Below are 144,179 nucleotides of genomic sequence, written 5' to 3' on the forward strand. Positions count from 1 at the left end.
CATCACTTTGAGGTTATTCGAAACGTTCACTCCATTACTGTTAGCATCATTTTGAGTTCATTAGCAATTCTTACGAAATCACTGTCGCATCATTTTGAGATCTTTAGCAATTCTTCTGACATCACTGTCGCATTATTTTGATGTTCGTAGCAACTCTTACTACATTACTCTAAGCATCACTGAGTTGATTAGCAACTATCACTACATTACTGTTAGCATCATTTTGAGTTCATTAGCAATTCTTCCGACATCACTGTCACAATATTTCGAGGTTCGTAGCAACTTTTACTACATTACTGTCGCATTATTTTGAGGTTCGTAGCAACTCTTTCTACATGACTGTCAGCATCACTTTGAGGCTGTTCCAAACACTTACTACATTACTGTTAGCATCATTTTGAGTTCATTAGCAATTCTTACTACATCACTGTCGCATCATTTTGAGATCATTCGCAATTCTTCCAAAATCACTGTCGTAATATTTTGAGGTTCGTAGCAACTTTTACTACATTACTGTCGCATTATTTTGAGGTTCCAAGCAACTCTTAGTACATGACTGTCAGCATCACTTTGAGGTTATTCGAAACGTTCACTCCATTACTGTTAGCATCATTTTGAGTTCATTCGCAATTCTTCTGACATCACTGTCGCATTATTTGGAGTTTCGTAGCAACTTTTACTTCATTACTGTTACATTATTTTTAGGTTCGTATCAACTCTTATTTGACTGTCAGCATCACTTTGAGGTTGTTCGAAACACTTTCTACATTACTGGAAGCATCACTGAGTTTATTAGCAACTATCACTATGTTACTGTTAGCATCGTTTTGAGTTTAATAGCAATTCTCACGACATTACTGCCAGCATCATTTTTAATTTACTCGCAACTCTAACCAAATGACTGTCAGCATCACTTTGAGGTTATTCGAAACTTTCACTCCATTACTGTTAGCATCATTTTGAGTTCATTAGCAATTCTTACGACATCAGTGTTGCATCATTTTGAGATCATTAGCAATTCTTACTACATCACTTTCGCATTATTTTGAGGTTATTAGCAACTCTTACTACATTACTGTCAGCATCACTTTGAGTTCATTAGCAATTCTTACTACATCACTGTAGCATTATTTTGAGGTTATTAGCAACTCTTACTACATTACTGTAGCATTATTTTGTGTTCATTAGCAATTCTTACAACATCACTGTCGCATTATTTTGAGGTTATTAGCAACTCTTACTACATCACTGTCGCATTATTTTGAGGTTCGTAGCAACACTTACTACATGACTGTCAGCATTACTTTGAGGTTGTTCGAAACACTTACTACATTACTTTAAGAATCACTGAGTTGATTAGCAACTATCACTACATTACTTTTAGCATCGTTTTGAGTTCAATAGCAATTCTTACGACATCACATTCAGCATCATTTTTAATTTACTCGCAACTCAAACCACATGACTTTCAGCATCACTTTGAGGTTATTCGAAATTTTCACTCCATTACTGTTAGCACCCTTTTGAGTTCATTAGCAATTCTTACGACATCACTGTCGCATCATTTTGAGATCTTTCGCAAATCTTCTGAAATCACTGTCGCATTATTTTGATGTTCGTAGCAACTCTTACTACATTACTGTAAGCATCACTGAGTTGATTAGCAACTATCACTACATTACTGTCAGCATCACTTTGATTTCATTAGCAACTCTTACTACATTACTGTCGTATTATTTTGTGGTTCGCAGCAACTCTTACTACACTACTGTCAGCATCACTTTGAGTTTATTAACAACTTTCACTCCATTACAGTTAGCATCATTTTGAGTTCATTAGCAATTCTTACTAAATCATTGTTGCATCATTTTGAGATCATTAGCAATTCTTCCGACATCACTGTCACATTATTTTGAGGTTTGTAGCAACTCTTACTACATGACTGCTAGTATCACTTTGAGGTTGTTCGAACCACTTACTACATTACTGTAAGCATCACTGACTTGATTAGCAACTATCACTACATTACTGTTTGCATCATTTTGAGTTCATTAGCAATTCTTCCGACATCACTGTCACAATATTTCGAGGTTCGTAGCAACTTTTACTACATTACTGTCGCATTATTTTGAGGTTCGTAGCAACTCTTACTACATTACTGTCAGCATCACTTTGAAGTTTTTCGAAACACTTACTACATGACTTTCAGCATCACTTTGAGGTTGTTCGAAACACTTACTACATTACTGTAAGCATCACTGAATTTCTTAGCAACTATCACTACATTACTGTTAGCATCATTTTGAGTTCATTAGCAATTCTTCCGACATCACTGTCGCAATATTTTGAGGTTCGTAGCAACTCTTACTATACATGACTCTCAGCATCACTTTGAGGCTGTTCCAAACACTTACTACATTACTGTTAGCATCATTTTGAGTTCATTAGCAATTCTTACTACATCACTGTCGCATCATTTTGAGATCATTCGCAATTCTTCCAAAATCACTGTCGTAATATTTTGAGGTTCGTAGCAACTTTTACTACATTACTGTCGCATTATTTTGAGGTTCCAAGCAACTCTTAGTACATGACTGTCAGCATCACTTTGAGGTTATTCGAAACCTTCACTCCATTACTGTTAGCATCATTTTGAGTTCATTAGCAATTCTTCTGACATCACTGTCGCATTATTTGGAGTTTCGTAGCAACTTTTACTTCATTACTGTTACATTATTTTTAGGTTCGTATCAACTCTTATTTGACATTCAGCATCACTTTGAGGTTGTTCGAAACACTTTCTACATTACTGGAAGCATCGCTGAGTTTATTAGCAACTATCACTATGTTACTGTTAGCATCGTTTTGAATTTAATAGCAATTCTCACGACATTACTGCCAGCATCATTTTTAATTTACTCGCAACTCCAACCAAATGACTGTCAGCATCACTTTGAGGTTATTCGAAACTTTCACTCCATTACTGTTAGCATCATTTTGAGTTCATTAGCAATTCTTACGACATCAGTGTTGCATCATTTTGAGATCATTAGCAATTCCTACTACATCACTTTCGCATTATTTTGAGGTTATTAGCAACTCTTACTACATTACTGTCAGCATCACTTTTAGTTTATTAGCAATTCTTACGACATCACTGTCGCATCATTTTGAGATCATTAGCAATTCTTACTAAATCACTGTCGCATCATTTTGAGATCTTTAGCAATTCTTCTGACATCACTGTCGCATTATTTTGAGGATCGTAGCAACTCTTACTACATGACTGTCAGCATCACTTTGAGTTCATTAGCAATTCTTACTACATCACTGTAGCATTATTTTGAGGTTATTAGCAACTCTTACTACATTACTGTAGCATTATTTTGTGTTCATTAGCAATCATAGACATCACTGTAGCATTATTTTGAGGTTATTAGCAACTCTTACTACATCACTGTCGCATTATTTTGAGGTTCGTAGCAACACTTACTACATGACTGTCAGCATCACTTTGAGGTTATTCGAAACGTTCACTCCATTACTGTTAGCATCATTTTGAGTTCATTAGCAATTCTTACGACATCACTGTCGCATCATTTTGAGATCTTAAATTCTTCTGACATCACTGTCGCATTATTTTGATGTTCGTAGCAACTCTTACTACATTACTCTAAGCATCACTGAGTTGATTAGCAACTATCACTACATTACTGTTAGCATCATTTTGAGTTCATTAGCAATTCTTACTAAATCACTGTCGCATCATTTTGAGATCTTTAGCAATTCTTCTGACATCACTGTCGCATTATTTTGAGGTTCGTAGCAACTCTTACTACATCACTGTCAGCATTACTTTGAGGTTATTCGAAACACTTACTACATTACTGTAAGCATCACTGAGTTAAATAGCAACGACCACTACATTACTGTGAGCATCATTTTGAGTTCATTAGCAATCCTTCCGACATCACTGTCGCAATGTTTTGAGGTTCGTAGCAACTTTTACTACATTACTGTCGCAATATTTTGAGGTTCGTAGCAACTCTAACTAAATGACTGTCAGCATCACTTTGAGGTTATTCGAAACGTTCACTCCATTACTGTTAGCATCATTTTGAGTTCATTAGCAATTCTTACGAAATCACTGTCGCATCATTTTGAGATCTGTAGCAATTCTTCTGACATCACTGTCGCATTATTTTGATGTTCGTAGCAACTCTTACTACATTACTCTAAGCATCACTGAGTTGATTAGCAACTATCACTACATTACTGTTAGCATCATTTTGAGTTCATTAGCAATTCTTCCGACATCACTGTCACAATATTTCGAGGTTCGTAGCAACTTTTACTACATTACTGTCGCATTATTTTGAGGTTCCAAGCAACTCTTAGTACATGACTGTCAGCATCACTTTGAGGTTTTTCGAAACGTTCACTCCATTACTGTTAGCATCATTTTGAGTTCATTAGCAATTCTTCTGACATCACTGTCGCATTATTTGGAGTTTCGTAGCAACTTTTACTTCATTACTGTTACATTATTTTTAGGTTCGTATCAACTCTTATTTGACTGTCAGCATCACTTTGAGGTTGTTCGAAACACTTTCTACATTACTGGAAGCATCACTGAGTTTATTAGCAACTATCACTATGTTACTGTTAGCATCGTTTTGAGTTTAATAGCAATTCTCACGACATTTCTGCCAGCATCATTTTTAATTTACTCGCAACTCTAACCAAATGACTGTCAGCATCACTTTGAGGTTATTCGAAACTTTCACTCCATTACTGTTAGCATCATTTTGAGTTCATTAGCAATTCTTACGACATCAGTGTTGCATCATTTTGAGATCATTAGCAATTCTTACTACATCACTTTCGCATTATTTTGAGGTTATTAGCAACTCTTACTACATTACTGTCAGCATCACTTTTAGTTTATTAGCAATTCTTACGACATCACTGTCGCATCATTTTGAGATCATTAGCAATTCTTACTAAATCACTGTCGCATCATTTTGAGATCTTTAGCAATTCTTCTGACATCACTGTCGCATTATTTTGAGGATCGTAGCAACTCTTACTACATGACTGTCAGCATCACTTTGAGTTCATTAGCAATTCTTACTACATCACTGTAGCATTATTTTGAGGTTATTAGCAACTCTTACTACATTACTGTAGCATTATTTTGTGTTCATTAGCAATTCTTACAACATCACTGTCGCATTATTTTTAGGTTATTAGCAACTCTTACTACATTACTGTAGCATAATTTTGTGTTCATTAGCAATTCTTACAACATCACTGTCGCATTATTTTGAGGTTCGTAGTGTGGCAAGGCGAGCGGTGGGGAACAGTTGCCAACAACGCCACCTGTGGGCTTTCACCCCAGTATATAAACAAAATTTCAAAATGACCAGGCTTCCATTTGAACACAGGCACACAGGTCGAGAGACACAACAGGACAGGACCGTGATTTCCACTTATAAAAATACTTTTATTAGAAAAATAGTTTAAAATGAGCAACAGACTAAATGAATACCAATGGATAAAATAAGGAGTGCAAGAGGAATTACCGAAAGGAAAAGGGGACAGGGCTGGGGCTTACCACGACAGCGGTAACGAAAAGGGGAAGGATCCAAAAAAACTACCCTGCACCCGTGACACAGCAAACCAAAAAATAATCATGAATAAGGAACCACCACCAGGGGGACCGCTGCCGCTCTGGGCCCTCAACACCTGTCAAAGAGAAGAAAAGAACACCATCAAAAACATGAAATCAAGGCAACCCTCACACACGAACCAAATATCGCTACCCCAAATAACCCAACAGAGACTGTTTTAAATCCAAATGATCAAAATGGGGAGCAAAAGGCAACAATAATAATAATAATAATAATAATAATAAGGGTTCTAAACAATAAATCAAATGTAACCCACAAAAACTAACAGTAATAATTCAAAGAAAGAAATAACAAATAGAAAAGGAATAAACTCAAGTAATTAAGGAAATGTCTGCCCCTCTAATTAAAACCAGGCTCCAAGGGGGATGGCTCAGCGCCGATGAGGGTCGGGATGCCCTCTCTTGGCCCACGTTGAGGCTCTTATGAAGGCCGTAGTGCACGGCTTTAACCGCCGTTACCTGGATCAGAGCCGTTGTGAGCCGAATCAGCAAGAATCCAGACTGAAGAAGAGAAGAAGAGGAAGAACCAAAACAGCAGCGAGGCTCACAGCAGCAATTGACGGCTGCGCACTGCAAAATAAACAAGTTAACCTAATTAAAATGTGGATGAAGGACATTACAGAATAACAAAAGCTAAGAATAAACATTTCCTACCGGAGGGCAGAATCGTGGTGTCAGACAAGGCAGGAGGAGGAAGCCCGCAGCCCAGACTACACAAACGATGGCCGGGAGAGGATAATCAGAACACCACAGACCATCGGCAGCTTGATATGAAAGGCAGACAACTACGCATCTTACCCCCAGAAAGCGCACCACGCACACACCGGCCCAAGGGAGACAGCCCAGCTCCCGGTAACACCACACTGCTGGACGGAGCAAAACCGGAGTAAACAGGGGGCCGATGACACTGAATAATGGAGCAGAGCAAGCATGCATACCTTTGTTTGTAACCGATCTGCTGACCAGCGAGACGCCACCACGCACGGCTGTCGGCTCCGTAAAGGAGGGAGAGGAAGTGGAAAGGACGGAGAAGGGTCGGACCAGGTCTACTTCTAGGTGACCACTCACTATCGTCTGCCACACTGCCCCTCATGGTGGGGAGTGTAGCGCCATCCTGCCACAGTTGGTTTGCCAGTGTGTTTACATCAGGATTTCTAGTTGAGAGTGTTTGCTCATCTCTTCCAGAAGCTTCTTCTAGAGTTGAGCCTGGATGATCCTGACACATCACTGACACACACACACACACACACTCCCAGTCACTAACCCATATTGTCATCACTTAAACACCACTGGAGTATTGAAAGAGATTCCACATGTTGGTCAACCAGAGAAGCTCCAACTGGTGAAGGTCATCCAACTCTGCATGAAGGTCAACCTCCATCATCTGCTGCTCATTTGCAGGGACTTAGCTCCAATGGTAGAGTGCTAGCTTAGCATGTGAGAGGTAGAGGGATCCATGCCCTCCTTCTCAGAATACTTCAGCTTGTTCTGTTGATCAGAGGAGCTGCTGGGTGATGAATGCTGATGTTAGAATATGAACTACTAAAAATGTTCATCTCCAGTTTAAAGTTAATATTAAATTTAAAGTAGAAAACTCTTCCCTCTTCAATCCTGTCACTCAGTGTTGTAAACTGTTTCTAACAAATTCTACTGTTAAACAGTTCAAGTGTTTCTAATGAAGCTGAATGTTCTCCTCTACTTTCCTCAGTTGTGTTTCTTTCATGTCCTCCTGACATCAAAGACAGAATTCTAGGTACAAATAAAGACACTATCAAAGCCTCCTGATGACATCATCATCAATTCTGTCTTTGATCTGTGTCTGTCCAGCCTGTCCTGAGTGGATCCAACAGTTTCCCATGGGTGACTCTGTCATGGTCTCTCTCCTGCTGTCTCCAACTCTCAGAGTGCTTCTACTGGTTTCTCTCCATCGTCCTTGTTGCTAGGCAGAGCACTGGTGAGGACTGAGGCCAGTGATGACATCACCTCCAGCTGAGACCTGCCAGGTGGTCCTGCTTCATTCAACTCTGCTGCCTCTGCCACTGCCCTGACTGGTGAGGCTGACAGCAGGTTCTCTCTCATCTAAACTCTCTACAATGGAGGCTGAAATCCTTGTGATTGGTGGTTCAATCATCAGGTCTGTTGAACTCCCAGGTGCCATCACCTGCTGTCTTCCTGGTGCCAAAGTTATGGACATTATTGAACGTCTCCAGGACTCATCGATCTCCACCCCTCCTGCAGGTTTTCCCTGTCTCTGTGTGGGTTCTCTCTGGTTCTCCAGCTTCCTCCCACAGTCCAAAGACTTCAAGAGGGTAGTGGTTACCTGAACACTCTAAATGACTGTGAGTGTGAATGGTTGTCTGTCTGTGTGTGTTGGTCCTGGGATGGACTGGCGACCCATCAAGGGTGAACCCCCTCCTCACCTGATGTCAGCTGTGATAGGCTCCACCCCCACGAACCATTGCAGACAATCAGTATAGAAATGGAAATTTAGCTGCTATGTTGAATCACTAAAACCTTCTGAAGTCTACTTTTGCTTCAGTGGTAAAGTAGAATGTTATTAACTCTCTCAATGGTTTGAATTCTGATTTCCACCTCTTTTTATCAGATCCACATTTCAAAACAACCAGGTTTATTTGGCTCCTTTCTTTTAGCAGAGGATGGTTTTGATCCATCAACCTCTGGTTCTGGTCCCAGCTCTCTTCCTCTGCTCCTCTCTGCTCTACCATCTATTGACCAGGCCTTGATTTAGGAGAGCAGGACTGAGACAAGAACAGGAATGTGAGTGTTGAAGGTTTAACAATTTGGCTCTGAAGCCTCAGCAGGTAAAGATTCATCTCTTATTTCAGAGGTGATTTGAAGAATCCATTGTTGCTGAACTGTTGATGCTTCAGTTTCTGGACGTTCACCGGTGGAATGTTTGTGGGTCAGAGGTGAAAAGAGGACAAGTGCACCTGTTATGTGTGATGGGGCACCAGCATGGAGGAAGTTGTCTTACATTTCCAGCTAAACAGCAGGAAACTTCAAGTAAAGAATTAAAATGATTTAATTCAGTGTTTAACTCCCAGGCCTCTGGAATAAAACCCAAGGAACAACTGACCACCTCACCATGACTTCACCCTGATAACCAGGAGGTAACCTGGTAGTCAGAGCAGCGGTGCTCAGGTCTGTGGACTCAGAGGAGGGTTCTTCTTCTGGTCCTGGGTTTGAAGACATCAGCAGCCTTGTTGGAGTCAACTGGGATGTTCCTCTCAACAGACAGCAGCATTAAATCAGAGAGCCTGTCTGCTCCATGGCTCCTCCTGAGCTGGTCCTGGATCAGCTTCAGTTTGGAGAGTCACGGTTACACTGAAGCAGAGGTCACTGGCAGTGCTGCATATACTGGGAGGAGCCTGTGGCTCTGGGTACACTGTGCCCATGTTGTTGGCTTGAAGGCAGCTCAGCGTTACTGCACATTGTTGAGTGACAAAAACAGCCAACACCTCCAGCACAGAGAGGAGAGACCTGCCACACCTCTCCAGAGACATGATGGCAGTGGTGGGATTTAAACCCACGCCTCCTCAGAGACTGGAGCCTTAATCCAACACCTTAGACCACTCAGCCACACTACCTCACTGAACTGTTTAGTGAGTTGGTCTGCTAAACGCATGTTAAAGAAGAAGTAACAATGATTTCAAACTTATTCTGAAGGGTGACCCCTTCCCTCCCGTGGTCTCAGGAAGGGATGACAGCACCGCTAGAAGAAGCCAGGAAAGAAATGGAAAAAGGACTCAATTCAAACAGAGCCTTTCTACCTCAGCAGCCATGCTAGCAAACCCCCTTTTGTCTGGTTTGGACAGACAGACAGACAGACAGACTACTTTATTAATCCCTTTTGGACGTTCCACGAGGGAAATTGCACTCTCCTCAACATACATTCACAGCACTGTTACAATAGATTAGACTAAAAATAGCAAAGAAGAGAAAACAAAGACTGCATATATATCTATATATCTATATCTATATCTATCTCTATATATATATATATATATATATGTATATATATGCGCATATATATATCTATATCTATATATCTATATATATGCATATATATGCGCATATATATGTGCATATATATGCATACATATGCATATATATATATATGCATATATACACGTGCCTGTGCCTGTGTGTACCTGGATGGTTATGTATATTTGCATAGTGACAGGAATAATCATAATATTAATTGTTCTTAATTGTTATTATAACAATAATAATACTAATAACACTAATAATGATGATGATATCATATAATAATGGTGATGATGATATAATATAATAAAAATATAATAGTTATAATAATAATAATAATAACAATAATAATAATAATAATAATAATAATAATGTACAGTCTCTTATATTGCACGAGTGTCCAGTTGTTATTGGGTTAAGCTAATGGTGCTCAGCCCTCTCCTACAGTCCTTCTGTTGGCCCTCCCCTCCTCCAGTGAGGAGTTTAACAGTTTAATGGTTCGGGGGATGAAGGAGTTCTTCAGTCTGGTTGTTGTTTGGTGACTGTGGATGAACACACAGGAGAAGTTGAGCATGAATCTGTGTTCCTGTTCACTTGAATACATGCAGGAGTGTGAGGTGGAAATACTATTGTTTATTTTTGTTCTGATTTCAGAACTGTTGACACAACGGTGTCAGATTAAAGCATCTCCACCTTCCAGATGCTGGTCTCCTTCTGGGGTCCTGACTGACCTCCATCTTGTGTTCTGGATCCACCTGAACCCAGCAGCTCCAGATCCCTTCACTCCTTACAGGGATAGAAAATGGCTGCTGGATGGAAGTCCCCCAACTGTGGCTGTTCTGAAACTCTTCTCCTCAGTCACTCCTGAGTTGACACTGAGATGGAAACTCTGGACCAAGTCAGATCAGCTGTTCTGAACCTGATACTCAATCAGCTGTGAGTACGTTCACCTTGAGTGTCACATGTGTACAACCATGACAAAATGACATCATCAATGGAGCCCTGATACCACGAATCACCATGACAACAACAAACAAAATAACAAGTTATTTCACTTCAATTCACTGAAACAAGACCTTCATATATTTATGATGACATCACCAATATGAGCCTTCCCAGTCTGTCAGGGGGTAGAATTCAGTCAGCACCAATGACATCAGAGTCAGAGTTTAGAGATCAAAGACAGACATTAAAGTCTCTCTGATAAAACAAAAATATAGTGTAGTACACTGGAAAAGAATATTGCAGTATATAAATATGATGTTTCCATGGAGGGGCAGTTTGACTTTTTATTCTTGGATGCATTTATATTTTAGAATCAGAAAGGCAGTGACAGTGACATCATCAAGACAAAACCTGGTGTTACAAAGGTGAGGGGAACAATTTTAACAGTCAATCCAAAATTTAGGCCTGAAGTTTGAAAATAATATTAGCTAGCTAGCAACATTAGCTAGTTAACGTTAGCAAGCTGGTGATATTTAGCACCACCAACTAGTTAAACAAGGTCAACAGCTGTAATGATGATGGTCACATGATTTAACCTTCCTCCTGTGTGACCTGTTGGAGGTTTTAAATGCAGCAAAGAACCACATCAATTTGTTTATTGTATCAAGGATTTTTGACTTTGTCAGGAACCTCTAGTTCAACAAAATAAAACCAACAAATGTTTTTCACTGAATGACCAAATAGTGAGGGTCTGTCTGGACCAGTTATCAAAATAAGATGATAAAGCAACAATCAGAGCCAAACCTGAAGTCAGAAGTGCACTGTCAGCAACCCTGCCAGCAGCTCCTCTCCCAGTCATGGGAGCTTCAGGGACTCTCATCAGCCTCGTTCTCCCATCGACCTGCACAACAACACAACAAACAAAGACCATCCTTGATGTGTCTGCATAGACTGCATTTGTGTTGTGGACCCACATCCACCAAGAGTGCAACAGCGTCCTCCTCAGCAGCCCTGCCTCAACACCAACCAGAACAGCCACAGCCACAACCCCACTCAGGATCTGGTTCCAGAAGAAAGAGGGTCAGGACTGCCCAAGCAGTCAGGACAGCAGGACAAATGGATTGTGCTTCAACTGCAGGAAACATCTCTGCAGAGATCACACAGAAGTGTCACACATGCATCTAAACACACAATCAATCAATATTTCCATGGATAAGGAAGCCTAACAAGGTCACCAAGAGATGGAAACAACTTGGAGGATAGAAAATTGTTTTAGTTTATTTGACAGCTGATTGAAGACGTGGGTCAAAACTGACCGTTACCATAGAGATGGGAACAGAAAGCTGACACAAGAGGAAGGTTCCAGCTCTGAAAAAGGAGTTTGATCAAAATCTTGAACTGACAGTAGAAATATCCTTTTGTATGTTGACCTTTGTTGACAGAAGTCACTTTAGCTTGGCAGTGAAAAGAATGGCTGCTAGCTTGACAAAGAACTGCACAAACCAGGTTCAAGCTGGACTTTGGACCCTGGTATCTGCAACGACTCCATCAACTCCTAATCTAGCAGCTCTGCTGGGTCCAACTATTTTACAGAACATTTGACAGACCTGTGGAGCAGTGAGGACACACAAGAGTTGATCACATGATCCACTGAAGCGCCATTTTACCTGCCACTGAGGTCACCAACATGAGCTGGAGTTGGGACTCTTGAACTGAACCTGGTATCACAGCGACACCTACTGCTGCAAAATGGAACAGCAACATTGAACCCAAGTACAGGATTGGAGGGAGACTGATGGTCGCTGTTTGGGTTTTTGAAGAACAAGGAGGGCGTGGCTTCAAGTTGGATTCTCAGAGACTATTTCCCCAACCTCTACATTGGAATCTACACTGTCATCCAGTCATGTGACTGAAGTCATCCAGTCATGTCAGTGATGTCACTCTGCAGGACTGTCATTGCCGTCACATTATAGAAAAGAATCCAGACTCCACTTTTATGAGGCAGTTTTGGTCTTTAAACACTTGACAGTTCCAGGAGATTTAGTCTGGCTCAAGATCTTCAGATCAACCCAGGACAGAAGGCTATGACTCCATTGGATTGTATAGTTGGAGCATTCAGAGATCTGGTGGATCTCAGTAGGAGCTGTATTTATCCACTGAATGATCCTGGTCAATGTGATCCTGCTCCTTCATCTCTAAGGCTGACAGAGCAGGAGGACCTGACTGAGAAGAAAGCTGCCCTTGAGCAGCTTCAGTCTCTGTGTGACAACACACATGCAGAAAACCAGAACTTGAGGGAACAAGTTTCTACTCTTGAACGTGAGAATAAAAGAGCAATCCAGGAGCTCCAGAACCTCACTGCTGTGGTGGCCAACCTCAAAACGGTCCAGGACAAGAACCAGACTCAGATAGAAGATCTGAACGCAACAGTCCACAGTCTTCAGAGTGAGGGGAGGAAGGTTGATGGAGAGAACAATGAGCTCAGAAAAGAGCTGACCCAGGTTCAGTCTCTGAGGGAGAGAGAACAGGTGGAGATGAAATGTCTTGAGGAAGACCTGACTGAGAAGAAAAGTGCACTTGATCAGCTTCAGTCTCTGTGTGACAAGAGATGGACAGAAAACCAGAATTTGTGGGGACAGGTTTCTAGTCTTGGACAAGAGAAGATTATTGCATATCAGCTGGTAGAGAACATGTCTGCCATGGTGGGCAACCTTGAATCTGTGAGGGAGGAGAACCAGACTCAGATCAGAGACCTGAACACACAAGTCCACAATCTTCAGCTTGAGGTGAAGATGGTTTACAAGGAGAAGTGTGACCTCAAGTGTGAGCTCAACTCCATCCAGGCAGAGAAGAACAAAAGGAGAGAAGAACTCACTGAGAAGAAGGCGACTCTTGAACAGCTGAGGTCCCAGAGTGAGGAGAGAGAGGCAGAAAATGGATGTTTGAGGAGACGATGCAGTAGACGAGTTTCTACTGCATCTCAGGAGACAGAGACCTTCACTGCAGAGTTGGCCCACCTCGAATCAAGGAAGGACCAGGACCCCACAAAGAGTGAGAGTCTGAACGGTGAAGTTCAGAGTCTTCTATGTGCAGTGAGAACAAAAAAGAAGAAAAGGAACAGTGCTCAGTGGGAAATCCTGGGAAATCTTCATGATTTAAAAAGCTGTTTGAAAGAGGAAAATCATAACCTTCAAGTGAAGGTCCAGCAAACTTCTGAAGAGCAAGCAGACTCTCCCCTACGTCCAGCCAGAGAAGAGCAAGCAGACTCTCCCCTACGTCCAGTCAGAGAAGAGCAAGCAGACTCTCCCCTACGTCCAGCCAGGGAAGAGCAAACAGACTCTCTCCTACGTCCAGCCAGAGAAGAGCAAGCAGACTCTCCCCTACGTCCAGCCAGAGAAGAGCAAGCAGACTCTCCCCTACGTCCAGCCAGAGAAGAGCAAGCAGACTCTCCCCTACGTCCAGCCAGAGAAGAGCAAGCAGACTCTCCCCTACGTCCAGCCAGAGAAGAGCAAGCAGACGCTCTCATATGTTCTTCTGCAGAGGAGCGATGGGATTCTGCTGCATGTCCTGCAACTGAAAAGCAGAATGATGGGGGCACCCTGGAGACTGGACCTGCTCCGGGTCAAACCAGAGGTCTACTGAGCCGTGAGACATCTGGTGTAGAAGATGCTCTGTTCATGTTCATAGTTTCTTCTTTGTGTGCTTTTCCTCAACTTTGTTTTCTTTGTTTGTTATATATGATGATACCTTGATCACCACAGCAGTTGATCCCAGCTTGATTAGCTGAGTGCTTTGCAGTCTAAAGCACTTTAGTGATACCTGTGGGGTCCCTTATCCTCACTGACCACAGGGATTCAGCCTCAGTGAAGGAGAGTGAACCTTCCAGGTTGCAGCTCCTAGACTCTGGAACGCTCTCCCACTGGACATGAGGACGCTGGGGACGCCTTCAGAAAGAAGCTAAAGACCCATTTGTTTAGTAATATTATTGTTCATGATGGAATCGTCCCTCTGTACCTGCCCACACAGGTCAAGAGGTCAACTGATTCCCTGTTTAAAACAGCTCTTCATCACATGGATGTGCATCCCAACAGTCAGAGCTCACAGACGCTCCTATTCCCTCCAGTGTGAGGCACTACGAGTGACTGATGAGGGTCAGGGGGGTCAGGCTAGTCCAGATAGTGGGTCTGTATGAGGATGTTAGGGAGGGATAAGGTAGTGACAGAGTTCAGGCTGTAGTTGTGCTCCAACAGTTGAGACAGGGCAGGACAAAAAATGACCTCCTGATGGCGTTAGGAGTGATTCTTACAAGAACCAATCAATAAAAGTGGGTGGTGACCTGCTCATGTGACGCTTGTGTTGATGATTACTGGGTCTCCTCCATGCTCATTTATCATGAATGAATCCCTCTGAGTAAAACACCTGATGACTCCTGAGTTGGTTCACAAAATGTGTGAATGTGTGTGTGTGTGTGTGTGTGTGTGTGCGTGTGTGTGTGTGTGTGTGTGTGTGTGTGTGTGTGTGTGTGTGTTCCAACTGGAAGGAAACTGAATAATAACCAGACTAACTTTTGTCATGGACCAAGTCTGGTTGACTCACTAAATTCATAACTCAAGTGATTATTTAATTCATAAACAGAACATTTGTCTCAAGTCATGATCAAATTAATGTAAAATCTGAGCAACGAGGGTTTAAAAATGTTCCAATGAGCCAAACCAATGTTGACAGTTAAAAGAAGCCAATGTGGGAGGATTCTTTCTGTCTCAGCAGTAAAGACCAATCCCACAGCTCACGTGAAGCATCAGGTCCTCTGTGAGAGGTGGGAATCCAACCAGGGACCTTTAGAATCCACACCAATCTTCCCTGACCTCATAGAAACTGGAACCTTTCAACAAATAAATTCTAATTCAACTCAGCAGCAACTCTAGAACAGTTGCTAACTTGCTAATTCCTATTAGCTCCAGATCAGACAATGCAGGCTCACCTTCACGCTTGGTTGTACGACCACCACCAGTTGAAGCTTCTCTGGTTCAACAAACTCTGGGGACTCAAGACACAAGTCAGCACCGGTGCAGGTCCAGATCCAGATGTTAGCTGAGGGGGACAATGGCTTAAGGGAGCTCCAGGTAGCTGGTTTGAACTGGTCCCTCATCTCTGTGAGTAGAAACCATCTGAGGTGGAGGGGGAAGATCTGCTTTGACCTCCTGATCTCCCAGTAAAGCCAGTATAGATGTTGAGCTTGGAGGAGTTGATGGCCTCCTTCATCTTCTTGTTGGAGATGTTTGATAAACTCAGCACCACCACAGATCAGAGGAAAGTCCACTTGTCAGCTGGACACTGGAGTTTCTAGTGACCTGCAGGATCTTAGTTGTGGTGGCAGCAGGCCTGTTCCAAGAGCTTTGCTCACATTCCTGATCAGGCTTCATAATGGTTCTGGACCACTGAGTGATAGAAGCTGATCCTGGGGGTGGACTGTCTTTAGGGGGCTGAGGTGTGTGGTGGTCTTGGTGGACCCTCTGCATCTCAAGCTGAGACAACAGAGTCCTGTGTTCTTGAGTCATTGTGTATAGTCTCTGTTGTTTGAGCGCTCAGTGTGGTCCCTGATGGTCTAGTGGCTAGGATTCGGCGCTCTCACCACCGCGGCCCGGGTTTGATTCCCGGTCAGGGAATGAGTTATTTAGAGGTTGAGGGAGAGGTGATCAGGTGGTCCACATGATGGTGGAGGTGATGAACTGTGAATCCATCATGGCTCCACTCTCACCCCCATTGTAGTGTTCTTGGTTCACTCTGCCATGGCCCCATGTTGAAGGGTGACTGTCTCATTCAGGTTCAACCCTTTGTTAGACTCTATTAAGTCACTGACTCCAGCAAGGACAAACTCTGTAATCCTCCTTAGTAGCTTTGGTTCCTTGCAGCACAGAAAGTCCATTCACTGATGTAGGAACTGGAAAACTTAGAGCTCCATTCCTTCCTCCATTGAGCAGAACAAACAGAGAGCAGAGAGCAGTTCCTCCTACAGTTCTCAGAAAGTCTGAGGGCACCAAAGAAAGGAGAGAAATGCAATCAATGTTGAATTCATTTACATTTCTTATATTTGATCAAAGCTTAACTTAACTTAATAAGCTTAATAAGCTGCCATCAACCTTGATGATCAACTCCTTCACTGTGTAGTTCAAAGTCCCTGGTTTGATTTGTTTCAGGACTTCAGAAGCTCCAATCCTCTCAAAGTTCTAGTGAGAGTGGAAGAGATTATAAATGACAGAAGCAGGGCCCTCACTCAGAACTGAACCAGCTCAGTTGGGAGAGCGTTAGACTGAAGATCTAAAGGTCCCTGGTCCGATCCCAGGTTTCAGCAGAGGAGCAGCATTGACTTTACTTTCCAGTGGAGGAACTGCAGACATGAAGGAAACTAACATCTTGTCCTGTGCATTCTTACGACATTCAGGACATTTTTGGAGCCTCTTGTTGGATTTTGCCACAGAGAATCAGAGCCAGTCAAAAGCATGGTGGACTTTAACATGGAGGACTGAACAAGTCAAGAAAGCATCAGTTTGACCTTCACAGGTGTTTCTTTTCCTGTCTCAATGCTGTAGAAAGAACCTGAGTAGCTCAGATGGTAGAGCATCAGACTTTTAATGTGAGGGTCCAGGGTTCAAGTCCCTGTTCAGGTGCTGTGGAGGTTCCAGTGTTTGACAACATGGTACTGGATGAAGTTTAGTGTTGAACAAACTGTCAACATTAAAAGTAGAAGTGTTCTTGTCTTGCCACTGTGAGACAGTCGCTAGAAAACTGACCAACAATAATTTCATGTGGCATGCAATTAACAAAAGACCACAAATGACACTGGTCAAGTCAGTTTTATTTCTATTGAACCAAATCACAACAAAGTTCTCTCATGACTCTTTACTAGTAGAGCAGGTCTAGAACCAAACTCCTTCAATGAACCTCCACCCAACAATTCTCCATCAGCAGCACATCCTGCAACAGTGGTGATGAAAACCTTCCTTTTAACAGACAGGAACATCGAGCAGATCCAGGATCAGTGGGGACGGCCTTCTGCTTTGACCGGTTGGAGGGAAAGAGAGCAGGAGAGCGGGGCAGAGACAAAGACAGATAATGGAGGAAGACAGATATGCAGAAGGAAAGAGAGGGACAGAGATAAAGAGAGAGATTAGTGAAGAGACTGATGGACAGACGGTGAGCAGGTGGAGCTACGGGTGGCACTTTGAGCCTCTTCAGGTCTGCAGCCTCCTCCAGCAGCACCCACATCTGGGATGAGGGGAGCCTGAAGGCTCTGGAGAAGGAGACGAGTTAGTAATACATATGAGTATGATTTATGTATGACACATATAGGAGGACAGAAAGGAGGAGAGAGAAGCCCAGTGCACCATGGGAAATCCCCCAGCAGCCTAAGCCTATAGCAGCATATCTAAGGGCCAGCCTTAGCAGCCCAACTATAAGCCTGATCAAAAAGGAAGGTCTTTCGTCTGCTCTTATAGGTCAAGAGGGTGTCTGCATGCTGGACTGAAACTGAGACTGTTCCACAGGAGGGGAGCCTGATAGCTGAAGGCTCTGGCTCCCAGTCTACTGTTAGAACTCTAGGAACCACCAGTAACCCTGCATCCTGGGAGTGAAGGGTTCTAGCTGGATAATAGGGGACTAGGAGCTCTGTCAGGTATGAAGGAGCCTGACTGTTAAGGACTTTGATGGTAGAAGGAGAATTTTGAATTCTCTTCTAAATTTGACAGGGAGCCATGCAGAGAGGCCAGTACAGGAGAGACATGGTCTCTTCTACTAGTTCTAGTCAGGCAGCAGCGTTCTGGACCAGCTGGAGAGTCTTGAGGGACCTACTGGTGCAGCCTGATAGGAGGGAATTGCAGTAATCCAGCCTGGAAGTGACAAAGGCATGGACAAGTTTTTCTGCATCTTTTTGAGACAGGATGTGTCTGATCTCAGCAATGTTTCACAAATGAAAGAAAGCAGTCCTAGAAATTTGCTGAATGTGGGCATGAAAGGACAGATCCTGATCAAAGAGAACTCCTAGGTTCCTTAGGGTGGTGCTGGGGGCCAACGTGATACCTTCCAGGGTACCTGTCTCATTAGATAAACTTGTAAAGTGTCATGAGATAACTTCTGTTGGGATTTGGCACAAAATAAATAAAATTGACTTGACTTGATAGAATTAAATTTAAAGTAGAAAACTCTTCCCTCTTCAATCCTGTCACTCAGTGTTGTAAACTGTTTCAAACAAATTCTACTGTTCAACAGTTCAAGTGTTTCTAATGAAGCTGAATGTTCTCCTCTACTTTCCTCAATTGGGTTTCTTTCATGTCCTCCTGAGATCAAAGACAGAATTCTAGCTACTGTCAAAGCCCTGATGACATCATCAGGAATTCTGACTTTGATCTGGAGACACTTGCTTTAATCTGAATTTGATCCGGCTAATGTTTTAGTTTAGGTTGCATGATACCGACCACCTCATTTCTCCTGATGGACTGGTGACCTGTCCAGGGTGAACCCTGCCTCTTGAACAATGTCACCTGGGATCGCCCCCCCCCCCCCCCCCGTGACCCTTAAAGGATAAGAATAGAAAGTGGATGGATGACTTCTCTAGGAACGTCCTGCTCACATTGGTCTGTCTTCATTTTGACTCCTCCCACTGCCACAATGACCAGCCTTTATACTCTTGGTGACTGGGGCCCTGGTTGCTGCAGGCCTCAACACCAGCCTGTGGTTGTGAGCAGGGCAGAACAGAACTGACAGTATCTCCCATGCAGGACCTGGGTCAGCGCCTGGTGCCAGCTGGGGCACCGCTTTAACCTGGACCCCTGGAAGATCTTCTCCAGGAACTGGTCTTTTTCAATCGAAACAGCGTGAAACGTCAAGTAAAGAAATGGGATTATTTAATTCACAATGAGGCCTCTGTCATAAAACAAAATGAACAACTGACTACCTCACCATGACAACCAGGAGGTAACCTGGTAGTCAGAGCAGTGATGCTCAGGTCTGTGGACTCAGGAGAGGGTTCTTCTTTCGGTCACAGGTTTGAAGATACCAGTGGAAGAGAGAGGAAAGGCTATGAGAAACCTGCCACACCTCTCCAGTGACTTGGGACATGATGGCAGTGGTGGGATTTGAACCCACACCTCCTCAGAGACTGGAGCCTTAATCCAGCGCCTGAGACCACTCGGCCACACTACCTCACTGAGCTGTTCTGTGAGTTGGTCTGCTAAAGGCGTGTTGAAGAGGAAGTAACATCATGATATAAAACTTATTCTGATGGGGGACTCCTTCCCTCCACGGTCACAGGAAGTGACAACAGCACCGCTAGAAGCAGGAAAGAAATGGTAAAAGGACTCAGTTTGTACAGAGCCTTTCTACCTCAGCAGCACTCAAGGAGCTGAACAATGTCCTCTCATTCACACACACTCACACACTGATGCTGAAGGCTGCAATGCAAGGAGCCAACCTACTCATCAGAAGTATTTAGGGGTTCAGTCTCTTACTCAAGGACACTTTGACATGGTCACCAGGGGTAGTGAGGATGGAACTGGACCCTGGTATCTGCAATGACTCCATCAACTCCTAATCTAGCAGCTCTGCTGGGTCCAACTATTTTACAGAACATTTGACAGACCTGTGGAGCAGTGAGGACACACATGAGTTGATCACATGATCCACTGAAGCGCCATTTTACCTGCCACTGAGGTCACCAACATGAGCTGGAGTTGGGACTCTTGAACTGAACCTGGTATCACAGGGACACCTACTGCTGCAAAATGGAACAGCAACATTGAACCAAGTACAGGATTGGACGGAGACTGACGGTCTCTGTTTGGGTTTTTGAAGAACAAGGAGGGAGTGGCTTCAAGCTGGATTCTCAGAGACTATTTCCCCAACCTCTACATTGGCATCTACACTGTCATCCAGTCACGTGACTGAAGTCATCCAGTCATGTGACTGAAGTCATCCTGTCACGTGACTGAAGTCATCCTGTCATGTCAGTGATGTCACTTGGCAGGACTGTCATTGCTGTCTCATTCTAGAAAAGAATCCAGACTCCACCTGTGGCTCCATGTTAACTGATGGACCTCTGGTTGGAGGCTGGACGATGATGTTTGGACTTGAAGGAAAACTCCTTGTCCAAATTCCATTGTGTTCAAATTTAAAGTCCCACAATAAGAAGTAGCTGAATCTGACAGGTGAAGGTTTGGAACTACAAGATGGTGATGTTTTCTTGACTTGATGCTCTGACTGTCAGGGTGGATGACAGCTTCTTCTGCTGCTGCATCTGAGTGGCTATGATTGCAGGTTTTACCTCCCAAGGTTGTTTGGTTCCAGGGGACATTTTAGAATTCCAGTCCCCAACTTTGGCTGTTCTGAAACTCTTCTCCTGAATCACTCCTGAGCTGCAGCAAGAAAAAATACCAGTGCCAACCAGATCAACTTAATGGCTGTTTTTGTAGTGATTTGGTTCTAAACAAATAAAACTGACTTGACCTGATTTGGTGCCTCATGAGGAGAAAATTTGGGCACAAATGTTGGACAAGAGTGTTTTTGGAGGGGTGTTTTTTTGTTGTTGTTGCAGTGTTGTAAGTCACTGTACCTGCAGCTAAAAGATTGAACTTTCTCCAAATGTCCTCAAGATGGTTTCCAATGACATCAGTTGTCACAAGAGGAAGTCTGCATTTAAACACACTCAAGTGTGCCCAGCTATTCTTATGAGAACATTCGATCAACTTCATTCTATGTGCAGCCTAACCTTAATCTTAATCTTAATCTTAACCAACTGAATCTTAATCTTTATTTGAAACTAAACTCAATCCAGACCTTCACTCTGAAATTCATGCAAGAACTCACAAACTGCATTGCGCTGCATCAGGGCCAGTCTTTGGTCCCCATGAGGACGAGGACTCCTGATCAGTGTTGATGATGGAAATGGTCTCCAACACCATAAAACAAGAAATACACACACGTGTAAACACACACAGTGACCCCGCATGTCGTTTCTGTCCAACTTAAATTTTCATTCATTACCCAGAACCTCTCAAAAGCCCTGAAGAAAAATTGAATATTTGGAGTTTGAAAGCCATAAATCACATCCATATCATCTCGTCCATCTCAGTCTGACCTCATCTTTGTTTGTTGTTTTTTAAAGAGGGACAAATTGGTACTTGGTTAAAAAAGCACTCTGGGAAAATGATCCTGCTTTCAGGGAGGTCTTTGGTGAGTTTGCTAACAATGCAGAGAACCATGACGGTACCAAGCACAAGGCTGCTGCCCTCTGCATCACAGCTACACTTTGGAGTCTGTTTGAACTGAATGTGAAGGGTCTGACATCATCACACCAGTACGACAACAAGAGACCGTGAACCAAAGAAAACCTTCACTGATGAGTCCATGGATCTAATTGATCTGTGCCATTTCCTGATCTTCAGGTTCTTTCTTTGATTTCTTTCTTTGATGTCTAAATTCTGTGCTTTGGTGTCTTTCGTCAGTCTTTGAATTTCGGTTAATAATAAAAAAGAAGTCCCAGCATATTTCTGCAGACCATAGATAGGGATTTTACCAGCTACACCATAGCAACCCTCTTGCTGTCTGCTGCTGTGCCATTGAAAAGTAAGACAGCCTGGAAAAGAGAAAAGGCTCATATTGGTGATGTCATCATAAATATATGAAGGTCTTGTTTCAAAGTAACTTGTTATTTTGTTCTTGGTTGTCATGGTGACTCGTGGTATCAGGGCTCCATTGATGATGTCATTTTGTGGTGGTTGTGTACGTGTGACACTCAAGGTGAACACACTCACAGTTGATTGGACCAACTCAGATCAGCTGTTCTGAACCTGATACTCAGAGTTTCCATCTCAGTGTCAACTCAGGAGTGACTGAGGAGAAGAGTTTCAGAACAGCCACAGTTGGGGGACTTCCATCCAGCAGCCATTTTCTATCCCTGTAAGGAGTGAAGGGATCTGGAGCTGCTGGGTTCAGGTGGATCCAGAACACAAGATGGAGGTCAGTCAGGACCCCAGAAGGAGACCAGCATCTGGAAGGTGGAGATGCTTTAATCTGACACCGTTGTGTCAACAGTTCTGAAATCAGAACAAAAATAAACAGTAGTATTTCCACCTCACACTCCTGCATGTATTCAAGTGAACAGGAACACAGATTCATGCTCAACTTCTCCTGTGTGTTCATCCACAGTCACCAAACAACAACCAGACTGAAGAACTCCTTCATCCCCCGAGCCATTAAACTGTTAAACTCCTCACTGGAGGGGGGAGGGCCAACAGAAGGACTGTTGGAGAGGGCTGAGCACCATTAGCTTGCCCCAATAACAACCGGACACTCGTGCAATATAAGAGACTGTACATTATTATTATTATTATTATTATTTTAATTATTATTATTATTGTTGTTTTTATTATTATTATTATTATTATCATCATCATTATTTTATTATTTTTTATTATGAGCATTTATTTATGAGATTAATGTTTGTAATGAACAATGTTTGTTCATAATGTCTGTTTGCTCATAATAATTATCATGAGCATTTATTATTTTTTATTATTATTATTATATAATTCTTGTTACTACTGCTATTATTATTTTATTATAACTATTATATGTTTTATATTATATCATCATCATTATTATATTATATCATCATCATTAGTATTGTTATAATAACAATTAAGAACAATTAATATTATGATTATTCCTGTCACTATGCATATATACATAACCATCCAGGTACACACAGGCACCCGCATATATATATATATATATATATATATATATATATATATATATATATATATATATATATATATATGCATATATATATGTATGTATGTATATATATATATGCATATATGTATGTATGTATATATATATGCATATATATATGTATGTATGTATATATATATGCATATATATGTATATATATATATGCGTATGTATGTATATGTATGTATATATATGCATATATGTATGTATGTATGTATATATGTATGTATATATATGCATATATATATGTATGTATGTATATATATGTATGTATGTATGTATGTGTATATATATATATATATATATATATATATATATATATATATAGTCTTTGTTTTTTCTTCTTTGCTATTTTTAGTCTAATCTATGGTAACAGTGCTGTGAATGTATGTTGAGGAGAGTGCAATTTCCCTCGCGGAACGTCCAAAAGGGATTAATAAAGTAGTCTGTCTGTCTGTCTGTCTGTCCAAACCAGACAAAAGGAGGTTTGCTAGCATGGTATGCTGAGATAGAAAGGCTCTGTTTAAATTGAGTCCTTTTACCATTTCTTTCCTGGCTTCTTCAAGCGGTGCTGTCGTCACTTCCTGTGACCACGGGAGGGAAGGGGTCAACCTTCAGAATAAGTTTGAAATCATTGTTACTTCCTGTTCAACATGCCTTTAGCAGACCAACTCACTGACCTGCTCAGTGAGGTAGTGTGGCTCAGCGGTCTAAGGTGCTGGATTAAGGCTCCAGTCTCTGAGGAGGCGTGGGTTCAAATTCCACCACTGCCATCATGTCCCAGGTCTCTGGAGAGGTGTGGCAGGTATCTCCTCTCTGTGCTGGAGGTGTTGGCTGCTTTTATCACTCTGGGTAGAAAATGTCCTGAAAGAAAACCTTCACTGATGAGTCCATGGATCTCATTGATCTGTGCCATTTCCTGATCTTCAGGTTCTGTCTTTGATTTCTTTCTTTGATCTCTAAATTCTGTGCTGTGGTTTCCTTGGTCAGTCTTTGAATTCTGGTTCGTAATAAAAGAAGTCCCAGCATATTTCTGCAGACCATTGATAGGGATTTTACCAACTGCACCATAGCAACCCTCTTGCTGTCTGCTGCTGTGCCATTGAAAAGTAAGACAGCCTGGCAGTCTACACACAGAGATGAGGGGTCGGTTCAGAAGAGCGAGCAGGAGTCTGGGCAAGTCTTTTCATTCAGTCCCTGGTTCAAACAATTGTCTCCACCAACTTAAACATGGGTCTGGACCTGCACAGGTTCCAATTCCTGTCTTGGTCCCAAGAGTTTGTTGAACCAGAGAAGCTTCAAGTGGTGACGCTCATCCAACCCTGCATGAAGGTCAACCTCCATCATCTGCTGCTCATTAGCAGGGACTTAGCTCCAATGGTAGCATGCTAGCTTAGCATGTGAGAGGTAGAGGGATCCATGCCCTCCTTCTCAGAATACTTTAGCTTGTTCTGTTGATCAGAGGAGCTGCTGGGTGATGAATGCTGATGTTTGTCCACTGGTGTGATAAAGTGTCCCCTTGTTACTGAGATGAGGATGAACACCTGCTCAGTTCAAAGCTGCAATCAAACCAGGGACTTTGAACCACACAGTGAAGGAGTTTGTCATCAAGATTTACGGCAGCTTTGAAACTTCCCACCATCTCCTGAATGTGGAGCAACTTGTCCTGCCAAAACTGTCCCCTCTTCCATTTTTAATAACACCTGTCCTGACTGGCAATCACGCTGGGCTGCAGCAGTGAAAGCGCTGAATGCAGCCAGGATACACAATGACTCAGGCAACACAGGAATCTGTTGACTCAGCTGGAGAAGCAGAGGGTCCACCAAGACCACCAGACACCTTCATTCTTGATTCTTGATTTCAAGGGCAGCCCCTTGAGATGCACCATCTCATTTTGGAGGGGGTCCTGACAAATAATGACCAACAATACAACAATAATAAAAGTAGATTCTATTTTCAACACAAGGACACACACATCATACACCCAGGTACAGGCCAACAATGTTCCCCAAAGCCCCCCCCCCCACCATCCAGTATTCTACAAAGTATGATCAGAGATCTCACTGCAGAAAAGGAGTGGGCCTGTGTTCACATACTCATACATTTACACACCCATCTAAATAAATACTGCTTCCATGCACCATTAAAGTACACAATGCATATTCATACACAAATATCCACATATTTACAGTACAGAGAACAAACAAGAACAAGTAGAGAGTGAATCCTGGAGAGAAAAGGGGAGGTGCATCAGAAACAAGAGCAGATGTTTGAAAATGCTTGATGATTTGAAGATGAAAAGGAAGAGAGAGACCCAAGTGAGGAGGAAAGGTTGTTCCAATCTGATGGAGCTTTAAATACAACCGGTCAAAGCAGAAGGCTGTCCCCACTGATCCTGGATCTGCTCGACCTTCCTGCCTGTTAAAAGGAAGGTGTTCATCACCACTGTTGCAGGATGTGCTGCTGGTGGAGAATTGTTGGGTGTAGATTCATTGAAGCAGTTTGGTGCTGGACCTGCTCTACTAGTAAAGAGTCATGAGAGAACTTTGTTGTGATTTGGTTCTAACAAATAAAAATGATTTGACTTGATTTGGTGCCTCAGGAGGAGAAAATTTGGGCACAAAAGTTGGACAAGAGTGTTTGTGGAGGTTGTGGATCAAAGTTCTATTTATATACAACACAGAAAATAAAACAATGTGAAGCAGGCTAATGAACAATAAATCAAATATAAAAATGCTTTATCTTAAGATCTAGAATATCTTGTGAATATCTGGAGCTTCATTCCAGCAGCAGACCTCCTCAGGTGATGACTTCATATTTGACATGTTTACCATTCAATGAGACTCATTGTCAGTCCATTGAAATCTACTGGTGTTCCTGGTGAGTTGATTTAACAACATGAGCTGACAGAATCTACGTTCAGGTAGGAACCACCACATCCAGGGGTCTGGACCTTTGAGCAGGCAGAGCCATCAAAGTAGCAGACTAAGCTAGCAGACGTTAGCATTGAGAAGAAACTGATACCTGAGCCTACTTTTGGGTCTGGTCAAGTGATGACACAATAATATGACATCATTGTCAGACTGATGCCTACTCAACACTGACCAAACACTGCCCTATTGCATTGTGGGAAATTTCTGCTTGGCTTGTGTCCATCACTACACACAAAGAAATTTATCTCATGCTGCCGTGACCCGGTTTCGAACCGGGGTTGCTGCGGCCACAACACAGAGTACTAACCACTATACGATCACAGCTTCCTCGACAGCAGCTTGAGCTTCTATGTCTTTGTCTCATTGAGTGTTGCGGCGGAAAGCTGTTGAACAGCTGATGCGCGACTGCGGCGGCCCCTGATGCAGGAGACGGGCCAGGACCTGTTCAGAAGGTGGTGGATATTATTCTTGGTGTTTTTAGGGCATGTTCCCACCCATCTTCACGTGGGTGACAAAAATTGATTTTTTGTAGATTTCGGCGCGAGTTCGGCCTGTCAAATTCTGATCGGGGCCAGTTTGGTTGTGTTGTCTGCAGCGCCTGGCGCGCTCAGCAGGAGCGAATCCGATCATTATAAAGGTGGGTCAAACAATTTAGGTTGAGACAAAGGACGGCACGGGCAGAGCAGACGCAGGTCTTCATTCCACCCGCAGAGCTGTAGAGCATGGATCATGTCAAGGACTAAATGAGGGGAAAGAGAGCAGGAGAGCAGGGCAGAGACAAAGACAGAGAATGCTCTCCTAAAACAAGGACTGTTCAGTCAATGGTAGAGCAGAGTGGCACAGAGGAAGCGTGCTGGGCCCATAACCCAGAGGTCGATGGATCGAAACCATCTTCTGCTAGAAGAAGAAAAATAAAATGAACCAGTGTCTTTAGAAATGTGTGTCTGTTAAAAAGAGGTTCATAAGGATTTTGTCTTCCTCCACAATTACCAATGATTGTGAGAGTAAACAACAGTCCACTTTCTGACTGAAGCAAAAGTAGACTTCAAAAGGTTCTTCTGATTCAACATAGCAGCTAAATTTCCATTTCCATTTCCTGAACAGGACAGGTTAAAAAAAAGGGAATGTCATGACTTCGTCTGTATATTAGAATATGAACGACTAAAAATGTTCATGCCCAGTTTAAACTTACAATTAAACTGAAAATACCCAAATCTCCCCTCTTCAATCCTGTCACTCAGTGTTGTAAACTGTTTCAAACAAATTCTACTGTTCAACAGTTCAAGTGTTTCCAGTGAAGCTGAATGTTCTCCTTTGCTTTCCTCAATTGGGTTTCTTTCATGTCCTCCTGAGATCAAACACAGAATTCTCGGTACAAATAAATACACTATCAAAGCCCCCTGATGACATCATCATCAATTCTGACTTTGATCTGGAGGCTCTTGCTTTAATCTTGGCTTTGATCTGACTAATGTTTCCTGACAGGTTGCTGTTTGCACTCCAGAGCAACCAGTAGTTGATCCTATCAGACCAGTCTGATGAACGAAGCTTTTCATTATCAGTGGAATCACTGGGAAAAGAAACTCCTCCTGTCAGATGAAGGCTTCACTGTGTTGAGGAGGGTTTGTTCAGATGATTCTAGAAGAATAAATCAAAACCTCATCATTGAACATGAACATTAATCACTGATGACTGTTTTAACTGAACCTACTGGATACTGTGGTGCCTGGTGAGGAGACAACTTGGGTACAAAGTTGCAGAAGAGGGTTTTTGGAGAGGAGATTTAGATGAGATGGTTTCCAAATCAAATCGGTTGTCACAAGGGAAAGTCTGCATGGAAACACACACACACACACACACACACACACACATACACACACACACACACATACACACACACACACACACACAGAGTCCTACTGACTAACCCATGTTTTTCTTCACTTAAACCACCACTGGAGTATTGAAAGAGATTGCATGAGACACCATCAACTTACATTAAAAACCCCTGACTGCCATTTATCCCCTCCTGGCTGCAGGAAATTAGACAGACCAGCCCCTAGAGCGGGGCTGCACGGTGGTGCAGTGGTCAGCACTGTGCCCTCACAGCAAGAAGGTCCCGGCTCGGGCGTGGGATCTTTCTGTGTGGAGTTTGCATGTTCTCCCCAGGCCTGTGTGGGTTCTCTCCAGGTACTCCGGCTTCCTCCCACTGTCCAAAGACATGCAATTAGGGGACTAGGCTGATTGATACTCTAAATTGACCGTAGATGTGAGTGTGAATGGTTGTTCGTCTCTGTATGTTGGCCCTGCGATGGACTGGCGACCTGTCCAGGGTGAACACCGCCTCTCGCCCGTAGATGCTGGGATAGGCTCCAGCCCCCCCCCCCCCGTGACCCTTACTAGTAAGGAATAAGAGGAAGATGACGATGGATGGCCCATAGAGTGGAGGTGAGACCACAACCATGCTCTACAATCAATATTTACATCAAACCAGCACCATCTCAACAACTTAACCTGACTAAATATATACATGATTCCAGACTACTACACCAACTCAGTCATACATCCACATAATCATTCAATGAACCTCGCCTGTGATTGTACCCCCTCCCCCATCTGGGAGCAAAGGTTTGCACCTACAGCTCTTAAGGAGCTTCCTTGGGCCACTCTCCCCTTTTGGCTCCACCCCCTTTAAGGAAACCACCAGGAAGAGGTGAGGACTGACGTGACGACTGAAACTGCCACATTTACATGAGACAAACTTGACAAACACTAAATACCAGGCCTTGCACAGTGATTACCACTGACTGACACTGGGGTCTTCATTTTCCACAGGCAGGATGGCCGGTCCCCCTGTGCTTCCCAGGTCCCTCCCTGGCACACATGGCATAGAAAATGTTTCACATGTTTGCTGATTCAATAAACCTGACCATTAACATGTGTGTGTGCCTCTAATTTACATAAACTGTTCATACCAAGACAAATGCTACCTTCAATTAATCATTCATGTCATGGAACCCTTGGTCTCCATTACATTGGTCAACCAGAGAAGCTTCAACTGGTGACGCTCATTCAACCATGCATGAAGGTCAACCTGCATTATCTTCTGCTCTCCTTAACAGGGGAATTAGCTCAAATGGTAGAGCGCTCGCTTAGCATGTGAGAGGTAGAGGGATCGATGCCCTCATTCTCCAGAATACTTTAACTTGTTCTGTTGATCAGAGGAGCTGCTGGGTGACGAATGCTGATGTTTGTCCACTGGTGTGATAAAGTGTCCCCTGTTACTGAGATGTGAATGAACACCTGCTCAGGTCAAAGCTGCAGTCAAGTCATAACCCTGTAAAGCACCAAATAACAACAAAAGTTACACTTTACAAGTAGAACAGGTCCAGTTCAACACTCCTTAAATGAATTTACACCCAACAATTTTTCATGAGCAAGCACATCCTAGCTTAGGCCCAACTTTTCTTGGCGCTCTCCCAGATGCATGGGAGCTGCTGGGGAAGCGCTAGTTGGGCCTAAGCTAGGAGCTAAGCTAAGTTGGTCTGCACCAGCTAGTGAGGGTTGGCTAGCTCTCGCAGCTTTTGGTGCAGAGCCGCTGCAGTTCCAATTCAACATCGCATAGACTCACCTCCAACACAACAAGAAAACTACATTTAACACACTTATCAGTATCACTAAAGGAGGCAGAGGAGGAACAAAACATGTGGCACTCTGAGCAGGAGAGAGGAGAACAAGAGGGAGAAGCCATCGTTAGCTTAGCGTGTTTACAAGGCAGAAAGATTGTTGCTGCCAGAATGATGGTCTTTTAAACTTCAGCCAAATAAAGCAGTTAGGTATTAATTTTTGGTGGGTAATTAGTCAACGAAATAAGGAATTAGCAGGGAGGATCACACTTTAGCTAGCACAATGAAGCAAGGCTCTACGTTCAGCAACACAGAAAAAGGAGTTGAGGTCACACGCTTCCTGCAACCAGGGTCAAAAATCCAGGACGGACGAAGGGGAGGACAACAAAGACAAAGACACAAGAAACAGAGATAATAACCATAAACTCCATAACAACCATAACACATATTGCCCACACACACACACACACACACACACACACACACACACACACACACACACACACACACACACACATTTTGTGAAACAACTCAGGAGTCATCAGGTGTTTTACTCAGAGGGATTCATTCATGATAAACGAGCATGGAGGAGACCCAGTAATCATCAACACAAGCGTCACATGAGCAGGTCACCACCCACTTTTATTGATTGGTTCTTGTAAGAGTCACTCCTAACGCCATCAGGAGGTCATTTTTTGTCCTGCCCTGTCTCAACTGTTGGAGCACAACTACAGCCTGAACTCTGCCACTACCTTATCCCTCCCTAACATCCTCATACAGACCCACTATCTGGACTAGCCTGACCCCCCTGACCCTCATCAGTCACTCCTAGTGCCTCACACTGGAGGGAATAGCAGCATCGGTGAACTCTGACTGTTGGGATGCACATCCATGTGATGAAGAGCTGTTTTAAACAGGGAATCATTTGACCTCTTGACATGTGTGGGCAGGTACAGAGGGACGATTCCATCATGAACAACAATATTAATAAACAAATGGGTCTTTAGCTTCTTTCTAAAGGTGTCCACAGCGTCCTCATGTCCAGTGGGAGAGCGTTCCAGAGTCTAGGAGCTGCAACCTGGAAGGTTCCCTCTCCTTCACTGAGGCTGAATCCCTGTGGTCAGTGAGGATAAGGGACCCCACAGGTGTCACTAAAGTGCTTTAGACTGCAAAGCACTCAGCTAATCAAGCTGGGATCAACTGCTGTGGTGATCAAGGTATCATCATATATAACAAACAAAGAAAACAAAGTTGAGGAAAGGCACACAAAGAAAGAACTATGAACATGAACAGAGCATCTTCTACACCAGATGTCACACGGCTCAGTAGACCTCTGGTTTGACCCCTAGCAGGTCCAGTCTCCAGGGTGCCCCCATCATTCTGCTCTTCAGTCACAGGACATGCAGCAGAATCCCGTAGCTCCTCTGCAGAAGAACACATGAGAGCGTCTGCTTGCTCTCCTCTGGCTGGACGTCGGGGAGAGTCTGTTTGCTCCTCTCTGGCTGGACGTAGGGGAGAGTCTGCTTGCTCTTCTCTGGCTGGACGTAGGGGAGAGTCTGTTTGCTCTTCTCTGGCTGGACGTAGGGGAGAGTCTGTTTGCTCTTCTCTGGCTGGACGTAGGGGAGAGTCTGCTTGCTCTCCTCTGGCTGGACGTAGGGGAGAGTCTGTTTGCTCTTCTCTGGCTGGACGTAGGGGAGAGTCTGTTTGCTCTTCTCTGGCTGGACGTAGGGGAGAGTCTGCTTGCTCTTCTCTGGCTGGACGTAGGGGAGAGTCTGTTTGCTCTCCTCTGGCTGGACGTAGGGGAGAGTCTGCTTGCTCTTCTCTGGCTGGACGTAGGGGAGAGTCTGTTTGCTCTTCTCTGGCTGGACGTAGGGGAGAGTCTGTTTGCTCTTCAGAAGTTTGCTGGACCTTCACTTGAAGGTCATGATTTTCCTCTTTCAAACAGCTTTTTAAATCATGAAGATTTCCCAGGATTTCCCACTGAGCACTGCTCCTTTTCTTCTTTTGTGTTCTCACTGCACATAGAAGACTCTGAACTTCACCGTTCAGACTGCCAGTCTTTGTGGGGTCCTGGTCCTTCCTTGATTCGAGGTGGGCCAACTCTGCAGTGAAGGTCTCTGTCTACTGAGATGCAGTAGAAACTCGTCTCCTCAAACATCCATTTTCTGCCTCTCTCTCCTCACTCTGGAACCTCAGCTGTTCAAGAGTCGTCTTCTTCTCAGTGAGTTCTTCTCTCATTTTGTTCTTCTCTGCCTGGATGGAGTTGAGCTCACACTTGAGGTCACACTTTTCCTTGTAAACCATCTTCACCTCAAGCTGAAGATTGTGGACTTGTGTGTTCAGGTCTCTGATCTGAGCCTGGTTCTCCTCCCTCACAGATTCAAGGTTGCCCACCATGGCAGACATGTTCTCTACCAGCTGATATGCAATGATCTTCTCTTGTCCAAGACTAGAAACCTGTCCCCACAAATTCTGGTTTTCTGTCCATCTCTTGTCACACAGAGACTGAAGCTGATCAAGTGCACTTTTCTTCTCAGTCAGGTCTTCCTCAAGACATTTCATCTCCACCTGTTCACTCTCCCTCAGAGACTGAACCTGGGTCAGCTCTTTTCTGAGCTCATTGTTCTCTCCATCAACCTTCCTCCCCTCACACTGAAGACTGTGGACTGTTGCGTTCAGGTCTTCTATCTGAGTCTGGTTCTTGTCCTGGACCGTTTGGAGGTTGGCCACCACAGCAGTGAGGTTCTGGAGCTCCTGGATTGCTCTTTTATTCTCATGTTCAAGAGTAGAAACTTGTTCCCTCAAATTCTGGTTTTCTGCATGTGTGTTGTCACACAGAGACTGAAGCTGCTCAAGTGCAGCTTTCTTCTCAGTCAGGTCCTCCTGCTCTGTCAGCCTGAGAGATGGAGGAGCAGGATCACATTGACCAGGATCATTCAGTGGATAAATCCAGCTCCTACTGAGATCCACCAGATCTCTGAATGCTCCAACTACACAATCCAATGGAGTCATAGCCTTCTGTCCTGGGTTGATCTGAAGATCTTGAGCCAGACTAAATCTCCTGGAACTGTCAAGTGTTTAAAGACCAAAACTGCCCCAGAAATGTGGAGTCTGGATTCTTTTCTAGAATGTGACGGCAGTGACAGTCCTGCAGAGTGACATCACTGACATGACTGGATGACTTCAGTCACATGACTGGATGACAGTGTAGATGCCAATGTAGAGGTTGGGGAAATAGTCTCTGAGAATCCAGCTTGAAGCCACGCCCTCCTTGTCCTTCTAAAACCCAAACAGAGACCATCAGTCTCCCTTCAATCCTGTACTTGGTTCAGTGTTGCTGTTCCATTTTGCAGCAGTAGGGGTCGCTGCGATACCAGGTTCAGTTCAAGATTCCCAACTCCAGCTCATGTTGGTGACCTCAGTGGCAGGTAAAATGGCGCTTCAGTGGATCATGTGATCAACTCATGTGTGTCCTCACTGCTCCACAGGTCTGTCAAATGTTCTGTAAAATAGTTGGACCCAGCAGAGCTGCTAGATTAGGAGTTGATGGGAGTTGTTGCAGATACCAGGGTCCAAAGTCCAGCTTGAACCTGGTTTGTGCAGTTCTTTGTCAAGCTAGCAGCCATTCTTTTCACTGCCAAGCTAAAGTGACTTCTGTCAACAAAGGTCAACATACAAAAGGATATTTCTACTGGCAGTTGAAGATTTTGATCAAACTCCTTTTTCAGAGCTGGAACCTTCCTCTTGTGTCAGCTTTCTGTTCCCATCTCTATGGTAACGGTCAGTTTTGACCCACGTCTTCAATCAGCTGTCAAATAAACTAAAACAATTTTCTATCCTCCAAGTTGTTTCCATCTCTTGGTGACCTTGTTAGGCTTCCTTATCATGGAAATATTGGTTTGAATATTTAGTTGTGGGCCTCTGGACCTTTTTTTAGTCACTAAACCCTGGATTTATTTTTTCAGCAACAGAACTTTAATACAAACACAAAATGAAAAGCAGAACAAGCCAGAACCCAAAATATGGATTTGCAAGGTCAAGCAAACCAAACCATCAGAAACCAACTACAAATTGTTTGAGTCATGACAAAGTCCAGGACCCACTTTTCACCCTACAATGTAAACCAATGGGAGGCTGTCTCCTCAGACACACATAGCCTCAAACTGACGCTTCTCTCGTCTACACTGTAACTCTCTCCACTTCACAAATAACTTCACTACATTCCTGACAAAAATGCCTACTAAAATGTTTACATTCTACTTTGACCACAATCTGGGGATTGATGAGCCTTTTTCAAACAACAAACTCCAAAAATCCTCTCTCCTCTCCACTCTGACAGAGAGCAGCGGGGGAGGGGCTCTTAGAGGCTCAGCTCTGATTCTCACTTGGTGTCACACTGAGGCTTCTACCTCCTAAACTACAAGTCCCACCGCTCTCATAAAATACATCCTTGGATTCAGGACGACTCCTGCTACTGGGCTGCAGTGGACAGAAGGAGGCTCAGGCCCAAACAACACTGCCTCCAGCTTTAATTAAGACCTCAGTTTTGTTCTCTGCCTCCATGACAGGTTAATGGACATCAACTGGTCCTGAGTCACCAGGAGACACAGAGATGTCCAGCTGAGTGACATCAGCAGGACTGTGGAGGTTTATACTGAGTCTCCTGACGACAAGTGGCAGTACAGAGATATTAAAGAGGGTCTGAGCTAAAACTGAACCTTGGGGAACTTCAACCTTTGATCTCAGAGTTCTGTTTTTAATCTTAGAATTCTTTCTTTGATCTCTCCTTGATTTCTCAATGATTTCTTTGTGGACTCCAATTGTCTTTTGTCTCTCAGTGAGACAAAGACAGAGCAGCTCCAACCTCAGCCTCCAGGAGGCCCTGATCCTCTAGTGGTCAGTCCTCTGTGTTGTGGCTGCAGCAACCCTGGTTTGAATCAGGGTCCCAGCAGCAACATTCCTACTGACTAGTGTTTGTTGTTCAACTGGACAGTTTGTCTGGTGAAGCTCTCTCAGACACTCCTTTCTTCATCCTGCCTTCAGGCTCAGCAGCATCAGAGTCAATGTGTCTGACTAGGACCAGAACCCTCAACCTGGAGGCTGTGGTGCAATGAGAACACAATCAGAGGCAACCAATCAGAGGAGGGTCTGTTTGACTCCTGAAAACTCCATTAAAGCTGAGAGGAACTTGTTCTTCATCTCCAAATTCCCTCCCTGCACGTTGTCTGTCCAGAAATCCTTCAAGTCCAAGTTGAACCTTAGACTAAAAGCTCCCAGTAGGTGATGCAGGCTCCACCTCACTCCTGGTTCTGGAACCTCACCAGTTCTTGCTCTCTCACCACTTGGATCTCATGTTCCTGACATCTCTGAGCTTGTTTCCTATCCACCTGTCTCATGTTGATGAGGTCATCCAGCCTGATGATCTCTAGGTTCTCCTTTGAGTGGTTCCCTCTGGGAGAGTTCTCCCTCTGTAACTTGTGTGTGTGTTTGCTCGTATCCTGTTTCTCCTTGACAGCACTTTAGTGTTTTTACCACTGGTGTCTCATCTGTGGTTCACCTTTTATTTTACTTCTTTGTCAAAGATGAAGGTGTTTGTGGTCATTCATCAATCATGTGATGGCTCATGTGACTGTGAGTCTGATGAAGAGCTTGTAGCGTCTCTCACTCTGAACACTTCAGGCTATTGAAGCTACTCAGATGTAGCCTGACTAGCTCAGTCAGTAGAGCATGAGACTCTTAATCTCAGGGTCGTGGGTTCAAGCCCCACGTTGGGCGTTCATCTTGAACATCCCTGCTTGTTCTCTCACTTTCTGCAGCTGTGATTGGGAATTGTAAGAAAAATCACTGAATGAACAACACAGACACAGACTGTGTCTGAAGTTCCACACCTGCACCTGACTCAGAATGAAAAACCAGTGTGGACTCAATTGTATCCACTGTCAATCCTGATTCTGGAGAAATTTCTTTGTGTGTTTTGATGGACGCGAGCCAAGCAGAAATTTCCCACAATGCAATAGGGTGGTGTTTGGTCAGTGTTGAGCAGGCGTCAGTCTGATAATGATGTCATATTATTGTGTCATTACCTGACCAGACCCAAAAGTAGGCTCAGGTATCAGTTTCTTCTCAATTCTAACGTCTGCTAGCTTAGTCTGCTACTTTGATGGCTCTGCCTGCTCAAAGGTCCAGACCCAAAAGTAGGCTCAGGTATCAGTTTCTTCTCAATGCTAATGTCTGCTAGCTTAGTCTGCTACTTTGATGGCTCTGCCTGCTCAAAGGTCCAGACCCAAAAGTAGGCTCAGGTATCAGTTTCTTCTCAATGCTAATGTCTGCTAGCTTAGTCTGCTACTTTGATGGCTCTGCCTGCTCAAAGGTCCAGACCCCTGGATGTGGTGGTTCCTACCTGAACGTAGATTCTGTCAGCTCATGTTGTAAATCAACTCACCGGGAACACCAGTAGATTTCAATGGACTGACAATGAGTCTCATTGAATGGGTGTCTCGTCCAACGAGAAACAATCAGTCTCAGGTTGAAGCTCATCAATGAGGTCTTGTGGATCAGTGGCTTGCATGAATGAATGAGTTGGAAGACTTCTTGGAAATTAAAGAGGATTTAATACAATTAAGAAAACCCTTAAGACAGAGTGATAATTCCAGCAGAGTAATTAAGGCCCATATTGAGTAGCAGGTATGAATTAGCCTGGATTTATCTGAGCTTCAAGTAGACGGCAAAGAGGCAGGTGGAAAGGTGTGTAGGATGAACGATGGTGACCTCCAACCAAATGAAGAGGACTGAGTGGAGGCTGACCAGCTCTACGGAGTCAGGCGGAGTTTGGCAGCGAGACAGGAGTCCAGGCCTGAATCGGTGAAAACCAACGTAACCGGCTGACGTTCTCAGCTGGATTCTCCCATCGATGTACGACGCCTCTCCAACGAACTGGTGGGAGGACGGCCTCCAAAGCCTCCACCTCGTCGACCATGGCTCCCGCTGAGATTCGCTCGATGAAGAAGGGAAGCGCGTTGATGGGCTACCCTCTGGTCTCAGGCTGCTGGCTGCCTGGACTAAGCTGCTCTTCTCCAACACAAAGGTGGCTTCTCTCTCTTCAAGGCTCACAGGAGGTCAAGAGTGTAGCGACCGTGAGCCGAGATCGATGATGAATTACAAAAACAGAAAATCAAAAAATAAATTAGTGGAATAGAAAAGAAAAGGGGAGAGCCGGACCAGCTGCTCTAGGAGCTCACACACAAAGGGCAGAAACAAGAAGCACTGAAGAGAGCGCCAGCAGTGGGTGGTGCCACCACTGTTACAGTAAACTGGTCCGCCTCAGAGCAGTGACCTTTGACCTGTGAGGGGTTGTTGGCCAATCAGCACACTTTGCTGTCTTCAGTCCTTCTCAGATATCAACAAATGAAGCTGGTTGAACAGACAGCAATCATCATCACTCAGAGACATCACCTGGAGAGGAAGACTGCTCCGAGTTCTGACAATGACAGTGAAGAGGCAAGGAGAGCTGGACAACCACAGACAGTGAAACATTCGGAACATCATGTTGATACACGTGTGTGTGTGTGTGTGTGTGTGTGTATGTGTGTGTATGTGTGTGTGTGTGTTTACATGCAGACTTTCCCTTGTGACAGCTGATTTGGTTTGGAATCCATCTTAGTCAGGAAATTTGGAGAAAATTCTATCATGTCGTTGGAGTTATTTTGATTTACAACACTGCAAATAAAATCATCTCCCCTCCAAAAAGCCTCCTCTTCAACTTTGTACTCAAGTTGTCTCCTCATCAGGCACCACAGGATCCAGCAGGTTCAGTCAAAACAGTCATTAGAGATTGAAAAAATGTCCATCAAAGACAAAATAAGGCTTCACATAGGTTTCCAATTTTATTTGATGTTGACACATTTAGTCCATTTAATATCAGGACTGCTCCCAGATCAGCTCCATGACCTCATCCCTGCACCAGAGTACCGCCCAAGTTCATCAAGGATGGCCAACATGAGCAGTTCTAGATTCACCTCCATCTTTGGAGGCTGTTGAATTTCCTCCTGAGGACCGTCAGGCTGTTTCCTTACTTTGCTGTGACCCAACAGCAGACAGCAACAAGGACTGTGGTGCACTTGGTGATTGGATGCACTGAAGTCACGTGACTGAAGTCATCCAGTCACGTGACTGAAGTCATCCTGTCACGTGACTGAAGTCATCCAGTCATGTGACTGAAGTCATCCATTCATGTCAGTGATGTCACTCTGCAGGACTGTCATTGCCGTCTCATTCTAGAAAAGAATCCAAACTCCACCTGTGGCTCCATGATAACTGAGGGACCTCTGGTTGGAGGCTGGACGATGATGTTTGGTCTGGGGGGGTTAAGATGGTGGGGGCTGTTTCAGTTCTAGTGCTGAAGGCTTTCACCATGACAGTCAGACTCTCCTCTGTCCTTCATGGTCCCTCAAATGTGCAGTGTGGACCTCACACACTGAATGCAGCCTGAAAACTCTTCATGAACAGCAGGAGACTCAGAGTCTCTGTGGCACTCGGCTGTTCACAGAGAGGCTGGTGGTTGGAGCCCCCCAGGGACCAGGACCAGGCTCTACTGGTGCTGAGGACTCTGTTGATCAGCTGCTGAGTTGCTACTTGATGTCAACATTGGTCTGTTTCATCCTGAGTAGTTTGATCCTAGCAGAGTCGCTGCATCGATGATCTGAATGTGGACGGACAGATTGACCCTCCACAGCAGACGCCTGTCACAGATCTCTGGATGAGACACTTTGAGGTAAAGCCAGGTTCTGCCAGTCCCACTCACATGTTTCAATCACATGTTCAGAGATGGGTTTGTTGTTCCTGAATCCATTTCTTATTTTCTGATCACCTTGTGGATTGTTCATCATTCTCCTCATCACCATACTTTAGGTTGCAGTACGAACACCTGAGTTAGTCTGGGGTTGCAGGAATCATACAGCATCCAAATAATAGCAGGCTGAAACATTTATTTAAAAGAGTTTAACATGGTTACACACACACACACACACACACACACACACACACACGTTTCCAGTCATGTCATTGTGGGTTCATTTCATCAAGGCTCACAAACGGGGGAGGGTAACTTCACACACTCGTACGTTTCAGGTCTGACCTGAGTGGGGTCCTTCCACGTGGTTCTGACTCAAGGTGTTTCTATGACACTGTGGCAACACCTGGCATCAGCTCAACTTTGACTTTTACACTTCTAACTGTACGCTGTGTGAGCTGTTCCATGTTTTAAAGCCATATTTCCAGTGTGGCCCACTGCAAATCTTTGGAATGGCTCATGCCAGTTGCTGACGCCTCAGAACGACTGTGCTGTGATCTCAGTTTGAAGTTCTGTGCCATTGGAGAACCTGTCTTACCACGAGGTCACCTTGTTAGCCTGTGAATGTCTCCACCTACAGCGATGACTTCTGTCAGCTCCAAGTGTCTTCTTGTCTGGCATCTGAATTTCAGGTGAGAGACCCTCTGACTCCTGCAGCAGCAGTAGAGACAGAGGAGCCCTGAAGCTCAGAGGTTCCATGAGGGATCAAAGCCAGACGAGACGGCCACAAAGGTAGCAGGACATTGTGGACTCAGTCGTCACCGCTAATCTGTGTTGACAGTATTTAATGACATTCTGCTGCCAAAAACAGATCATGATTCTATACATTTGAGAGGCCTCACAGTTCAAGTTTCAGGTCTGTATCCACTGGAGAGGCCAATGAGAGCAAAAGAGCAACAGGGTCAAAGGTCAACAGGCCTTGTGTCTCAGCCAGGCCTCAAAGGGTTAAGTGAGCCTTTTGGAGCTCCTTTGAAAAAAGGCCTGTCACCAATCTTGTTCAGGACCAACATGAAGAAGGATCTTTGGAACATTTTCACATCTTTAAGACCGCCTTGACTCCTTTTTATAGCAGGAGTCACTGAACAGCACAAAGCTGCTATTGCAGCCATCAGGCCTCATTTCTGATCAGTTATTATTGTTGAAACAAAGCTGAATATCAATTATTGATTTTTATTGTCATCATTTTGAACACCTGATAAGAGAAACACAATAAAAACATTTGAAAAGGAAGGATCAGAGTGTTGTTGTACTGCAATACTACAGTACAGCATCAGAGACACTCAGTTATTGATTGCCTGAATGATTGATTTCCCCAGAAGAGGAACAGCTTTGTTGGAGCAGTAAAAATACACACATCAGAACGACAAAGTTACATTGGAAAAGAAACTACATGACATTACCAGCACAACATCTGAAGAACAGTTAGGATCAATTTAACTGGCCAGATAGTTAGGATTTCTTTAATGATATCCTTGATGAACCCAGACATCAGAGTGGTTTGTTCCCCTCAATCATAAATCTGTAAATACAGCGTGAAGTGATGGAACTAAAAGGCCACCTCTGAGTGCAGGAGTGAGCCTCTGTGACGGATGTGACGTCAGCAGACCGCCATTAGTTTGAGTCATTGTTTATATTCTTAATGCTGATTGGTCGATCTATAATGGTGACAAATGGACTTCGTAGGTAGAATAAACATGCAGAAATTAAATGAATTTGTAGATTGTCTTATTAATCAAAAGATGAAGTATTAAAAATATTTGTTTTTTTTCCTCGGAGTGAGCGACAACTACCGGATTTTCTCACAGAAGAACGGGGGCGACTTCCACGGAAGCAGATGTTTGTAATTCCTGGGGCACTAAAATCCATTTCATATTAGTCTTTATTGAACAGCGAATATTATGGAAATAAAATTTATATTTCTCGCCAGAAATGTCCTTAAAATGCTTTTTAAAAATCAAACCTATCTTGAAATGACACTCGTCCGTAATGGCGTCCTTAGCAACCAACATAGCAACAGTAGAAATGTGACACTGTAACGACTCTCTTCTGAGAGGTGAAAGATTCACCGTAATAACGAACAAACCAAAGATTAAACACAAGAACTGAGCAAAGATTATGAAAACAAAATGCATATTTCTCTCTAGAAATGTCATCAGAATGCTTTATTGAATCAAAATTATCTTGGAAGAAGGCACTTTCCTCCGAAAATGACAGGAGCGGCCGCCATGTTTTTGTTTTGAGAGGCCCGCATGAAAGAGTCACATGAGGGAAGGGGGTATGGGGTCATGGGGGGGGGGGGGCGATCCCAGGTGACGTTGTTCAAGAGGCAGGGTTCACCCTGGGCAGGTCACCAGTCCATCAGGAGAAATGAGGTGGTCGGTATCATGCAACCTAAACTAAAACATTAGTCAGGTCAAATTCAGACTAAAGCAAGAGTCTCCAGATCAAAGTCAGAATTCCTGATGATGTCATCAGGGCTTTGACAGTAGCTAGAATTCTGTCTTTGATCTCAGGAGGACATGAAAGAAACACAATTGAGGAAAGTAGAAGAGAGCATGGCAGCATGATGGTGCAGTGGTGAGCACTGTGGCCTCACAGCAAGAAGGTTCTGGTTTGAGTCCAGGCTCGGGTGGGGAATCTTTCTGTGTAGAGCCTGTATGTTCTCCCCATGAATGTGTGGGTTCTCTCTGGTACTCCGGCTCCTTCCCACTGTCCAAAGACATGTAATTGGGGACGAGGCTGATTGGACACTCTAAATTGACCGTAGGTATGAATGTGAGTGTGAATGGTTGTTCGTCTCTGTATGTTGACCCTGTGATGGACTGGTGACCTGTCCAGGGTGAACCCCGCCTCTGGCCCGTAGATGCTGGGATAGGCTCCAGCCCCCCTCGACCATCAATGTAGGTCTTTTGTTAATTGCATGCCACATGAAATTATTAGTGGTCACTTTCCTAGCAACAGTCTCACAGTGGCAAGACAAGAACACTTCTACTTTTGATGATGACAGTTTGTTCAACACTAAACTTCATCCAGTACCATGTTGTCAAACACTGGAACCTCCACAGCACCTGAACAAGGACTTGAACCCTGGACCCTCAGATTAAAAGTCGGATGCTCTACCGTCTGAGCTCCTCAGGCTCTTTCTACAGCATTGAGACAGGAACAGAAACACCTGTGAAGGTCAAACTGATGCTTTCTTGACTTGTTCAGTCCTCCATGTTGAAGTCCACCATGCTTTTGATTGACTCTGATTCTCTGTGGCAAAATCCATCAAGAGGCTCCAAAAATGTCCTGAATGTCACAAGAATGCACAGGACAAGATGTTAGTTTCCTTCATGTCTGCAGTTCCTCCACTGGAAAGTAAAGTCAATGCTGCTCCTCTGCTGAAACCTGGGATCGGACCAGGGACCTTTAGATCTTCAGTCTAAGGCTCTCCCAACTGAGCTGGTTCAGTTCTGAGTGAGGGCCCTGCTTCTCTCATTTATAATCTCTTCCACTCTCACTGGACCTTAGAGAGGATTGGAGCTTCTGAAGTCCTGACACATTGAACAGTTCTCCAGGACCATTTTTGATGGATGTCTGGATCACACCAGCCTTTTTTGTTTGTCTTCTTGCACCACCGTGCCGCCCCTACTAGTCGTCTTCATATCAGTGTTCTCAGTATTGCACGAACATTCACATCAGTATTGTGCAAATATTTTATTTCCTGGCTCTTCAATCCTCCTATTATGAAGTTGATTGCTTCAGTGACCAGGAGATGTTATCATTGGCAGCTAGTTTACTATTATTGCTGCTGCTGTTGTTGGTTGTGTGTCTGTCTTCCATCCCCCTGTCCCTCTGTCTTTCTCTCTGCTAGTCTTTCACCCTCATCTTGTTCCCATCTTTTTGTCATTCTCTCCCTCCTTTCTCTCTGTCTTTTGTCTTTCCTTCTCTATATTTGTCTTCTGCTGTCTGTCCTGTCCTGCTCTCTTTCAACAACCAACCAGTCAAAGCAGACGTCCGGTTAAAAAAATATGATAAAAGAACTCTTGGTTTGATTTGGCTTGAGGCATGAAGAAGATAGGATTGTTTTCCTTTCATTTTAGAAGCTTTTCCAGATTCATGAAAAGATCATCAATCAGAGCAGTATTTCAGACAGACTTCTGGTCCGTGAGGACGAGGAATCCAGCACAGATCCACAGAACTCCAACTGCCATCTTTGATGGTTCCTTTACAGTCTGTAGGGTGGAGAGATCCTCCTGAGTCTGGCTTGGAATGTTTGTCTGTGGATGTGTTGGCCCTGTGATGGACTGGTGACCTGTCCAGGGTGAACACGGCCCGTCGTCCAAAAGCTGCTGGGATAGGCTCCACCCCCTCATGACCCTGAACAGGATAAGCAGAAGACAATGGACAGAAGTCCTGACACATTGAACAGTTCTCCAGGACCATTTTTGATGAAGGTCTGGATCACACCAGCCTTTTTTGTTTGTCTTCTTCCAGTGTCCTCAACATTGTGTGAGCCAATAATTCCACATCTGTACCAGACACACCTCTGGTTGGTGGGTTGATGGATCTTTCTGTTCTAACAGTGTCTTTTATCTTGCTTTTATCTTTTCTATCTTTTCTTTGTATCTGCATTCTGTGGTGCACGGTGGCTCTGGAAGAGCGCTCTAACTATTGTCACTGTACCCCCCCCCCCATACAACGAAAATAAAAGATTCTGATTCTGAGTCTGACACACACACACACACACACACACACACACACACACACACACACACACACACACACACACACGTGTATCAACATGATGTTCCGAATGTTTCACTGTCTGTGGTTGTCCAGCTCTCCTTGCCTCTTCACTGTCATTGTCAGAACTCTGAGCAGTCTTCCTCTCTAGGTGATGTCTCTGAGTGATGATGATTGCTGTCTGTTCAACCAGCTTCATTTGTTGATATCTGAGAAGGACTGAAGACAGCAAAGTGTCCTGATTGGCCAACAACCCCTCACAGGTCAAAGGTCACTGCTCTGAGGCGGACCAGTTTACTGTAACAGTGGTGGCACCATCCACTGCTGGCGCTCTCTTCAGTGCTTCTTGTTTCTGCCCTTTGTGTGTGAGCTCCTAGAGCAGCTGGTCCGGCTCCTCCCCTTTTCTTTTCTATTCCTCTAATTTATTTTTTTGATTTTCTGTTTTTGTAATTCATCATCGATCTCGGCTCACGGTCGCTACACTCTTGACCTCCTGTGAGCCTTGAAGAGAGAGAAGCCACCTTTGTGTTGGAGAAGAGCAGCTTAGTCCAGGCAGCCAGCAGCCTGAGACCAGAGGGTAGCCAATCAACGCGCTTCCCTTCTTCATCGAGCGAATCTCAGCGGGAGCCACGGTCGACGAGGTGGAGGCTTTGGAGGCCGTCCTCCCACCAGTTCGTTGGAGAGGCGTCGTACATCGATGGGAGAATCCAGCTGAGAACGTAAGCCGGTTACGTTGGTTTTCACCGATTCAGGCCTGGACTCCTGTCTCGCTGCCAAACTCCGCCTGACTCCGTAGAGCTGGTCAGCCTCCACTCAGTCCTCTTCATTTGGTTGGAGGTCACCATCGTTCATCCTACACACCTTTCCACCTGCCTCTTAGCCGTCTACTTGAAGCTCAGATAAATCCAGGCTAATTCATACCTGCTACTCAATATGGGCCTTAATTACTCTGCTGGAATTATCACTCTGTCTTAAGGGTTTTCTTAATTGTATTAAATCCTCTTTAATTTCCAAGAAGTCTTCCAACTCATTCATTCATGCAAGCCACTGATCCACAAGACCTCATTGATGAGCTTCAACCTGAGACTGAGTGTTTCTCGTTGGACGAGACACCCATTCAATGAGACTCATTGTCAGTCCATTGAAATCTACTGGTGTTCCTGGTGAGTTGATTTAACAACATGAGCTGACAGAATCTACGTTCAGGTAGGAACCACCACATCCAGGGGTCTGGACCTTTGAGCAGGCAGAGCCATCAAAGTAGCAGACTAAGCTAGCAGACATTAGCATTGAGAAGAAACTGATACCTGAGCCTACTTTTGGGTCTGGTCAAGTGATGACACAATAATACGAGATCATTGTCAGACTGACGCCTGCTCAACACTGACCAAACGCCACCCTATTGCATTATGGGAAATTTCTGCTTGGCTCGCGTCCATCAAAACACACAAAGAAATTTGTCCAGAATCAGTATTGACAGTGGATACAATTGAGTCCACACTGGTTTTTCATTCTGAGTCGGGTGCAGGTGTGGAACTTCAGACACAGTCTGTGTTTGTGTTGTTCATTCAGTGATTTTTCTTACAATTCCCAATCACAGCTGCAGAAAGTGAGAGGACAAGCAGGGATTTTCAAGATGAACGCCCAACGTGGGGCTTGAACCCACGACCCTGAGATTAAGAGTCTCATGCTCTTCATCAGACTCACAGTCACATGAGCCATCACATGATTGATGAATGACCACAAACACCTTCATCTTTGACAAAGAAGTCAAATAAAAGGTGAACCACAGATGAGACACCAGTGGTAAAAACACTAAAGTGCTGTCAAGGAGAAACAGGATACGAGCAAACACACACACAAGTTACAGAGAGAGAACTCTCCCAGAGGGAACCACTCAAAGGAGAACCTCGAGATCATCAGGCTGGATGACCTCATCAACATGAGAAAGGTGGATCAGTAGACTTTGATCCAACATTTGAAGATCAGTTTTGGTGGCTCCTCCATGTTGGAGGAAACCAGGCAATGTTGGACCCTCACAGGGAAGCTCCTTTGCCTCCTCTGCTGCCAGTTCAACCACTCACTCCCATCAGTGGAGAGCAGCTTCAACTGGTTTCCATTGTGGATGCACAGGAATGTGGAGAAAACGTCCTTTGTCAGAAGTGGGATTCGAACCCACACCTCCAGGAGAGACTGCGACCTGAACGCAGCGCCTTAGACCGCTCAGCCATCCTGACAGACACTTAGATGCAGACTGAATTAATTCACTGACAAAGTAGAATTTTTTAAAATGTTAACATTAAACACACAGTCTGAGTTCATGACAGTAAGAAATTAATTTCATTTTTCTAAAGGACAAGAAATGAACCAGAACATTAGAACCACATTGATCAGTTTGTTACATGGGACACCTTCCAGACAGTGATGTAGTAAGAATTGCTAATGAACTCAAAATGATGTGAACAGAAATGGAGTGAAAGTTTCGAATAACCTCAAAGTGATGCTGACAGTAATGTAGTAAGAGTTGCTACGAACCTCAAAATAATGCAACAGTGATGTCGGAAGAATTGCTAATGAACTCAAGATGATGCTAACAGTAATGTAGTGGAAGTTGCTAATCAAGTCAGTGATGCTTACAGTAATGTAGTAAGTGTTTCGAACAACCTCAAAGTGATGCTGACAGTCATGTAGGAAGAGTTGCTACGAACCTCAAAATAATGCGACAGTGATGTCGGAAGAATTGCTAATGAACTCAAGATGATGCTAAAAGTAATGTAGTAAGAGTTTCAAACACCCTCAAAGTGATGCTGACAGTCATTTAGTAAGAGTTGCTAATGAACTCAATTCAATGCAACAGTGATGTCGTGAGAATTGCTCATTAACTCAAAATGATGCTAACAGTAATGTAGTGATAGTTGCTAAAAAACTCAAAGTGATGCTGACAGTAATGTAGTAAGAGTTGCTACGAACCTCAAAATAATGTGACAGTGATGTCAGAAGAATTGCTAATGATCTCAATATGATGCGACAGTGATTTAGTAAGAATTGCTAATGAACTCAAAATGATGCTAACAGTAATGGAGTGAACGTTTCGAATAACCTCAAAGTGATGCTAACAGTCATGTACTAAGAGTTGCTCCGAACCTCAAAATAATGCGACAGTAATGTCAGAAGAATTGCTAATGATCTCAAAATGATGCGACAGTGATGTAGTAAGAATTGCTAATGAACTCAAAATGATGCTAACAGTAATGGAGTGAAACTTTCGAATAACCTCAAAGTGATGGCGACAGTCATGTAGGAAGAGTTGCTACGAACCTCAAAATAATGCGACAGTAATGTAGTAAGAGTTGCTACGAACCTCAAAATAATGCAACAGTGATGTCAGAAGAATTGCTAAAGATCTCAAAATGATGCGACAGTGATTTAGTAAGAATTGCTCATGAACTCAAAATGATGCTAACAGTAATGGAGTGAACGTTTCGAATAACCTCAAAGTGATGCTGACAGTCTTGTACTAAGAGTTGCTACGGACCTCAAAATAATGCGACAGTGATGTCGGAAGAATTGCTAATGATCTCAAAATGATGCAACAGTGATGTCAGAAGAATTGCTAATGAACTCAAAAAGATGATAACAGTAATGGAGTGAAAGTTTCGAATAACCTCAAAGTGATGCTGACAGTCATGTAGTAAGAGTTGCCACAAACCTCAAAATAATGCGAAAGTAATGTAGTAAAAGTTGCTACGATCCTCAAAATATTGCGACAGTGATGTCGGAAGAATTGCTCATGAACTCAAGATGATGCTAACAGTAATGTAGTGGTAGTTGCTAATCAAGTCAGTGATGCTTACAGTAATGTACTAAGTGTTTCGAACAACCTCAAAGTGATGCTGACAGTCATATAGTAAGAGTTGCTACGAACCTCAAAATAATGTGACAGTGATGTCGGAAGAATTGCTTAAGATCTCAAAATGATGCGACAGTGATGTCAGCAGAAATGCTAATGAACTTAAAATGATGCAAACAGTAATGTAGTGGTAGTTGCTAATCAAGTCAGTGATGCTTAAAGTAATGTAGTAAGTGTTTCGAATAACCTCAAAGTGATGGTGACAGTCATGTAGGAAGAGTTGCTACGAACCTCAAAATAATGCGACAGTAATGTAGTACAAGTTGCTTCGAACCTCAAAATATTGCGACAGTGATGTCGGAAGAATTGCTAATGAACTCAAGATGATGCTAAAAGTAATGTAGTGATAGTTGCTAAGAAACTCAGTGATGCTTACAGTAATTTAGTGATACTTGCTAATAAAATCAAAGAGATGCTGACAGTAATGTAGTAAGAGTTGCTACGAACCTTAAAATAATGCGACAGTAATGTTGTAAAAGTTGCTTCGAACCTCAAAATATTGCGACAGTGATGTCGGAAGAATTGCTAATTAACTCAAAATGATGCTAACAGTAATGTAGTGAAAGTTGCTAATCAACTCAGTGATGCTTACAGTAATGTAGGAAGTGTTTCGAATAACCTCAAAATGATGCTAACAGTAATGTAGTGATAGTTGCTAATAAACTTAGTGATGCTGACAGTAATGTAGTAAGTGTTTCGAATAACCTCAAAGTGATGCTGACAGTCATGTAGTAAGAGTTTCTACGAACCTCAATATAATGCGACAGTAATGTCGTAAAAGTTGCTACGAACCTCAAAATATTGCGAGAGTGATGTCGGAAGAATTGCTAATGAACTCAAAATGATGCTAACAGTAATGTAGTGATAGTTACTAATCAACTCGGTGATGCTTAATGTAATGTAGTAAGTGTTTCGAATAACCTCAAAGTGATGGTGACAGTCATGTAGTAAGAGTTGCGACGAACCTCAAAATAATGCGACAGTGATGTCAGAAAATTGCTAAAGATTTCAAAATGATGCGACAGTGATTTAGTAAGAATTGCTCATGAACTCAAAATGATGCTAACAGTAATGGAGTGAACGTTTCGAATAACCTCAAAGTGATGCTGACAGTCTTGTACTAAGAGTTGCTATGAACCTCAAAAAAATGCGTCAGTGATGTCGGAAGAATTGCTAATGATCTCAAAATGATGCGACAGTGATGTATTAAGAATTGCTAATGAACTCAAAATGATGCTACAGTGATGTCGTGAGAATTGCTCATAAACTCAAATAATGCAAACACTAATGTAGTGATAGTTGCTAAAAAACTCAAAGTGATGCTAACAGTAATGTAGTAAGAGTTGCTACGAACCTTAAAATAATTCAACAATAATGTAGTAAGAGTTGCGAGGAACCTCAAAAAAATGCGACAGTATTGTAGGAAAAGTTGCTAGGAACCTCAAAATATTGCGACAGTGATGTCGGAAGAAATGCTAATGAACTCAAAATGATGTTAACAGTAATGTAGTGATAGTTGCTAATCAACTCAGTGATGCTTACAGTAATGTAATAAGTGTTTCGAATAACCTCAAAGTGATGCTTACAGTCATGTAGTAAGTGTTGCTACAAACCTCAAAATATTGCGACAGTGATGTCGGAAGAATTGCTAATGAACTCAAGATGATGCTAACAGTAATGGAGTGAAACTTTCGAATGACCTCAAAGTGATTCTGACAGTCATGTAGTAAGTGTTGCTACGAACCTCAAAATAATGCGACAGTAATGTAGTAAAAGTTGCTACGAACCTCAAAATATTGCGACAGTGATGTCGGAAGAATTGCTAATGAACTCAAGATGATGCTAACAGTAATGTAGTGATAGTTGCTAAGAAACTCAGTAATGCTTACAGTAATGTAGGAAGAGTTTCGAACAACCTCAAAGTGATGCTGACAGTCATGTAGTAAGAGTTGCTAATGAACTCAATTTAATGCTACAGTGATGTCGTGAGAATTGCTCAACAACGCAAAATGATGCAAACAGTAATGTAGTGATAGTTGCTAATAAACTCAAAGCGATGCTGACAGTAATGTAGAAAGAGTTGCTAGGAACCTTAAAATAATGAAACAATAATGTAGTAAGAGTTGCTACGAACCTCAAAATAATGTGACAGTGATGTCGGAAGAATTGCTAATGATGTCAAAATGATGCGACAGTGATGTAGTTAGAATTGCTAATGAACTCAAGATGATGCTAACAGTAATGGAGTGAAACTTTCGAATAACCTCAAAGTGATGCTGACAGTCATGTAGTAAGTGTTGCTACGAACCTCAAAATAATGCGACAGTAATGTAGTAAAAGTTGCTACGAACCTCAAAATATTGCGACAGTGATGTCGGAAGAATTGCTAATGAACTCAAGATGATGCGACAGTGATGTAGTAAGAATTGCTAATGAACTCAAAATGATGCTAACAGTAATGGAGTGAAACTTTCGAATAACCTCAAAGTGATGCTCACAGTCATGTAGTAAGTGTTGCTACGAACCTCAAAATAATGCGACAGTAATGTAGTAAAAGTTGCTACGAACCTCAAAATATTGCGACAGTGATGTCGGAAGAATTGCTCATGAACGTAAAATGATGCTAACAGTAATGTAGTGGTAGTTGCTAATCAAGTCAGTGATGCTTACAGTCATGTAGTAAGTGTTTCGAACAACCTCAAAGTGATGCTGAAAGTCATATAGTAAGAGTTGCTATGAACCTCAAAATAATGCGACAGTGATGTCGGAAGAACTGCTTAAGATCTAAAAATGATGCGACAGTGATGTCGGCAGAAATGCTAATGAACTTAAAATGATGCTAACAGTAATGTAGTGGTAGTTGCTAATCAAGTCAGTGATGCTTACAGTAATGTAGTAAGTGTTTCGAATAACCTCAAAGTGATGGCGACAGTCATGTAGGAAGAGTTGCTACGAACCTCAAAATAATGCGACAGTAATGTCGTAAGAGTTGCTACGAACCTCAAAATAATGCGACAGTGATGTCAGAAGAATTGCTAAAGATCTCAAAATGATGCGACAGTGATTTAGTAAGAATTGCTCATGAACAAAAAATGATGCTAACTGTAATGGAGTGAACGTTTCGAAAAACCTCAAAGTGATGCTGACAGTCTTGTACTAAGAGTTGCTACGGACCTCAAAATAATGCGACAGTGATGTCGGAGGAATTGCTAATGATCTCAAAATGATGCAACAGTGATGTAATAAGAATTGCTAATGAACTCAAAAAGATGCTAACAGTAATGGAGTGAAAGTTTCGAATAACCTCAAAGTGATGCTGACAGTCATGTAGTAAGAGTTGCTACAAACCTCAAAATAATGCGAAAGTAATGTAGTAAAAGTTGCTACGATCCTCAAAATATTGCGACAGTGATGTCGGAAGAATTGCTAATGAACTCAAGATGATGCTAAAGGTAATGTAGTGGTAGTTGCTAATCAAGTCAGTGATGCTTCCAGTAATGTAGTAAGTGTTTCGAACAACCTCAAAGTGATGCTGACAGTCATGTAGTAAGACTTGCTACGAACCTCAAAATAATGCGACAGTGATGTCAGAAGAATTGCGAAAGATCTCAAAATGATGCGACAGTGATGTAGTAAGAATTGCTAATGAACTCAAAATGATGCTAACAGTAATGGAGTGAAACTTTCGAATAACCTCAAAGTGATGCTTACAGTCATGTAGTAAGTGTTGCTACGAACCTCAAATAATGCGACAGTAATGTAGTAAATGTTGCTACGAACCTCAAAATATTGCGACAGTGATGTCGGAAGAATTGCTAATGAACTCAAAATGATGCTAACAATAATGTAGTGATAGTTGCTAATCGACTCAGTGACGCTTACAGTTATGTAGTAAGTGTTTCGAATAACCTCAAAGTGATGCTGACAGTCTTGTACTAAGAGTTGCTACGGACCTCAAAATAATGCGACAGTGATGTCGGAGGAATTGCTAATGATCTCAAAATGATGCAACAGTGATGTAATAAGAATTGCTAATGAACTCAAAAAGATGCTAACAGTAATGGAGTGAAAGTTTCGAATAACCTCAAAGTGATGCTGACAGTCATGTAGTAAGAGTTGCTACAAACCTCAAAATAATGCGAAAGTAATGTAGTAAAAGTTGCTATGAACCTCAAAATATTGCGACAGTGATGTCGGAAGAATTGCTAATGAACTCAAGATGATGCTAACAGTAATGTAGTGGTAGTTGCTAATCAAGTCAGTGATGCTTACAGTAATGTAGTAAGTGTTTCGAACAACCTCAAAGTGATGCTGACAGTCATGTAGTAAGACTTGCTACGAACCTCAAAATAATGCGCCAGTGATGTCGGAAGAATTGCTAATGATCTCAAAATGATGCGACAGTGATGTAGTAAGAATTGCTAATGAACTCAAAATGATGCTAAAAGTAATGGAGTGAAACTTTCGAATAACCTCAAAGTGATGCTTACAGTCATGTAGTAAGTGTTGCTATGAACCTCAAAATAATGCGACAGTAATGCAGTAAAAGTTGCTACGAACCTCAAAATATTGCGACAGTGATGTTGGAAGAATTGCTCATAAACTCAAAATGATGCTAACAGTAATGTAGTGATAGTTGCTAATCAACTCAGTGATGCTTACAGTAATGTAGTAAGTGTTTCGAATAACCTCAAAGTGATGCTGACAGTCATGTATTAAGAGTTGCTACGAACCTCAAAATAACGCGACAGTAATGTAGTAAAAGTTGCTACGAACCTCAAAATATTGCGACAGTGATGTCGGAAGAATTGCTCATGAACTTAAAATGATGCGAAAGTAATGTAGTGGTAGTTGCTAATCAAGTCAGTGATGCTTACAGTAATGTAGTAAGTGTTTCGAATAACCTCAAAGTGATGGTGACAGTCATGTAGGAAGAGTTGCTACGAACCTCAAAATAATGCGACAGTAATGTAGTAAGAGTTGCTACGAACCTCAAAATAATGCGACAGTGATGTCAGAAGAATTGCGAAAGATCTCAAAATGATGCGACAGTGATGTAGTAAGAATTGCGAATGAACTCAAAATGATGCTAACAGTAATGGAGTGAAACTTTCGAATAACCTCAAAGTGATGCTTACAGTCATGTAGTAAGTGTTGCTACGAACCTCAAATAATGCAACAGTAATGTAGTAAATGTTGCTACGAACCTCAAAATATTGCGACAGTGATGTCGGAAGAATTGCTAATGAACTCAAAATGATGCTAACAGTAATGTAGTGATAGTTGCTAATCGACTCAGTGACGCTTACAGTTATGTAGTAAGTGTTTCGAATAACCTCAAAGTGATGCTGACAGTCATGTACTAAGAGTGGCTACGAACATCAAAATAATGCGACAGAAATGTAGTAAAAGTTACTACGAACCTCAAAATATTGCGACAGTGATGTCGGAAGAATTGCTCATGAACTTAAAATGATGCTAATAGTAATGTAGTGGTAGTTGCTAATCAAGTCAGTGATGCTTACAGTAATGTAGTAAGTGTTTCGAACAACCTCAAAGTGATGCTGACAGTCATATAGTAAGAGCTGCTACGAACCTCAAAATAATGCGACAGTGATGTCGGAAGAATTGCTTCAGATCTCAAAATGATGCGACAGTGATGTCGGCAGAAATGCTAATGAATTTAAAATGATGCAAACAGTAATGTAGTGGTAGTTGCTAATCAAGTCAGTGATGCTTACAGTAATGTAGTAAGTGTTTCAAATAACCTCAAAATGATGGTGACAGTCATGTAGGAAGAGTTGCTACGAACCTCAAAATAATGCGACAGTAATGTAGAAAGAGTTGCTACGAACCTCAAAATAATGCGACAGTGATGTCAGAAGAATTGCTAATGAACTCAAGATGATGCAAACAGTAATGTAGTGGTAGTTGCTAATCAAGTCAGTGATGCTTACAGTAATGTAGTAAGTGTTTCGAACAACCTCAAAGTGATGCTGAAAGTCATGTAGTAAGACTTGCTACGAACCTCAAAATAATGCGACAGTGATGTCGGAAGAATTGCTAATGAACTCAAGATGATGCTAACAGTAATGTAGTAAGAGTTTCGAACACCCTCAAAGTGATGTTGACAGTCATTTAGTAAGAGTTGCTAATGAACTCAATTCAATGCTACAGTGATGTCGTGAGAATTGCTCATCAACTCAAAATGATGCTAACAGTAATGTAGTGATAGTTGCTAAAAAACTCAAGGTGATGCTGACAGTAATGTAGCAAGAGTTGCTCTGAACCTCAAAATAATGTGACAGTGATGTCAGAAGAATTGCTAATGATCTAAAAATGATGCGACAGTGATTTAGTAAGAATTGCGAATGAACTCAAAATGATGCTAACAGTAATGGAGTGAACGTTTCGAATAACCTCAAAGTGATGCTGACAGTCATGTACTAAGAGTTGCTACGAACCTCAAAATAATGCGACAGTAATGTAGTAAAAGTTGCTACGAACCTCAAAATATTGCGACAGTGATGTCGGAATAATTGCTCATGAACTTAAAATGATGCTAACAGTAATGTAGTGGTAGTTGCTAATCAAGTCAGTGATGCTTACAGTAATGAAGTAAGTGTTTCGAACAACCTCAAAGTGATGCTGACAGTCATATAGTAAGAGTTGCTACGAACCTCAAAATAATGTGACAGTGATGTCGGAAGAATTGCTTAAGATCTCAAAATGATGCGACAGTGATGTCAGCAGAAATGCTAATGAACTTAAAATGATGCAAACAGTAATGTAGTGGTAGTTGCTAATCAAGTCAGTGATGCTTAAAGTAATGTAGTAAGTGTTTCGAATAACCTCAAAGTGATGGTGACAGTCATGTAGGAAGAGTTGCTACGAACCTCAAAATAATGCGACAGTAATGTAGTAAGAGTTGCTACGAACCTCAAAATAATGCGACAGTGATGTCAGAAGAATTGCTAAAGATCTCAAAATGATGCGACAGTGATTTAGTAAGAAATTCTCATGAACTCAAAATGATGCTAACAGTAATGGAGTGAACGTTTCGAATAACCTCAAAGTGATGCTGACAGTCATGTAGTAAGTGTTGCTACGAACCTTAAAATAATGCAACAACAATGTAGTAAGAGTTGCTACAAACCTCAAAATAATGCGAAAGTAATGTAGTAAAAGTTGCTACGAACCTCAAAATATTGCGACAGTGATGTCGGAATAATTGCTCATGAACTTAAAATGATGCTAACAGTAATGTAGTGGTAGTTGCTAATCAAGTCAGTGATGCTTACAGTAATGTAGTAAGTGTTTCGAATAACCTCAAAGTGATGGCGACAGTCATGTAGGAAGAGTTGCTACGAACCTCAAAATAATGCGACAGTAATGTAGTAAGAGTTGCTACGAACCTCAAAATAATGCAACAGTGATGTCAGAAGAATTGCTAAAGATCTCAAAATGATGCGACAGTTATTTAGTAAGAATTGCTCATGAACTCAAAATGATGCTAACAGTAATGGAGTGAACGTTTCGAATAACCTCAAAGTGATGCTGACAGTCTTGTACTAAGAGTTGCTACGGACCTCAAAATAATGCGACAGTGATGTCGGAAGAATTGCTAATGATCTCAAAATGATGCAACAGTGATGTCAGAAGAATTGCTAATGAACTCAAAAAGATGATAACAGTAATGGAGTGAAAGTTTCGAATAACCTCAAAGTGATGCTGACAGTCATGTAGTAAGAGTTGCCACAAACCTCAAAATAATGCGAAAGTAATGTAGTAAAAGTTGCTACGATCCTCAAAATATTGCGACAGTGATGTCGGAAGAATTGCTCATGAACTCAAGATGATGCTAACAGTAATGTCGTGGTAGTTGCTAATCAAGTCAGTGATGCTTACAGTAATGTAGTAAGTGTTTCGAACAACCTCAAAGTGATGCTGACAGTCATGTAGTAAGAGTTGCCACGAAACTCAATAAAATGCGACAGTAATGTAGTAAAAGTTGCTACGAACCTCAAAATATTACAACAGTGATGTCGGAAGAATTGCTAATGAACTTAAAATGATGCTAACAGTAATGTAGTGATAGTTGCTAATCAACTCAGTGATGCTTACAGTAATGTAGTAAGTGTTTCGAAGAACCTCAAAGTGATGCTGACAGTCATATAGTAAGAGTTGCTACGAACTTCAAAATAATGCCACAGTGATGTCAGAAGAATTGCTAAAGATCTCAAAATGATGCGACAGTGATTTAGTAAGAATTGCTAATGAACTCAAAATGATGCTAACAGTAATGCAGTGATCGTTTCGAATAACCTCAAAGTGATGCTGACAGTCATTTAGTAAGAGTTGCTACGAACCTTAAAATAATGCAACAATAATGTAGTAAGAGTTGCTACGAACCTCAAAATAATGTGACAGTGATGTCAGAAGAATTGCTAATGATCTGAAAATGATGCGACAGTGATGTAGTAAGAATTGCTAATGAACTCAAAATGATGCTAACAGTAATGGAGTGAAAGTTTCGAATAACCTCAAAGTGATGCTGACAGTCATGTACTAAGAGTTGCTACGAACCTCAAAATAATGCGACAGTAATGTAGTAAGAGTTGTTACGAACCTCAAAATATTGCGACAGTGATGTCGGAAGAATTGCTAATGAACTCAAAATGATGCTAACAGTAATGTAGTGATAGTTGCTAATATGCTCAGTGATGCTTACAGTAATGTAGTAAGTGTTTTGAACAACCTCAAAGTGATGATGTGACAGTCATGTAGTAAGAGTTGCTTTGAACCTCAAAATAATGCGACAGTGATGTCAGAAGAATTGGTAATGATCTCAAACTGATGGGACAGTGATTTAGTAAGAATTGCTAATGAACTCAAAATGATGCTACAGTGATGTTGTGAGAATTGCTCATTAACTCAAAATGATGCTAACAGTAATGTAGTGATAGTTGCTAATAAACTCAAAGTGATGCTGACAGTAATGAAGTAAGAGTTGCTATGAACCTTAAAATAATGCAACAATAATGTAGTAAGAGTTGCTACGAACCTCAAAATATTGCGACAGTGATGTCGGAAGAATTGCGAATGAACTCAAGATGATGCTAACAGTAATGTAGTGATAGTTGCTAATAAACTCAGTGATGCTTACAGTAATGTAGTAAGTGTTTCGAAGAACCTCAAAGTGATGCTGACAGTCATGTAGTAAGAGTTGCGACGAACCTCAAAATAATGCGACAGTGATGTCAGAAAATTGCTAAAGATTTCAAAATGATGCGACAGTGATTTAGTAAGAATTGCTCATGAACTCAAAATGATGCTAACAGTAATGGAGTGAACGTTTCGAATAACCTCAAAGTGATGCTGACAGTCTTGTACTAAGAGTTGCTATGAACCTCAAAAAAATGCGTCAGTGATGTCGGAAGAATTGCTAATGATCTCAAAATGATGCAACAGTGATGTATTAAGAATTGCTAATGAACTCAAAATGATGCTACAGTGATGTCGTGAGAATTGCTCATAAACTCAAATAATGCAAACACTAATGTAGTGATAGTTGCTAAAAAACTCAAAGTGATGCTAACAGTAATGTAGTAAGAGTTGCTACGAACCTTAAAATAATTCAACAATAATGTAGTAAGAGTTGCTAGGAACCTCAAAAAAATGCGACAGTATTGTAGGAAAAGTTGCTAGGAACCTCAAAATATTGCGACAGTGATGTCGGAAGAAATGCTAATGAACTCAAAATGATGTTAACAGTAATGTAGTGATAGTTGCTAATCAACTCAGTGATGCTTACAGTAATGTAATAAGTGTTTCGAATAACCTCAAAGTGATGCTTACAGTCATGTAGTAAGTGTTGCTACAAACCTCAAAATATTGCGACAGTGATGTCGGAAGAATTGCTAATGAACTCAAGATGATGCTAACAGGCATGGAGTGAAACTTTCGAATGACCTCAAAGTGATGCTGACAGTCATGTAGTAAGTGTTTCTACGAACCTCAAAATAATGCGACAGTAATGTAGTAAAAGTTGCTACGAACCTCAAAATATTGCGACAGTGATGTCGGAAGAATTGCTAATGAACTCAAGATGATGCTAACAGTAATGTAGTGATAGTTGCTAAGAAACTCAGTAATGCTTACAGTAATGTAGGAAGAGTTTCGAACAACCTCAAAGTGATGCTGACAGTCATGTAGTAAGAGTTGCTAATGAACTCAATTTAATGCTACAGTGATGTCGTGAGAATTGCTCAACAACGCAAAATGATGCTAACAGTAATGTAGTGGTAGTTGCTAATAAACTCAAAGCGATGCTGACAGTAATGTAGAAAGAGTTGCTAGGAACCTTAAAATAATGAAACAATAATGTAGTAAGAGTTGCTACGAACCTCAAAATAATGTGACAGTGATGTCGGAAGAATTGCTAATGATGTCAAAATGATGCGACAGTGATGTAGTTAGAATTGCTAATGAACTCAAGAAGATGCTAACAGTAATGGAGTGAAACTTTCGAATAACCTCAAAGTGATGCTGACAGTCATGTAGTAAGTGTTGCTACGAACCTCAAAATAATGCGACAGTAATGTAGTAAAAGTTGCTACGAACCTCAAAATATTGCGACAGTGATGTCGGAAGAATTGCTAATGAACTCAAGATGATGCTAAAAGTAATGTAGTGATAGTTGCTAAGAAACTCAGTGATGCTGACAGTAATGTAGTAAGAGTTTCGAACAACCTCAAAGTGATGCTGACAGTCATTTAGTAAGAGTTGCTCATGAACTCAATTTAATGCTACAGTGATGTCGTGAGAATTGCTACACAACTCAAAATGATGCTAACAGTAATGTAGTGATAGCTGCTAATAAACTCAAAGTGATGCTGACAGTAATGTAGTAAGAGTTGCTACGAACCTTAAAATAATGCAACAATAATGTAGTAAGAGTTGCTACGAACCTCAAAATATTGTCACAGTGATGTCGGAAGAATTGCTAATGATCTCAAAATGATGCGACAGTGATGTAGTAAGAATTGCTAATGAACTCAAAATGATGCTAGCAGTAATGGAGTGAAAGTTTCGAATAACCTCAAAGTGATGCTGACAGTCATGTAGTAAGAGTTGCTACGAACCTCAAAAAAATGCGACAGTGATGTCGGAAGAATTGCTAATGATCTCAAAATGATGCGACAGTGATGTAGTAAAAATTGCTAATGAACTAGAAATGATGCTAACAGTAATGGAGTGAAACTTTCAAATAACCTCAAAGTGATACTTACAGTTATGTAGTAAGTGTTGCTACGAACCTCAAAATAATGCGACAGTAATGTAGTAAAAGTTGCTACGAACCTCAAAATATTGCGACAGTGATGTCGGAAGAATTGCTAATGAACTCAAAATGATACTAACAGTAATGTAGTGATAGTTGCTAATCAACTCAGTGATGCTTACAGTAATGTAGGAAGAGTTTCGAACAACCTCAAAGTGATGCTGACAGTCATTTAGTAAGAGTTGCTAATGAACTCAATTCAATGCTACAGTGATGTCGTGAGAATTGCTCATAAACTCAAAATGATGCGACAGTAATGTAGTGATAGTTGCTAATAAACTTCAAGTGATGCTGACAGTAATGTAGTAAGAGTTGCTACGAACCTCAAAATAATGTGACAGTGATGTCGGAAGAATTGCTAATGATGTCAAAATGGTGCGACAGTGATGTAGTAAAAGTTGCTACGAACCTCAAAATATTACAACAGTGATGTCGGAAGAATTGCTAATGAACTCAAGATGATGCTAACAGTAATGTAGTGATAGTTGCTAAGAAACTCAGTGATGCTTCCAGTAATGTAGTAAGAGTTTCGAACAACCTCAAAGTGATGCTGACAGTCATGTAGTAAGAGTTGCCACGAAACTCAATAAAATGCGACAGTAATGTAGTAAAAGTTGCTACGAACCTCAAAATATTACAACAGTGATGTCGGAAGAATTGCTAATGAACTTAAAATGATGCTAACAGTAATGTAGTAAGTGTTTCGAATAACCTCAAAGTGATGGTGACAGTCATGTAGTAAGAGTTGCTACGAACCTCAAAATAATGCGACAGTGATGTCAGAAGAATTGCTAAAGATCTGAAAAAGATGCGACAGTGATGTAGTAAGAATTGCTAATGAACGCAAAATGATTCTAACAGTAATGGAGTGAAAGTTTCGAATAACCTCAAAGTGATGCTGATAGTCATGTAGAAAGAATTGCTGCGAAACTCTAAATATTGCGACAGTGATGTCGGAAGAATTGCTAATGAACTCAAAATGATGCTAACAGTAATGTAGTGATAGTTGCTAATCAACTCAGTGATGCTTACAGTAATGTAGTAAGTGTTTCGAAGAACCTCAAAGTGATTCTGACAGTCATATAGTAAGAGTTGCTACGAACTTCAAAACAATGCCACAGTGATGTCAGAAGAATTGCTAAAGATCTCAAAATGATGCGACAGTGATTTAGTAGGAATTGCTAATGAACTCAAAATGATGCTAACAGTAATGCAGTGATCGTTTCGAATAACCTCAAAGTGATGCTGACAGTCATTTAGTAAGAGTTGCTACGAACCTTACAATAATGCAACAATAATGTAGTAAGAGTTGCTACGAACCTCAAAATAATGTGACAGTGATGTCAGAAGAATTGCTAATGATCTGAAAATGATGCGACAGTGATGTAGTAAGAATTGCTAATGAACTCAAAATGATGCTAACAGTAATGGAGTGAAAGTTTCGAATAACCTCAAAGTGATGCTGACAGTCATGTACTAAGAGTTGCTACGAACCTCAAAATAATGCGACAGTAATGTAGTAAGAGTTGTTACGAACCTCAAAATATTGCGACAGTGATGTCGGAAGAATTGCTAATGAACTCAAAATGATGCTAACAGTAATGTAGTGATAGTTGCTAATAAACTCAGTGATGCTTACAGTAATGTAGTAAGTGTTTTGAACAACCTCAAAGTGATGATGTGACAGTCATGTAGTAAGAGTTGCTTTGAACCTCAAAATAATGCGACAGTGATGTCAGAAGAATTGGTAATGATCTCAAACTGATGGGACAGTGATTTAGTAAGAATTGCGAATGAACTCAAAATGATGCTACAGTGATGTTGTGAGAATTGCTCATAAACTCAAAATGATGCTAACAGTAATGTAGTGATAGTTGCTAATAAACTCAAAGTGATGCTGACAGTAATGAAGTAAGAGTTGCTATGAACCTTAAAATAATGCAACAATAATGTAGTAAGAGTTGCTACGAACCTCAAAATAATGTGACAGTGATGTCAGAAGAATTGCTAATGATCTCAAAATGATTCGACAGTGATTTAGTAAGAATTGCTAATGAACTCAAAATGATGCTAACAGTAATGGAGTGAACGTTTCGAATAACCTCAAAGTGATGCTGACAGTCATGTACTAAGAGTTGCTACGAACCTCAAAATAATGCGACAGTAATGGAGTAAAAGTTGCTACGAACCTCAAAATATTGCGACAGTGATGTCGGAGGAATTGCGAATGAACTCAAAATGATGCTAACAGTAATGTAGTGATAGTTGCTAATAAACTCAGTGATGCTTACAGTAATGTAGTAAGAGTTGCTACGAACCTTAAAATAATGCAACAATAATGTAGTAAGAGTTGCTACGAACCTCAAAATAATGCGACAGTAATGTAGTAAAAGTTGCTACGAACCTCAAAATATTGCGACAGTGATGTCGGAAGAATTGCTAATGAACTCAAGATGATGCTAACGGTAATGGAGTGAAACTTTCGAATAACCTCAAAGTGATGCTGACAGTCATGTAGTAAGTATTGCTACGAACCTCAAAATAATGCGACAGTAATGTAGTAAAAGTTTCTTCGAACCTCAAAATATTGCGACAGTGATGTCGGAAGAATTGCTAATGAACTCAAGATGATGCTAACAGTAATGTAGTGATAGTTGCTAATAAACTCAGTGATGCTTACAGTAATGTAGTAAGAGTTTCGAACAACCTCAAAGTGATGCTGACAGTCATGTAGTAAGAGTTGCTACGAACCTGAAAATAATGGGACAGTGATGTCGGAAGAATTCCTAATGATCTCAAAATGATGCGACAGTGATGTAGTAAGAATTGCTAATGAACTCAAAATGATGCTAACAGTAATGGAGTGAACGTTTCGAATAACCTCAAAGTGATGCTGACAGTCATGTCGTAAGAGTTGCTACGAACCTCAAAATAATGCGACAGTGATGTCAAAAGAATTGCTAATGATCTCAAAATGATTCGACAGTGATGTAGTAAGAATTGCTAATGAACTCAAAATGATGCTAACAGTAATGGAGTGAAAGTTTCGAATAACCTCAAAGTGATGCTGACAGTCATGTCGTAAGTGTTGCTAAAAACCTCTAAATAATGCGACAGTAATGTAGTACAAGTTGCTTCGAACCTCAAAATATTGCGACAGTGATGTCGGAAGAATTGCTAATGAACTCAAGATGATGCTAAAAGTAATGTAGTGATCGTTGCTAAGAAACTCAGTGATGCTTACAGTAATTTAGTGATACTTGCTAATAAAATCAAAGAGATGCTGACAGTAATGTAGTAAGAGTTGCTACGAACCTTAAAATAATGCGACAGTAATGTTGTAAAAGTTGCTTCGAACCTCAAAATATTGCGACAGTGATGTCGGAAGAATTGCTAATTAACTCAAAATGATGCTAACAGTAATGTAGTGAAAGTTGCTAATCAACTCAGTGATGCTTACAGTAATGTAGGAAGTGTTTCGAATAACCTCAAAATGATGCTAACAGTAATGTAGTGATAGTTGCTAATAAACTTAGTGATGCTGACAGTAATGTAGTAAGTGTTTCGAATAACCTCAAAGTGATGCTGACAGTCATGTAGTAAGAGTTTCTACGAACCTCAATATAATGCGACAGTAATGTCGTAAAAGTTGCTACGAACCTCAAAATATTGCGAGAGTGATGTCGGAAGAATTGCTAATGAACTCAAAATGATGCTAACAGTAATGTAGTGATAGTTACTAATCAACTCGGTGATGCTTAATGTAATGTAGTAAGTGTTTCGAATAACCTCAAAGTGATGGTGACAGTCATGTAGTAAGAGTTGCGACGAACCTCAAAATAATGCGACAGTGATGTCAGAAAATTGCTAAAGATTTCAAAATGATGCGACAGTGATTTAGTAAGAATTGCTCATGAACTCAAAATGATGCTAACAGTAATGGAGTGAACGTTTCGAATAACCTCAAAGTGATGCTGACAGTCTTGTACTAAGAGTTGCTATGAACCTCAAAAAAATGCGTCAGTGATGTCGGAAGAATTGCTAATGATCTCAAAATGATGCGACAGTGATGTATTAAGAATTGCTAATGAACTCAAAATGATGCTACAGTGATGTCGTGAGAATTGCTCATAAACTCAAATAATGCAAACACTAATGTAGTGATAGTTGCTAAAAAACTCAAAGTGATGCTAACAGTAATGTAGTAAGAGTTGCTACGAACCTTAAAATAATTCAACAATAATGTAGTAAGAGTTGCTAGGAACCTCAAAAAAATGCGACAGTATTGTAGGAAAAGTTGCTAGGAACCTCAAAATATTGCGACAGTGATGTCGGAAGAAATGCTAATGAACTCAAAATGATGTTAACAGTAATGTAGTGATAGTTGCTAATCAACTCAGTGATGCTTACAGTAATGTAATAAGTGTTTCGAATAACCTCAAAGTGATGCTTACAGTCATGTAGTAAGTGTTGCTACAAACCTCAAAATATTGCGACAGTGATGTCGGAAGAATTGCTAATGAACTCAAGATGATGCTAACAGTAATGGAGTGAAACTTTCGAATGACCTCAAAGTGATGCTGACAGTCATGTAGTAAGTGTTGCTACGAACCTCAAAATAATGCGACAGTAATGTAGTAAAAGTTGCTACGAACCTCAAAATATTGAGACAGTGATGTCGGAAGAATTGCTAATGAACTCAAGATGATGCTAACAGTATTGTAGTGATAGTTGCTAAGAAACTCAGTAATGCTTACAGTAATGTAGGAAGAGTTTCGAACAACCTCAAAGTGATGCTGACAGTCATGTAGTAAGAGTTGCTAATGAACTCAATTTAATGCTACAGTGATGTCGTGAGAATTGCTCAACAACGCAAAATGATGCTAACAGTAATGTAGTGATAGTTGCTAATAAACTCAAAGCGATGCTGACAGTAATGTAGAAAGAGTTGCTAGGAACCTTAAAATAATGAAACAATAATGTAGTAAGAGTTGCTACGAACCTCAAAATAATGTGACAGTGATGTCGGAAGAATTGCTAATGATGTCAAAATGATGCGACAGTGATGTAGTTAGAATTGCTAATGAACTCAAGATGATGCTAACAGTAATGGAGTGAAACTTTCGAATAACCTCAAAGTGATGCTGACAGTCATGTAGTAAGTGTTGCTACGAACCTCAAAATAATGCGACAGTAATGTAGTAAAAGTTGCTACGAACCTCAAAATATTGCGACAGTGATGTCGGAAGAATTGCTCATGAACTCAAAATGATGCTAACAGTAATGGAGTGATAGTTGCTGATCAAGTCAGTGATGCTTCCAGTAATGTAGTAAGTGTTTCGAACTACCTCAAAGTGATGCTGACAGTCATGTAGTAAGAGTTGCTAATGAACTCAATTTAATGCTACAGTGATGTCGTGAGAATTGCTCAACAACGCAAAATGATGCTAACAGTAATGTAGTGATAGTTGCTAATAAACTCAAAGCGATGCTGACAGTAATGTAGAAAGAGTTGCTAGGAACCTTAAAATAATGAAACAATAATGTAGTAAGAGTTGCTACGAACCTCAAAATAATGTGACAGTGATGTCGGAAGAATTGCTAATGATGTCAAAATGATGCGACAGTGATGTAGTTAGAATTGCTAATGAACTCAAGATGATGCTAACAGTAATGGAGTGAAACTTTCGAATAACCTCAAAGTGATGCTGACAGTCATGTAGTAAGTGTTGCTACGAACCTCAAAATAATGCGACAGTAATGTAGTAAAAGTTGCTACGAACCTCAAAATATTGCGACAGTGATGTCGGAAGAATTGCTAATGAACTCAAGATGATGCTAAAAGTAATGTAGTGATAGTTGCTAAGAAACTCAGTGATGCTGACAGTAATGTAGTAAGAGTTTCGAACAACCTCAAAGTGATGCTGACAGTCATTTAGTAAGAGTTGCTCATGAACTCAATTTAATGCTACAGTGATGTCGTGAGAATTGCTACACAACTCAAAATGATGCTAACAGTAATGTAGTGATAGCTGCTAATAAACTCAAAGTGATGCTGACAGTAATGTAGTAAGAGTTGCTACGAACCTTAAAATAATGCAACAATAATGTAGTAAGAGTTGCTACGAACCTCAAAATATTGTCACAGTGATGTCGGAAGAATTGCTAATGATCTCAAAATGATGCGACAGTGATGTAGTAAGAATTGCTAATGAACTCAAAATGATGCTAGCAGTAATGGAGTGAAAGTTTCGAATAACCTCAAAGTGATGCTGACAGTCATGTAGTAAGAGTTGCTACGAACCTCAAAAAAATGCGACAGTGATGTCGGAAGAATTGCTAATGATCTCAAAATGATGCGACAGTGATGTAGTAAAAATTGCTAATGAACTAGAAATGATGCTAACAGTAATGGAGTGAAACTTTCAAATAACCTCAAAGTGATACTTACAGTTATGTAGTAAGTGTTGCTACGAACCTCAAAATAATGCGACAGTAATGTAGTAAAAGTTGCTACGAACCTCAAAATATTGCGACAGTGATGTCGGAAGAATTGCTAATGAACTCAAAATGATACTAACAGTAATGTAGTGATAGTTGCTAATCAACTCAGTGATGCTTACAGTAATGTAGGAAGAGTTTCGAACAACCTCAAAGTGATGCTGACAGTCATTTAGTAAGAGTTGCTAATGAACTCAATTCAATGCTACAGTGATGTCGTGAGAATTGCTCATAAACTCAAAATGATGCGACAGTAATGTAGTGATAGTTGCTAATAAACTTCAAGTGATGCTGACAGTAATGTAGTAAGAGTTGCTACGAACCTCAAAATAATGTGACAGTGATGTCGGAAGAATTGCTAATGATGTCAAAATGGTGCGACAGTGATGTAGTAAAAGTTGCTACGGACCTCAAAATATTGCAACAGTGATGTCGGAAGAATTGCTAATGAACTCAAGATGATGCTAACAGTAATGTAGTGATAGTTGCTAAGAAACTCAGTGATGCTTCCAGTAATGTAGTAAGAGTTTCGAACAACCTCAAAGTGATGCTGACAGTAATTTAGTAAGAGTTGCTAATGAACTCAATTTAATGCTACAGTGATGTCGTGAGAATTGCTCAACAACTCAAAATGATGCTAACAGTAATGTAGTGATAGTTGCTAATAAACTCAAGGTGATGCTGACAGTAATGTAGTAAGAGTTGCTACGAACCTTAAAATAATGCAACAATAATGTAGTAAGAGTTGCTACGAACCTCAAAATATTGCGACAGTGATGTCGGAAGAATTGCTAATGATCTCAAAATGATGCGACAGTGATGTCGTGAGAATTGCTCAACAACTCAAAATGATGCTAACAGTAATGGAGTGATAGTTGCTAATAAACTCAAAGTGATGCTGAGAGTAATGTAGTAAGAGTTGCTACGAACCTCAAAATATTGCGACAGTGATGTCGGAAGAATTGCTAATGAACTCAAGATGATGCTAACAGTAATGGAGTGAAACTTTCAAATAACCTCAAAGTGATACTGACAGTCATGTAGTAAGTGTTGCTACAATCCTCAAAATAATGCGACAGTAATGTAGTAAAAGTTGCTACGAACCTCAAAATATTGCGACAGTAATGTCGGAAGAATTGCTAATGAACTCAAGATGATGCTAACAGTAATGTAGTGATTGTTGCTAAGAAACTCAGTGATGCTTACAGTAATGTAGAAAGTGTTTCGAACAACCTCAAAGTGATGCTGACAGTCATGTAGTAAGAGTTGCTACGAACCTCAAAATAATGCGACAGTGATGTCAGAAGAATTGCTAAAGATCTCAAAATGATGCGACAGTGATGTCAGAAGAATTGGTAATGATCTCAAAATGATGCTAAAAGTAATGGAGTGAACGTTTCGAATATCCTCAAAGTGATGCTGACAGTCATGTAGTAAGAGTTGCTACGAACCTCAAACTAATGCGACAGTGATGTCGGATGAATTGCTAATGATCTCAAAATGATGCGACAGTGACGTAGTAAGAATTGCTAATGAACTCAAAATGATGCTCACAGTAATGGAGTGAACGTTTCGAATAACCTCAAAGTGATGCTGACAGTCATGTACTAAGAGTTGCTACAAACCTCAAAATAATGCGACAGTAATGTAGTAAAAGTTGCTACGAACCTCAAAATATTGCGACAGGGATGTCAGAAGAATTGCTAAAGATCTCAAAATGATGCGACAGTGATGTCAGAAGAATTGGTAATGATCTCAAAATGATGCTAAAAGTAATGGAGTGAACGTTTCGAATAACCTCAAAGTGATGCTGACAGTCATGTAGTAAGAGTTGCTACGAACCTCAAAAAAATGCGACAGTAATGTAGTAAAAGTTGCGACGAACCTCAAAATATTGTGACAGTGATGTCGGAAGAATTGCTAATGAACTCAAGATGATGCTAACAGTAATGTAGTGAAAGTTGCTAAGAAACTCAGTGATGCTTACAGTAATGCAGTCAGAGTTTCGAACAACCTCAAAGTGATGCTGACAGTCATTTAGTAAGAGTTGCTAATGAACTCAATTCAATGCTACAGTGATGTTGTGAGAATTGCTCATTAACTCAAAATGATGCTAACAGAAATGTAATGATAGTTGCTAATATACTCAAAGTGAAGCTGACAGTAATGTAGGAAGAGTTGCTACGGTCCTTAAAATAAAGCAACAATAATGGAGTAAGAGTTGCTACGAACCTCAAAATAATTTGACAGAAATGTAGTAAAAGTTACTAGGAACCTCAAAATATTGCGACAGTGATGTCGGAAGAATTGCTAATGAACTCAAAATGATGCTAACAGTAATGTAGTGATAGTTGCTAATAACCTCAAAGTGATGATGACAGTCATGTAGTAAGTGTTTCGAATAACCTCAAAGTGATGCTGACAGTCATGTAGTAAGAGTTGCGACGAACCTCAATATAATGCGACAGTAATGTAGTAAAAGTTGCTACGAACCTCAAAATATTGCGACAGTGATGTCGGAAGAATTGCTAATCAACTTAAAATGATGCGAACAGTAATGTAGTGATAGTTGCGAAGAAACTCAGTGATGCTTACAGTAATGTAGTAAGTGTTTCGAATAACCTCAAAGTGATGGTGACAGTCATGTAGTAAGAGTTGCTACGAACCTCAAAATAATGCGACAGTGATGTCGGAAGAATTGCTAATGAACTCAAAATGATGCAAACAGTAATGGAGTGAATGTTTCGAATAACCTCAAAGTGATTCTGACAGTCATGTAGTAAGTGTTGCTACGAACCTCAAAATATAGCGACAGTGATGTCGGAAGAATTGCTAATGAATTCAAAATGATGCTAACAGTAATGTAGTGATAGTTGCTAATTAACTCAGTGATGCTTACAGTAATGTTGTAAGTGTTTCGAACAACCTCAAAGTGACGCTGACAGTCATGTAGTAAGAGTTGCTTCTAACCTCAAAATGATGCTAAAAGTAATGCATTGATAGTTGCTAATGAACTCAAAGTGATGCTGACAGTAATGTAGTAAGAGTTGCTTCGAACCTCAAAGTAATGTGACAGTGATGTCGGAAGCATTTCGAATAAACTCAAAATGATGCTAACAGTAATGTAGTGATAGTTGCTAATAAACTCAAAGTGATGCTGACAGTCATGTAGTAAGAGTTGCTACGAACCTTAAAATAATGCAACAATAATGTAGTAAGAGTTGCTACGAACCTCAAAATATTGCGACAGTGATGTCGGAAGAATTGCTAATGAACTCAAAATGATGCTAAAAGTAATGTAGTGATAGTTGCTAATAAACTCAGTGATGCTTACAGTAATGTAGTAAGTGTTTCGAAGAACCTCAAAGTGATGCTGACAGTCATGTAGTAAGAGTTGCTACGAACCTCAAAATAATGTGACAGTGATGTCAGAAGAATTGCTCATGATCTCAAAATGATGCGACAGTGATTTAGTAAGAATTGCTAATGAACTCAAAATGATGCTAACAGTAATGGAGTGAACATTTCGAATAACCTCAAAGTGATGCTGACAGTCATGTACTAAGAGTTGCTACGGACCTCAAAATAATGCGACAGTAATGTAGTAAAAGTTGCTACGAACCTCAAAATATTGCGACAGTGATGTCGGAAGAATTGCTAATGAACAAAAAGATGATGCTAACAGTAATGGAGTGAAACTTTCGAATAACTTCAAAGTGATGCTGACCGTCATGCAGTAAGAGTTGCTACGAACCTCAAAATAATGAGAAAGTAATGTAGTAAAAGTTGCTACGAACCTCAAAATGTTGCAACAGTGATGTCGGAAGAATTGCTAATGAACTCAAAATGATGCTAACAGTAATGTAGTGATAGTTGCTCATCAACTCAGTGATTCTAACAGTAATGGAGTGAAAGTTTCGAATAACCTCAAAGTGATGCTGACAGTAATGTACGAAGAGTTGCTACGAACCTCAAAATAATGCGACAGTGATGTCAGAAGAATTGCTAAAGATCTTAAAATGATGCGACAGTGATTTAGTAAGAATTGCTCATGAACTCAAAATGATGCTAACAGTAATGGAGTGAACGTTTCGAATAACCTCAAAGTGAAACTGACAGTCTTGTTCTAAGAGTTGCTACGAACCTCAAAATAATGCGACAGTGATGTCGGAAGAATTGCTAATGATCTCAAAATGATGCGACAGTGATGTAGTTAGAATTGCTAATGAACTCAAAATGATGCTAACAGTAATCGAGTGAAACTTTCGAATAACCTCAAAGTGATGCTGACAGTCATGTAGTAAGTGTTGCTACAAACCTCAAAATAATGCGAAAGTAACGTAGTAAAAGTTGCTACGAACCTCAAAATATTGCGACAGTGATGTCGAAAGAATTGCTAATGAACTCAAGATGATGCGAACAGTAATGTAGTGATAGTTGCTAAGAAACTCAGTGATGCTTACAGTAATGTAGTAAGAGTTTCGAACAACCTCAAAGTGATGCTGACAGTCATTTAGTAAGAGTTGCTAATGAACTCAATTCAATGCTACAGTGATGTCGTGAGAATTGCTCATGAAATCAAAATGATGCTAACAGTAATGTAGTGATAGTTCCTAATAAACTCAAAGTGATGCTGACAGTAATGTAGTAAGAGTTGCTAGGAACCATAAAATAATGCAACAATAATGTAGTAAGAGTTGCTACGAACCTCAAAATAATGTGACAGTGATGTCAGAAGAATTGCTAATGAACTCAAGATGATGCCAACAGTAATGGAGTGAAACTTTCGAATAACCTCAAAGTGATGCTGACAGTCATGTAGTAAGAGTTGCTACGAACCTCAATATAATGCGACAGTGATGTCAGAAGAATTGCTAATGATCTCAAAATGATGCGACAGTGATTTAGTAAGAATTACTAATGAACTCAAAATGATGCTAACAGTAATGGAGTGAACGTTTCGAATAACCTCAAAGTGATGCTGACAGTCATGTACTAAGAGTTGCTACGAACCTCAAAATAATGCGACAGTAATGTAGTAAAAGTTGCTACGAACCTCAAAATAATGCGACAGTGACGGAAGAAGAATTGCTAATGATCTCAAAATGATGCGACAGTGATGTAGTAAGAATTGCGAATGAACTTAAAATGATGCTAACAGTAATGTAGTGATAGTTGCTAAGAAACTCAGTGATGCTTACAGTAATGTAGTAAGAGTTTCGAACAACCTCAAAGTGATGCTGACAGTCATTTAGTAAGAGTTACTAATGAACTCAATTTAATGCTACAGTGATGTCGTGAGAATTGCTCATGAACTCAAAATGATGCTAACAGTAATGTAGTGATAGTTGCTAATAAACTCAAAGTGATGCTGACAGTCTTGTACAAAGAGTTGCTACGAACCTCAAAATAATGCGACAGTGATGTCGGAAGAATTGCTAATGATCTCAAAATGATGCCACAGTGATGTAGTAAGAATTGCTAATGAACTCAAAATGATGCTAACAGTAATGGAGTGAAACTTTCGAATAACCTCAAAGTGATGCTTACAGTCATGTAGTAAGTGTTGCTACGAACCTCTAAATAATGCGACAGTAATGTAGTAAAGGTTGCTACGGACCTCAAAATATTGCGACAGTGATGTCGGAAGAATTGCTAATGAACTCAAAATGATGCTAACAGTAATGTAGTGATAGTTACTAATCAACTCGGTGATGCTTAATGTAATGTAGTAAGTGTTTCAAATAACCTCAAAGTGATGCTGACAGTCATGTAGTAAGAGTTGCTACGAACCTCAAAATAATGCGACAGTGATGTCAGAAGAATTGCTAAAGATCTCAAAATGATGCGAAAGTGATTTAGTAAGAATTGCTCATGAACTCAAAATGATGCTAACAGTAATGGAGTGAACGTTTCGAATTACCTCAAAGTGATGCTGACAGTCTTGTACTAAGAGTTGCTATGAACCTCAAAATAATGCGACAGTGATGTCGGAAGAATTGCTAATGATCTCAAAATGATGCGACAGTGATGTAGTAAGAATTGCTAATGAACTCAAAATGATGCTACAGTGATGTCGTGAGAATTGCTCATCAACTCAAATAATGCAAACACTAATGTAGTGATAGTTGCTAATAAACTCAAAGTGATGCTGACAGTAATGTAGTAAGAGTTGCTACGAACCTTAAAATAATGCAACAATAATGTAGTAAGAGTTGCTACGAACCTCAAAATAATGTGACAGTGATGTCAGAAGAATTGCTAATGATCTCAAAATGATTCGAAAGTGATTTAGTAAGAATTGCTAATGAACTCAAAATGATGCAAACAGTAATGGAGTGAACGTTTCGAATAACCTCAAAGTGATGCTGACAGTCATGTACTAAGAGTTGCTACAAACCTCAAAATAATGCGACAGTGATTTAGTAAGAATTGCTAATAAACTCAACATGATGCTAACAGTAATGTAGAGATAGTTGCTAATAAACTCAAACTGATGCTGACAGTAATGTAGTAAGAGTTGCTATGAACCTTAAAATAATGCGACAGTGATGTCAGATGAATTGGTAATGATCTCAAAATGATGCGACAGTGATGTCCTAAGAATTGCGAATGAACTCAAAATGATGCTACAGTAATGCAATAATAATAATGTAATACAGTAATGCAATGAGAATGAGTACGGTCTGCGACGACGGCGTAGGTACGAATACTACTCGACACAGAAGCATAAATCAGGCTTAAATCAGGCTTTATCGTCCAACAGGAAGTTAGCATGTCGGGGATGAGACACGCTTATCGTCCAACAGGAAGTTAGCATGTCAGGGATGAGACACGCTTATCGTCCAACAGGAAGTTAGCATGTCGGGGATGAGACACGCTTATCGTCCAACAGGAAGTTAGCATGTCGGGGATGAGACACGCTTATCGTCCAACAGGTAGTTAGCATGTCATGGATGAGACACGCTTATCGTCCAACAGGAAGTTAGCATGTCAGGGATGAGACACGCTGATAGTCCAACAGGAAGTTAGCATGTCAGGGATGAGACACGCTTATCGTCCAACAGGAAGTTAGCATGTCAGGGATGAGACACGCTTATCGTCCAACAGGAAGTTAGCATGTCAGGGATGAGACACCCTGATAGTCCAACAGGAGGTTAGCATGTCAGGGATGAGACACGCTTAGAAGCCAGTGGGATCGTTCCATTCTGACATCTTGATTGACATTTGTCCTTCTCTTAGCTAAATAGCTGGCAATCATTTGAAAAAAACCTTGATTTACTTTTTCTATTTTGATCTTCAGCTCATTTGCATACTTTTGTTAAAATTCTCCCCTTTTTGTCTTTTTTTTTCTGCTGTTTTTAGCACAAAGTCCACCTGGTGCCTAAAGACCAGTTCAGCATGGACTACGTTGAACCTTCAGTCCGCTGCATCAGCACCCATGGACGGTTCCCCCCTGACAGGAGGATTCTGGTGAGGAACATTAGTGGGACAGCGCTCTTGTTAGAACGGTTCTGATCCACCTTCCCTCCCCCTGTAGCTCCTCCTGTGTCCCCTCAGCGCTCTTGTTAGAACGGTTCTGATCCACCTTCCCTCCCCCTGTAGCTCCTCCTGTGTCCCCTCAGCGCTCTTGTTAGAACGGTTCTGATCCACCTTCCCTCCCCCTGTAGCTCCTCCTCTGTCCCCTCAGCGCTCTTGTTAGAACGGTTCTGATCCACCTTCCCTCCCCCTGTAGCTCCTCCTGTGTCCCCTCAGCGCTCTTGTTAGAACGGTTCTGATCCACCTTCCCTCCCCCTGTAGCTCCTCCTGTGTCCCCTCAGCGCTCTTGTTAGAACGGTTCTGATCCACCTTCCCTCCCCCTGTAGCTCCTCCTGTGTCCCCTCAGCGCTCTTGTTAGAAGGGTTCTGATCCACCTCCCCCCCCCCTCCTGTGTCCCCTCACGTTTCCAAACTCCCTCCCACTGGCTGGTGCTGAAGGAGGGCCAGAGCTCCTCCTACAGGAGCCCATCCTGGCCTCCCCCGCTGCAGCTCCTCCACTGACCTCCCACCAGAGAGATGAGCCCCCTGGTTCAGAGGTGACAGACCACCTCTGGGAGCAGACAACAGAGACCACATCAGGCTGGACTCCGTGCAGGTACGGAGGCTGACGGCTGCTGAGTGAGTGAGTTTATGACGCTCCCACCACTGCTGCTGGATTGATTTAACACATCTGGAATATTTAGATTTATTCTGGGTCAACATCTGCATCTGTTGAAGTCCTCAGTTCCCATGCAGGTGGTGTTGTTCCAGATAAAAGGTCTCAATAACAGCATCACTCCAGGTGAAACCATTCCAAAGAAGGCTAAGTGGAGCTGGCATATCAGCCCCCAATGGAAGCCTGCTGCTGCTGCCAAGCTCTCCATGTCATCATGGAAAAGTTGATTGTTCAACTCAATGTTTTTCCCATTGGGAGATTTGTTGTTCCACCATGAAGTCTTTTCTGGTGATGAGTTTGTGTGTTGTAGTAGCATGAAGATATCTTGTTATCATGATCAACTCATCTGGCCTGGTGGAAGAACGCTGCTGTGTTTGGATTCAGACGAGTCAAATCTGAACCAGGGACTTGTAGTTTTATCCTCGGTCTCTGGACTCATAAAATGGAGACCGGCCCAGTTTGACACTTTTGAACTCCTCCATGATGTTCAAATCTCATGACTGAGATTCGTGATTGGAAACATCGGCGGTTCAGGAAAGAAAACATGTACCATTGAACATCGCTCTCATCCTTCTACTCAGAACGCTGCGGTGGACTCCACCGTGTCCAGGCTTTGGGCAGATACGTCTTCATCCTCCACCACCACCAGCCGCTCCACCCCACCCACCCTGTGCAGGTCTACATTACCAGGGTCGGATCTGGCAGGGTGGAGGATCTTTGATTCATCTTAGCTTTCCTGCTCCGGCTGTTTGAGAAACATTCAAATGGAGATGGTTGTTTGTGTCTTTCAGGCCACGCCAACGCCTCCTTCTGTCCCCACGCTTACGGCTGCCGAAACGTGCCGGTGTCTGAAAACCAGATCATTGTGGATGTGCCGGACCACCAGGTCCTCCTCACCTGCAGGTTCCTGCAGGCAGAGCCCTGTGGTGGTAGGTTTCCTGCTCCTCTGCTGGACTGATACCCTCTCCCTTTCCCGACACGTATCTGCTGTTTCTACTCTGTGCCTCCTTCTCTTCTGTCAGGCCTGGACTTCTTCCTTCTGTCTCTCCAGGATCACGTCCTGGTGGTGCCTGAGAGCAGCTCCAGCTCCAGCTCCCTGAGCCAAGAACCACTGGAGAAATCTGACCACTTCATTAGCAGCTGTGGCCTCAACAGCTTTCATGTCAAGTCAGTGTCTCCAAGCCTGAGTTGGTCCCTGTTCTGTATCCCTGAATGTTCTAGAGGAACTAAACTGGGCCTGACTGGGACGCTTCTGTCTGCTCAGATTTGGGTTGTGAATGCATTCAGATGTCATTTACAAGCATTGGAACTGAAGACCTGAGCCTCAAGAATATTTAGTTCTTGATTTACTTTCTCTTGCAGGGTTTCATTTTGTGCAAATTTTCTTTTGAAGATCTTTGTTTTTTTTGTTGTCCTTCCATTTAGCAAGTTTGGCTAAGAACCTTTTCCCCACTAAACTAATTTTCCTAAAATGTCTCGCTAACGTTTCCTTTTTCTCTGTCGTCCCTCCTGTCCTTCGTCTCCATTCTGTCTCAGCTCAGCTGTATCTCTTGGGCTCTCTTCACCAACAGCGCCCTGCCTTGTGCCTGCCATGAGGTTGGAGCTGAGAGTGACACCTGCGAGCCATTTGGTGGTCGGTGCCGCTGCAGGCCCCACGTGATTGGCCGAGACTGCTCCATGTGTGCCGCAGGCTGCTGGGGATTCCCCACTGCAGACGTGAGTGTCAGATTGGATGAATGATGAGTAATAAGGGCTTTTAATGATGAGTGAGAGGACGGACCAAACCAACCTGTCCAACCATCAGAGGACAGTTTGTTGTTCCAGTTTCAACTCTTACTACATTACTGTTGGCATCATTTCGAGGTTATTAGCAACTATCACTACATTACTGTGAGCATTATTTCGAGGTTATTAGCAACTATCACTCCATTACTGTTAGCATCATTTCGAGGTTATTAGCAACTCTTCCGACATCACTGTCGCATCATTTTGAGTTTATTATCAGTTCTTACTACATCACTGTCAGCATCATTTTTGAATTCATTAACAATTCTACCTACATAACTGTAGCATTATTTTGAGGTTTTTAGCAGCTCTTACTAAATTACTGTCATCATTTTGAGGTTATTAGCAATTCTTACGACATCACTGTTAGCATCATTTTGAGTTCATTAGGAATTCTTCCAACATCACTGGAGCATTATTTTGAGGTTATTAGCAACTCTTACTACATTACTGTCAGCATAATTTTTAGGTTACTCGCAACTTTCACTACATTACTGTTAGCATCATTTTGAGTTAATTAGCAATTCTTCTGACATTACTGTCGCATTATTTTGAGGTTCGTAGCAACTCTTCCTACCTGACTGTCAGCATCACTTTGAGGTTATTCGAAACTTTCACTCCATTACTGTTAGCATCATTTTGAGTTCATTAATGAGTTCATTAGCAATTCTTACGACATCACTAGCATTATTTTGAGGTTATTAGCAATTCGCAGTACATCACTGTCGCATTATTTTGAGTTCATTCGCAGCTCTTACTACATTACTGTCAGCCTCATTTTTAGGTTACTCGCAAATCTAACCACATGACTTTCAGCATCACTTTGAGGTTACTCGCATCTTTCACTACATTACTGTTAGCATCATTTTAAGTTCATTAGCAATTCTTACGACATCACTGTCCCATCATTTCAGATCATTAGCCATTCGTACTACATCACTGTCACATTATTTTGAGGTTCATAGTAACTCTTACTACATCACTGGCATTATTTTAAGGTTATTAGCAGACTAACTACATTCCTTTCAGCACACTTTTGAGGTTATTAGCAGCTCTTACTAGATTACCGTCAACATCATTTTGAGTTCATTAGCAATTCTTACGACATCACTGTAGCATTATTTTGACGTTAGTAGCAACTCTGACTACATGACTGTCAGCATCATTTTGAGTTTATTAGCAATTCTTACGACATCACTGTACCATCATTTTCAGGTTAGTTTCAACTCTTCTTACATTATGGTCAGCATCATTTTGAGGTTCGTAGCAACTCTTAGTACATGACTGTCAGCATCATTTTTAGGTTACTCGCAACTTTCACTACATTACTGTCACATCATTTTGAAGTTCGTAGGAATTCTTACTACATTACTGTTGCATTATTTGAAGGTTCGTAGCAACTCTTCCTACATGACTGTCAGTACACTTTGAGTTCATTGGCAACTTTCACTACATTACTGTTAGCATCATTTTGAGTTCATTAGCAATTCTTACTCCCTCACTGTCGCATCGTTTTGATATCATTAGCAATTCTTACGACATCACTGTAGCATTATTTTGAGGTTATTAGCAACTCTTACTACATTACTGTCAGCATCACTTTGAGGTTGTTCGAAACTTTCACTACATTACTTTTAGCATCATTTTGAGTTCATTGGCAATTTTTACTCCATCACTGTCGCATCATTTTGAGGTTAGTTTCAATTCTTCTTACATTACCGTCAACATCATTTTGAGTTCATTAGCAATTCTTACGACATCACTGTCAGCATTATTTTTGATTTAATTAACAATTCTTCATACATCACTGTAGCATAATTTTGAGGTTATTAGCAGACTTACTACATTCCTGTCAGACTCATTTTGAGGTTATGAGCAGGTCTTACTAGATTACTGTCAGCATCATTTTTAGGTTATTAGCAGCTCTTACTAGATTACCATCAACATCATTTTGAGGTAATTAGCAATTCTTACGACATCACTTTCGCATCATTTTGAGATCATTAGCAATTCTTACGACATCACTGTCAGCATCATTTTTAGGTCACTCGCAACTCAAACCACATGACTGTCAGCATCACTTTGAGGTTATTCGAAACTTTCACTTCCATACTGTTAGCATCATTTTGAGTTCATTTGCAATTCTTACAAAAATCACTGTCGCATTATTTGGAGGTTCGTAGCAACTCTTCCTACATGACTGTCAGCATCACTTTGAGATTTTTCGAAACACTTACTACATTACTGTAAGCATCACTGAGTTGATTAGCAACTATCACTACATTACTGTTAGCATCATTTTGAGGTTATCTGAAACTTTCACTACATTACTGTTAGCATCATTTTGAGTTCATTAGCAATTCTTGCGACATCACTGTCAGCATCATTTTTAGGTTACTCGAAACTTTAACCACATGACTGTCAGCATCACTTTGAGGTTATTCAAAACTTTCACTACATTACTGTTAGCATCATTTTGAGTTCATTAGCAATTCTTACTCCATCACTGTTGCATCATTTTGATATCATTAGCAATTCTTCTGACATCACTTTCGCATTATTTTGAGGTTATTAGCAACTCTTACTACATTACTGTCAGCATCATTTTAGGTTACTCCCAACTCTAACCACATGACTGTCATCATCACTTTGAAGTTATTCGAAACTTTCACTTCCATACTGTTAGCATCATTTTGAGTTCATTTGCAATTCTTACAAAAATCACTGTCGCATTATTTGGAGGTTCGTAGCAACTTAGTACATGACTGTCAGCATCACTTTGAGGTTATTCGAAACTGTCACTACATTACAGTTCGCATCATTTTGAGTACATTACAATTCTTACTACGACACTGTCGCATCATTTTGAGTTCATTAGCAATTCTTACGACATCACTGTCGCATCATGTTGAGATCATTACCGATTCTTCTGACATCACTCTCGCATTATTTTGAGGTTCCTAGCAACTCTTACTACATTACTGTAAGCATCACTGAGTTGATTAGCAACTATCACTACGTTACTGTTAGCATCATTTTGAGTTCAATAGCAATTCTTACGACATTACTTTCCCATCAGTTTGAGATCATTAACAATTCTTTTGACATCACTGTCGCATTACTTTGAGGTTTGAAGCAACTCTTACTACTTTATTGTTGCAGTATTTAAAGGTTCGTAGCAACCCTTACTACATGACTGTCATAATCACTTTGAGGTTGTTCGGAACACTTACTACATTACTGTAAGCATCACTTTGAGTTTATTAGCAACTATTACTATGTTACTGTTAGCATCGTTTTGAGTTCATTAGCAATTCTTACTAAATAACTGTCGTATCATTTTGAGATCTTTAGCAATTCTTCTGACATCACTGTCGCATTATTTTTAGGTTCATAGCAACTCTGACTACATTACTGTCAGCATCACTTTGAGTTTATTAGCAACTATCACTACATTACTGTTAGCATCATTTTGAGTTCATGAGAAATTCATAGACAAGAGGTTAGTAGCAACTCTTACTACATGACTGTCAGCATCACTTTGAGGTTGTTCGAAACACTTACTAAATTACTGTAAGCATCACTGAGTTTATAGCAACTATCACTACATTACTGTTAGCATCATTTTGAGTTCATTAGCAATTCTTCCGACATCACTGTCCCATCATTTTGAGATCATTAACAATTCTTTTGACATCACTGTCGCATTACTTTGAGGTTCGAAGGAACTCTTTCTACTTTACTGTTGCATTTTTTTAAGGTTCGTAGCAACTCTTACTACATGACTGTCATAGTGACTTTGAGGTTGTTCGAAACTCTTACTACATTACTGTCAGCATCACTTTGAGTTTATTAACAACTATCACTTCATTACTGTTAGCATCATTTTGAGGTTAGTAGCAACTCTTACTACATGACTGTCAACATCACTTTGAGGTTGTTCGAAACACTTACTACATTACTGTAAGCATCACTGAGTTTATTAGCAACTCTCACTACATTACTGTCAGCATCGTTTTGAGTTCAATAGCAATTCTTACGACATCACTGTCAGCATCATTTTTAATTTACTCGCAACTCTTACTACATTACTGTCAGCATCACTTTGAGTTTATTCGCAACTATCACTACATTAGTGTGAGCATCATTTTGAGTTTATTAGCAATTCAGAGACATCACTGTAGCATTAAATTGAGGTTCGTAGCAACTCTTACTACATGACTGTCAGCATCACTTTGAGGTTGTTCGAAATTCTTACTACATTACTGTAAGCATCACTGACTTGATCAGCAACTATCACTACATTACTGTTTGCATCATTTTGAGTTCATTAGCAATTCTTCCGACATCACTGTCGCAATATTTTGAGGTTCGGAGCAACTTTTACTGCATTACTGTCGCATTATTTTGAGGTTCGTAGCAACTCTTAGTACATGACTGTCAGCATCACTTTGAGGTTATTCGAAACTTTCACTCCATTACTGTTAGCATCATTTTGAGTACATTAGCAATTCTTACTAAATCACTGTCGCATCATTTTGAGATCTTTAGCAATTCTTCCGACATCACTGTCGCATTATTTTGAGATCATTAGCAATTCTTCTGACATCACTGTCGCATTATTTTGAGGTTCGTAGCAACTCTTACTACTTTATTGTTGCAGTATTTAAAGGTTCGTAGCAACTCTTACTACTTTATTGTTGCAGTATTTAAAGGTTCGTAGCAACTCTTACGACATTACTGTCAGCATCACTTTGAGTTTATTAGCAACTATCACTACATTACTGTTAGTATCATTTTGAGTTTATTTGCAATTCTTACGACATCACTGTAGCATTAAATTGAGTTCATTAACAACTCTTACTACGTGACTGTCAGCATCACTTTGAAGTTGTTCGAAACACTTACTACATGACTGTCAGCATCACTTTCAGGTTGTTCGAAACTCTTACTACATTAGTGTAAGCATCACTGAGTTTATAAGCAACTTTCACTACATTACTGTTAGCATCATCTTGAGTTCATTAGCAATTCTTACGACATCACTGTCCCATCAGTTTGAGATCATTACCCATTCTTCTGACATCACTGTCGCATTATTTTGAGGTTCGAAGCAACTCTTACTACTTTACTGTTGCATTTTTTAAGGTTCATAGCAACCATTACTACATGACTGTCAGCATCACTTTGAGGTTGTTCGAAACTCTCACTACATTACTGTAAGCATCACTGAGTTTATTTGCAACTATCACTACATTACTGTTAGCATCATTTTGAGGTTAATAGCAACTGTTACTACATGACTGTCAGCATCACTTTGAGGTTATTCGAAACTCTTACTACATTACTGTAAGCATCACTGAGTTTATTAGCAACTATCACTACATTACTGTTAGCATCATTTTGAGGTTAATAGCAACTCTTACTACATGACTGTCAACATCACTTTGAGGTTGTTCGAAACACTTACTACATTACTGTAAGCATCACTGAGTTTATTAGCAATATCACTACGTTACTGTCAGCATCGTTTTGAGTTCAATAGCAATTCTTACGACATCACTTTCCGCATCATTTTTAATTTACTCGCAACTCTTACTACATTACTGTCAGCATCACTTTGAGTTTATTCGCAACTATCACTACATTAGTGTGAGCATCATTTTGAGTTTATTAGCAATTCAGAGACATCACTGTAGCATTAAATTGAGGTTCGTAGCAACTCTTACTACATGACTGTCAGCATCACTTTGAGGTAGTTCGAAACACTTACTACATTACTGGAAGCATCACTGACTTGATCAGCAACTATCACTCCATTACTGTTAGCATCATTTTGAGTTCATGAGCAATTCTTCCGACATCACTGTCGCAATATTTTGAGGTTCGTAGCAACTTTTACTACATTACTGTTGCATTATTTTGAGGTTCGTAGCAACTCTTACTACATGACTGTCAGCATCACTTTGAGGTTGTTCGAAACACTTACTTCATTACTGTCAGTATCACTGAGTTGATTAGCAACTATCACTACGCTACTGTTAGCATCACTGAGTTTATTAGCATCTATCACTACGTTACTGTTAGCATCGTTTTGAGTTCAATAGCAATTCTTACGACATCACTTTCAGCATCATTTTTTATTTACTCGCAACTCAAACCACATGACTGTCAGCATCACTTTGAGGTTATTCGAAACTTTCACTCCATTACTGTTAGCATCATTTTGAGTTCATTAGCAATTCTTACTACATCACTGTCGCATCATTTTGAGATCATTAGCAATTCTTCTGACATCACTGTCGCATTATTTTGAGGTTCGTAGCAACTCTTACTACTTTATTGTTGCAGTATTTAAAGGTTCGTAGCAACTCTTACGACATTACTGTCAGCATCACTTTGAGTTTATTTGCAACTATCACTACATTACTGTTAGTATCATTTTGAGTTTATTTGCAATTCTTACGACATCACTGTAGCATTAAATTGAGTTCATTAACAACTCTTACTACGTGACTGTCAGCATCACTTTGAAGTTGTTCGAAACACTTACTACATGACTGTCAGCATCACTTTCAGGTTGTTCGAAACTCTTACTACATTAGTGTAAGCATCACTGAGTTTATAAGCAACTATCACTACATTACTGTTAGCATCATCTTGAGTTCATTAGCAATTCTCACGACATCACTGTCCCATCAGTTTGAGATCATTACCCATTCTTCTGACATCACTGTCGCATTATTTTGAGGTTCGAAGCAACTCTTACTACTTTACTGTTGCATTTTTTAAGGTTCATAGCAACCATTACTACATGACTGTCAGCATCACTTTGAGGTTGTTCGAAACTCTTACTACATTACTGTAAGCATCACTGAGTTTATTTGCAACTATCACTACATTACTGTTAGCATCATTTTGAGGTTAATAGCAATTATTACTACATGACTGTCAGCATCACTTTGAGGTTATTCGAAACTCTTACTACATTACTGTAAGCATCACTGAGTTTATTAGCAACTATCACTACATTACTGTTAGCATCATTTTGAGGTTAATAGCAACTGTTACTACATGACTGTCAGCATCACTTTGAGGTTATTCGAAACACTTACTACATTACTGTAAGCATCACGGAATTTATTAGCAACTATCACTACATTACTGTTAGCATCATTTTGAGTTCATTAGCAATTGTTCCGACATCACTGTCGCAATATTTTGAGGTTCGTTGCAACTTTTACTACATTACTGTCGCATTATTTCAAGGTTTGGAGCAACACTTACTACATGACTGTCAGTATCACTTTGAGGTTATTCGAAAGTTTAACTCCATGACTGTTAGCATCATTTTGAGTTCATTAGCAATTCTCACTACATCACTGTCGCATCATTTTGAGTTCATCAGCAATTCTTACTACATGACTTTCGCATCATTTTGAGATCATTAGCAATTCTTCCGACATCACTGTCGCATTATTTTGAGGTTCGTAGCAACTCTTAGTACATGACTGTCAGCATCACTTTGAGGTTATTCGAAACGTTCACTCCATTACTGTTAGCATCATTTTGAGTTCATTAGCAATTCGTACTAAATCACTGTCGCATCATTTTGAGATCTTTAGCAATTCTTCTGACATCACTGTTTCATTATTTTGAGGTTCGTAGCAACTCGTACTACATGACTGTCACCATCACTTTGAGGTTGTTCGAAACTCTTACTACATTACTGGAAGCATCACTGAGTTTATTAGCAACTATCACTAAATTACTGTTAGCATCATCTTGAGTTCATTAACAATTCTTCCGACATCACTGTCGCAATATTTTGAGATTCGTAGCAACTTTTACTACATTACTGTCGCATTATTTTGAGGTTCGTAGCAACACTTACTACATGACTGTCAGCATCACTTTGAGGTTATTCGAAAGTTTCACTCCATGACTGTTAGCATCATTTTGATTTCATTTGCAATTCTTACTACATCACTGTCGCATCATTTTGAGATCATTAGCAATTCTTCCGACATCACTGTCGCAATATTTTGAGGTTCGTAGCAACTCTTACTACATTATTGTTGCATTATTTTAAGGTTCATAGCAACTCTTACTACATTACTGTCAGCATCACTTTGAGTATATTAGCAACTATCAGTACATTATTGTTAGCATCATTTTGAGTTCATGAGCAATTCTCACGACATCACTGTAGCATTAAATTGAGTTCATTAGCAACTCTTACTAAATGACTGTCAGCATCACTTTGAGGTTATTCGTAACACTTACTACATTACTGTAAGCATCACTGAGTTGAATAGCAACTATCACTACATTACTGTTAGCATCATTTTGAGTTCATTAGCAATTCTTCCGACATCACTGTCGCAATATTTTTAGGTTCGTAGCAACTTTTACTACATCACTGTCCCATCAGTTTGAGATCATTACCAATTCTTCTGACATCACTGTCGCATCATTTTGAGGTTTGTAGCAACTCTTACTACATTATTGTCAGCATCACTTTTAGTTTATTAGCAACTATCACGACATTACTGTTAGCATCATTTTGAGTTCATTAGCAATTCTTACAACATCACTGAAGCATTAAATTGAGGTTAGTAGCAACTCTTACTACATGACTGTAAGCATCACTTTGAGGTTGTTCGAAACTCTTACTACATTACTGGAAGCATCACTGAGTTTATTAGCAACTATCACTAAATTACTGTTAGCATCATCTTGAGTTCATTTGCAATTCTTACTACATCACTGTCGCATCATTTTGAGATCATTAGCAATTCTTCCGACATCACTGTCGCAATATTTTGAGGTTCGTAGCAACTCTTACTACATTATTGTTGCATTATTTTAAGGTTCGTAGCAACTCTAACTACATTACTGTCAGCATCACTTTGAATATATTCGCATCTATCAGTACATTATTGTTAGCATCATTTTGAGTTCATGAGCAATTCTCACGACATCACTGTAGCATTAAATTGAGTTCATTAGCAACTCTTACTAAATGACTGTCAGCATCACTTTGAGGTTGTTCGAAACACTTACTACATTACTGGAAGCATCACTGTGTTTATTAGCAACTATCACGACATTACTGTTAGCATCATTTTGAGTTCATTAGCAATTCTTCCGACATCACTGTCGCAATATTTTTAGGTTCGTAGCAACTTTTACTACATTACTGTCGCATTATTTTGAGGTTTGTTGCAACACTTACTACATGACTGTCAGCATCACTTTGAGCTTATTCGAAAGTTTAACTCCATTACTGTTAGCATCATTTTGAGTTCATTAGCAATTCTCACTACATCACTGTCGCATCATTTTGAGTTCATTAGCAATTGTTCCGACATCACTGTCGCAATATTTTGAGGTTCGTAGCAACTTTTACTACTTTACTGTCGCATTATTTTGAGGTTCCTAGCAACTCTTAGTACATGACTGTCAGCATCACTTTGAGGTTATTCGAAACTTTCACTCCATTACTGTTAGCATTATTTTATGTCTATCAGCAATTCTTACTACATCACTGTCGCATCATTTTGATATCATTCGCAATTCTTCCGACATCACTGTCGCATTATTTTGAGGTTCGTAGCAATTCTTACTACATTACGGTTGCATTATTTAAAGGTTCGTAGCAACTCTTACTAAATTTCTGTCAGCATCACTTTGAAGTTCTTCGAAACACTTACTACATTACTGTCAGCATCACTTTGAGTTCATTAGCAACTATCACTCCATTACTGTTTGCATCATTTTGAGGTTAGTAGCAACTCTTACTACATGACTGTCAGCATCACTTTGAGGTTATTCGAAACGTTCACTCCATTACTGTTAGCATCATTTTGAGTTCATTAGCAATTCTTCCGACATCACTTTTGCAATATTTTGAGGTTCGTAGCAACTTTTACTACATTACTGTCGCATCATGTTGAGGTTCGTAGCAACTCTTACTACATTATTGTTGCATTATTTAAAGGTTCGTAGCAACTCTAACTACATTACTGTCAGCATCACTTTGAGTTTATTAGCAACTATCACTACATTACTGTTAGTATCAGTTTGAGTTTATTAGCAATTCTTACGACATCACTGTAGCATGAAATTGAGTTCATGAGCAACTCTTACTACATGACTGTCAGCATCACTTTGAGGTTGTTCGAAACACTTACTATATGACTGTCAGCATCACTTTGAGGTTGTTCGAAACTCTTACTACATTACTAGTTTATTAGCAACTATCACTACATTACTGTTAGCATCATCTTGAGTTCATTAGCAATTCTTACGACATCAGTTTGAGATCATTACCAGTTCTTCTGACATCACTGTCGCATTATTTTGAGGTTCGAAGCAACTCTTACTACTTTACTGTTGCATTTTTTAAGGTTCGTAGCAACTCTTTCTACATGACTGTCAGCATCACTTCAAGGTTGTTCGAAACTCTTACTACATTACTGTAATTATCAGAGTTTATTAGCAACTATCACTACATTACTGTTAGCATCAATTTGAATTTATTTGCAATTCTTATGACATCACTGTAGCATTAAATTGAGTTCATTAGCAACTCTTACTACATGACTATCAGCATCACTTTGAAGTTGTTCAAAACACTTACTACATTACTGTTGCATTATTTTGAGGTTCGTAGCAACACTTACTACATGACTGTCAGCATCACTTTGAGGTTATTCGAAACTTTCACTCCATTACTGTTAGCATCATTTTGAGTTCATTAGCAATTCTTACTTAATCACTGTCGCAATATTTTGAGGTTCGTTGCAACTTTTACTACATTACTGTCGCATTATTTTGAGGTTCGTAGCAACTCTAAGTACATGACTGTCAGCATCACTTTGAGGTTATTCGAAATGTTCACTCCATTACTTTTAGCATTATTTTGAGTTCATTAGCAATTCTTACTAAATCACTGTTGCATCATTTTGAGATCTTTAGCAATTCTTCTGACATCACTGTCGCATTATTTCGAGGTTCGTAGCAACCCTTACTACATTACTGTCAGTACACTTTGAGTTTATTAGGGCCTGAGCCAGAAGGTACTTCTGGCGAAGACCCTATTATGTTTGCTCGGCAGAGCAACACATTAGCAGCACTAAAAACACTAAAAACACACACTAAACAGTGTCCCAGGCCCCCCCAACACCCATGAGGCAACTGGGTCAGACGGCCCGGAGCCAGTTTTCACATACACACCCATTCAAAACCTGGTATTATACTGTTCTTGCTCTCAATGAGTGCGCGCTATATGCGCATAATGCGCATAACGCGCATAATCTAATTTGACCCCCTGAACATGCATGAAATTCGCTGAAATTTGGCACAATCGTTCGGTATGTCTCAACATTCACTAATCAAAAACAAAAACGCCACTAAAGTCTATAGCGCCACCTAGGGAGCCACACAAAAAAAAGATAATTTTTTTTAATTTCGCGCGCTATAACTCCTCACACAAAACTCCCACAGACATGGGACCAACACCGTTGGACTCGTCTCATCAAGACGAACAATTCTTACACTCTGACCCCTCACCTATCTCCAACAGAATGTCCACAAATTGGACAAAACTGTCAAAATCAGGACTTTTTTTACTCCCCGAACAAGATCTATCTCCTCCTAAACCGTAAATGCCAGGGCTTCCAAACTTTCACACATTACTCTCCCAACTGTGCTCTTCAAAAATCTTTAAAGGCTAATATACTACGCGCTCGGTTTGGATTTTATAAGCCCTCAAAGTGGGGGAGACACGTTTTACGCTTACAATGGAAGTCAATGGGGAGGCCGTGTCCTCTCATGGTACATACTCTCGAACAAATGCTTCTCACGTCTATACCATACATCGCACAGCTTTTAAAAACATATCACTGTATTCCTGACAAAAATCCCTACAAAAATATGGTATTTTGTGTTACTTTCCACCAACGTAGGCCGAGTTATTCAGCTTTTACACACTACATTTCTCTTAATCCTCCACTCTCTCCACTCTAGCACAGATCAAAGAAAGTGCAGCGGGGGAGGGGTTCTTAATGGGCCAGCTGGCAGCTCTGCTCTCAGCTCTGCTCTCAGCTCTGACAGAGATGGCAGAGATTTGTTTACTGTAGTCATGGAAACCACAATTGGCACTTCTCTGCCCTCATGTACATACTCTCAAACAAACACTTGTCGCTTCTAAATTAAAACACTCACACCTTCAGAAAACACACCATTGAATTCCTGAGAAAAAACTCTACGAACTGATGTCTTTACATTACACTTTTGACCAACATATGCAGAGTTATGACTGTGTTTGTCAGTAAAACTGCCAAATCCTCCTCTGCTCTCCACTCTGACAGAGATGGCAGAGAGCGAGCAGAGAAGGGAGGGGCTCTTAAAGGGCCGGCTCTCAGCTCTGCACTCACACTGTGCAGCGCACTGAGGCTCGTATCTCCTAAACTACAAGGCCTAGGGATTTGCCGATTACACCGTTGGATTGGGGCCGGTGTCAAGGACGCGGCCGTAGGCCGCGTGGGGGCTCAGGCCCTAACAACGCTGCTTGCAGCTTTAATTAGCAACTATCACTACATTACTGTTAACATAATTTTGAGTTCATTAACAATTCTTACGACATCACTGTCGCATCATTTTGAGATCATGAGCAATTTTTAAAACATCATTGTAGCATTATTTTGAGGTTATTAGCAACTCTTCCTACATTACTGTCAGCATCATTTTTAGGTTACTCGCAACTCTCAACACATTACTTTCAGCATCACTATGAGGTTATTTGAAACTTTCACTACAATACTGTTAGCATCATTTTGAGTACATTAGCAATTCTTACTCCATTCCTGTCACATCATTTTGAGATCATTAGCAATTCTTCTGACATCACTGTCGCATCATTTTGAGGTTTGTAGCAACTCTTACTACATTACTGTCAGCATCACTTTGAGTTTATTAGCAACTATCACTACATTACTTTCGCATTATTTTGAGTTCATTAGCAATTCCTACGACATCACTGTAGCAATATCTGGAGGTTCGTAGCAACACTTACTACATGACTGTCAGCATCACTTTGAGGTTATTGGAAACTTTCACTCCATTACTGTTAGCATCATTTTGAGTTCATTAGCAATTCTTACTTAATCACTGTCGCAATATTTTGAGGTTCGTAGCAACTTTTACTGCATTACTGTCGCATTATTTTGAGGTTCGTAGCAACTCTAAGTACATGACTGTCAACATCACTTTGAGGTTATTCGAAATGTTCACTCCATTACTTTTAGCATTATTTTGAGTTCATTAGCAATTCTTACTAAATCACAGTTGCATCATTTTGAGATCTTGAGCAATTCTTCTGACATCACTGTCGCATTATTTTGAGGTTCGTAGCAACTCTTACTACATGACTGTCAGAATCACTTTGAGGTTGTTCGAAACACTTACTACATTACTGTAAGCATCACTGAGTTGATTAGCAACTATCACTACATTACTGTAGCATCATTTTGAGATCATTAGCAATGCTTCCAACATCACTGTCGCAATATTTTGAGGTTCGTAGCAACACTTACTACATGACTTTCATCATCACTTTGAGGTTTTTCGAAAGTTTCACTCCATTACTGTTAGCATCATTTTGAGTTCATTAGCAATTCTTACTACATCACTTTCACATCATTTTGAGATCATTAGCAGTTCTTCCGACATCACTGTCACAATATTTTGAGGTTCGTAGCAACTCTTACTACATTACTGTCAGCATCACTTTCAGTTTATTAGCAACTATCACTACATTACTGTTCGCATCATTTTGAGTTAATGAGCAATTCTCACGACATCACTGTTGCATTGAATTGAGTTCATTAGCAACTCTTTCTAAATGACTGTCAGCATCACTTTGAGGTTATTCGAAAGTTTCACTCCATTACTGTTAGCATCATCTTGAGTTCATTAGCAATTCTTCCGACATCACTGTCGCAATATTTTGAGGTTCATAGCAACTCTTAGTAAATGACTGTCAGCATCACTTTGAGGTTATTCGAAACATTCACTCCATTACTGTTAGCATCATTTTGAGTTCATTAGCAATTCTTACTATATCACTGTCGCATCATTTTGAGATCATTAGAAATTCTTCTGACATCAATGTCACATTATTTTGAGGTTCGTAGCAACTCTTGCTACATGACTGCCAGCATTACTTTGAGGTTATTTGAAACACTTACTACATTACTTCAAGCATCACTGAGTTGATTAGCAACTATCACTACATTACTGTTAGCATCATTTTAAGTTCATTAGCAACTCTTCTGACATCACTGTCGCAATATTTTGAGGTTCGTCGCAACTTTTACTACATGACTGTTGCATTATTTTGAGTTTCGTAGCAATTCTTAGTACATGACTTTCAGCATCACTTTGAGGTTATTCGAAACGTTCACTCCATGACTGTTAGCATCATTTTGAGATCATTACCAATTCTTCTGACATCACTGTCACATCATTTTGAGATCATTAGCAATTCTTCCGACATCACTGTTGCATTATTTTGAGGTTCGTAGCAACTCTTTATACATGACTGTCAGCATCACTTTGAGGTTATTCTAAACACTTACTACATTACTGTAAGCATCACTGAGTTGATTAGCAACTATCACTACATTACTGTTAGCATCATTTTGAGTTGTTGAGCAATTCTCACGACATCACTGTAGCATTAAATTGAGGTCATTAGCAACTCTTACTAAATGACTGTCAGCATCACTTTGAGGTTGTTCGAAACTCTTACTACATTTCTGTAAGCATCACTGAGTTTCTTAGCAACTATCACTACATTCCTGTTAGCATCATTTTAAGTTCATTAGCAATTCTTCCGACATCACTGTCGCAATATTTTGAGGTTCGTAGCAACTTTTACTACATTACTGTCAGCATCACTTTGAGTTCATTAGCAACTATCACTACATTACTTTTAGCATCATTTTGAGGTTAGAAGCAACTCTCACTACATGACTGTCAGCGTCACTTTAAGGTTGTTCGAAACACTTACTACATGACTTCAAGCATCACTGAGTTGATTAGCAACTATCACTACATTACTGTTAGCATCATTTTAAGTTCATTAGCAATTCTTCTGACATCACTGTCGCAATATTTTGAGGTTCGTCGCAACCTTTACTACATGACTGTTGCATTATTTTGAGTTTCGTAGCAACTCTTAGTACAAGACTTTCAGCATCACTTTGAGGTTATTCGAAACGTTCACTCCATTACTGTTAGCATCATTTTGAGATCATTACCAATTCTTCTGACATCACTGTCACATCATTTTGAGATCTTTAGCAATTCTTCTGACATCACTGTCGCATTATTTTGAGGTTCATAGCAACTCTTACGACATGACTTTAAGCATCACTTTGAGGTTGTTCGAAACACTTACTACCTTACTGTAAGCATCACTTTGAGTTCATTAGCAACTATCACTACGTCACTGTTAGCATCATTTTGAGTTCAATAGCAATTCTTCCGACACACTGTCGCATTTTTTTGAGGTTCGTAGCAACTCTTACTACATGACTGTCAGCATCACTTTGAGGTTATTCGAAACGTTCACTCCATTACTGTTAGCATCATTTTGAGTTAATTAGCAATTCTTACTACATCACTGTCGCATTATTTCGAGATCATTAGCAATTCTTCCGACATCACTGTCGCATTATTTTGAGGTTCGTAGCAACTCTTACTACATTACTGTCAGCATCACTTTGAGGTTATTCGAAACTTTCACGCCATTACTTTTAGCATCATTCATAGTTCATTAGCAATTCTTACTACATCACTGTCGCTCATTTTGAGATCATTAGCAATTCTTCTGACATAACTGTCACATTATTTTGAGGTTCGTAGCAACTCTTACTACATTATTGTTGCATTATTTTAAGGTTCGTAGCAACTCTTACTACATTACTGTCAGCATCACTTTAAGTTTATTAGCAACTATCACTACATTACTGTTAGCATCATTTTGAGTTCATGAGCAATTCTCACGATGTCACTGTAGCATTAAATTGAGTTCATAAGCAACTCTTACTACATGACTGTCAGCATCACTTTGAGGTTATTCGAAACTTTCACTCCATTACTGTCGCATCATTTTGAGTTCATTAGCAATTCTTACTACATCACTGTCGCATCATTTTGAGATCATTAGCAATTCTTCCGACATCACTGTCGCATTATTTTGAGGTTCGTAGGAACTCTTAGTACATTCCTGTCAGCATCACTTTGAGGTTGTTCGAAATGTTCACTCCATTACTGTTAGCATCATTTTGAGCTTAGTAGCAATTCTTCCGACATCACTGTCGCATTATTTTTACGTTCGTAGCAACTCTTACTACATTCCTGTCAGCATCACTTTGAGGTTGTTCGAAATGTTCACTCCATTACTGTTAGCATCATTTTGAGTTTATTAGCAATTCTTACTAAATCACTGTCGCATCATTTTGAGATCTCTAGCAATTCGTCTGACATCACTGTCGCATTATTTTGAGGTTTGTAGCAACTCTTACTGCATGACTGTCAGCATCACTTTGAGGTTATTCGAAACACTTACTACATTACATTAAGCATTATTGAGTTGATTAGCAACTATCACTACATTACTGTTAGCATCATCTTGAGTTCATTAGAAATTCTTCCGACATCACTGTCGCAATATTTTGAGGTTCGTAGCAACTTTTACTACATTACTGTCGCATTATTTTGAGGTTTGTTGCAACACTTACTACATGACTGTCAGCATCACTTTGAGGTTATTCGAAACTTTCACTCCATTACTGTCGCATCATTTTGAGTTCATTAGCAATTCTTACTACATCACTGTCGCATCATTTTGAGATCATTAGCAATTCTTCCGACATCACTGTCGCATTATTTTGAGGTTCGTAGGAACTCTTACTACATGACTGTCAGCATCACTTTGAGGTTGTTCGAAACACTTACTACATTACTGTCAGCATCACTGAGTTGATTTGGAATCATCACTACATTACTGGTAGAATCATTTTGAGTTCATTGGAAATTCTTCCGACATCACTGTCGCAACATTTTGAGGTTCGTGGCAACTTTTACTACATCACTGTCGCATTATTTTGAGGTTCGTAGCAACACTTACTACATGACTGTCAGCATCACTTTGAGGTTGTTCGAAAAACTTACTACATTACTGTCAGCATCACTTTGAGTTCATTAGCAACTATCACTGCATTACTTTTCGCATAATTTTGAGGTTAGTAGCAACTCTTACTACATGACTGTCAGCATCACTTTGAGGTTGTTCGAAACACTTACTACATTACTGTAAGTTTCACTGAGTTTTTTAGCAACTATCACTACATTACTGTTAGCATCATTTTGTGTTCATTAGCAATTCTTCCGATATCACTGTCGCAATATTTTGAGGTTCGTTGCAACACTTACTACATGACCGTCAGCATCACTTTGAGTTTGTTCCAAACTCTTACTACATTACTGTAAGCATCACTGAGTTGATGAGCAACTATCACTACATTACTGTTACCATCATTTTGAGTTCATTAGAAATTCTTCCGACATCACTGTCGCAATATTTTGAGGTTCGTAGCAACTTTTACTACATCACTGTCGCATTATTTTGAGGTTCGTAGCAACTCTTACTACATGACCGTCAGCATCACTTTGAGTTTATTCGAAACTTTCACTCCATTACTGTTAGCATCATTTTGGGTTCATTAGCAATTCTTACTACACCCCTGTCGCATCATTTTGAGATCATTAGCAATTCTTCTGACATCACTGTTGCATTATTTGGAGGTTTGAAGCAACTCTTACTACTTTACTGATGCATTATTTTAAGGTTCGTCGCAACCATTACTACATGACTATCAGCATCACTTTGAGGTTCTTCAAAACACTTACTACATTCCTCTAAGCATCACTGAGTTTATTAGCAACTATCATTACATTACTGTTAGCATTATTTTGAGTTCATTAGAAATTCTTCCGACATCACTGTCGCAATATTTTGAGGTTTGTAGCAACTTTTACTACATCACTGTTGCATTATTTTGAGGTTCGCAGCAACTCTTACTACATGACTGTCAGCATCACTTTGAGGTTGTTCGAAACAGTTACTACATGACTGTAAGCATCACTGAGTTAATTAGCAACTATCACTACATTACTGTTAGCATCATTTTGAGTTCATTAGCAATTCTTCCGACGTCACTGTCGCAATATTTTGAGGTTCGTGGCAACTTTTACTACATTACTGTCGCATTATTTTGAGGTTCGTAGCAACAGTTACTACATGACTGTAAGCATCACTTTGAGGTTTTTCGAAACTTTCACTCCATCAATGTTAGCATCATTTTGAGTTCATTAGCAATTCTTACTACATCCCTGTCGCATCATTTTGAGATCATTAGCAATTCTTCTGAAATCACTCTCGCATTACTTTGAGGTTATTAGCAACTCTTACTACATTACTGTCTGCATCATTTTTAGGTTACTTGAAACTCTAACCACATGAGTGTCAGCATCACTTAGTTTATTAGCAACTATCACCACATTACTGTTAGCATCATTTTGAGTTCATTAGCAATGTGGAGCTTTGATTGGGAATTGTAAGAAAAATCACTGAATGAACAACACAAACACAGACTGTGTCTGAAATTCCACACCTGCACTCGACTCAGAATGAAAAACCAGTGTGGATTCAATTGTATCCACTATCCATACTGATTCTGGAGAAATTTCTTTGTGTGTTTTGATGGACGGGAGCCAAGCAGAAATTTCCCACAATGCAATAGGGCGGCGTTTGGTCAGTGTTGAGCAGGCGTCAGTCTGACAATGATGTCATATTATTGTGTCATCACCTGACCAGACCCAAAAGTAGGCTCAGGTATCAGTTTCTTCTCAATGCTAATGTCTGCTAGCTTAGTCTGCTACTTTGATGGCTCTGCCTGCTCAAAGGTCCAGACCCCTGGATGTGGTGGTTCCTACCTGAACGTAGATTCTGTCAGCTCATGTTGTTAAATCAACTCACCAGGAACACCAGTAGATTTCAATGGACTGACAATGAGTCTCATTGAATGGGTGTCTCGTCCAATGAGAAACAATCAGTCTCAGGTTGAAGCTCATCAATGAGGTCTTGTGGATCAGTGGCTTGCATGAATGAATGAGTTGGAAGACTTCTTGGAAATTAAAGAGGATTTAATACAATTAAGAAAACACTTAAGACAGAGTGATAATTCCAGCAGAGTAATTAAGGCCCATATTGAGTAGCAGGTATGAATTAGCCTGGATTTATCTGAGCTTCAAGTAGACGGCTAAGAGGCAGGTGGAAAGGTGTGTAGGATGAACGATGGTGACCTCCAACCAAATGAAGAGGACTGAGTGGAGGCTGACCAGCTCTACGGAGTCAGGCGGAGTTTGGCAGCGAGACAGGAGTCCAGGCCTGAATCGGTGAAAACCAACGTAACCGGCTTACGTTCTCAGCTGGATTCTCCCATCGATGTACGACGCCTCTCCAACGAACTGGTGGGAGGACGGCCTCCAAAGCCTCCACCTCGTCGACCGTGGCTCCCGCTGAGATTCGCTCGATGAAGAAGGGAAGCGCGTTGATTGGCTACCCTCTGGTCTCAGGCTGCTGGCTGCCTGGACTAAGCTGCTCTTCTCCAACACAAAGGTGGCTTCTCTCTCTTCAAGGCTCACAGGAGGTCAAGAGTGTAGCGACCGTGAGCCGAGATCGATGATGAATTACAAAAATAGAAAATCAAAAAATAAATTAGAGGAATAGAAAAGAAAAGGGGGGGGGGGCGGACCAGCTGCTCTACGAGCTCACACACAAAGGGCAGAAACAAGAAGCACTGAAGAGAGCGCCAGCAGTGGATGGTGCCACCACTGTTACAGTAAACTGGTCCGCCTCAGAGCAGTGACCTTTGACCTGTGAGGGGTTGTTGGCCAATCAGCACACTTTGCTGTCTTCAGTCCTTCTCAGATATCAACAAATGAAGCTGGTTGAACAGACAGCAATCATCATCACTCAGAGACATCACCTGGAGAGGAAGACTGCTCCGAGTTCTGACAATGACAGTGAAGAGGCAAGGAGAGCTGGACAACCACAGACAGTGAAACATTCGGAACATCATGTTGATACACGTGTGTGTGTGTGTGTGTGTGTGTGTGTGTGTGTGTGTGTGTGTGTGTGTGTGTGTGTGTGTGTGTGTCAGAATCGGAATCAGAATCTTTTATTTTCGTTGTAGGGGGGGGGGGGTACAGTGACAATAGTTAGAGCGCTCTTCCAGAGCCACCGTGCACCACAGAATGCAGATACAAAGAAAAGATAGAAAAGATAAAAGCAAGATAAAAGACACTGTTAGAACAGAAAGATCCATCAACCCACCAACCAGAGGTGTGTCTGGTACAGATGTGGAATTATTGGCTCACACAATGTTGAGGACACTGGAAGAAGACAAACAAAAAAGGCTGGTGTGATCCAGACCTTCATCAAAAATGGTCCTGGAGAACTGTTCAATGTGTCAGGACTTCTGTCCATTGTCTTCTGCTTATCCTGTTCAGGGTCATGAGGGGGTGGAGCCTATCCCAGCAGCTTTTGGACGACGGGCCGTGTTCACCCTGGACAGGTCACCAGTCCATCACAGGGCCAACACATCCACAGACAAACATTCCAAGCCAGACTCAGGAGGATCTCTCCACCCTACAGACTGTAAAGGAACCATCAAAGATGGCAGTTGGAGATCTGTGGATCTGTGCTGGATTCCTCGTCCTCACGGACCAGAAGTCTGTCTGAAATACTGCACTGATTGATGATCTTTTCATGAATCTGGAAAAGCTTCTAAAATGAAAGGAAAACAATCCTATCTTCTTCATGTCTCAAGCCAAATCAAACCAAGAGTTCTTTTATCATATTTTTTTAACCGGACGTCTGCTTTGACTGGTTGGTTGTTGAAAGAGAGCAGGACAGGACAGACAGCAGAAGACAAATATAGAGAAGGAAAGACAAAAGACAGAGAGAAAGGAGGGAGAGAATGACAAAAAGATGAGCAGAGAGAAAGACAGAGGGACAGGGGGATGGAAGACAGACACACAACCAACAACAGCAGCAGCAATAATAGTAAACTAGCTGCCAATGATAACGTCTCCTGGTCGCTGAAGCAATCAACTTCATTATAGGAGGATTGAAGAGCCAGGAAATAAAATATTAGCACAATACTGATGTGAATGTTCGTGCAATACTGAGAACACTGATATGTAGACGACTAGTAGGGGCGGCACGGTGGTGCAAGAAGACAAACAAAAAAGGCTGGTGTGATCCAGACCTTCATCAAAAATGGTCCTGGAGAACTGTTCAATGTGTCAGGACTTCAGAAGCTCCAATCCTCTCTAAGGTCCAGTGAGAGTGGAAGAGATTATAAATGAGAGAAGCAGGGCCCTCACTCAGAACTGAACCAGCTCAGTTGGGAGAGCCTTAGACTGAAGATCTAAAGGTCCCTGGTCCGATCCCAGGTTTCAGCAGAGGAGCAGCATTGACTTTACTTTCCAGTGGAGGAACTGCAGACATGAAGGAAACGAACATCTTGTCCTGTGCATTCTTGTGACATTCAGGACATTTTTGGAGCCTCTTGTTGGATTTTGCCACAGAGAATCAGAGCCAATCAAAAGCATGGAGGACTTTAACATGGAGGACTGAACAAGTCAAGAAAGCATCAGTTTGACCTTCACAGGTGTTTCTGTTCCTGTCTCAATGCTGTAGAAAGAGCCTGAGGAGCTCAGAGGGTAGAGCATCAGACTTTTAATCTGAGGGTCCAGGGTTCAAGTCCCTGTTCAGGTGCTGTGGAGGTTCCAGTGTTTGACAACATGGTACTGGATGAAGTTTAGTGTTGAACAAACTGTCAACATTAAAAGTAGAAGTGTTCTTGTCTCGCCACTGTGAGACAGTCGCTAGAAAACTGACCAACAATAATTTCATGTTGCATGCAATTAACAAAAGACCTACACTGATGGTCGAGGGGGGGGCTGGAGCCTATCCCAGCATCTACAGGCCAGAGGCGGGGTTCACCCTGGACAGGTCACCAGTCCATCACAGGGTCAGCACACAGAGACGAACAACCATTCACACTCACATTCATACCTACGGTCAATTTAGAGTGTCCAATCAGCCTCGTCCCCAATTACACGTCTTTGGACGGTGGGAAGGAACCGGAGTACCCGGAGAGAACCCACGCATTCATGGGGAGAACATGCAGGCTCTACACAGAAAGATTCCCCACCCGAGCCTGGACTCAAACCCAGAACCTTCTTGCTGTGAGGCCACAGTGCTCACCACTGCACCATCATGCTGCCATGCTCTCTTCTACTTTCCTCAATTGTGTTTCTTTCATGTCCTCCTGAGATCAAAGACAGAATTCTAGCTACTGTCAAAGCCCTGATGACATCGTCAGGAATTCTGACTTTGATCTGGAGACTCTTGCTTTAATCTGAATTTGACCTGACTAATGTTTTAGTTTAGGTTGCATGATACCGACCACCTCATTTCTCCTGATGGACTGGTGACCTGTCCAGGGTGAACCCTGCCTCTTGAACAACGTCACCTGGGATCGCCCCCCCCCCCCCCCCCCATGACCCCATACCCCCTTCCCTCATGTGACTCTTTCATGCGGGCCACTCAAAACAAAAACATGGCCGCCGCTCCTGTCATTTTTGGAGGAAAGTGCCTTCTTCCAAGATAGTTTTGATTTAATAAAGCATTCTGATGACATTTCTAGAGAGAAATATGCATTTTGTTTTCATAATCTTTGCTCAGTTCTTGTGTTTAATCTTTGGTTTGTTCGTTATTACGATGAATCTTTCACCTCTCAGAAGAGAGTCGTTACAGTGTCACGTTTCTGCTGTTGCTATGTTGGTTGCTAAGGACGCCATTACGGACGAGTGTCATTTCAAGATAGGTTTGATTTTTAAAAAGCATTTTAAGGACATTTCTGGCGAGAAATATAAATTTTATTTCCATAATATTCGCTGTTCAATAAAGAATAATATGAAATGGAATTTAGTGCCCCAGGAATTACAAACATCTGCTTCCGTGGAAGTCGGCCCCGTTCTTCTGTGAGAAAATCCGGTAGTTGTCGCTCACTTCGAGGAAAAAAAACAAATATTTTTAATACTTTATCTTTTGATTAATAAGACAATCTACAAATTCATTTAATTTCTGGATGTTTATTCTACCTACGAAGTCCATTTGTCACCATTATAGATCGACCAATCAGCATTAAGAATATAAACAATGACTCAAACTAATGGCGGTCTGCTGACGTCACATCCGTCACAGAGGCTCACTCCTGCACTCAGAGGTGGCCTTTTAGTTCCATCACTTCACGCTGTATTTACAGATTTATGATTGAGGGGAACAAACCACTCTGATGTCTGGGTTCATCAAGGATATCATTAAAGAAATCCTAACTATCTGGCCAGTTAAATTGATCCTAACTGTTCTTCAGATGTTGTGCTGGTAATGTCATGTAGTTTCTTTTCCAATGTAACTTTGTCGTTCTGATGTGTGTATTTTTACTGCTCCAACAAAGCTGTTCCTCTTCTGGGGAAATCAATCATTCAGGCAATCAATAACTGAGTGTCTCTGATGCTGTACTGTAGTATTGCAGTACAACAACACTCTGATCCTTCCTTTTCAAATGTTTTTATTGTGTTTCTCTCATCAGGTGTTCACAATGATGACAATAAAAATCAATAATTGATATTCAGCTTTGTTTCAACAATAATAACTGATCAGAAATGAGGCCTGATGGCTGCAATAGCAGCTTTGTGCTGTTCAGTGACTCCTGCTATAAAAAGGAGTCAAGGCGGTCTTAAAGATGTGAAAATGTTCCAAAGATCCTTCTTCATGTTGGTCCTGAACAAGATTGGTGTCAGGCCTTTTTTCAAAGGAGCTCCAAAAGGCTCACTTAACCCTTTGAGGCCTGGCTGAGACACGAGGCCTGTTGACCTTTGACCCTGTTGCTCTTTTGCTCTCATTTGGCCTCTACAGTGGATACAGACCTGAAACTTTATGAAATCCTAATCTGGTGGAATAATTCTAGAACCCCCTCCCAAACAGGAAGTGGCTTCAGGAAGGAGGTGGGGCTTCAAAATTTTAAATATTGCTTTCTGGCAGAGGTGTGAACTCCTCCCAGAAAGCTCATCTCATTTGGAGCAACTTTGACCAGTTATGATGCTTAATTTAAAGACTTTACTGGACTTTGCCACACCCTTTACGGACAGCAGAAAGGACTTAGGGGGGTCAAACCACCACAGATGTGATCCTTATGGAGGACAGAACAACACACTCAAATTTCAACTTCCTAGGTTCAAAGAGAAAAAACTATCCCCTTGTGAAACTGGGAAAAATCAGGGTCTGGGACTTCTGCACTCCGAGAGCCTTTTGGAGCAGAATTGAGGATCAAATCTGGGTTCTGGTGTTTGTACTTGGGCTACATCCACCAAACTTTACACACATAGTGTGATGCCCCAGAGTAGCATGTGCTGGGAATTTCAGCCATCTGGGTGCTAAGGGGCCCAAGCACGGTCCCGGGTCATCCACTAACCCTAAGGGGCTCCTCAAAGTCTGGCCCCTCTTCCCTGGTTTCATTTGAGCTGAAGCCACCAAAAGTCACACCAATGGTTGATGTCAGTGAGAGGACTGATTCTGACATTTTCAGCCATCCAGAAGTTACAGAGCTGAAACACAAGACCCCAAAGCCCCTTCCATGTTTGTTGCCAGAGATATCGTAGTCATGACAGTGCCCCTCCTTTATGAAGAAAAACAAAACAACTACTGCTTTGGGGCTTGTGTTCAGCGTTATTATATTATTAGTATGATATTATATTATGTGTGTAAAGTTTGGTGGATGTAGCCGGATGGGCCGGTGTGAGCAGGCATTTCAAAATATATATTTCTGGTAAAAACGCAGAAACAGCGGTTAGTTTGTTTTTGTGTTAAAATGAGAAACAGACCCATCCAGTTGTAGTGCCACCACTCAGCGGCCACCTTGCAGTCAGAAGCCATGAAGAATGTTGCCCAGTAAGAGGAAGGAGAAAGGAGGAGCCGAAAAAGAGACACTCCCGAGAAGAGAAGCAGACGAATTTCCAAAACTCGACGTGTTCTTCCAGGGCTGGACTGGGAAGAAGAGACGTCAGGTGTTGGAACGTGTAGTGGAAGAAGAAGGTCTCTGTGAGTAGTGAAAGAGTATCATTCTTTTAACATGGTTACTGTCTTCCATGTAGAATACTGCACTTTATTTTAATTTTTGAAACTTCAAAATGTGCACATACATCCTCTGGTATGGCGTGTGCTTACACATATCGTGTAAATAACCATGGAGGGCTGCCAGGGATGAAAAATGCCAGGGCCATTTTTTGGTCCCAGTCCAGCCCTGCTTCTTAACCTGCTCACGGTGTCCTGTCAGCTGTCTTCCCTCAAGGAGGTGGCCAGTCTTGCTCTGGAGCAGTTTCAAAAATAGGCCTCAGCACACTGCCTATGTGCCATGCCTCTCTCATGCTCCTCTACTCTTTGGTGCACATGCCTCCAGTCTGTCAGGCCTCTAATGAAGACACTTGGATCACTGGGCTTGCTAAAAGCAGGGCAAACAAAACAAAACAAAGCATGACGTTGACCACAATAAGTCAGCCATTTCCACGTCGTGCCGTCCGTTCTAACGAAGAGCCTCTGGACGACAGGGTTCATGGAATCTTGTTGAGGATGAAACTTTAAAAAATCAGTCCTCTGTGTGGAAGAAGGGCGACTAAAATAGTCTCCAACTGTCTGATCTGACTCCTCCACTTCAATTGCAACAGCATGGCTTGACTAAGAGAAAGAGAGAGAGCTGAGAGATTTCATTGGACGAGCCCAATGTCCTTCAAGAAAATCAACCAATGGGCCGCGTTTCGCGTCTCCGATACCGTTACGGTCGATTAAAAACTATACACTTTTGAAAAAAAAATTATGACAGTTATGGGCCGGCCAAAAGATGTGCATCGGCCAGATGGCCAGTCCAGCCCTGGGTTCACCCTTGATGGGTCACCAGTCCATCCCAGGACCAACACACAAAGACAGACAACCATTCACACTCACAGTCATTTAGAGTGTTCAGGTAACCACTACCCTCTTGATGTCTTTGGACTTTGGGAGGAAGCTGGAGTACCAGAGAGAACCCACACAGAGACAGGGAGAACCTGCAGGAGGGGTGGAGATCGATGAGTCCTGGAGACGTTCAATAATGTCCACAACTTTGGCACCAGGAAGACAGCAGGTGATGGCTCCTGGGAGTTCAACAGACCTGATGATTGAACCACCAATCACAAGGATTTCAGCCTCCATTGTAAACAGAGAGTTTAGATGAGAGAGAACCTGCTGTCAGCCTCACCAGTCAGGGCAGTGGCAGAGGCAGCAGAGTTGAATGAAGCAGGACCACCTGGCAGGTCTCAGCTGGAGGTGATGACATCACTGGCCTCAGTCCTCACCAGTGCTCTGCCTAGCAACAGGGACGATGGAGAGAAACCAGTAGAAGCACTCTGAGAGTTGGAGACAGCAGGAGAGAGACCACGACAGTGTCACCCATGGGAAACTGTTGGATCCACTCAGGACCGGCTGGACAGACACAGATCAAAGACAGAATTGATGATGTCATCAGGAGGCTTTGATGGTGTCTTTATTTGTACCTAGAATTCTGTCTTTGATCTCAGGAGGACATGAAAGAAACCCAATAGAGGAAAGTAGAGGAGAACATTCAGCTTAATTAGAAACACTTGAACTGTTGAACAGTAGAATTTGTTTGAAACAGTTTACAACACTGAGTGACAGGATTGAAGAGGGAAGATTTTTGTGTTTTCAGTTTAATTCTAACTTTAAACTGGGCATGAACATTTTTAGACGTTCATATTCTAACATACAGAGGAAGTCATGACATTCCCTTTTTTTAACCTGTCCTGTTCAGGAAATGGAAATTTAGCTGCTATGTTGAATCAGAAAAACCTTTTGAAGTCTACTTTTTCTTCAGTCAGAAAGTGGACTGTTGTTAACTCTCACAATGGTTGGTGATTGTGGAGGAAGACAAAATCCTTATGAACCTCTTTTTAACAGACACACATTTCTAAAGACACTGGTTCATTTTATTTTTCTTCTTTTAGCAGAGGATGGTTTGATCCATCGACCTCTGGGTTATGGGCCCAGCACGCTTCCTCTGCTCCACTCTGCTCTACCATTGATGGTGCCAGGAGGCCTAAAAACACAAAACACCAATTCAATCCAGGACCTTGGAGCCTAAACTGAAACTCCATCACCCGGTGGCTCTGCTGGGGCTCCCACAGGTGAGTGAGGCTGAGCTCCAGTCTGCTCTGAGGAGGCAGCAGACATCTGCACCACTCAGAGGTTTGGTTGGTGTCTTTGACAAAATCCCAATAAACTAAAATCCTGTTGAATCAGGAAGTTCTAGTTGAACTCTCACCCACGTCACATGACCAAGAAAACCTCCTCTTTCATTCAGACCAGAACAGACAAACATAGAAACATTGTTTCAGCTTCTGATCAAACAATAACATGTTCTTGTTTGTTTGCCATGTTCTATTAATCAGACTGATGATCTCTGGATGTTCTAGGAGGTAAGTCTGTTTCTGATGAAGCCTGTTTGGTCTGGGGGGGTTAAGATGATGGGGCTGTTTCAGTTCTAGTGCTGAAGGCTTTCACCATGACAGTCAGACTCTCCTCTGTCCTTCATGGTCCCTCAAATGTGCAGTGTGGACCTCACACACTGAATTTAGCCTGAAAACTCTTCGTGAAAAGCAGGTGCCTCAGAGTCTCTGTGGCGCAATCGGTCAGCGCGCTCGGCTGTTAACCGAGAGGCTGGTGGTTCGAGCCCACCCAGGGACGATGAACAGGCTCTACTGGTGCTTAGGAGTCGCTGTGTTAATGATCTGAATGTGGAGGAGGCCTGCTGGCTGTGGGTAAAGTGGGGGCTCAGAGATTGTGGAGTCGGCTCTGGAGTGAAGGGGGTCACTGTTTGGTTCTCAGATGCTCCAGCTCAGGTTAGTGAGGTGGTGGAGAAACCAGTGAGAGCTCTGCCAGCTGGAGCCTCTTGGGTCCCGGGAGGCTTCACTCCTGGAGGTGGAAATGTTGAGGAGTTTTAAAATCTGCTCCTCTTTCACGCTGACTTGTTTTCTTGGGTTCCCTCTTTTATTCATGTGTGATTTTAGTCTCAGCTCTCTAAACCTGAATGGAGCCAGAACCCATTTTAAAAGAGCTGCTCTTTTAAACTCCTGGAGATCAAGAGGATCCTGCCATGTTTGTCCAGGAGACCCACAGTACAACAGTCAGTGAATGGGGATGCAGGCAGGCTTTTAATGGGGGTCATTTGAAGTCCCAAGTCCAGTTGGAGCAGAGGCTGGAGTTTGATTCTCCAGGAGTTTTTGTTGTTGTTTTTTTCACCAGTTTCTTTTGATTTGGAGGAAATCATTCCAGGTGTTTGAAAGAAGGTGAGAGCAACTTTGGAAAATGTTCAACTGGTGTTTTTAAATGTCTTTGCACCAACAAATGGTGGACAGGACAGCTTTTGAAACATTTTAATGCCACCGTTCAACAGTGAATCTGCTGGTTTCCTGTTTTTAGGAGCTGATGGGAGCTGCACAGAGAAGCTCTTTGAGACAGGAACCATTCAGAGCTCCACCCTGCTTCTTCCAGCAGGATCCACAGATCCACCAACACACCAGCTGTTTGATGAGTGGAGGCTTTTGACCAGGATTCCTAGACAGCACAGCTGGACTCACTCAACAGCTAACTTGTTAGCACCGACTAGACAGGAGCGCTTCTATGGTTTTACTCAGTGGTTCAATATTTTTAAAAGATGTCCCATTCAGCCTGTGGGTTTGAGTGATCACTCTTCAGTCTCCTGTTCTGTTTTATTAAAATATTCATTTAAAAGCTCCTGAGAGAGAGAGAGAGAGAGAGAGAGAGAGAGAGAGAGGGAGAGAGAGAGAGAGACAGAGAGGGAGAGAGAGAGAGAGAGACAGAGAGAGGGAGAGAGGGAGAAAGGGAGAGAGAGAGAGAGAGAGAGGATCAAACTGATCTCAAACTTGACTTCAAAATTCTGATTATAATCATTTGTACTCCTTGATAGATTCATCACTACAGTGTCATAGAGGGTCCATTACTATTGCAGTATATTAAAGAATATAAGAACGAGGTTACCATCCATGGAAATATAGTATTTCATGTATTGCAGTATATTTTCAAAGATATGACACTTTAATGTGAGACTTTAATGTCTGTCTTTGATCTCTAAACTCTGACTCTGATGTCATTGGTGGTGACTGAACTCTACCCCCTGACAGACTGAAGGCTCCTATTGGTGATGTCATCATAAATATATGAAGGTCTTTTTTCAATGGTATAACATTAAAGCTCATCTTAGTAAAACAATCAAGTTACCTGAACTAAATTCTTTAAAAAAATGACTGTCACTGACTTAAATAAATCAAATCTACTTCAAAGTACCTTCTGTAGTCATAAGTCAGCCATTTTAAGTGTACTTGTAGTTCCAGAACATTCCAAGAGGAGATGATATGAATCATGTTGTTAGATGAACTCTGTTCCTCTGCTTTGATGTTGGTGGACTGAGGGGAGTTTGCCTGAACCTGCTTGGACCTGCTGGCTCCTGCTCAGTCCCTCACTCAGCCTCAGCAGCACCGCTCCACTGAGGATTGATTCAGGTGCCTAGCAACCAAATAGGAGGAGAGCTGAACCTTCTTGCTGGGAGGCCACAGTGCTGACCACTGCACCATTGTGTCCCCTGAAAATGCCACCATGTTGTTGGGATTTTCTGTAACAGCAAGCACACATGAACACAGCAGCTTCTTCACAGGGCTGGTGGCACAATGGATAACGCGTCTGACTACGGATCAGAAGATTCTAGGTTCAACTCCTGGCCAGCTCGCTTTAAACTTTATACTGAGAAGATGAAGTGAGAACCACTGATCAGAGTCACTGAAGTCCTCCCAGGTTTCCTCCTTGTCTGCTGGAAACATGAACACATGAATGATCCTGCTACCTCTCATGTTAAGCTGCACTTGACAGTGACAGCAGGAGAACAAAAATCCCAGTGTGTCATCAACATTTCCTGTCAATCAATGATAGAAGCTGTTGAATTTCTGTATCAGAACAAGGAGAAAGGAGCCCCAATGAAAGAGAGATGGTTCTTGATTCTGATTTTGTTCTTCACTCCTACACCAGAGAGTGAAAGTGTGGGCTGGCTGGGAGCAACTGCCTGCTTCAGAGTGGGAGGAGCCTCAGGACTTTAGTTCTGATAGAGGTTTTCACTTCATAACAGGTGTCCTGTAAGATAGTTTTTGTGTCTGTTTTCAGGTTGCTGCAACAAAAATGACTTGGCACTCTAAGTTATGTTCAGCTTTTTTTACCACTAGAACATGTCTATTTAAACACTGTAGATTGCAGCACTGCCACTTTTCAAAGTAGCCCACTCCCATGCCTCCATGTTGATTGGATGTGCACATTTCAGACACTCAGTGCACTGAGGACTCATCTGTCAAGATATCACACTCAGGAACAAAACAGCAGTGAAGGGAAAGTGAGGATCTTCTGACTTTCAAGTGTCCTTGACGCCCATTTGAGCAACCATTTTCAGAGTCTGGACTCCTCAGTCACATAAGATCCCACTTAAAAAAGCATGAGACAGTGGATGCCCATACAGAGGTTGTGACGACAGCACAAATGTATCCTCTTCATTTAACTCCATAAAAGTAGAGTGCACCAAGGGAGTCTTGCTTCAGACTTTCCTAGTGACATTGTCTCTGAGCACACTCAGAATCTCCATCCTACCAGCTCTAGTGTCTCTCTTGATTCAGATGAAGAGCGTCCAGTTCACAGCACACAAATGCAGGATGATGAGCAGTGGGATACTTCAGACTGAAAAATCAGCTCAAACTCAATGCATCTTCTTTGTTTCTAAAGATGCAGGCTCTCCTTCATGTGTGCTTTTTTGTCCTTTGCACAATGCAGGTGTGTGCAGAGGTTCAACACATCACTAACCAGAACCTTCCCAATACTTTCTGTGCCCAACTTGATGGCCACACTCCTGGTTTAATGCCCTCATTGAGGCAGAAAGCTTCCAGAACGGGCAAAACTGCAAATGCCTTGGCTGGCTCAAAGTCCTTGATACACAGGTGGTTCTACGTTTCACAGGTGAAGTCTTTGTGTCATGTTGAGAATTTAAAGGTTCAAATAAGTGTTTGAATTTCACAAATGCAGCAGATAAGTCAGCAGGTTATTGGTGGAATTATGAGCAGATATTATTGTGGTACCTAATAGAATGTGTTGACTGGCATTGGGTTTGATTAGTAAACTTGTCCCAGTATTTCCACTGTCTTAATCTTCCTAGGAATGACATGATGTCCATACAAGGCGTGTCACTGTTCTCCATGCCCTTCCTGTGTATCTGCGTGAGGAAGTGTCAGGGTTTTTCAGAACATGTGTGGTACGTCCCAGTTTAGAAATATCAAGCCTGTAGTACTGTAAATAACCTGTTCATGTTTTCATTTCATTTACTGATGTATCAAGAAAACACACATGAACATTTCTCAAACATTTGGCAGGATGTTTAGAAACCTTAAGCCTCTTTCCAAATCCATCCTTTGAGACCCTTCAGGACATTTTGTCCTCTCAAAACAACTGCTCTAAAAATGTATGAGATCAAGATTTTTTCAGATTTTTCTTCACAGCTCTTTCAGTCAAACTCTGCTCTTTCCAAAAATACTAAATATTATGTTTTTTCTTTGGTTTTTCATATTTTTAATGATATGGATGAGCAAGACCTGGGGGATGCGTCAGTGGTCCTCCTTCCAACCGTGAATGACGATGCCACAAGCCCAGTTCACCACCACCCATCGAAACTTTCCCTCATCCTAGAGGGTGATGTGGTGGTCGACCTCCCCAGGCTTGCTGATGCCTTTCTGGTAATGTTGGGCCAGACTGATGCTCCACATCTCTCCTATCAGAAGGGACTGACCAAGACCTTTGAGTTCAAACAGAAAATCTTGCTTGGTCTGGAAACTCTAAGCTGTCACCAAAGCTCCAGACTCTCAAAAATGAACTCATCTTCCATGTGTACCTCTAGATCTGAAAAGGAGCTGTGGATCTGAGGGCTCACCCTGTCAGAGCCCAGTCCACACCAACCCATGACGTGGTCCATGGGGACTATTGTTCAACTGTTGATGGTCAAGCTGCTGCTCTACAGTATTCAACTGGTTTTCAGACAAATGGCACAAAGTTGTGAATGTAATTTCCATTTTCTTGTTGTTGAACTGACATGCAAAGTGTTTACACGATGACATTTTGTTTCTACAAGATGGAGTTTGGGGAAAGAATCTGGCCTCAAAGTTTCAGGCTGTTTTACTGAAGTGAAGTAATTCCCTACCAAGTAGCAAACAGTGTTACAGAGACTTTATTATCACCAGGATGGGATGTTGGGACAGTGAGAATTTTGCTTTGAGTTTGTATTTCTTTTCTAGTGCATCCTGAAGTTACTAGATTTGAACCTGACAGCCAAAGGAAGGCTACACACTGTTCCTTGTGTATGTAGGGTTTTGACAATTGTTTCCATTGCTGCACTGCAAGTTGACAACCAGATGGCCCAAATTGTGCCTTTGTAATTGTTGACTTTCAAATATGATTTAAATGTCATTTCATGCTCCAAGGCACAGGTGAGGGTAAATCATTGTCTAAACTCAAAGGCTAATGCTGGATTCACAGTTTGAAGAGTTTCCACTACTACTTTTGAGTCAAGAGTACTTGATATGTTTAAGGCTATCAGTTGCCACAAATATTTGACTGTAAGTGTGAAGGTAAATGATTTGGAGTTGAAGCAAGTCAATGTTTTGGAGTCGTGTGTAATCAGAAGATTGAAAGAAAAACGAATAAATGTTAAGTTCATTGAACATGAAATCCTGAGTTTTCATACTTGAAATGATTCCGTTATCTGGAGTTATTGCAATGAGAAAGATGAATGAATTATTTCAGTACTGTTGACTGACAATTTTTGAGTTGGCCTCATCAGTAATTCAATTTAAGAGTAATTTAAAAGTAGATCAAATATCAACTCCAAATATTTAATCTTTGATAAACTCAAATGTTTGACTTTATGAACTCAAAAAAAATGTGGCAACTGATTGCCTCACTTTTTTTGAGTTCTGCAAACATATTCAGGTTTACAGTGTGGATCTGTGGAAAGGGTTTTTTCAAGAATGGCCCCCAAATGGAGGGACAGCAGGAACAGGAGCTCCATGGAGCTCAAAGGAGGGATCCCTCTCAGCTTGGAGCAGTCCTGCTCAGAGTTCTACAACAGGGCTTTGAAAGACCAGGAGTTCCCCAGAGCTGCAAGGAGGAACAAGAAGGAGACTTGGAAAAAGAAGGGAGGGAAACCTGTTGATGTGTTATGAACTTAAGTCACATGAAGTTCTCCATTTATTGAGTTTATACTTTAAAAGTTCATTGTGCAGTTCAGTGTTGCACAATAAAGACTGTGTTTATTGGTGATAAAGCATTTCAAGCTTTAAGTCGGAGGAATTGCTTTCTTGATCACCCCTTGACTAAAAACACCGACAAAATAAAACACACCTCTGCTGTGGGCACCCACCTCATGGGAGTCAGGCCCCTGGTGGTCATGGCCCCCAGGAGCCGTGCTGGGCATCCCTGATTTTCATTTCTGAAAGGTGGCAACCTGATAGCAAACAAACTCATCCTCTGAACTAGGAGTCTCAGTTGAGACTCCATCTGAAACCAAAGACTTTGGATGAATGACTATCAACCCCCATTCTTTGTTGGACTAAAAGTTAATTTGTTAGCAGTTAGCTAAGGCAAGGCAAGGCAATTTTATTTGTAGAGCCCGTTTTCACCAACAGTTTGTCTCAAGGGCTTCACATGGCATGATAACAACATCCTCTGCCCTTAGACCCTCACATCGACTGAGGAAAAACTCCATAGAAAACCCTTTTAATAGGGAAAAAAGGTAGCTAAGCTACCTGTGGTCAACTACTGATTGAAAAAAGGTCCAGAGGCCAACAGCAAAATATTCAAATCATCCAGTCACATGACTGAAGTCATCCAGTCACATGACTGAAGTCATCCATTCATGTCAGTGATGTCACTTGGCAGGACTGTCATTGCCGTCTCATTCCAGAAAAGAATCCAGACTCCACCTGTGGCTCCATGATAACTGATGGACCTCTGGTTGGAGGCTGGACGATGATGTTTGGACTGGAAGGAAAACTCCTTGTCCAAATTCCATTGTGTTCAAGTTTAAAGTCCCACAATAAGAAGTAGCTGAATCTGACAGGTGGAGGTTTGGAACTACAAGATGGTGATGTTTCCTTGACTTGATGCTCTGACTGTCAGGGTGGATGACAGCTTCTTTCTGCTGCTGCATCTGAGTGGCTATGATTGGAGCTTTTACCTCCCAAGGTTGTCTGGTTCCAGGGGAAATTCTAAAATTCTAGTCCCCAACCTTGGCTGTTCTGAAACTCTTCTCCTGAATCACTCCTGAGCTGCAGCAAGAACAAATACCAGTGCCAACCAGATCAACTTAATGGCTGCTAACAGCCTCAGACACTTGATTTCCATCAATCTGGAGCCAAGAAGGCCCTCACCTGTGGTTCTCCTCCAGGAGGGTCCAGGTTCTGCCATTGTGGCTCCTGGTGCCACTGCCAGAGAGCCTCAGCTGCACACTGCAACATTTCAACAGGAGATTGACATTCCTTCAAATGTCCTGACATCTGATTCCAATGGTTCTGTTCCATATTTATATTTTAAAATGAATCACACAAAGAAAGCTGCCACAGCTGCTTTAAGAGAGAGAACAAGCTAAGAGATCTGAAACCAGTAAAATATGCTTTTCTGTGTGCAAACTAGTGAGGGGCATGGAAGGATATTTTACCACCAATACAGAACCCAGACTTTAGTCATGTGATGAGATGGCGACTCTGATTATGAAGTTAATGGACAAAATGTGACTTGAAAGAAAACACATTAAAAAATACGAACTAAACTAAATAAATAAATAAAGAAGCAGCACAAATAACATTTTCCTCTGCACAAATTTACTGGTATGAGACTGTATTTTTGGTTAATGAGTAGATGAAAGAGTGTCACATATATATTATATACATGTGATACATGCACGTGGCTTTGGACAAAAGCTCAGTGAAACTGTAGGATTGTAGAATGATTTAAACGTTCCAAGTGGACTGATTCAGGTTTCTAGAAGACGCTTCAGCTCTCATCCAAGAGGTGTCTTCAGTTTTCTTCACTGATGGGAGGATTTATGGCTCTAAGGGGGCGGGACCTTCTCCAGAGGTGATTGACACATGTGAGCTCTGGGTGTCAGAGTTGTTTTGGTCAGGTTGTGAAAGGGAAGTTGACTCAACTGGTATCTGTGTCAGTTAAAAGCCTCACAGTAATTCCATAATCTAGGAGCAGAAACTAGAGACACTTGCGACGAGGATGGGATTCGAACCCACGCGTGCAGAGCACAATGGATTAGCAGTCCATCGCCTTAACCACTCGGCCACCTGCTACGACCTAAACATGGCGGCACCACTCAGACACCCCAGAAGATTGGTGGTGAAGCACGACCTCTGCCAGAGCAAGTGCTGCTTTCTCTGAGCCTTTTAAACAGCTGAACTCTTTGGAGCCCATTTGTCAGAAATGGACCCAGCAGGAGCCACTGAACACAACTCTGACATCATCAGGCTTCTTCCCAGCAGCTTGGTGCTCCAGAAGGAAGAATCCAGACCATCGCTACATCATCAGAGTGAACACCAGCTGATGTTGACCAGTTTAACAAGCCTTTGACTGCTAAATGACATCCAAGCTCAGATTCTCTTGTCCTGGTAGAACAAGTCAATGTTGAAGAAGATGAGAGCACCAGTCTCTTTCATCCAATGCTGGAACAGCGTTAGACTGAAGGTCTGAAGGTCCCTGGTCTGGTCCAGGTTTCAACAGGGGACCAGCATCAGCCAGCATTTAAATGTGGACAACAGTGGAGGTGAAGCCCACATCAAGGAAACCAGCCTCCTATCACTGTCCTGTGCTGAGTTTCTTTAAAAAAAAGTGAGACAAACTCAAGAGTTTCTGTTTCCTGTGTTGGACTTTGGCTCAGAGAATCAGAGCCAATCAGAAGCTTGTTGGTCTTGGATGCTGGTCATCAGGAGCAATGAGGGGCTCAGTGTCTTGCTCAAGGACACTTCAACATGGTCACCAGCTGAAGTGAGAACTGAACCAGCAACTCTGCTAGACGGCCACTCTGCCTCCAGGCCGTGCCCCCCTAACCTGAATCATCATGATGTCATTATTTGTTGCTTTAATTCACCAAATGTGTGACGTGGTGAGTTTGTCAGGAGTTTAAAGACCAAAGTTGTGAACACACAGAGAAGTAAACCTGTCAAAGCTGCTTCACTTGATGAGTGAAACTGAGGAACTGATAGAAGAGCAACAAAGAAAATGGAGTCAGAAGGTCGTCTTCTTCACTGCTCAGTCACAACACTGACACACACACACACACACACACACACACACAAATAGTTTGTCTTTGAGAGAGGACAAAAAAATATTTGACTGTGCTGACATGAACTTTCATTGTCTAATTTCAGTCTCCTACAAAAGTGTGTGAATGTGGTCGTTGTGGCCGAGTGGTGAAGGCGATGGACTAGAAATCCATTGGGGTCTCCCTGCTCAGGTTGGAGTCCTGCCAACAACGTTAAACTGTTGACAATTTAAATTTGACTCATTTTTCCTCCACACTGTCCTTCATCACAGCATTTAACATCAGGACTGCTCCCAGATCAGCTCCATGACCTCATCCCTGCACCAGAGTCCCACCCAAGTTCATCAAAAACGGCCAAGCATAAATATATAATATGTATATAATGTGAACACACCTGTACAGGTGCGTTAACGTGCTTAATAATAGAGAATGAGTGAAGGGTTTGTTCAGAGTGGAGTGCAGTACCACAGTCAGGCCAGCAGGTGGGGCTTTCGTTGGTGCTGTCTACCTAATTGCGGTATCTGTGCTCTGCCAGCAGAGGTCGTGCTTCACCACCAATCTTCTAGGGTGTCTGAGTGGTGCCGCCATGTTTAGGTCGTAGCAGGAGGACATAGGTTGGTACTTGGCAGTTCGGACGTAGCGAAAGTCATGTTATGAATGGAGGGCTGAGTTGGAGCAGAGGGGGCAGGATCCTGGGGGTGGACTGTCTTTAGGAGGCTGAGGTGTCTGGTGGTCTTGGTGGACCCTCTGCATCTCAAGCTGAGACCACAGAGTCCTGTGTTCTTGAGTCATTGTCTATAGTCTCTGTTGTTGAAGAGCTCAGTGTGGTCCCTGATGGTCTAGTGGCTAGGATTTGGCGCTTTCACCGCTGCGGCCCGGGTTCGATTCACGGTCAGGGAATGAGTTAGTTAGAGGTTGAGGAAGAGGTGATCAGGTGGTCCACATGATGGTGGAGGTGATGAACTGTGAATCCATCATGGCTCCACTCTCACCCCCATTGTAGTGTTCTTGGTTCACTCTGCCATGGCCCCATGTTGAAGGGTGACTGTCTCATTCAGGTTCAACCCTTTGTTAGACTCTATTAAGTCACTGACTCTCAAACTCTGTAATCCTCCTTAGTAGCTTTGGTTATTGATGATCTGCAATGGTTCGTGGGGGTGGAGCCTATCCCAGCAGCCCTCAGGTGAGGGGCGGGGTTTATCCTGGACAGGTCACCAGTCCATGGCAGGGCCAACACATAGAGACAGATTGATTATAAAAATGTTCATCCCCAGTTTGAAGTTAGAGACAGGATTTAAGTGTGGAAGGTTTTTGTATCTTCAATTTAATTCTGAGTGTTGTAAACTGTTTCTAACAAACTCTACTGTTGAACAGTCAAAATGTTTTCTAACCAAGCTGAATGCTCTCATATACTTTTTAAAGTTGAGTTTCTCTCACGTCCTCCTGAGATCAAAGAGAGAATTCTAGGTACAAATAAATACACTATCAAAGCCCTGATGACATCATCATCAATTCTGACTTTGATCTGGAGGCTCTTGCTTCAAATAAAAACCGTTGTTCCATGGAAAGATTTGCATATAAACAAACACACACACACACACACACACACACACACACACACACACACACACACACACACACACACACACACACTCCCAGTCACTAACCCATATTGTCACCACTTAAGCACCACTGGAGTATTGAAAGAGATTCCACATGTTGGTCAACCAGAGGAGCTCCAACTGGTGAAGGTCATCCAACCCTGCATGAAGGTCAACCTCCACCATCTGCTGCTCCTTAGCAGGGACTGAGCTCCAATGGTAGAGTGCTAGCTTAGCATGTGAGAGGTAGAGGGATCCATGCCCTCATTCTCCAGAATACTTCAGCTTGTTCTGTTGATCAGAGGAGCTGCTGGGTGATGAATGCTGATGTTTGTCCACTGGTGTGATAAAGTGTCCCCTGTTACTGAGATGTGGATGAACACCTGCTCAGGTCAAAGCTGCAATCAAACCAGGGACTCTGAACCTCCCACACAGTGAAGGAGTTTGTCCTGCAGGTTGATGGACGCTTTGGAATTCCTTCAACATTGATTACTTTCCTGTCTCCTGCTGAGTCAGCTTCCAGAACCTGGTCAAGAGGAGGCTGAGAGCTCAGGAGGTGATGTGACGGCTGGTTGGACAACTCAGCAGCCAGAGCTTCCAGTCTGAGACCCCAGCTCCACACCATGGAGAGCCTCCTGGATGATGTCCTCAAGCAGCGTCCCTGTTTGTCTCCTTGCTGCAGCTGGACGCCCCTCCCAGCTCTGAGAGTCCAGCAGTGTTGCTCTCTGTCCATCTGATGTCCGTCCTCTCCTGTGTTTGTCCGTTGAGGAGAAGGGAGACGGATTTCTCTTCCTCTCTTCTCTCCAGACGACCTTCTTCCTGTGTCAAACTACTTTGTGCTGCTCAAAGATCAAACTGATCCAGTGGCTATGGGTGCCTCCACCTCTCTGGACCAGCCGGTCCTGAGTGAACACCTGCTCAGGTCAAAGCTGCAATGAAGTCAATTCATAACCCTAATTTTTTCAAGTACTGCAGTTACTACAAGATAAGAAGTACATGGATGATGAAGCCTCTTCAAAACATTCAAGCAAGTCCAGTTGCTTTTATCCTTTCAACACAAATCTGATCCAGGATCAGTGAGCTCATTGATCTGAGGACTTCACTTTGAAAACCTCTGTTTCAGACAGGCTGTCGTCTTCCTCCTCAGATGCTGAAACTGTCAGACCTAAAAAATGTCTGGACAATCATGGATGAGATTCACCTCCAGTGGGCATTTAACAAAACACCTCTGTGTTGTTAAATGCAGTTGACATGAAGGGAGTTCAGTGGTCAGGCTTGTTTTATGAAGTAGGTGTGGTTTGATGTGAGGGAACAGGGGATGAGCACTGGTTACCTGATAACCACTGGTTACCTGATAACCACTGGTTACCTGATAACCACTGGTTACTTCAAAAAATTGTGGCAACAAAGTGACACGTGAAATAATTGAATAGATTTGAAGTACTACAATTTTAATTAAAAAGTATTGAAAACATGAACTAAACTTAAACAAAAAAATAAGTACATGCTCATAAAAACAACAGTTAAAATGTGTTGGATTTAGTAATCACATGCCACATGATGATTTATATCACCAAAGATTATTGAGTAAATCCTAGTCAATCTCACAAGATGAGCTGATTAATATTTACTAAGTATCTGAAGTATTTAAGATTAACTAAATATCAGGGGAACTGATTCATATTTACTGATAATCTAGGTGGAATTGACTTATATTTATTAATTATCTGGGTGAAATTGAAATAAGCTGACTAAATATCTGAATAAAAATGATTTGGACTCACTAAAATAAAAGAAGTCATATCAACTCATATTCAAGTACATTGCGACTTAAATTCAACACATTTACACTGTTCTTCATATTTATCTTTACCTCAACTCATTTAGTAATTTGGGGTTTTAATTTGTATCAAAGGACTTAAAATCTATTCAATAATATTGAATGTCACTTTGTTGCCACAATTTTTTTTCATCTTCTGCTTATTCCTACACATCAAGGGTCGCGGGGGGGCTGGAGCCTATCCCAGCGTCAACGGGTGAGAGGCAGGATTCACCCTGGACAGGTCACCAGTCCTTGGCAGGGCCGACATAGAGAGACGAACAACCATTCACTCTCACAGTCACACCTACAGTCAATTTAGAGTATCAATCAGCCTCGTCCTCTCTTGATGTCTTTGGACTGTGGGAGGAAGCTGGAGTACCAGAGAGGACCCACGCAGACACGGGTTTTTTTTGTGTCCAATTTACCCAATATTGTGACAAAACGTATGTACATGTTTGAACAAGCATGAACGTAAAAGTTGACTATAAAGCACCTCAACCTCTCCATGACCCACATGGCACGACCACTTCTGTTGTCTTTGTGTCATTGTGATGCCGCATGATGTCAATGAATATTGACTCCCTGAGACACTTCTTTTCATATTTTAATAACATGAAAGACAGAATGTATAATAGATCCTAACTCTTCAGTCGTGCAGTTGGCATGAACAACAAAAAGTCACAGTTACACAAGGGTCATGTGACAGGTCTCTGAAGATGCAAAAGCCGTGTAAAAGGCTACATCACCACAAATGACAACAACTGGATCTGTCCTTGGAAAGGGGGGCTCTTGGACAGTGCCATCCCATGGCACAGAAGCATTCACAACCTTGTATTGTCAACACAGACAAAAAACAACGTATTAACAGTTATTATGCACTGCAAGAAAAAATACGCTGCGGAAATTCAAACTTTTTGACATTTTACCTTAATGACTACCTTCACTGAAACTCCAGCATTGAACAAAGTCTTGTTGATCAGTTTTGACAGTAAGAGTGAGAGTGCTTTGTTGACCTGCAATGGTCCTTCTTGTTAAGCCAGTAGCTTACTCCTGAGGCGGTCCACTTTTGGGGACAGCTTTGAACTATCCAGCTCGAGGAGAAGCTTCTGGAATACTTCAAACGTGTACCTGAGCTCCTTTGGATAGGCAAGATTCACAGCAAATGCCAACCCAACGAGCAGGGAACAAGCCCTTGGAAAGTTGCCCAGATCAGTCAGAACTCTCACACCCTCGACCACAATACCGATGTCCTCAGGACCCTCGGACATATTGGTCTTGAGGTTGTAGATCTTCAGGCTTTTAACAGCAAGGCCCAGCGACACAGTGTCACCATCAGCATCCTGTCATAGAGACAGCATTGTGTATATCAGACAGTACAGCCAAAGGAGAAGGTCCCATCTCACAAATTGCCTCCAGCAGTTCGGTTTGTCATGGCTGTTGCTTGTGATGCACCCTATTTACATAAAATAAATCTGAGCTAATGTACTTACAAAACGTGCATAAAAAATACACCAGGTAAGTTGAATAGGATCCAATCAGTTCACCAACAAATCAAAACAATTCACTAACACCAGAAACTATGGTTACAGTTGTAAATATCTGTCAATGAAATCAATCCATTACTATATCATTTCTGCCAGGCACTGTACAGATGAATATCTTATTCTACCTTCGCTAGCACAGGCTGGTCACCTGACAACCAATCTCTATGTGTCACTGAAAGTTCATTCCTGAAGCTTGAAGTCATCCACAGCAACTGGTTCAACTCTACTTTCCATGACTTATTTAAGAAGTTGCCCGAATCTACGTAAAAATGTCTGTGTATTCACAAAGCAGCTCTTTGGCTAGTTTTTAGGGACAAACTATTAAAAGTAAATAAGACTGATAAAATACAGTTGTTAGTTAAAGCATTTCTTGGGAAAAAGAAGAAGTAAACTACTGATAACTTTTCAATTCTGCCAGTTGGTGGAATCAGATTGAGATAGAAAGCTCTTAACAGTTAACACCTCCTATTTCTGCAGTAGTGCTTAAAAACATCCTTGATGGAAAACAAAAAGTTAGCACACGTACACAGAGGACTTGAACTTGAAAGACTACATAGAACTACAAAAACTCATTAGCTTACCGAGAATAAGCGGGAGAAATATAGTTATGACTATTTTGTGATTTGACCTTTCCAAGACGTACCAGGAGAGGGAGGTGAGAGCGATCACATTCTTTATATTTCAACGTGTACTTCAACTTACAACATCCTACTCTTTAAAGAGCTGATCTGTAGACTCCCTGAGGTACAGCATCAAACATCGAATGACAACATCTCTGGTCATGTTGATGTCGGGGTTGCTTGGAGCCTGAAATGACAAAAATAAACATTATTCAGGTCCATGGTTTAAAAAAGAACCCACTGACATAAAAGCTGTTAAAGCTGCATTGTTTTTAACACCAAGTGGTTTATTTTACTGTCAGACAAGCCCCTGTCAAGGATCCGTCTCAGGCACCAGTCTACTGAAACACTAAAAAACACTCATTCTTGCATGCAATTACTTCATACTCCATTTGTACAGACAATCACAGGCTAGCATTACCTCCTATAGATCCAAGTAACGATATTTAAGATCACAAAATTCCCAAAATGGAATATTAGCAAATGTAATACTCACTGAAGAACACCTGGAGTAGGATAGCCTGCAACCTCAAACCCATGCTTCCGCCCTTGGACTGGAAGAGGTTCATAAGTCGGGGACTTTATTCATCCAGCTTGGACATGAACTTCGGTTCAAGGTGGACCACTGTGATTCTGTGACACTCTTCCTGGATCTGAAAGACAAATCATGAAATTGGCTTTAAAACCACACATATTACAAACATACATACTGTTCTGACGACATTTTTCAAAAGCAAGCAGAAAAACAATTGATAATCATTTTACATCATTTATGGCCTCCATGTTTTCTGATTGTTTACCTTCTGGGTTAAATTGTCAGATTATACAGTTAAACGGGTCGTATTATGAAAAATTCTCTTTTCCAGTGCTCGTGTTTACATATTTGGGTCTGCAACACAGAGACTGATAGAACAACTCTGTCAGTTTGGTATGGTTGCTCTGTACTCTTGTGATTAACAGAGCCATTCAGATTTGAGGCTCCACTTGCCGTCATGAGGGGCTTCGTAGAATTTGTAACCACAACTGCATATTTTGTTCCTGGCAGGAAGCAGCCTGAAATGGGTGGAGGAACATTGCTGAACTCTGGTTAAGGTAAGAGGTTTGACATTTCCGATGCACCGTATTTTCCGCACTATAAGGATTATAAGACGCACCTTCAATGAATGGCCTGTTTTACAACTGTTTTCAAATACAGGGCACACCGCATTATAAGAGCATAGAATATCAACGACTGTCGTGGCTGGGGATGCGTTATGCATCCACTAGATGGAGCTGTGCTCAAGGGAATGTCAACAAAACAGTCAGCTAAGTCAGTCAGTCAAACTTTATTAATAGAATACAAAGCAACGTTCTGACAACTGCGTTCACTCCCAAAACAAGTCAGTGCATTCACAACACGGTACCGTGCGTACCGGTAGCTGCTGACTGGTAGCCTTGAGTTTGAACTCTGCGTCGTAAGCGCGTCTCTTGAAAGGTGCCATTTTGGGGTCTTTATACACACACAAGTGGTGTGAGACCAGAATTCTCCTGTACTGTTTTTACCACTGTTACTTCGGCCACGCCCCCTGACTACGGTATCTATAATTAACCAATGTTGATCCATAAATAAGACGCGTCAGATAATAAGGCGCACTGTCGGTTTTTGAGAAAATTAAGGGCTTTTAGGTGCGCCTTATAGTGCGGAAAATACGGTACTCTAAGCAGCTGGCCAATCACAGAAGAGTGGGCTTCTCAGCGAATGTTAGTTAATGCATCGTGAATACATCAATATTAAACTGGGAAAGGAACATAATATGACCCTTTTAATTAAATGTTTTGGTTAGCATACTGTAATCTTCAGTGTTCCTCTACTATTTACATTTTTCCAAGTAATACATTAAAAAATATTTTATTCATTTCAAAATTTGATCTTGAAAATGTAATTTAGAAAATAGATGACAGTAATGCAACGTACATTTTGTATCCAAGAGCCAAAAGCAGAACCACAAGTGCAATCCTTCACGATGGGCAAGGAATATTTCTGATTAGCATGCACTTGTAACTCACTTGAGGTGGCTCAAATAGAGCCCGCCATCTGGCTTTGATGTCCTCTATGCTGGGTGACAGGTTGATGATTTCATTTCTTCTGTGTGCAAATGCTTTGGCCATTTTTTCTTTTACCAATGCGTTATTGTCCTTTTTCTTTACTTCAGTAAGCAACTGAATCCTCTCTTGCCCTTGGCTTTCTTCATCTTCTCCGGCTGGGTAAGGAGGGAGGTAGTTAACCTCTGCCTTTCGAGGCTTTTTTACATTTTTTGCAGACTTCTGGTCTGCGGGAGCCTTGCGTTTCTGTGCACTGCACAACACCTCAGGAACACCATAGCCTCGGAGTTTGGTGCGATAATTTGCCATCTTATATTTGATGCTTTGTTGCCAGCCACAGTAACCTCCAAAGGAGCCGGGTTCCTTGAGACAAGGATATTTCTTAACAAGTGCTTCAGCAACATCCCCTATGTGTGACCCTGATGGACAGGCTGTATATCTATAGACAGTTTCAGCCAGCTTCTCAATTGTGTCAGACTTGATCCTCGAGGTAGTCAGAAGTGTTCCATCCTTCTTGAAGACTTCAGTGGCTCTTTCAAGGTACATCTCAGTTTCGTACGCAAACTGTGGAATGGGCAACTGTTTTGGCCATGGTTGACAACGTTCTGGTGTACTTCGCCCTGACAGTTGACAGGCTAATGGTGTCCTGTGAAGATGATGTTCCAGGAGATGACACTGCATCAGCTGCAGTTGACTCTGCATAGCATGCAGACTCAGAGTCAGTTAACTGCTGAACAAAGGAACTGTTCAAACTTTCCTCAACTGGAAGCAAGTTCAGAACAAGGGGGGCAGTGTGAACAACCTTTATGGTGTCTTTGTGTTTAATCTGACCACTGTTATGGAGAGTAAAGTAATCTTCAAATTCCAAGTCCAAATACTGAAGACTGAAAGGTCTCCTTCACAATAGTTTGCAGCTCATTCACAGTGGGTGGGATTCCTGATGGAAGGACCAACTTCTCAGTTCGATCATTGATGATTACTCAGAGCTTTGCCTCCATCTCTGCCGTCCTGACAATAATAGACAAAAGTTCAGTGGCATTCCAAGCAGAAGCTTATACAGTGGATGAACCCAAACATAGAGTGAACTATGTCATGAAGAAGCTGGAGAGTTCCACCAGAATAAATAGAGTTCAAAATATTTACATAATTGATGCCAAGAGAATTGTAGTGGTAAATAATTTAGAATTGATTTTCAAATTATTAGATATTTTCTATTCTCTTTTTAATTTGTAATTAAAAATTATAATTACATCCTTTATATAATCACTTTAAATGTATGTCTAACTTTACTTTTAATCATTTATGCTCATCATATTCAATGTCACAATGCATTTGTTTCCTGCAATACACTGGTTTTCCATCATGATTAATGAGATTTAAAGACAACTCCCTTGAATGAAAGGTTGTCAGCAGGACGCCAAAATGAAGTCCAGCCACCAATGAGGAAAAACTGTCGACCTTTCGTGTTGCCGTAAATGTTGAGTCGTGTGTCCAATCAGAATTCATACTGCTACAGTGTGTGCTGGACTGATTTAAGCAACCAACGGCCATATTTTCCTAATATTCTACCTCTAGAACAATGAATCTTAAGATTTTTCTCACAGTTGCTCCTGTTATGTAGAAGATCTCTGTCCCCACATCTGAGCAGCAGCATCCAATGGAAGTAGTGGTTCTACCACTGTTTAATGTATTTACATCTCAAACCACAGACAACAGCAAACAGTTACTCAAATATGCAACCAGGTGTTTGTTTAGCTGGAGGAGGCAGACATCTTGGAGAAATGAGTAAAAATAACCGCAGTGTAGTTTGATAGTCTTGAGGTGTGTTCAAGTACCAGAAAAGGCTCCGCCAAAAACATGTTCCTGCTAGATGTCGAAGTCCACGGACATTTGTTCTTACGAAGAAGTCGTTTATCAAACTTTGAAAGAAAAAATGTTTGTCGCACAGCCTTTTCTGGTAGCGTTTTCTTTTTTAACATTATTTCTTTATTGAGGAGAAGCAAACTCAGTCTTACAGAACAGAAATTCGTCAAATAATTTAAACATCTTCATGTCATCCCCCCCTTTTTTTTTCAAACACAGTAGTGAGTAGTTCTTAAGCTCCACTGCATTTTCCAAGAACAGAAAAGAAAAATAAACAAAAACAATAACAAAACCAAGAACTATTTACAGATGTGCTGAGGGTAACAGATAAGACAAAGAAACATAACCAGTGGGGAGAGGAGTGCCCAAATCTAAAACCTTGAACTTGTGCTCCACTTCAGCGCAGAGGAGCCAGCCAAGTCACACAAAATCTGACGTTAGTGGGGCGATGTGTGTTATCCACTTATTCCAAATAGTATAAAATTTTTCTTCTTGTGTTCGAATCTGATAGGTGATTTTTTCCATTTTGAAAATTTCCAATATAATCCCATGCCATTCTCCCAGCTTGGGCGGAATTGCGTTTAGCCATCTCCTGGTAATTGATTTTTTGGTGGCTGCCAATAAGATTTGTATCAGTTTGATGTCACTCGACTGGCTCAAGCATTCAACCCTTCCAAAAAACATTGTCATAAAATCAAATGGTATACGGTTGTTAAATACTGAACATATCGATCTATGAACACTTTCCCAAAAAACTGCTAATTTTAGGGCATTCCCAAAAAATGTGGAAGTGGCCAGCCCTTCCCGCGCCACATTGTCTCCAGCATGGCCCTTCTTGGCCTCTATACGTCTCTTGATATGGAGTCCTGAAATATCTAACAACATTCTTCCAGCAGTGTTCTCTCCAGTCCGCAGAGCATGTCGTGGTAGACTGAAATTTCCAGATCCCCTCCCACATCTCTTCTGAGATCACTATCCCAGCGTCCTTTTCCCACCTTTCTTTAACATATAATGTAGAGCCATTCTCAGCCTTTAAAAAGGCATTATACAATGCAGATATAGACTTACATGGTAGTGACGTCTGTGATGATTTTAATAGGCGATAAAACTCAGATTCAGCTTCTGTCAAGTTATTGTAATTACATTCTTGATTGATATAGTGACGCACTTGGAGATATCGGAAAAATTCAGACCTTTCCAGGCCACATTTTTCCTGTAGCAACTGAAAACTGTTGAAAACTGTTGAAAACTGTTGAAAACTGAAAACTCAGAATGTTGTTTTTATCTAAGCATGTGACATAGTTAGTGAACCCTTTCCCTATCCAGGTTTGAAACCTAATGTCTCCTCTGTTAGGGATAAAGTCTGTGTCGTAGGCAGGCCATCTGAAAAGTCTTACCAATTTTTGAATTTTGCATGAGTTAATTATCCTTTCCCATACTCCTAGCGTGCAACCTATCCAGGGATTGTCAAACCAGTCTGCTTTAAGCACCAAATTTGGATCTCCAATAACGGCCTGCAGAGGATACCCCCTAACCATACAGGATTCCAATTCCTTCCATCTAGATCTGTACCCCTCGTTGCTCCAGTATAGTAAGGGCGTTAGTTGTGCAGCATCATGGTATTTCCTCCAGTTTGGAAGAGCCAAGCGCCCCTTATCTTTTCTCAACTGAAGAGTGCTAAATTTGATTCTCGGTTTTTTCCCTTGCCATATAAGATCAATTTATCCCATTCCCTAAATTGGTTCTCCTCCACTTTTATTGGCAAATTTCTAAATAAGTAGAGCAAGCGGGGAAGTACATTCATTTTAATTGCACTTATTCTCGAAATCAAGCTTAAGAAGGGAATTAAGTTCCACCTGTGTAAGTCTGATTTAATTTTTATTGATATAGGGTCAAAATTTGCCTGGGATAACTTTGATGGGTCCTTTGATACGTTTATACCCAAATATTTAATGTGATCATTCTCCCATAATAATTCGTATTCCTCCCGCATCGCCTGTGGAGCCTGAAAAGCCAGGTACTTGGCTGATTTGCCACCTGCTTCGTAATACTTTTGCCTTAAGAAAAGAAAATTCTTCTGTGTTTCCTGGGAGTAAATGTTATTAATTTCAGCCTGAATTTTTTTAATTTCTTGCTTTAGAGTATGATTAGTACCACCTCCGCCAACTGTAAATGTTTTAATTTGTCTTCTAAAGTCAATAGCTTCTGTCGTTTAACTTTTTTCAAATGAGCAGTCAAAGATATAAGTTTCCCTCTCATCACTGCCTTTAAAGTGTCCCATAATATTGCTGGGGATATTTCCTCAGAATTGTTTAATTCCATAAATTCTTGAATATCTTTCTTTATCTTCGCCACTATTGTTGGCTTGTTCAATATATATGAATTTAATCGCCAGAGGCTTGCTCTTTTCTTTCTCCCGAGGTGTATTGACATAGAAACTGGGCTATGATCAGACAAGTCTATTGTTTCAATATCGCAGCTCCGTACTCTGAACCCATCGACTGTAAACATAACAAAATAGTCCAACCGTATGCAGCGTGAGGGCAACTATAAAGTGTATACTCTCTGTCGTCAGGATGCAGCTCTCTCCACACATCGATCAATCCCAGTTCTCCCATGAGCGCGTTCACCTTCCTACTAATAGGATTATTCAAACCCGTCGTGGCAGAAGAGTCCATGTTGGACAATTTTATGTTAAAGTCTCCCCCACAAATGACCACTCCCTGTGAATTCACCATTAAGTCTAGAATACGTCTGTATAAGGGCCAATCGCTTCCCGGTGGTATATACACATTTATAATGGTCACCAATGTACCCTCTATCTTGCCTGTATTACTCACAAACCTCCCCTCTCCATCCATCACTTCAGAAATGTGTTCGTAATTGATTGCACTTGAAATTAGGGTTGCAACTCCTTTTTTATGACTGGTCCCATCAGCTGACGAGAACACGTGTTGAACTCCCATCCTTTTAAGTTTCAGATGCTCAGCTTGACTCATATGTGTCTCTTGAAGCAGAGCAAACTGCGCCTTCTCCCTTTTCAACTTTGTTTGTATTTTATGTCTTTTAATAGGATTCAAAACCCCATTTACATTGAAAGTAATTATTTTGACTGGATCCCCCTGCATGTTATATACAGTAGGCATTTTATGGCACCCCTTCTCCTCATACATGTAAACCAAAACCCCTCAGCACCTGGGGAAGCAGAAACAAACTCAAAATTATTAACAATAGTGCAATCAAACACTAACAACGTCACCCTGATGAACTTGTGTTCCGGCTGTGGTCTTCCCCAGCCGACCAGCCTCCCATCCGAGGGATAGCCTCCATAACCTAACCGTGTTAGAGGGCCCTCCATACCGATGACAACCTAAAGAAAAGTCTCGATCTCTCTTTAAACATGATAGCATATTAGCGTCTGTGTCGGTGCAAAAACCTCCTTTTTGCCTTCCTCGCTGTCAAATTCAGAAGAGATGCTCCTTTTCACTCCACGTCGCATCTTCTAAACGCCTGCAGTTTTTCTTTATATCCCGGAGCTCCGCTTTGCTGTGTGGTCTGCCTTCCACCTCTCGCCTTCTGCCACGACCCCCTCTGGATCCTCTCCCACAGTGATGCTGGTTCCTTGAAAACCTTGACCGGGAGCCCCCGGTTCGCCAGGTCTGCCGTCGCCTCTTCCACCATAGTGTAGATCCTCACCCCGTCGGCATGGTGGATTTTCAAGCGGGCTGGATACAATGTCTGGAACCGAATGTCATTCTCCTTCAGGACCCTGCGCGACTCCGCATACTCCTTCCTCTTGACAAGAATTTCAGGTGGATAGTCATGGTCAATATTGACTTTCTGGTTCTGCCACACAAAACCTCTCTTCTGCTAGGCAAGCTTCACCACTTCTTCTTTATCCGTAAAGTTGAGGAAATTGACCACTATGGATCTCGGTGGTCTATCTTTGTCGGGCAGTGGCGCCAACGCACGATGAGCTCTCTGTATTTGTAAGACTCTTCCGTCAGGGATGCCCAGATTTTCCCGCAGCAGTTTCTCAACAAACGGAATCATAGGGCCCGGAGGCTCCGAACCCTCCTTCATGCCGTAAATGCGGATGTTTGATCTTCTCCCGTAGCCCTCCAGAGCCGTTATTCTCTGCTGGAGAGCACCTCGTTCACCTGCTGCAGCCCATCCTCGTTAGTCCTTATCCTAGCCTCGGCATCAGTTAGCCTGGAGTTCGTTTTATCAAGTTCTCCTTTAATTTCCTGCAACTGACGTTTGTTGTCTTGCCTGAAGTCACGTAGTTCTCTCAGGATCGTGGCGAGACCAACCGTCTCCTCCTCCTCCCTGTCCTCCTCAGCCCAGGCGGTCGTAGCAGGCGGCGGCGAACGGACTGCTTCCTTGACTGCGGCTCCCACAGTAGCTTTAGCGGTAGCTCCCGGCTGCCGCTGCTTGCTTTCTCCAACGGCAGGCTTGTTAGACGTCGGCTTCACCGCTCTAGTTTTCCTGTCTTTGGCTGCACCAGACGCCATCCTCACCCCGCGATGACTTTAATTGGCTTAACTTCTCAGTTTTATACTTCTTAGGGGCAAAAGTTTAGTTCGTAATCGAGCAAGCTTTCCTAAAGCGGCCATCTCCGGCTCTGACTGGAACTTCCGCTCCGAGAGTTGCTACTAATTTCATAATGATGCTGAAGTTATGTAAGGACAGTTGCAACGAACCTAAGAAATGATGCTACAGTGATGTAATGAGAGTTGCTACGAAACTCGAAATGATGCTACAGTGATGTGGTGAGAGTTGCGACGAACCTAAAAAATGATGCTACAGTGATGTAATGAGAGTTGCTACGAACCCAAGAAATGATGCGATAGTGATGAGGTGAGAGTTGCTACTAATCAAAGAAATGATGCCACAGTGATGTGGTGACAGTTGCTACTAATCTCAAAATGATGCTCAAGTGATGTAATGAGAGTTGCTACTAACCTAAGAAATGATGCTACGGTGATGTGATGAGAGTTGCTACGATGCTCAAAATCATGCTAAAGTGATGTAATGAGAGTTGCTACAAACTAAAGAAATGATGCTACAGTGATGTGGTGAGAGTTGTTTAAAACCTCAAAATGATGCTACAGTAATGTCGTAAGAGTTGCTACGAACCTAAGAAATGATGCTCCAGTGATGTGGTGAGAGTTGCTTAAAACCTGAAAATGATGCTAAAATGATGTAATGAGAGTTGCTACTAACCTCAAAATGATGCTACAGTGATGTAATGAGAGTTGCTACTAACCTCAAAATGATGCTGAAAGTAATGTAGTGAGAGTTACTACTAATTTCAAAATGATGCTAAAGTAATGTAATGAATGTCGCTACTAACCTAAGAAATGATGCTACAGTGATGTAATGAGAGTTGCTACGAACCTCAAAATGATGCTACAGTGATGTAGTGAGAGTTGCGACTAACCTCAAAATGATGGTCCAGTGATGTCGTAAGGTTTGCTACTAACCTAAGAAATTATGCTCCAGTGATGTGGTGAGAGTTGCTTAAAACCTGAAAATGATGCTAAAATGATGTAATGAGAGTTGCTACAAACCTAAGAAAATAAAACTACAGTGATGTGATGAGAGTTGCTACTCACATAAGAAATGATGCTACAGTGATGTGATGAGAGTTGCTACTAACATAAGAAATGATGATACAGTGATGTAGTGAGAGTTGCTACGAACTTCAAAATGATGCTAAAGTCATGTAGTGAGAGTTGCTGCTCACCTCAAAATGATGCTACAGTGATGTAGTGAGAGTTGCTACTCATCTCAAAATGATGCTTACAGTGATGCAATGAGAGTTTCTTCAAACCTAAGAAATTATGCTACAGTGATGTAATGAGAGTTTCTTCAAACCTAAGAAATGATGCTACAGTGATGTGGTGAGAGTTGCTACGATGCTCAAAATCATGCCAAGGTGATGTAATGAGAGTTGCTACAAACCAAAGAAATGATGCTACAGTGATGTGGTGAGAGTTGCTTAAAACCTGAAAATGATGCTAAAATGATGTAATGAGAGTTGCTACGAACCTAAAAATGATGGTGCAGTGATGTCGTAAGAGTTGCTACGAACCTGAGAAATGATGCTGACAGTAATGTAGTGAGAGTTGCTACTAACCTCAAAATGATGCTGACAGTAATGTATTCAGAGTTTCTGCTTACCTCATAATAAGGCTGCAGTGATGTAGTGACAGATTCTACTCCTCTCAAAATGATGCTACAGTGATGTAATGAGAGTTGCTACTAATTTCAAACTGATGCGAAAGTGATGTAATGAGAGTTGCTCCTAATTTCAAACTGATGCGAAAGTGATGAAATGAGAGTTGCTATTAACCTCAAAATGAAGACACAGTCATGTAGTGAGAGTTGCTACTAAGCTCAAAATGATGCTGACAGTAATGTAGTGAGAGTTACTACTAATTTCAAAATGATGCTAAAGTAATGTAATGAATGTCGCTACTAACCTAAGAAATGATGCTACAGTGATGTAGTGAGAGTTGCTACTAATTGCATTACGATGCTAAAGTTATGGAAGGACAGTTGCTACGAACCTAATAAATGATGCTACAATGATGTAGTGAGAGTTGCTACTAATCTCAAAATGATACTGAGGTGATATAATGGGTTTCTTCTAACCTAAGAAATTATGCTACAGTGATGTGGTGAGAGCTGCTACAATTCTAAAATGATGTTGACAGTATTATAGTGAGAGTTGCGACTAACCTCAAAATGATGCTACAGTGATGTAGTGAGAGTTGCGACTAACCTCAAAATGATGCTGAATGTGATGTAGTGAGAGCTGCTAAGAACCTCAAAATGATGCTACAGTGATGTCGTGAGAGTTGCTACGAACCTCAAAATGATGCTACAGTGATGTAGTGAGAGTTGCGACAAACCTCAAAATGATGGTCCAGTGATGTGGTGAGAGTTGCTACGATGCTCAAAATGATGCTAAAGTGATGTAATGAAAGTTGCTACTAACCTAAGAAATAATGCTCCAGTTATGTGGTGAGAGTTGCTTAAAACCTCAAAATGATGTTACAGTCATGTAGTGAGAGTTGCTACTCATCTCAAAATGATGCTTACAGTGATGTAATGAGAGTTGCTACAAACCTAATAAATGATGCTCCAGTGATGTAATGAGAGTTGCTACGAACCCAAGAAATGATGCGAAAGTGATGAGGTGAGAGTTGCTACTAATCTCAAAATAATGCCAAAGTGATGTAATCACATTTGCAACGAATCTCAAAATGATGCTAAAGTGATGTAATGAGAGTTGCTACGAACCTAAGAAATGGTGCTACAGTGATGTAGTGAGAGTTTCTACGAATCTCAAAATGATGCTAAAATTAATGTAGTGAGAGTTGCAACGAAACTCAAAATCATGCCACAGTGATGTGGTGATATTTGCTACGAACCTAAAAAAGATGCTGACAGTGATGTAGTGAGAGTTGCTACGAACCTCAAAATGATGTTCCAGTGATGTGGTGACAGTTGCTACTAATCTCAAAATGATGCTAAAGTGATGTGGTGAGAGTTGTTTAAAACCTCAAAATGATGCTACAGTGATGTAGTGAGAGTTGCTACGAACCTAAAAATGATGGTGCAGTGATGTCGTAAGAGTTGCTACTAACCTCAGAAATGATGCTACAGTGATGTAGTGAGAGTTGCTACTAATTTCAAAATGATGCTAAAGTGATTTAATGAGAGTTGCTCCGAACTTAAGAAATGATACTACAGTGATGTGGTGAGAGTTGCTACGAACCTGAGAAATGATGCTGACAGTAATGTAGTGAGAGTTGCGACTAACCTGAAAATGATGCTGAAGTGATGTAATGAGAGTTGCTCCTAATTTCAAAGTGATGCGAAAGTGATGAAATGAAAGTTGCTACGAACCTCAAAATGATGCTACAGTGACTTCATGGGAGTTGCTCCTTACCTAAGAAATGATGGTCCAGTGATGTGGTGAGAGTTGCTTAAAACCTGAAAATGATGCTAAAATGATGTAATGAGAGTTGCTACGAACCTAAGAAAATAAAACTACAGTGATGTGATGAGAGTAGCTACTAACATAAGAAATGATGCTCCAGTGATGTGATGAGAGTTGCTACTAACATAAGAAATGATGCTACAGTGATGTAGTGAGAGTTGCTACGAACTTCAAAATGATGCAAAAGTCATGTAGTGAGAGTTGCTGCTCACCTCAAAAAGATGGTGCAGTGATGTCGTAAGAGTTGCTACTAACCTCAGAAATGATGCTACAGTGATGTAATGAGAGTTGCTACTAACCTCAGAAATGATGCTACAGTGATGTAGTGAGAGTTGCTACTCATCTCAAAATGATGCTTGCAGTGATGCAATGAGAGTTTCTTCAAACCTAAGAAATTATGCTACAGTGATGTGGTGAGAGTTGCTACGATGCTCAAAATCATGCCAAAGTGATGTAATGAGAGTTGCTACAAACCAAAGAAATGATGCTACAGTGATGTAATGAGAGTTGCTACAAACCAAAGAAATGATACTACAGTGATGTGGTGAGAGTTGCTTAAAACCTGAAAATGATGCTAAAATTATGTAATGAGAGTTGCTACGAACCTAAAAATGATGGTGCAGTGATGTTGTAAGAGTTGCTACTAACCTCAGAAATGATGCTACAGTGATGTAATGAGAGTTGCTACTAACCTCAGAAATGATGCTACAGTGATGTAGTGAGAGTTGCTACTAATTTCAAAATGATGCTAAAGTGATTTAATGAGAGTTGCTACGAACTTAAGAAATGATACTACAGTGATGTGATGAGAGTTGCTACGAACCTGAGAAATGATGCTGACAGTAATGTAGTGAGAGTTGCTACTAACCTCAAAATGATGCTGACAGTAATGTATTCAGAGTTTCTGCTTACCTCATAATAAGGCTGCAGTGATGTAGTGACAGATTCTACTCCTCTCAAAATGATGCTACAGTGATGTAATGAGAGTTGCTACTAATTTCAACATGATGCTGACAGCGATGTTGTGACAGTTGCGACTAACCTCAAAATGATGCTGAAGTGATGTAATGAGAGTTGCTCCTAATTTCAAACTGATGCGAAAGTGATGTAATGAGAGTTGCTCCTAATTTCAAACTGATGCGAAAGTGATGAAATGAGAGTTGCTATTAACCTCAAAATGAAGACACAGTCATGTAGTGAGAGTTGCTACTAACCTCAAAATGATGCTGACAGTAATGTAGTGAGAGTTACTACTAATTTCAAAATGATGCTAAAGTAATGTAATGAATGTCGCTACTAACCTAATAAATGATGCCACAGTGATGTGGTGATATTTGCTACGAACCTAAAAAAGATGCTGACAGTGATGTAGTGAGAGTTGCTACGAACCTCAAAATGATGTTCCAGTGATGTGGTGACAGTTGCTACTAATCTCAAAATGATGCTAAAGTGATGTGGTGAGAGTTGTTTAAAACCTCAAAATGATGCTACAGTGATGTAGTGAGAGTTGCTACGAACCTAAAAATGATGGTGCAGTGATGTCGTAAGAGTTGCTACTAACCTCAGAAATGATGCTACAGTGATGTAGTGAGAGTTGCTACTAATTTCAAAATGATGCTAAAGTGATTTAATGAGAGTTGCTACGAACTTAAGAAATGATACTACAGTGATGTGATGAGAGTTGCTACGAACCTCAAAATGATGCTACAGTGATGTAATGAGAGTTGCTCCTAATTTCAAACTGAAGCGAAAGTGATGAAATGAGAGTTGCTACGAACCTCAAAATGATGCGACAGTGACTTCATGAGAGTTGCTCCTTCCCTAAGAAATGATGGTCCAGTGATGTGGTGAGAGTTGCTTAAAACCTGAAAATGATGCTAAAATTATGTAATGAGAGTTGCTACGAACCTAAGAAAATAAAACTACAGTGATGTGATGAGAGTTGCTACTAACATAAGAAATGATGATACAGTGATGGAATGAGAGTTGCTACGAACCAAAGAAATGATGCGAAAGTGATGAGGTGAGAGTTGCTACTATTCTCAAAATGATGCTAAAGTGATGTAATGAGAGTTGCTACGAACCGAAGAAATGATGCTACAGTGATGTGATGAGAGTTGCTACGATGCTCAAAATCATGCCAAAGTGATGTAATGAGAGTTGCTACAAACCAAAGAAATGGTGCTACAGTGATGTAGTGAGAGTTGCTACGAATCTCAAAATGATGCGAAAGTGTTGTAATAAGAGCTGCAACAAACCTAAGACATGATGCTACAGTGATGTGATGAGAGTTGCTACAATGCTCTAAATGATGCTAAAGTCATGTAGTGAGAGTTGCTACGAATCTCAAAATGATGCTAAAGTGATGTAATGAGAGTTGCTACGAACCAAAGAAATGATGCTACAGTGATGTGGTGAGAGTTGTTTAAAACCTCAAAATGATGCTACAGTGATGTAGTGAGAGTTGCTAATAAACTCAGTGATACTTACAGTAATGTAGTAAGAGTTTCGAACAACCTCAGAGTGATGCTGATAGTCATGTAGTAAGTGTTTCGAACAACTTCAAAGTGATGCTGACAGTCATGTAGTAAGAATTGCTAATGAACTCAATTTAATGCTACAGTGATGTCGTAAGAATTGCTAATAAACTCAAAATGATGCGAACAGTAATGTAGTCATAGTTGCTAATAAACTCAAAGTGATGCTGACAGTAATGTAGTAAGAGTTGCTATGAACCTTCAAATAATGCAACAATAATGTAGGAAGAGTTGCGACGAAACTTAAAATAATGTGACAGTGATGTCAGAAGTATTGCTCATGATCTCAAAATGATGCGACACTGATGTCGGAAGAATTGCTAATGAACTCAAAATGATGCTAACAGTAATGTAGTGATAGTTGCCTATCAACTCAGTGATGCTTACAGTAATGTAGTAAGTGTTTCGAATAACCTCAAAGTGAAGCTGACAGTCATGTAGTAAGAGTTGCTGCGAACCTCAAGATAATGCGACAGTGATGTCGTAAGAATTGCTAATAAACTCAAAATGATGCTAACAGTAATGTAGTGATAGTTGCTAATAAACTCAAAGTGATGCTGACAGTAATGTAGTAAGAGTTGATATGAACCTTTAAATGATGCAACAATAATGTAGTAAGAGTTGCTAGGAACCTCAAAACAATGTGACAGTGTGGCATAAGAATTTTTAATGATTTCAAAATGATGCTAACAGTAATGTAGTGATAGTTGTTAATCAACTCAGTGATGCTTACAGTAATGTAGTAAGTGTTTCCAACAACCTCAAAGTGATGCTGACAGTCATGTAGTAAGAGTTGCTACTAACCTCAAAATAATGCGACAGTGATGTCGGAAGAATTGCTAATGATCTCAAAAGGATGCGACAGTGATGTCGTAAGAATTGCTAATGAATTCTAAATGATGCTAACAGTAATGTAGTGAAAGTTTCGAATAACCTCAAAGTGATGCTGACAGTCATTTAGTAACAGTTGCTTCTAACCTCAAAATGATGCTAACAGTAATGTAGTGATAGTTGCTAATAAACTCATTGATGCTTACAGTAATGTAGTAAGAGTTTCGAACAACTTCAAAGTGATGCTGACAGTCATGTCGTAAGAATTGCTAATGAACTCAATTTAATGCTACAGTGATGTCGTAAGAATTGCTAATGAACTCAAAATGATGCGAACAGTAATGTAGTCATAGTTGCAAATAAACTCAGTGACGCTTACAGTAATGTAGTAAGAGTTTCGAACAACCTCAAAGTGATGCTGACAGTCATTTAGTAACAGTTGCTTCTAACCTCAAAATGATGCTAACAGTAATGTAGTGATAGTTGCTAATAAACTCAGTGATGCTTACAGTAATGTAGTAAGAGTTTCGAACAACCTCAAAGTGATGCTGACAGTCATGTAGTAATGGTTGCTACGAACCTTAAAAAATACAACAGTAAAGTAGAAAGAGTTGCTTCGAACCTCAAAATAAAGCGACAGTGATGTCAGAAGAATTGGTAATGATCTCAAACTGATGGGGCAGTGATGTTGTGAGAATTGCTAATGAACTCAAGATGATGCTAACAGTAATGTAGTGATAGTTGTTAATAAACTCAGTGATGCTTACAGTAATGTAGTAAGTGTTTCGAACAACCTCAAAGTGATGCTGACAGTCATGTAGTAAGAGTTGCTACGAACCTAAAAATAATGCGACATTGATGTCGGAAGAATTGCTAATGATCTCAAAAGGATGCGACAGTGATGTCGTAAGAATTGCTAATGAATTCTAAATGATGCTAACAGTAATGTAGTGAAAGTTTCGAAAAACCTCAAAGTGATGCTGACAGTCATGTAGTAAGTGTTGCTACCAACCTCAAAATATTGGGACAGTGATGTCGGAAGAATTGCTAATGAACTCAAAATGATGCTAACAGTAATGTAGTGATAGTTGCTAATAAACTCAGTGACTCTTACAGCAATGTAGTAAGAGTTTCGAAATACTTCAAAGTGATGCTGACAGTCATGTAGTAAGAATTGCTAATGAACTCAATTTAATGCTACAGTGATGTCGTAAGAATTGCTAATAAACTCAAAATGATGCTAACAGTAATGTAGTGAAAGTTGCTAATAAACTCAAAGTGATGCTGACAGTAATGTAGTAAGAGTTGCTACGAACCTAAAAATAATGCGACAGTAATGTAGTAAAAGTTGCTACGAACCTCAAAATATTGCGACAGTGATTTGGGAAGAATTGCTAATGAACTCAAAATGATGCTAACAGTAATGTAGTGATAGTTGTTAATCAACTCAGTGATGCTTACAGTAATGTAGTAAGTGTTTCGAATAACCTCAAAGTGATGCTGACAGTCATGTAGTAAGAGTTGCTACGAACCTCAAAATAATGCGACAGTGATGTCGGAAGAATTGCTAATGAACTCAAAATGATGCTCACAGTAATGGAGTGAAAGTTTCGAATAACCTCAAAGTGATGCTGACAGTCATGTAATGAGAGTTGCTAATGAACTCAATTTAATGCTACAGTGATGTCGTAAGAATTGCTCATAAACTCAAAATGATGCTAACAGTAATGTAGTGATAGTTGCTAATAAACTCAAAGTGATGCTGACAGTAATGTAGTAAGAGTTGCTATGAACCTTTAAATAATGCAACAATAATGTAGTAAGAGTTGCTATGAACCTCAAAATAACGCGACAGTGATGTCAGAAGTATTGCTAATGATCTCAAAATGATGCAACAGTGATGTAGTAAGAATTGCTAATGAACTCATGATGCTAACATTAATGGAGTGAAAGTTTCGAAAAACCTCAAAGTGATGCTGACAGTCATGCAGTAAGAGTTGCTACGAACCTCAAAATAAAGCGACAGTAATGTAGTGATAGTTGCCAATCAACTCAGTGATGCTTCCAGTAATGTAGTAAGTGTTTCAAATAACCTCAAAGTGATGCTGACAGTCATGCAGTAAGAGTTGCTACGAACCTCAAGATAATGCGACAGTGATGTCGTAAGAATTGCAAATAAACTCAAAATGATGCTAACAGTAATTTAGTGATAGTTGCTAATAAACTCAAAGTGATGCTGACAGTAATGTAGTAAGAGTTGCTATGAACCTTTAAATGATGCAACAATAATATATTAAGAGTTGCTACGAACCTCAAAATAATGCGACAGTGATGTCGTAAGAATTGCTAATAAACTCAAAATGATGCTAACAGTAATGTAGTGATAGTTGCTAATAAACTCAAAATGATGCTGAATGTAATGGAGTAAAAATTGCTATGACCCTTTAAATGATGCAACAATAACGTAGTAAGAGTTGCTACGAACCTCAAAATAATGTGACAGTGATGTCATAAGAATTGCTATTGATCTCAAAATGATGCGACCGTGATGTCGTAAGAATTGCTAATGAATTCAAAATGATGCTAACAGTAATGTACTGAAAGTTTCGAATAACCTCAAAGTGATGCTGACAGTCATGTAGTAAGTGTTGCTACGAACCTAAATATGTTGCGACAGTGATGTCGGAAGAATTGCTTCTAACCTCAAAATGATGCTAACAGTAATGTAGTGATAGTTGCTAATAAACTCAGTGACGCTTACAGTAATGTAGTAAGAGTTTCGAACAACCTCAAAGTGATGCTGACAGTCATGTAGTAAGTGTTTCAAACAACTTCAAAGTGATGCTGACAGTCATGTAGTAAGAATTGCTAATGAACTCAATTTAATGCTACAGTGATGTCGTAAGAATTGCAAATAAACTCAAAATGATGCGAACAGTAATGTAGTGATAGTTGCTAATAAACTCAAAGTGATGCTGAATGTAATGTAGTAAGAATGGCTACGAACCTCAAAATAATGCGACAGTAATGTAGTAAAAGTTGCTACGAACCTCAAAATATTGCGACAGTGATGTCGGAAGAATTGCCAATGAACTCAAAATGATGCTAACTGTAATGTAGTGATAGTTGTTAATCAACTCAGTGATGCTTCCAGTAATGTTGTAAGAGTTGCTATGAACCTTTAAATAATGCAAGAATAATGTAGTAAGAGTTGCTACGAACCTCAAAATATTGCAACAGTGACGTCAGAAGAATTGCTAAAGATCTCAAAATGATGCGACAGTGATGTCAGAAGAATTGACAATGATCTCAAATGATGCTAACAGTAATGGAGTGAAACTTTCGAATAACCTCAAAGTGATGCTGACAGTCATGTAGTAAGTGTTGCTACAAACCTCAAAATAATGCGACAGTGATGTCGGAAGAATTGCTAATGATCTCAAAATGATGCGACAGTGATGTAGTTAGAATTGCTAATGAACTCAAAATGATGCTAACAGTAATGGAGTGAAACTTTCGAATTACCTCAAAGTGATGCTGACAGTCATGTAGTAAGTGTTGCTACAAACCTCAAAATAATACGAAAGTAATGTAGTAAGAGTTGCTAATGAACTCAATTCAATGCTACAGTGATGTCGTGAGAATTGTTCATAAACTCAAAATGATGCGAACAGTAATGTAGTGATAGTTGCTAAGAAACTCAGTGATGCTTACAGTAATGTAGTAAGAGTTTCGAACAACCTCAAAGTGATGCTGACAGTCATTTAGTAAGAGTTGCTAATGAACTCAATTCAATGCTACAGTGATGTCGTGAGAATTGCTCATGAACTCAAAATGATGCTAACAGTAATGTAGTGATAGTTGCTAATAAACTCAAAGTGATGCTGACAGTAATGTAGTAAGAGTTGCTAGGAACCTTAAAATAATGCAACAATAATGTAGTAAGAGTTGCTAATGAACTCAATTCAATGCTACAGTGATGTCGTGAGAATTGTTCATAAACTCAAAATGATGCGAAAAGTAATGTAGTGATAGTTGCTAATCAACTCAGTTATGCTTACAGTAATGTAGTAAGTGTTTCGAACAACCTCAAAGTGATGCTGACAGTCATGTACTAAGAGTTGCTACGAACCTCAAAATAATGCGACAGTAATGTAGTAAAAGTTGCTACGAACCTCAAAATATTGCGACAGTGATGTCGGAAGAATTGCTAATGAACTCAAAATGATGCTAAAAGTAATGTAGTGATAGTTGCTAATCAAGTCAGTAATGCTTTCAGTAATGTAGTAAGTGTTTCGAAGAACCTCAAAGTGATGCTGACAGTCATGTAGTTAGAGTTGCTACGAACCTCAAAATACTGCGACAGTGATGTCAGAAGAATTGCTAAAGATCTCAAAATGATGCGACAGTGATGTCAGAAGAATTGCTAATGAACTCAAAATGATGCTCACAGTAATGTAGTGAACGTTTTGAATAACCTCAAAGTGATGCTGACAGTCATTTAGTAAGAGTTGCTAATGAACTCATGTCAATGCTACAGTGATGTCGTGAGAATTGCTCATTAACTCAAAATGATGCTAACAGTAATGTAATGATAGTTGCTAATAAACTCAAAGTGATGCTGAAAGTAATGTAGTAAGAGTTGCTACGAACCTTAAAACAATCCAACAATAATGTATTAAGAGTTGCCAATGAACTCAATTCAATGCTACAGTGATGTCGTGAGAATTGCTCATGAACTCAAAATGATGCGAACAGTAATGTAGTGATAGTTGCTAATAAACTCAAAGTGATGCTGACAGTCATGTAGTAAGAGTTGCTACGAACCTCAAAATAATGTGACGGTGATGTCAGAAGAATTGCTAATGATCTCAAAATGATGCGACAGTGATTTAGTAAGAATTGCTAATGAAATCAAAATGATGCTCACAGTAATGTAGTGATAGTTGCTAATCAAGTCAGTGATGCTTCCAGTAATGTAGTAAGTGTTTCAAAAAACCTCAAAGCGATGCTGACAGTCATGTAGAAAGAGTTGCTACGAACCTCAATATAATGCGACAGTGATGTCTGAAGAATTGCTAAAGATCTCAAAATGATGCGACAGTAATGTAGTGATAGTTGCTAATTAACTCAGTGATGCTTACAGTAATGTAGTAAGTGTTTCCAACAACCTAAAAGTGATGCTGTCAGTCATGTAGTAACAGTTGCTTCTAACCTCAAAATGATGCTAACAATAATGTAGTGATAGTTGCTAATAAACTCAGTGATGCTTACAGTAATGTAGTAAGTGTTTCAAACAACCTCAAAGTGATGCTGACAGTCATGTAGTAAGAGTTGCTACTAACCTCAATTTAATGCTACAGTGATGTCTATGAATTGCTAATAAACTCAAAATGAAGCGAACAGTAATGGAGTGATAGTTGCAAATAAACTCAAAATGATGCTAAAAGTAATGTAGTGATAGTTGCTAATCAACTCAGTAATGCTTACAGTAATGTAGTAAGAGTTTCGAACAACCTCAAAGTGATGCTGACAGTCATTTAGTAAGAGTTGCTAATGAACTCAATTCAATGCTACAGTGATGTCGTGAGAATTGCTCATGAACTCAAAATGAAGCTAACAGTAATGGAGTGATAGTTGCAAATAAACTCAAAATGATGCTAAAAGTAATGTAGTGACAGTTGCTAATCAACTCAGTAATGCTTACAGTAATGTAGTAAGACTTTCGAACAACCTCAAAGTGATGCTGACAGTCATTTAGTAAGAGTTGCTAATGAACTCAATTCAATGCTACAGTGATGTCGTGAGAATTGCTCATGAACTCAAAATGATGCGAACAGTAATGTAGTGATAGTTGCTAATAAACTCAAAGTGATGCTGACAGTAATGTAATAAGAGTTGCTACGAACCTTAAAATAATGCAGCAATAATGTAGTAAGAGTTGCTAATGAACTCAATTCAATGCTACAGTGATGTCGTGAGAATTGCTCATAAACTCAAAATGATGCCAACAGTAATGTAGTGATAGTTGCTAATAAACTCAAAGTGATGCTGACAGTCATGTAGTAAGAGTTGCTACGAACCTCAAAATAATGTGACGGTGATGTCAAAAGAATTGCTAATGATCTCAAAATGATGCGACAGTGATTTAGTAAGAATTGCTAATGAAATCAAAATGATGCTAACAGTAATGGAGTGAAACTTACGAATAACCTCAAAGTGATGCTTACAGTCATGTAGTAAGTGTTGCTACGAACCTCAAAATAATGCGACAGTAATGTAGTAAAAGTTGCTACGAACCTCAATATATTGCGACAGTGATGTCGGAAGAATTGCTAATGAACTCAAGATGATGCTAACAGTAATGTAGTGATAGTTGCTAATCAAGTCAGTGATGCTTACAGTAATGGAGTGAACGTTTCGAATAACCTCAAAGTGATGCTGACAGTCATGTAGTAAGTGTTGCTACGAACCTCAAAATAATGCGACAGTTATGTAGTAAAAGTTGCTACGAACCTCAAAATATTGCGACAGTGATGTCGGAAGAATCGCTAATGAACTTAAAATGATGCTAACAGTAATGTAGTGATAGTTGCGAATCAAGTCAGTGATGCTTACAGTAATGTAGTAAGAGTTGCTACGAACCTCAAAATAATGCTACAGTAATGTAGTAAAAGTTGCTACGAACCTCAAAATATTACGACAGTGATGTCGGAAGAATTGCTAATGAACTCAAAATGATGCTAACAGTAATGTAGTGATAGTTGCTCATCAAGTCAGTGATGCTTCCAGTAATGTAGTAAGTGTTTCGAAAAACCTCAAAGTGATGCTGACAGTCATGTAGTAAGAGTTGCTACGAACCTCAAAATAATGCGACAGTGATGTCTGAAGAATTGCTAAAGATCTCAAAATGATGCAACAGTGATGTTAGAAGAATTGCTAATGATCTCAAAATGATGCTAACAGTAATGTAGTGATAGTTGCTAATCAGGTCAGTGATGCTTACAGTAATGTAGTAAATGTTTCAAACAACCTCAAAGTGATGCTGACAGTCATGTAGTAAGAGTTGCTACTAACCTCAATTTAATGCTACAGTGATGTCTATGAATTGCTAATAAACTCAAAATGATGCTAAAAGTAATGTAGTGATAGTTGCAAATAAACTCAAAATGATGCTAAAAGTAATGTAGTGATAGTTGCTAATCAACTCAGTAATGCATACAGTAATGTAGTAAGAGTTTCGAACAACCTCAAAGTGACGCTGACAGTCATGTAGTAAGAGTTGCTTCTAACCTCAAAATGATGCTAAAAGTAATTTAGTGATAGTTGCGAATGAACTCAAAGTGATGCTGACAGTAATGTAGTAAGAGTTGCTTCGAACCTCAAAGTAATGCGACAGTGGTGTCAAAAGAACTGTTAATGATCTCAAACTGATGCGACAGTGATGTCGTAAGAATTGCTAATGAACTCAAAATGATGCTAACAGTAATGGAGTGAAAGTTTCTAAGAACCTCAAAGTGATGCTGACAGTCATGTGGTAAGTTTTGCTACGAACCTCAAAATATTGCGACAGTGATGTCGGAAGAATTGCAAATGAACTCAAAATGATGCTAACAGTAATGTAGTGATAGTTGCTAATATACTCAGTGATGCTTACAGTAATGTAGTAAGTGTTTCAAAATACCTCAAAGTGATGCTGACAGTCATGTAGTAAGAGTTGCTACTAACCTCAATTTAATGCTACAGTGATGTCTATGAATTGCTAATAAACTCAAAATGACGCTAACAGTAATGTAGTGATAGTTGCTAATACACTAAAAATGATGCTAAAAGTAATGTAGTGATAGTTGCTAATAAACTCAAAGTAATGCTGACAGTAATGTAGTAAGAGTTGCTACGAACCTTAAAATAATGCAACAATAATGTAGTAAGAGTTGCTACGAACCTCAAAATAATGTGACGGTGATGTCAGAAGAATTGCTAATGATCTCAAAATGATGCGACAGTGATTTAGTAAGAATTGCTAATGAAATCAAAATGATGCTAACAGTAATGCAGTGAACGTTTCGAATAACCTCAAAGTGATGCTGACAGTCATGTACAAAGAGTTGCTACGAACCTCAAAATAATGCGACAGTAATGTAGTAAAAGTTGCTACGAACCTCAAAATATTGCGACAGTGATGTCGGAAGAATTGCGAATGAACTCAAAATGATGCTAACAGTAATGTAGTGATAGTTGCTAATCAACTCAGTGATGCTTACAGTGATGTAGTAAGTGTTTCAAACAACCTCAAAGTGATGCTGACACTCATGTAGTAAGAGTTGCTACTAACCTCAATTTAATGCTACAGTGATGTCTATGAATTGCTAATCAACTCAAAATGACGCTAACAGTAATGTAGTGATAGTTGCTAATGAACTCAAAATGATGCTAAAAGTAATGTAGTGATCGTTGCTAATCAACTCAGTGATGCTTACAGTAATGTAGTAAGTGTTTCGAACAACCTCAAAGTGACGCTGACAGTCATGTAGTAAGAGTTGCTACGAACCTCAAAATAATGTGAAAGTGATGTCAGAAGAATTGCAAAAGATCTCAAAATGATGCGACAGTGATGTAGTAAGAATTGCTAATGAACTCAAAATGATGCTCACAGTAATGGAGTAAAAGCATCGAATAACCTCAAAGTGATGCTGACAGTCATGTAGTAAGAGTTGCTACAAACCTCAAAATAATGCGACAGTAATGTAGTAAAAGTTGCTACGAACCTCAAAACATTGCGACAGTGATTTCAGAAGAATTGCTAATGAACTCAAAATGATGCTAACAGTAATGTCGTGATAGTTGCTAATCAACTCAGTGATGCTTACAGTAATGTAGTAAGTGTTTCGAACAACCTCAAAGTGATGCTGATAGTCATATAGTAAGAGTTGCTACGAACCTCAAAATAATGCGACAGTGATGTCAGTAGAATTGCTAAAGATCTCAAAAAGATGCGACAGTGATTTAGTAAGAATTGCTCAACAACTCAAAATGATGCTAACAGTAATGTAGTGATAGTTGCTAATAAACTCAAAGTGATGCGGACAGTAATGTAGTAAGAGTTGCTATGAACCTTAAAATAATGCAACAGTAATGCAGTAAGAGTTGCTACGAACCTCAAAATATTGCGACAGTGATGTCGGAAGAATTGGTCATGATCTCAAAATGATGCGACAGGGATGTAGTAAGAATTGCTAATGAACTCAAAATGATGCTAACAGTAATGGAGTGAAACTTTCGATTAACCTCAAAGTGATGCTTACAGTCATGTAGTAAGTGTTGCTACGAACCTCAAAATAATGCGACAGTAATGTAGTAAAAGTTGCTACGAACCTCAAAATATTGCGACAGTGATTTCAGAAGAATTGCTAATGATCTCAAAATGATGCGACAGTGATGTCGGAAGAATTGCTAATGAACTTAAAATGATGCTAACAGTAATGTAGTGATAGTTGCTAATCAACTCAGTGATGCTTACAGTAATGTAGTTAGAGTTTCGAACAACCTCAAAGTGATGGTGACAGTCATTTAGTAACAGTTGCTACGAACCTCAAACTGATGCGACAGTGATGTCGGAAGAATTGCTAATGAACTTAAAATGATGCTAACAGTAATGTAGTGATAGTTGCTAATAAACTCAGTGATGCTTACAGTAATGTAGTTAGAGTTTCGAACAACCTCAAAGTGATGGTGACAGTCATTTAATAACAGTTGCTACGAACCTCAAAATAATGCGACAGTAATGTAGTAAGAGTTGCTACGAACCTCAAAATAATGCGACAGTGATGTCGGAAGAATTGGTAATGATCTCAAAATGATGCGACAGTGATGTAGTAAGAATTGCTAATGAACTCAAAAGGATGCTAACAGTAATGGAGTGAAACTTTCGAATAACCTCAAAGTGATGCTGACAGTCTTGTACAAAGGGTTGCTACGAACCTCAAAATAATGTGACAGTGATGTCGGAAGAATTGCTAATGAACTCAAAATGATGCTAACAGTAATGTAGTGATAATTGCTAATCAACTCAGTGATGCTTACAGTAATGTAGTGAGTGTTTCGAATAACCTCAAAGTGATGCTGACAGTCATGTAGTAAGAGTTGCTACGAACCTCAAAATAATGCGACAGTGATGTCGGAAGAATTGCTAATGATCTCAAAATGATGCGACAGTGATGTAGTAAGAATTGCTAATGAACTCAAAATGATGCTAACAGTAATGGAGTGAATGATTCGAATAACCTCAAAGTGATGCTGACAGTCATGTACTAAGAGTTGCTACGAACCTCAAAATATTGCGACAGTGATGTCAGAAGAATTGCTAATGAACTCAAGATGATGCAAACAGTAATGTAGTGATAGTTGCTAAGAAACTCAGTGATGCTTACAGTAATGTAGTAAGAGTTTCGAACAACCTCAAAGTGATGCTGAAAGTCATTTAGTAAGAGTTGCTCATGAACTCAATTTAATGCTACAGTGATGTCGTGAGAATTGCTCATGAACTCAAAATGATGCTAATAGTAATGTAGTGATAGTTGCTAATAAACTTATATGATGCTGACAGTAATGTAGTAAGAGTTGCTACGAACCTTAAAATAATGCAACAATAATGTAGTAAGAGTTGCTACGAACCTCAAAATATTGCGACAGTGATGTCGGAAAAAATGCTAATGATCTCAAAAATGATGTGAAAGTGATGTAGTAAGAATTGCTAATGAACTCAAAATGATGCTAACAGTAATGGAGTGAAAGTTTCGAATAACCTCAAAGTGATGCTGACAGTCATGTAGTAAGTGTTGCTACGAACCTCAAAATAATGCGACAGTAATGTAGTAAAAGTTGCTACGAACCTCAAAATATTGCGACAGTGATGTAGTAAGAATTGCTAATGAACTCAAAATGATGCTAACAGTAATGGAGTGAAAGTTTCGAATAACCTCAAAGTGATTCTGACAGTCATGTAGTAAGAGTTGCTACTAACCTCAATTTAATGCTACAGTGATGTCGTAAGTCTTGCTAATAAACTCAAAATGATGCGAACAGTAATGTAGTGAAAGTTTCCAATAAACTCAAAGTGATGCTGACAGTCATGTAATAAGAGTTGCTACGAACCTCAGAATAATGCGACAGTGATCTCGGAAGAATTGCGAATGATCTCAAAATGATGTGACAGTGATGTAGTAAGAATTGCTAATGAACTCAAAATGATGCTAACAGTAATGGAGTGAAAGTTTCGAATAACCT

General features: G+C 40.8%; 1 protein-coding gene and 3 non-coding genes across 4 annotated transcripts; 3 read left to right on the forward strand and 1 right to left on the reverse strand.

Annotated features, from left to right (window-relative positions):
• Positions 1 to 5,613: 5,613 nt before the first annotated feature.
• LOC147271144 (uncharacterized) lies at positions 5,614 to 106,537 on the reverse strand. The gene is made up of 6 exons (XM_086205769.1): positions 106,474 to 106,537; positions 6,631 to 6,685; positions 6,491 to 6,558; positions 6,347 to 6,402; positions 6,152 to 6,262; positions 5,614 to 5,748 (listed from the first exon to the last, which is right to left on the reverse strand). The coding sequence occupies exons 1-6, from the start codon at positions 106,535 to 106,537 to the stop codon at positions 5,614 to 5,616; spliced, it is 489 nt and encodes a 162-aa protein (XP_086061895.1).
• Positions 35,693 to 35,765, forward strand: trnak-cuu (transfer RNA lysine (anticodon CUU)). The gene has a single exon. It is a non-coding gene; the product is annotated as a tRNA-Lys (tRNA).
• Positions 103,229 to 103,302, forward strand: trnan-guu (transfer RNA asparagine (anticodon GUU)). Its single transcript has one exon. It is a non-coding gene; the product is annotated as a tRNA-Asn (tRNA).
• trnar-acg (transfer RNA arginine (anticodon ACG)) lies at positions 105,289 to 105,361 on the forward strand. Its single transcript has one exon. It is a non-coding gene; the product is annotated as a tRNA-Arg (tRNA).
• Positions 106,538 to 144,179: the final 37,642 nt, after the last annotated feature.

The sequence above is a fragment of the Aulostomus chinensis genome, chromosome 1, assembly GCF_037954235.1.
Source record: "Aulostomus chinensis isolate RoL2024-O1b breed Wild chromosome 1, RoL_Achi_v1.0, whole genome shotgun sequence".
NCBI lineage: Eukaryota > Metazoa > Chordata > Actinopteri > Syngnathiformes > Aulostomidae > Aulostomus > Aulostomus chinensis.

Bases quoted from the DNA above. Each gene is read 5' to 3' on its own strand.
- LOC147271144 (XM_086205769.1), bottom strand. From the start codon at position 106,537: ATGAGGGCATTAAACCAGGAGTGTGGCCATCAAGTTGGGCACAGAAAG. The intron at 6,403-6,490 runs GTAAGATGCGTA...TCGTTTGTGTAG, and splicing joins GCGTGGTGCGCTTTCTGGGG to TCTGGGCTGCGGGCTTCCTC. The intron at 6,263-6,346 runs GTAGGAAATGTT...TTTATTTTGCAG, and splicing joins CACCACGATTCTGCCCTCCG to TGCGCAGCCGTCAATTGCTG.